Here is a 144,179-nt window from a genome sequence, read left to right as displayed (position 1 = left end):
GCTTGAGGAGAGAGCTGACACTAGTGAGATCTCCAGAGATCTACATGGATAACACCAACTGGCAAACTACCGAATAGCAAAGATACTACATTAACTGTCCCTCCTTGATGGTAAGGTTGATGACTACCTTATATGCCATCCTAGAACCTTCATCCAGTGTCTGATGGAAGCAGAGACAGATACCCACAGCTAAACACTGAATTGCACTCCTGGAACCTAGTGACAGCGATGGAGGAGTTATGAGCAAAGGGGTCAAGACCATGATGGTGAAACCCACAAAGACAGCTGACTGGACAAGGGGGAGCTCTTGAACCCCAGACTGATAGCTAAGAGGCCAACATGGGACTGATCCAGACTTCATGAATGTAGTCTCAGTGAGGAGGCCACAGAAATCACTGGGGTCTTGGGTGGTGTTTACCATGGCGTACGAATGAACTTTGGGAGCCCATGCCACATGGAGGGATGCTTTCTCAGCCTGGACACATAGGGAAGGGCCTAGGTCCTGCCCTGGATGAAATGACAGACTCTGGAGATCCCCCCAAGGAGGGCCTCAACCTCCCTGGGGAATGATGTGGGGATTGGGTGGGGGGCTGGGAGGTCTGTTGGAGGGACAAGGGAGGATGGGTGGGAGAGGGAGCTGGGATTGATAGGTGAAGCATTCATGTTTCTAATTTAAATAAAAAATAAAAAAAGAATATGGAAGGCGTGGAAAACAGTAAAAAACTATAGGAGACTAGTGAGGGCCATTAATATTAGAAATATGGAAGCCAAACACAGTACAGTGCAAACAAAGAGAACCTAAAGTAAACTAGAGAGGAAGTAAGAACTACAAAATAAACATAATTAGAGACTTCAAAGAGATCTAAAATGATAAAATAAATATTTTGTGGCCTCAAATTTTATAATTTTAATGTGGGTAAACATAATACTGTATGTTTATGTAAATTCTCTATATACCAAATACATTATAAAATAAAAAACAGAAAGTAGTCTGATGTATAAAACCAATTAAACTCTGATAAACAGTATTAACATAATGAATATTTAGATGAAAAAGTTTGATTTGTGTTTTTTTTCTAAAATTAGTGTTATTGAATCTGGATGTGGGAAAGCCACTCTAGGCACCATTGAAAGCTGTTATTCTGCTTTTCATATCAGAAAAGTGAGAAACAGATTTTCATTTAGAGAAGTTGTGCTGGTTGGCTGTACTTGTCAGCTTGCACAACCTGCTGTCTGTTGGGAAGAGGAGAGAGTCCCTACAAGGGACTTCCTGGACAGCATTGCTTTTGGGGGGCTGCCTTGATTGACTTAGCCACTGTGGGAAGATGCAGCCTAAAAGTGGGTAGTACCATTCCTTGCTTTGGGATTCTGGATTGTCTGTGAGTATAGGAAGCCAGATGAGTACTAAGAAAGTATGTACTCCATTCTTTCTGCTCTTGACTGTGGATGTGACTGACATCGGGTTCCTGCACCGATTTCCTCACAGTGATGGAATGTAGCATAGAATTGTGAGCTAAAGTAATCCATTTCTCCCTTTAGTTGTTCTTCCAGAGTATTTTATCACAGCAACAGAAATGAAGAAAGGGCAGCAGCCACTCAGCAAAATATTAGTGTACAAATAGCCTGGAACATTAACAAGCTAAAGGAGTATAGCTTTGAAAGAAAATATATTATCCAGTTTAGAAATAGGTGCCATGTATATTAAACACATTCAGGTACAAAAACAAATATGCAGACTAACAGAACAACATCACACACACACACACACACACACACACACACACACACACATACTTTTCCTTAATAATGTTGGGCTGATACAAGTAGCAAAAGTTAGAAGGGAAAGTGGGAAGAGGTAACAAGAAGAAAATAACTGCAACAGGATTCATCTATAATTGCTGATACTTATAGTTTAGAGTATAAAGTCTGGAGTGAAGTAGGAATCACTGTGTGTGCCATAGTTGAACATGTCAGATGTACCTAATAAAGCTGTGATGACTTTTGAAAACACACATAATGGAGTCAGCCAGTGTGTATGCATTCTGTGCTGCTATCCCCAAATGGACCTACAGAAAAGGTTCAATACCTCGTGGCTTTGAGGGGATGGGGTGGCAGAGGTACACTAGCTGCTACTTAAATTCATTCCTAATTGAAAGTAGTTCCGGGTCACCCAATGCAGCTTTGGAAAATGAGAACAATTTGCAAGGCTCAGATGGAAGATCCATATTTATGTCACTGGAGGCCTTAAATGAGCCAAGAAAGGAAACAGGTACACCAGGATCCCTGGAGCATCAGTAAGATTGAGAGATCACGGGGGTGCATAAGAGGCTGCATCTTCGTTTCCTCGGGTGTAATTGATGGAGGGTGGAGGACAAAAACATCACTTGAACTGGTGAAATCACTCTTTCTCTCTTTCCAAGTCTATAGAAGAACTAAAAGAAGACTATCAAATAACACTATTGGGCCAACACATCGAGAACATTTACGTAACAACGCAGAATATGTAAGTTTTTCAAGTGTTGATAGAACATATATCAGCATCTACCATACCCTGGACTATAAAATATGAACTTCAATACATTTAAAGAATTGAAAATTTCTAGACTGTGTTCTCTGAGCCCAATGGAAACAAAGTGTAGATAAGTTTGATACAGAGAAAATACTTCCAAACACTTAGAAACAAAAGGTTTTCTAAATAAGCCTTGTCCCAAAGGAGCAGTCTCAAGGAAGTCAAAGTACACGCAGAATTGAATGAAAACCATCTGTAGGGAGATGAGGAAGCCATGAGTGAGTGAAGTCTTGAATCAGTGTGTACTGTGGACACGGGCATGGCATGCCTAGGATCTCGGAGCCTTAGACTCATGAAGAAATGGTAAAGCCTTCTACCCAGAAATGAGGTTCAGTTGAAAACAGCAATGTCTTCCCTTCTGGTCCAAGTGTGGATGTTGACAATGTGTGCAGAAAATGTCAACAATGACTTTATCCCCCTGGATAGTTACAGTTCAAAGGCTGCTCCTTTATAGAGACTACTTCAGCTGAGATTGGCTAAACTTGTCTATTTAAAACAGCTGTACCATAAACCTGGCCTTTTGTTTACCTGTGTGTAATAATCCTGCCTCCTTGTTCCACTGTATATGGTAACCTGTGTCTCAGTTCCCTGGCTATAATAAATAAACTGAACATCTCATTTGCTGTGGTTTCTCCATCTGAAAGCCCAGACCACCCTAACCCTAGCTTTCTGTCTATGTGTTTGTGTTGTCTTTTCTTCATTCTGTCACTGTCATGTCAAAGGCCCTGGAGTTGGGCAAGGATATGGCATACGTCATATCAAAATTTGGCTCCCCAGCTAAATCACTGTGACACTGACTACACTAATCCAACTGTCATGTTAGTTACCTAAGCTCTTATGTGAAGAGCAAGAAAAAGAAGAGAGAAATCAACTCCAAATAAGGAAGGGTGCAGCTATGACTAGAAATCAATGATACTGCAAACAGAAAAATAATAGAGAAAAATCAATGAAATGAAGACTTGCTTCTTTGGAAAGATCAATAAGATGACAGACTTTTAGCAAGGCTGACTGTTTTAGAAAAGGATTCTCTAGAGAAACAGAACCACTGCAATGTATATTAAGGGAGCAAAATTAAGCAATTGATTTAAAAAGATTGGCTTACACAATTACAGAAAACAATGATTGCAAAATCTTCAGAGTAGGGGAGACTAGAGGAAGAGTTGGCTGCTATAGTTCATGTGTGAGGGCTGTCCACTTGCAGAATTCCCCAGGTTTCCAGAGGCCATCTTTTATTTTCTTTGGCCTTTGCTTGATTGAAAAATTTGCCTCTTTTAGATTGTAATCTGATGTACTCAAAGTCATCCAATTTAAATGCTACTCCCATCCCCAAAACATCCCCTCAAAAAAACTTGCAGAAAAACATTTTATCCAATTTGGGGGCATTGTGGGTCAGCTATGTTGACACATAAAATTAACCACAACACTGATAAACAAAGAATTTGAGTGGACACAAATGATTGTAATTGGGAATAAAAAAAAATCTGTGTAGGTGTCACTAACAACTCCACAGACACTAAAAAGATGACAAAGGGGATCTTAAGAAGAACTTAGTGCAAATTAGACAAAATTGATGACATGAAGCACTTCTTAGGCGACCACTAATCTCCCAATGTGAAACAAATGATTTCCGGAATCCTGAAACTATTAAGGAAATTGAATTCATAATTGTACCCCTCCAACAAATCACTGAGGCCAGATGTTTTCGTTGGTGACTTTACCAAACATTTAGAAAATAATTACAATGAATTCTACATAATCTACTACAGAAAACAGCAGAAGAGGAAACATGTCCCAGTTCATCTTATGAAAGTACAAAACCAGAGGCAGTAAAAAAGAAAAGCCACATGGCAATTCCCCTCATAAATATAGATGTGAAAATGCTCAACAAAAGCATTAGCAATTATTATACAGCAATGTATAAAAGATTATATCTCATAACACCTTGGCTGTATTTTAGGAGCAAGGCTATATTAGTATTTGCAAGCAAAATCTGCAACTTAGCATTTTTTTTTCTTTTCGAGACAGGGTTTCTCTGTATTGTTTTGGAGGCTGTTGGTCCAGCCCGGCCTCAAACTCACAGAGATCCGCCTGCCTCTGCCTCCCGAGTGCTGGGATTAAAGGCATGCGCCACCACCGCCCGGCTGCAACGTAGCATTTTATCAGATAAAAAAAACATAAGATTATACCAATGTAGAAAACATTTCATAAAGTAAAATTTTGATGATTAAAACTCAGAAAAGCAGGCATGAAACAACATCCTCAACCTGATGCGCATGCGCAGAAACAACCCTGCTGTGGGCCCTATCCTTAACCCTGGAATAGTTTTGTCCTCTCAAAACCAGAGATCAGGAAAGGTGTCTGCTCAGGGTTACGAAAGAGCACCGAAACTTCAGCCACCAAAGTGAAGCAACCCTAGGAGACCAAAGGCATGCAGATGGTGACAGAGGACACCGAATTGTTCTAGTTGCTGGGGACATGACTGTCTGTGCAGAAACTCTCAATGAACTACGAAAACAAAAATGGGCCAAAACAGAACTCAAGCTTGGGGCTCAATTGAGTTCAACAAGGCCACGGGATACAAGATAAATACACTCAAAAAATAAATCAATTCTATTTTCATAAACCATCCATGAACATATGGTTTGCAATTGCTTTAAAAATGTAGTACTTCGGTATAGATCTAAGAAATCTACCAAGATTGTATGCTGATAAGCACACCATGGTGATTCTTCAAATGAAAGACCTTCATAAGTAGGGATGTGTGTGCCTGAATTCTAAGTCTTCAAAGCACTATGAAGATGTCAGTTCTCTTAACTTGATCAACAGTTTTAATGCAAGTGCTATAAAAAAATCCAGGAATGTATGTTTTTGCAGACCCTGACAAGATAATCCTAAAATTTCTGTGTAAAAGAGAAGGATCTATGCCTGTTCTAACAATTTTGGAAAGACAATAACAAACTTGGAGTAATGTTACCAATTTAGGAATGATAACCTCCTATTACCTCACACTGTGTGGTATTTATTCACTGAGGAATAACCATGCAAACAAAGTTGACATCTCAGAAATACACTGACATAAAAATGCTCAACTGAGTCTTGACACAAAGTCTGGAGCAATTAACCAGTGTAGAGTTTTCAACACATGGTTCAAGACCAATTGCACATCTATGGGTTGAAAGAAAACCACAAAACCCTCAGCCTAACACTCTCACCTCATAAAAAAAATAAAATGAATCTCAGGGTTCAATGTAAAACATAAAACTATAAAACTTGTAAAAGAAAATGTGAGCAAATGTTTAGGATCTGGGACTAAGCAGACATTTTTAGACTTTTCACCAAAGTACACTGCATAAAAGGAGGAGTGAATGAATGGGGTTTACCACCATAAAACACCTCTCTTCTGAGAGAAGAAAGCAGGCTACAGAGTGGGAAAAGCTACACAGATCTGACATAGGATGGGCAATGAAGAAGGAAAACACGTGTATATGACATAGGACAGGCCACAGAGCAGGAAAAACACATGTATCTGACATGGGACAGGCCACAGAGCAGGAAAAACACATGTATCTATCACAGGACAGGCTGCAGGGCAGGAAAAACACACATACCTGACATGGGACTAGGAAATACATATAGACAAATCAGTAGTGTCTAGCATGTCAAAGCTCACCAGTGAGAAATCATACAATTCATTTCGCACCATGGGGGAAAACCATAAATAGATATTTTACCAACAACAGATTGAAAATAAGCATATGAAAAATTAGTGTCAGTGACCAACAGAAAAATTAAAATGACTTAAATAAATATGATAACTGGGAAGGTAGGGAGCAGAGTCTCTCCCCACTGCTGATGACAATGCAGAATGTTAGAACCTTTCTGGAAAACACGTTGACAGTTTCTTTTAAAGGATCAAGTGTGAAGCAGCATAGCGATAGCGCCTTTGGAAATCTAACCCAGAAAGATGAAAGCCTAAGTTCATGGAAAAACTTGCTTGTGAGTATTTATATAGAAAGGTCATAAACTGGAAACAAACCATGTGACTGACCTACAAACACAACACTTCAATATAGCCATGCCACAAAGTACTAAGTGCTATAGAAGGGTCTTCTGTATGCTGCGGTACCTCCAGAGAATGGGGCTGACGGAGAAGCCAGTGACTACAGGCTGGGTAGGTCTATGTACATTTCCTTACCGAAATGACAAATTACACACATATGCCAAGGGCTGGTCACAGGGCGGACACAGTTGCTGTTACAAAGGGTAACATGAGAAATACTTACGGTGTTGTAAGTCAAGACTGTATCTAAATCAATACTGTGATATTCTACCATGATCTTATAAAATATCATAGTGGGCATAGAGGAGCAGGAAAAGAATGCATGGCCGTGCATTGAAGTCTTTGTTTCCAGTTGGGTTTTGTATATGGTAAAACAGAGGTTGCCTTTAATTCTTCTTCATATGAAACCTGTGTCCCAGGGCTGGAGGCTGCTTGCTCATTCTGTGAGAGTGTTCATAGCACCTTGGTACATGTTCCTAGGCTGTAGATGTGTGGGCTTTCTTTAAGACTCTCTATTCTACTTGACTGGAGTGTGTGTGTGTGTGTGTGTGTGTGAGAGAGAGAGAGAGAGAGACAGAGACAGAGACAGAGACAGAGACAGACAGAGTGGGTTTATATCCACATTTTCTGCGATTTGTTTGTGTGTGTGTGTGTGTGTGTGTGATATGTGGGTATGCATGCATATATATGTGTGCTTGCCTGTGGGGTTGTATGTGGAGACCAAGGTTGACGTTGGAATGTTCCTTACTATCACTAGGCCCTTTATTATTTATTGTTTGACACAGGTATCTTACTGAACCTGAGATCAGCTGACCACTGAGCCTCCTGAGACCTGCCTGTCTTTGCCTCCTCCCCAGCATTATAAATTATAGGCCATAGGTTATAGGTTATAGATACACACTGTCATGACCAGCCTTTTTTATGAGTTCAGGGGATCCTAACTCAGGTCTTTATGCTTGCACAGCAAGCATATTAACAAGTGAGCTATCCCAGCCCAGTTTGCTGGGACTTTAGAATATCATTGAATCTTCAGAATAGTAATCTTCCTGCATCTCTCTATACTCTTGAACTTTCAGTAACATTTGGTGGACATTTTTGTTTTCATTAGATTTTTTTTCACTCAAAACTTTTAGATTTAAAAATCAATGTTTTGTTTTGGTTTTGCAGGGGCTCATGTATCCTAGGCTGGCCTTGAACTTCCATGTGGCCAAATATGACTTTGAGCTTCTGGTGCCCTGTCTTTACTTCCCAAGTGTTGGGGTTATGGGCGTGCACCACCATGCCCCATCTGTGTGGTGCTGGGGCGTCACACAAGCACAACTGGGCTACATCCTCAGACCTGGGATTTTAAAGCATTTCTTAAATTTTGAAATCTTTATTTGTTTACCATGGCCAGATAGACAGGTTTATGGTGTTTTTTCTTTCAATTTTTTTCCATTTTGTCCTTGCCAGGACTGTTGTGATCAGAAGTGGTGACAATCCTCTGTCATGAGGACAAAAGCTTTTAGTGTTTTACCATTAGTCATGATGTTTGCAGGATTCACAGACATCTTCTTAAAACATAATAAGTCATCCTATCTGTTTCTAATATTACAGTAATATTTATCACGAGTAAATGCTTAATTTAATAAAATAATTTTCTTGAGTCTACTAAAATGATCATATGATCATATGATTTTTCTAATGTAATCTTTTTGCATAGTCAATTACATTGATTTTCAAATGTTAAATCAGCCTTGTATTCTTTGAATAAGTCCAATTTGATCTAGGGCATGAAGAAAGAGATGTCAGCCTGTTTTTCTTTTGGAGATTATTTATATCCTGAGAAACAAACATTCAGATCCCAAGCCCCATTGTTGCCTTTTGGTCAGAACTGGGTCACACACAGATTCCTGGAATAAGCACTAGTAAAAGAGGGTAGAGTGCCTACGACAGGGTTAGACTAGTCCTCACTCATCTCTCGAGGTGTATAGGTTGGGAGTCACTTTCCTCAGGATCACCAAATCCATGCTTGCTACACAGCCAGTGTTCTCTTGCCTGGTGAAATTAGGGAAGTGATCAAAACTATGAACAGTTTAACAAGACACTATAAGAATGTCATGAACATGCATACAAAAGCATTACTTAGGACTGGAGAGACAGCTCAGTGGTTAAGAGCACTGGATGCTCTTCCAGAAGTCCTGAGTTCAATTCCTGGCAACCACATGGTGACTCACAACCATCTGTAATGAGATCTGGTGCCCTCTTCTGGAATTCAGGCATTCATGTAGCCAGAATACTGTATATATAATAAAAAGTATTTCTTTTTTAGTGGCGCACACCTTTAATCCCAGCACTTGGGAGATAGAGGCAGGTGGATCTCTGTGAGTTTAAGACCAACCTGGTCTACAGAGTGAGTTCCAGGACAGCCTCCAAAGCCACAGAGAAACCTTGTCTCAAAAAACAAAAAGAAAATCTTTTTTTTATATAAAAAGAGCAGACTTTATTAACTGCCCCCAGGCCCCTCCAAAAACCCTAAAGCATTAAATGTTAGGAAATTAATCCTGCAGCAACAACAAGGAAAATCATGGTGCAGTTTATCTGAGAAAAATGTCAGAGATTGGAGCCATGCTTGAAATACAAAGTCATAGAAATGGAGTAGAATTGAGTGCTCAAAACCAAGTCCACATGTACACGGGATCCTGACACTTCACAGAAACTGGCTTGTACACTGGATCCTGACACTTCACAGAAACTGGCTTGTACATGGGATCCTGACACTTCACAGAAACTGACTTATACATGGGATCCTGACACTTCACAGAAACTGACTTGTACACGGGATCCTGACACTTCACAGAAACTGGCTTGTACACGGGATCCTGACACTTCACAGAAACTGGCTTAAACACGGGATCCTGACACTTCACAGAAACTGGCTTGTACACGGGATCCTGACACTTCACAGAAACTGACTTAAACACGGGATCCTGACACTTCACAGAAACTGGCTTAAACACGGGATCCTGACACTTCACAGAAACTGGCTTGTACACGGGATCCTGACACTTCACAGAAACTGACTTGTACACGGGATCCTGACACTTCACAGAAACTGACTTATACACGGGATCCTGACACTTCACAGAAACTGACTTATACACGGGATCCTGACACTTCACAGAAACTGACTTAAACACGGGATCCTGACACTTCACAGAAACTGGCTTAAACACGGGATCCTGACACTTCACAGAAACTGGCTTGTACACGGGATCCTGACACTTCACAGAAACTGGCTTAAACACAATCATCCTAAGAAAAGTATCATTTTTAGTGAAATGATATTGTGAAAACACGCCAGTATATAGAGAAGAATGATGAATGTTAGCTCTTAAGCATGCAGCTTAGATCACAAAAACTAGAACTTTCAAGCGAATGAAAATATATCAGAAAATATCTCTATGATTGAACTGTTGAAGAGTTACTGAGATGCTGAAGTATAAGGCAGAATGTAAAATAATGAATTTGATTATAGGAGATTTTAAATTCTATTCAGTGAAAAGAAGTATCAATGAATAGCCTATCAAGGAGTAGATTGGGATAAGTTGTTTGAGAAATAAAAATGTGACAAAAGATTAATGTCTAGAATATAGGGGACCCTTAGCAATGGTTTTCAATCTTCCTAATGCTGCGACCCTTTAATACAGTTGCTCATGTTGTGGTGACCCTCCAACCATAAAGTAATTTCATTGCTACTTCCTAACTGTAATTTTGCTACTGTTATAACTCAGTATAAATATCTGATATGTAGAGTATGATCTCTGTGGGGGTTGTGGCCCCCATGTTGAGAACTGCTGCCTTAGGAGAAAACAGGGAGGTAAGAGAGACATGGGGAAAGCAGGTCTGTCTATAGACTCACGAATTAAAACACTTAAGGTGGTGAGCAATGTAGTTTTATTTAGTATGTGTAGGTCCTGTTAGTTACCCATCCCTATGTTGTGGACTTGTTGTGTTCAGGCTCCCAAAGGGGGGTACATACGTGTATCTGGTTACATGTTTTTTCTGCAGCTAGTCACAGAGAATAACAAGGCTTCAGAAATACAGCGGTGAAATTTTGGCTACTTTCTGAGTCTTCTGTGCACTTTTCCTTCCTTGAGGAAGGAGTGTATCAATTCAGAGGGAAATGGCTCCATAATAGACAAGAAGGACTTGGTTATGCACTCTGGAGTATGGCCAGCTCAAGACTCTGTATACTAGGTTGTAAATTTATTATCTAAGTCTAATAAAAATAAGCAAAAGTTAAAATAATAGCAATAAAAACAATAAACAATATTAGTAAAATAAAAATATAAAAAACAATTACTAGACAAGTTTTAGTGATTCTAATTTGTATGCTGGATTCCAGCTAAATGTGATTAGCAGTTCAAAGAAATGAGAGACTTTTATATAATTATTTAATTAGTAGAAAGCACTATATAATCAGTTCTAAAACTACTGGAAACACATGAATATCTTCTTTCAAATCATAGTTTGAAATTATTTGTGGTAATGTTAGTAGTGGTTAGAGTCAGGGCTGGAGTTTCCATGTTCTTGGCCTCAGGCACAGAACTGAAATAAAAGCTCACACAGATTGCAAAGTAACAAAATGACTAAGCTTTCAAGATTGACAGGGGGCCAGATGAATGAGTGTACTCAAAAGCCCTGAAAATGGTTTGGGGTTCCCTTTAATGGGGTTCATGAAAAGGAGTAGCCTGTTGCCAAGGATCACAGTATGGGTGGTTCTCTATTTGACTGTGAGAGGGTATATAACTATGTCTCTTTGTGCATGTCCTTCCCATAATGCATCTGATTCTAGCCATGCACACATCCACTTATACAAGGTATTAAAATAATAAGAAGTCTTGAAAAACAAAAAATAAATAAATAAGTGAGAGTCTCCATAAAATTTTACTTCGGGGACACATTTTGCTTTATTGTGCATGAACCCCAAACCAGTCTAGACTGGACTGGCACATTGCCTGCCATTGCTGGCTGTGCTCTGGGATGTGTGGAATAAAAATGGGGGTATTACCAAGGGATCACTAAAGAAAGTAAGCTGTTTCCATTCTTTAAAGCAACTATATGTGTAGCTCCATGCCTGTGAGGGTCCTAGTTCACTTACAGGCTGCTAGGAGGTGTGTGTGTGTGTGTGTGTGTGTGTGTGTGTGTGTGTGTGTGTGTGTGTGTGTGTGATGTACAGCTCAGGGTCTCAACTTCCAAGTGCACTATTGGAAGACAGGTATGTGCATATGTGCATAGCCCCAGACAAGAGGGGTCTCCGTGTTCTCAGCTATGCTTCCTGCATCCGCAACCCTTGTTTATTTGGGGGCACTGTTGATTTCTGGAAGCTACAGCTGATGCCACTTGTGATTTTTTACTCTGTTTACCTAGGTTTCATTTTACTCTTCATTGTTTTACTCCTCATTAACAAGAAATGTTAACATTAAAAAAAAAACTGCTTTGGTCTGTCGGAGAGTTTTTCTAGAGAAGTAGAAGCAACAGGACATATACGAGACAGCTTATAAACAGCATTTAAAATGATAAACGTATTAGCTCACAAGATTATGGACACTGAGAAGTCCCAGGGGTTTCTACCTGCTCCTTGGATACACCGCAAGACTAAGAGTTAATGGTATAGACCGAGCCTCAGCCTGAAGTTCTGAGAGTCAGGGTAAAATCTTGTCTGCATCAAGGCAGAGAGAGTAGATCACCAACCATCTGTCCAATTGAGGCTGCATAATGGCCACCCAGTCAGAGTCAAGCTCTTTTTCTTCCATCTACCAATTCAATGCTGGCCTTTTCTAGAATTATTTCATATATACACACAAAGAAAATACTTAATCAGACATTTGGAGGCTCTTCTGGGACAGATGAACTAGCACATAAAGTCAACTACTGTTACATGGTGTAGTGGCTGGTTTTGTGTCTCAACTTGACACAGCTAGAGTCATCAGAAGAAGGAGCCTCAGTTGAGGAAATGTCTCCTTGAGATCCAGCTGTAAGGCATTGTCTCATTTAATGATTAAAAGGTGAGATCCCAGCCCTTGGTGGGTGGTGCCATCCCTGGGCTGCTGGTTCTAGGTTCTATTAGAATGTGGGATGAGCAAGACATGGGAAGCAAGCCAGTTAGCAGCTCCCCTCTGTGGCCTCTGCGTCAGCTTCTGCCTCCAGGATCCTGCCCTCTTTGAATTCCTGTCCTGACTTCCTTCAGTGATGAACAGCAATGTGGAAATATAAGTAAAATAAATCCTTTCCTCCCCAACTTGCTTTTTGGTCTTAGTCTTTTGTTGCAGCAATAGAAACCCTAACTAAGACACATGGTATAGTGACTATATTGAAACTATCTTTCCCCATTTCTGTTAGACTAAAGTTAGTAGAAAAGTTTTGGAGAACTGTGTCATGGTCTGAACATGCTTTGTAACTGAAGATTTGGTTTGTGTATCCAAGCCATAAGCAGTCACTTCATAGACCATGCCAAGGTTCATGCTGATGTTATAGGACTAGACTAAGGAGGCTTTTCATGTAAATTGCCTTTTTGAATCACTGGGGAAATGTGTGATACAAGTCAAGTTCATTTTCTTCTTGATAAAAATCCAACTTTTAATGTTTGTTTGATTACTTCATGGCCTTTTGGGTAAGATCAAATATAATATTTACTTATTGCTTATTTTTTATGTGCTAAGACAGAAATGGGGTTTTATCAACCCTGGGTATGTTTTGATGACTTGAGTTTACCAGTATTCTTTAAAGGTTTATTTTTATTTTTAATTATGTGTGTGTGTTTGAGGGTATGTGTACATGCGTGTGGGTGCCTATAGAGGCCAGAAGAGGGTGTCGGATCTTCTGGAACTGGAATTATTTTAGTTGGGAGTCATTGGGCGTGAACGCTGGGGACCAAACGGGAGTCCACCGCCAAAGCAGTGTGTGCTCTGGACAATGAGCAGTCAGTCTTGCTAGCCCCATTCACTGAGACTGTCATGGAAGTGAAGGCAGTTGCCGGTGCTGAGTAGGACTTTGCTACTCACAATGTGATTTCAGCCAGTGGATTTATCTGGGAGCTGTAAACCCAGGCAGAAACTCAGGTCTTGCCATTTGCTGAATTAAAGCATTCTAGCAAGACCCTTGGGTGGTTCTTACACATCAATTGAGGAGCAGTGTGTAAGAACCATTTCCTGGGAATCAGTGCGGTCAAGGGAAGTGAAGTTGTTCAAAGGCTCAATCTATTGCTGCATGGATGTCTGTGATTTGCAACAAGCCTATCTTACTCATTCATTCATTGATGAACATACATTAGGGGTTAGTGTATGTGGTTCAGAGTGCAAACAGGACAGGCTAAGGCATTGCAGATTTTGAATGAACAAGAGACAGAAGGAAGCCCAGAAGCTAGAATGAAATATGCTTCTGGTCTCCTGGGAAAAGTTCCAGCTCAGCAGCCTGGCAACAGGATCAAAAGTCACAGAGAAAACCAATAGATACCCTTATGGAGACTATGGCCTGCATGTATCAGGAGCAATCAGGCAAGAACCAGGCTTGCTGGATGGCAGGGAGTTTGTTTGCTGAGTTCCCAATTTGGCCTGGGCTAAGTCCAGCTTCCTATGTGAGAGTTGATAACTGTACTCAGGTCACTCTCCTCAGCTTTGTGGCCTGGAAGGGTGGGCAAAGAGTAGAATCTGGAGGGAAGGATAGGAAGGGCATGCCCAGGCCTCGTGGAGTCTGTCCTGTTGAGAGCCTGTGTTGTCTAATGACAGTACTGTAGCAGAGGTTTCAGGTATGAAAGGGAAGAGTTAGGGGGTTTGCCACTGTGCAAGGAAGAGATCTGTGTGAAAGCCTACTCTCCAGGGTCATGAAAAAGGAAGGGCCCCAGGAAAACCCTTTCTTTCTTATTAACGTTTGTTTTCTTTTTAGTGTCATACCTTATTATTGTATTATCTCCTTTCCACTTCTCTGTCTTCCCACGTTGACTTCTCCAGTGTTACTTATACCCTCTGAAATTCATGACGTCTTGTCTTTAAGTTATTATTCTTACAAATGTGTGTGTGTGATACACACACACACACACACACACACACAGAGACAGACAGACACTTGTGATTGGGAAACAATAAAGGGGGGGCTATTGCTGGAGAAAACTGATTCTCTCTTCCTCAGCAGGCATAGGTTGATGTAGCTCTTTCTTTCTTCAAAGAAGGGAATTTCGAATTTTCCCAATGTGAATTTTACACAAACATATTGAGATTTTATAGATGTAGTATGTCTAGAATATGTCTCTAGAAGACACTTTCTAGCACATGATGTCCTGACCCTCTGACTCTTAGAATTAGTTTTACCTCTCTTCTACCACATTTCCTGAGTCTTAGATATAGTGATTTCAGTATACACATATCAACTGGCACTGGGTGCCCCATGATTGTTCAGTTTTGCTATTCTGATCAATTATAGATCTTGGTAATAATGTGAGTCCTCTGCCAAAAGGAGCTTCTTTGTTTGGGGATGAGAGCTGCACTTACCTGTGGGTGAAAGGACAATATTTGGACCACAGTTAGAAAATATAACGAATTAGGAAAATGTCATTAGTAGGCCCTCCTCTAGGGCCTATGAGCTCTCCAGTGGTAGGTAGTAGACTGGGATTGTAGCACAAGGCATGGATTCCTTCCTACTGAGTGTTTTTTAAGTTCAATTATACAACGGTTGGTTACTCCTAAGATGCAAATGCCACTATTGTTCCACTAAAGATGTCTTGCTGAGCTAGTCATGGTCTTGCTACACAAGTTTTGCAGCTGAGTAGGAAGGACTATTGGTTTCTCTTTTCTCCTGACAGTTTACATAGCACCTTCTGATGCTACGAGAGCTGGTCCTAGGTTAGTTCTGGCTTGGTTCTTCCAAGTCTTTGTCTGAAGTGTATGTTGTCTTCAGCAATAAGTTCTTCAAGTTCTGACATGCAAACAAAGGCAATGACAATAGTGTATATTGTTTTAGAAGTTTCTTGGACTCCCCAGGCCATCAACTAAGGAGGCTTCTTTGCTTGCCACGAGGGTTTTAGTTTGGATAGTCTATGGCTCTGAGGGAGCATTATCCCCCTGTGTTGTATAACTCCATTTAAACCACATATTTGTACACACACATTATATATGTTAAGTCAACTTATAAAAATATGTTTCCCTGTGGCTTCTCAAATGTCCTTAGCGTTATGCCTCTCCCTTCTTCCTTCTCCCCCTGTATTGCACCCCCCACCTCCTAGGTTGTTTTTCCACCTCCAATTTTTCCAAATACTTGGGTCTCCCCCTCACTTTGTGTTCTTGGAGCTGGAGATACCCTAAGGAAGGAGGAAAGAAAATTAGTTACAGGAGAAAATCTTGACTTTGAGAGGACGATGTTTCTTCTTGCCTTCATTTCCACGGTGTATACAGAAGTCATTTGTGTCTGGGGAATGTTATCTGATATCCAAATGGATGAAGGAAGAAAACATTTGGAGTGACCCACTCATTGAGAGCTATTTGTGAAATATTGTTAGCCTCAGGTAAGGCTTCATGTCTTTATTGTTCATAAGATGGCATTCACCCTTGGGCAAATTCCTTAGTATTTGTAATCCACTTTCATATTCATGAAGATGGCATGCTCGTACTAAGATTAACTGGGCTGATGGCCTTAACCCTTAATTAGGGCAGTGCTAACAGGCACATGGTAGGATTTGACACACTCTAGCTATTACAGGATTGCCAGCTTTATACACCATGATTGATGTATTTTTTCTAAAAGACTGAGTCCTCTTTTTAATGCTAACACCAATGGTGCCCTTCAGCCTTCCCTGAGCAGGCAGCTATCATTCTGGCATTTTCAGTCAACTCGGTGACCTTTCAACTAAAGTCAAATACTATTGCAATCCCTGCTCAGTTTCTCTCTCAGTTACTTTTATGTGCACTGCCAATCTCTGTCTTAGATGTTTTATCTTTTAATTTCTCCTTCTTGCTGCTCTTTCCCAAGGGGGTGTATATAATATTTTAGCAAACTGAGTGTAGCACATGATTTTGTTGATTTCTACTTGGGACTTAGTCTGCTTGAGCCTGAGCTACCAGTTTCTGCCAATGTGGTACCTACAGTGATGTTCCTTGATGAACCTGTTTCCTCAACATTAAAAATTTAAATTACATTTTCACCCCCATCGTGTGTGTGTGTGTGTGTGTGTGTGTGTGTGTGTGTGTGTGTGTGTTGGGGTGAGTGCCGTGGCACTCATATGGAGGTCAGAGGACAACTTATAATGTTGGTGTTCTTTTTGTACATGAATTCTGGGTATTGAGTTCAGGTCATCAGAAAAGGTGAGCTTTGACAATGGCCCCATCCTCAGTATCTCCATCTGTCACCTACTGAGGAGTGTGGCTAGTCCAGCAGTCTTTGATGTTAAGACTCTGAAATGTGCAGCTCTTTAGTCCTGACATTCCTCCTCTTCTGCCCACCCTGACCTATGGCAATTTTGCTCCCCTTGTTGCTAAGCTTGGAGGTGTTAAGAATTTGTTTTAGAAAGGAGCTTTTAGGTTCACATACCAAGTAAAGGGTGTCAACTTGGCACCTTCATACATGTGTCATTTGTATTTTGTTCTTATTTCCCCACATTTCTTACACCTTGTGCCTCTCCAGTTGGTTCTTCCCCCCCCCCGTTAGTCTCTCTGCTTTCTATTTCCCTATTACATGTGTTCCCTTGTCTTTTGTTTCCCACCTTCCTTAAGATCTTTACCTCCTCTTTCTTGATCTCTCTTCAGGACCACAAAACAACATCACACACACACACACACACACACACACACACACACACTTTTAATTCAGGTTCACATATGACAGAAAACATGCTTTGGTTGTCTTTCTGAGTCTGGTTTGTTTCCATTTCATATAATGACTTCTAGTTCCATTTTTCTGCAAATGTCTTGATTTCATTTTTCTTTCCACTTGCTTAAAATCTGTCTTAGTTAGGGTTCTATAGCTGGGAAGGGACACCATGACCACAGCTGTCTTAGTAAGGGTTTCTATTGTTGGGAAAAGATACTACGACCATGGCAATTTTTATAAAGGAAAACATTTAATTGGGGTAGCTCACTTGGTGTTTCAGAGTGAAGATTCAGTCTATTATCATCATGTTGGAACATGGTGGCAGTGTGCAGGCAGACATAGTGCTGGAGAAGTAGCTGAGAGTCTTACATCTTGCAGACAACAGGAAATGCTCTGTCTCGCTGGGAGCAGCTTGAGTACAGGAGACCTCAAAGCCCACTCTCACAGTGACACACTTCCCCCAACAAGACTACAACTACTCCAACAAAAATCACACTTGCTAACAGTGCCACTCTCTTTGGGGGCCATTTTCTTTCAAACCATAACAATACCACTGCTTATAAAAGAAAGCATTATATTGGGAGCTTGCTTACAGCTTCAGAGGTTTAGTCCATTATCATCATTGCGGGGAGCATGGCATCATGCAGACAGACATGGTGCTGGAGAAGTAGCTCAGAGATCTTCATCTTGACTCACTGGTAGGGGGAAGACAGAGTCACCATGACTGGCGTAGGCTTTTGAAATCTCAAAGTCCATCCCCAGCGACACACTTCCTCCAACAAGGCATAGCTCTACTCCAACAAGGCCATACCTTCTAACCCTTCTCAAGTAGTGCAACTGCGTGAGGACTAATCATTCAAATATATGAGCCTATGGGGGCCATTCTTATTAAACCCACCACAAAGTCCCCCTGTGTATATGTACTATTTCTTTATCCTGTTCATTTGATGATTAACATATAGGCTGCTTCTATTTCCTGGTTATTGTGACTAGAGCGGCTACGTGCATGGATATGCAAATATCTCTGTGGTGTGTTAACTTAGAGTCTATCAGGTACCCAACAATGATATAGCTGTGTTTTACAGAAGTTCTGTTTTTAGTTTTCTGAGAAACCCTGACACCGATTTCCAACATGACTTCACTAGTTTACATTCCAGCTAGCAGTGAATAAGGGGATTCTTGATGGTTCTTCCTACGTCTCTGTCGCTGTTCCCATAACCACCTGTAAGTAGCTGTCTGGACTCTATTCTCTGATACACGTAGCACCATGCTAAATGTGAGGTTTTTCTGGGAGGGGTCCTGTCTCTGTGTGAGTGGAGAACACTACACTTTCTATTTACCAGTGGGTGTCTGAACTGTCTAGATTCCTTTCTCCATCCCATGTGCTTTTGTTTTCCCTTGGGAGCTGTGAGTTAGGAACCTTGAGTCTGAGCATTTTTCGTTTGCTTTCTGCTCAGTCCTCCCGTCCTGAGCTGAAGGAAGGCTTACCATGGCCCATGCAGCATGCGCTTCTTTATGCTACACAACACTCTTTATTCTATGGATCAGTGTAAAAACTCTGACAGTTGTTCATGCTTAAATAGCAGACATAAGGCTATAAGTGTCTCCCCCCCTCCTGATTCCTCCCTCTTGCTTGTCTGGTGCAAATCAAAGAAAGAAGAAAAATATCTCTGAAGAGAAGTGTTTTAGAAATTCATTCATATGTCTATGAGTAATTAGTGTTATAACGGAAAGGTCAGGTCCAGACTAACGGCTGTGCTTGGGAATAAGAGCAATAAAGGGATTATGTGCCAGGGTAACTGGTGTCTCCACCAGGCACACCCCCATCCCCAGCACATACTTCCTGTAGGACATGATCCTGATCCCTGCTGTGAACTGTGTGTATGCTGGGCCTTCCTCTTGGCATTCACATGCTAAAGATCAGAAATTGCATCCTCCATGTCTACAGCAGAGGCAATGAAGCCTTTCGTGGCTGAGAGTGGCCTCATAAAGAGACAACACAAGCCAAGACTTTATGTCTTATTTTTGGACAGCAATGTCCTTTGAACACCAAGGACTCAGGAAGTTGTAAAGGGAAGTTCATGCATACTCAGGAAGTAAAAAACTCACACATCTCAGGAAGTCCCTTAACAGATTTACAAGACCAGTCCCTACCTAGGTCAAAGAGAAGAAACCCTCTGACCTGTCAGGTTTCCAGCAAATCCTGCAGAGAGATTCAGAGTTCCAGCTCTGCGTGTCATCAATCATTTGGGAGTGGGCTTTTAGTGATGGGGTTGACTTGAATCATCCATGTTTCTGTAAGTAACGCCTCACCCACATTCCTGTAATCAACTCCAAGAAACTCACTAGTGCCCCAAGTTGAACTTTGGTGGTATTGTTTCTTTGGTCTTTGGTTGGCTCCCTATCTGAGGTAAGTAGACATTCACATCTCCCCAAGAATACTGTCATATAACACCCACTTCCTTCCTAAATCACAAGAAAAAGGAGCAGCTTGGTGGAGAGCAGAAGGTGAATGGAACTCATGCTGTCCTGGAGGCTGGAGTCCTTAGCTTTCTTCCTGTAGTACTGCTAGTCTCCGAAGTACTTTTCTACAAGCTTGGGCTGGAGTTGGGAGCTGGTAACTCGGATAACTGTTAATGTTACCATGGGAGGAAAGTTCAGATGCCTCTGTGAGCAATAGGGGAGGCAGATGAGTTCTTGTTTAAAGTTGGTGATATTTTTGAAAGCAGTTTCCATTTAGGCTCATTTAGGATTTTATTTCCCTGAAAGGTGGCACTTGTACAAACATTCAAGAATGTAACTTTTTAGAAAACGACAGGAATGAATCTCACCCAAAGTCAAACAGCTGTGGTGACCTGGACTCTGGTGAGTAACTTTTCCATTTATTTAAGCCTCCAACACATATTGACTAATTGTAATTTGATCCCAGGAACACTTAAGGTATATGTATCATAGTAAGCCATTTGGGTTAATAATGAAAGGATTTAGACGTGTTCCACTATTCTTACCAAATCATGAGATTCTATAGTAGCTAGGACACTTAAGGGAAAGATATTATTTACTTACCAAAATGGTAGGAAGGAGGCTAAAAACAGTTCCCTCAGTGAACCCACATGTGTGTAAGAGTGACACATAGACCCTGGTGATTTGTGAGTAGGTGAGTCTGGGATTTCATTTTCCATCATTGTGCTCAGTCTGCTATAAGCTCCATGCTGATAGCTCTTCAAGTCACCCATGCCTGACCCACCACGGGGAGGAAACCCCTTCCCAGTCCCTGGCATCTGACTTCATGAAGTTGGAAATTTCTTGACTATTTGTGACTCACCTCTTTCAGGAGAGTCAGCTGTATCCCTTTGGCTCTTCTCATACATCTGGATCACATTGTTTCCTAGCCTTCAGGAGACACATTTTTAATTCCATCAGAAACCCTGGCCTTGACTAAAGCATTTACTCTACCACACAGGATGAAGACTTGGATTGGATTCAGCGCACAAAACGGGTTGCCTATGTGTGGCATCTTGCCATGCAGCAAGCAGAGGCGCATATTCTAATGTGAAATAACACAGGCATCATATTTTCTGAACCCATCCAATCCTATTCAGGTTAGTATATGTGTCCCACTCTAGGTCATCACAGCTGTGTGGGCAGGAGAGCAGTTCAGCAGGTGAAGAACCAAAGACTCTTCAGGCCAGACTCTACTAAAAACCATGGATGTTTAGAGGCACAATAAAAATCTCAATGAACAACCCCTCTCTGGTGACTGAGGCCATGCTCTTTGTTAGTGGATACCTTTGGAAGAGTCCACCTTCCTGGGTGGGGGTCTTGTTGACACCAAGAGTCAGTGTTCTCAAAGTGAAGAACACAACAGGTTTTATTTACCCTGTTTGCTAGGAACAGAGTATAGTGCTACACAGAGAAAACTGTGTCTCAAGGTCCTGTGCATCTCAAAGACACTGGTGACACCTGATGCTCCCCAGCATGTCATGTGATGACTCTGCAAATGGATTCTATTGTCTTAACTTGCCACCTGGGTGATGTCAGTACCTGGAAATTCCCCAGAGGACAAAGGTCCTCTGTATAAAGAGGATGGTTTGGTTTCATGCCTTCTTAATTATATGCATCCTAGAAATCATGGGAGTGGGTGATGTAATTCTAACCATCATGGGAGTGGGTGATGTAATTAAAAAAAACTCCTTTGTATTTATTGTTTCTGATGCTGTTTTTCTGAAGCTGAGTTTTGCTTTAGGTTTCTGTTTTGTGTTTGACATCAACCGAGTACAGTTTTAGAACCAATCTGGCAAAGTAAAGACCAGTGAATAATTGGATGGTTATTGAGGAATTTGGTCAGTGTCCTCCCAGGTCTAGGGACTGAACCCAGGGGCTTGCATATGCTAGGCAAATACTCTGCCCACTAGTTACAGCTTCTTTGTTTTTGTTTTTGTGTTGAGACAAGGGTTTGCTGAGTCGGTCCCAGTGGCTTTGAACTTGTATTGTTCAGGCTGACTGCTCATACCTGCAGTCCTCCAGCTTTGGCTTTCTGAATGGTCAAGACTACAAGCATATGCCCAGGGCTCATGGATCATGTGCTGGCATGGGCCTCAAACCCGCTTGAATCAGGGTGTATTCATTTTTCCATCGCTGCGGCTGTGTTTTGGGCCCAGCTCTTTGCCTTTTCTTGCTGGTGGTGCATCGGAGGATGGATCCTGCTTTGGCTTTCTCAATCAGCACACTTTCGAACTCCTATTCAAGCTCGCGGTGCATTTTGGCGGCCCCACTTGGGTGACTTGTTCGTTGAGTTGGCCTCTTAGTGTTTCATGTCCTTGGTCCTCGTGAAGGTGAGTACAGGGACCTCCTTCTTTTCTGTCTTTTTCTTTGTGTGGATCTGATACCCCTGTGCATTAGGTAGGAACATCGACTACACTTAGGTCCCACACACTTCCTGCTTTTGTTCTAGTCTGTCTTTGTGTGTTTTAGACTTTGTTCTTGTCTATGTCTCCAGCCATTAAGAGAATGGGGAATTGACCCTCCCACTGTAAGGAGCCTCAGGTGAGGGCATTAAAATCAATATTGGTCACCAGGTGACTTAAAGTTAAGACTGACGATCTGGAGTATTTATGGGATGAGGTCGTGGTGTGGGCCCCCTGAATTTCTCCCAAAACATGAGGGAGCCTGACCTCTGGATATGTGTGCTTTTTCTTGCCTGAAAGCATGAGGTCGGCTCAGGAGTGACCCCCTTTTTCCTATGCTTTGATTGGAGGTGTTGTCTTATTACTTGCCATTCTCCTTACATGTTTCCTACAGTGTATTTCCACACTCCGGGTTCTCGTAGCGCTTCAACTAGAGTGTGCTCTACTTGAGAGGCCTCTGGGGTCTGACTCACAGAAATTCCTGAGCTATCAGCTTAACAGGCACTCTCCCTCCCTTCTGGGCGAGCTTCCCAGAGATGTCATCCTTCAAGGGCAGGTAGTCAATGATGGGTAAGGACCTGTGAGGTTGGCCAACCTAAGACAGGCACAGTCCATCATGCTGGATGCTCTCTGAGGCGGGGACAAGGCCAAAGCTAGAACTTTGACTCCTGCTAAGTTACAAAAAAAAAAAAAAAACACAACAAAAACCAAAACCCCAAAACAAAACAAACAACAACAACAACAAAAACCCTAGATATTCTGGATGGAGAAACCAAGGCTCCAAGTGTTAGGGTCAAGCTGGAGAGTTGGCTCTATAATTAAGAGCACTTTTTTGTTCTTCCTGGAGACCTGGGGTTGAATCTCCAGAACCCCCATAAGTTCCCAACCATCTGTGACTTCAGTTGTAAGGGAGCCAGTGTCCTCTTCTGCTTCTACAGGTACCAGGTGAGCATGTGGTACAATATTTGTAGGTACAACACACATACTCATAAAACGTGAAATAACAACACTTTTAAAACTAAAAACAAATTAATCAAATTAAATAAATGTGTTAAAATCTTACCTGTGTTGCAGCTTACCCTGCTCAGACACCCCTTTGTGTGTGGGTGTGTGTGTGAGAATACACAGCACCAACGACTCAGGCACTGGGAGTCAGTGGGTAGCAGAGCTGCTGCAGACTCATTTATTAAGGAAGTTAGACCTGCCTTTATAACCCCTCCCAGGTCCTATTGGCTCAGGTGACTGACTCTGCAGCATTCTCCTTTCCTCATTGCTGTCTCTAGTAAGGTCTCTCCATCAGCATCTCTGGGTATAGCATCATGAATGCTCTGAAGATTGGTCCTTAAGTGATATTTTACAAACCTTAATTCATAATGTGTGTTATAAACAAGAGTCCGATGTAGCCAAAATCGGATCAATAAATAATAATAGAACTTTGTAATTTCCATAGGCATGTATGTCTTTTAGATTATTCCGTAACCCCTCTGTGGTACTATTTACAATAAAATGGTTTCAGCTTTGTAAGCTGTTATCAGTGAGAAAGCATACATTTCCAGTTGGTAGGGTTTGCATAAACTCACTGGCCATAAGCAGATCCACAAAGGGAGAAACTTACAGTGCTAGAGTTGTAGCTAAGAAATCAGCAAGAATGACCCCACAAGTGCAATCTGTAGAAGCCTGGAGGTCGCAGAAGACCCGCCCACACAGGAAAAGCATCAGCCCTTCTAGGCCCCAACCTCCAGTGACCCCAGCTACAGGGGCCCCGCTCCTGGCATCCAGAAGACCTGCCCACACAGAAAAGGCATCAGCCCTTCCAGGCCCCAACCTTCGGGGACCACAGCTTCAGCTTCAGCATCAGTTTCAGTGTTCCCAGCTTCAGCTTCAGGAAAGAAGACCAGTGGAGACGGAAAGACCCCCACCTGCACCCACTGGAAGAAGAGATGGGAAGAAGACAGAATAAGAGCTCACTCAGCAATAGAAAGACCACCATGACTCCACCAGAATCTAGAGAACCAACACCAGTAAGACCTGAAAAAGAACTACATAGACGAAGTAGAGGAAACAGACCTTAAAAATTATTTTGTGAAGAAGCCTGGAGGTCTGGGTTGAGTTAGATGTCCCACATTAATTCTTCCTTTATAGATGGCTTCATGTTCCCAAGAGACGGATACGTACTTTCCAGGGGCCCTGTGACTTCTGACCCTCCACTCTGCTTCCCCCATTGATCTGTGGGTGGGTGTCTTAGCAACTGTCCTTACACTCTCCACTTTCTGCAATAAAATGTCTTCTCAGGATGGGAACTGGAAGTTCTCCAAAAAGCAAAAACCCAAGCAAGGAACGAAAATGTAGCCACTACCTGGAGGTAGAGCTAGGCATATAACTTTATATTACATATACTCATATAGATAGGACTTCAAAGTAGAGAGGATGAGACTGCACAAATAATCCATATTGGAATACACACATATACACATATGTGCATGTACACATAAGGTCCTAATTTGGAGTGGCTCTCTAACTATGCTTTTATAATTATATTCAATTTTTAGCACTTTGGACATGTGCATAAAGTATAAACACACTGATATATATATATCAGCAATTATTCCAATGATCTAACAAACCATAGTGTCATTGTGGACATTGATTATCTAGTCTACCTATGTAACTGTCTTTGTTTCCTAAATATTTGCTCTGGGGATGCTGGTTCCAAACTCTTTCACAATCAAATGTATTCTCTGTGATCAAGGACTAGTTTGTGAGCTTTTCTGACCTGAAGCCTGAGGTTTTGACTTTTGGAGATTTCCATCACATATCACTCCTGGCTCTAAGAAGGGTTTAGTTACATTCCGTCTGGCATGTCCAGGAAGTTAAAGTATGTCACACATAATAATTCCAGAAAGGGATAGTTTTATTTCAATTAGAATAAACTATTTCTCATTCTATTTATTTTCTTTTTTCTTATTATTTTTATTTCATTTTTTCTCTTTATGTCAAGTTTCTTTCCAGGTTCTTGAACATTTGATAAATCCATGACAAAATTAATTTTCAATAGGAATCATCAAAGCAGTAAAGTTACTAAAATATCTGTTTATTTTCTATTCCATTCTAATAGTCAATGAAAACATCCCCCTTACTTGTGTTTCTTTAATCCTTAACTGTTATTGCCTGTTCATTCTTCCAACATCATTTAGTCTTCATTTTGTTGATCTCCGGAACAAATTGCCCCTGAGACTTGCACTATTTGTAGATCGATACTATGACTGTACACACTTTTAGAAAATATTCTCTAGTCGGTCCCTTCTACTTCTCATCAGAGAACTAACTCCTTCTCACACATCCAAATTTCATAACCTGCAGGTTTGACCCCTCTTTATAAGATGTAGTTATAAAAGTCGAACATATTTGAGAGTAAACACACACATAATTCAATGTTTTGTCAACCTGTTATTTTAGTATCATTTACACTTTTATTCCTTGAATTAAATAGATGTAGCACTTGGGAAATGGCTTGGTTTGTTGACTGCCTCTAAATAGCATGAGAACTTGAGTTTGAATCTCCAGCATCCCCACAAAAAGCCAGTGGAGACAGGAGGATCCCTGGAACTTATTGGTTAGCCAGCTCTGCTGAGTAAATGTGCTCTTACATTCGGTGGGATGCCATGTACCAACAAATAAGGTGACAAGCAATCAAGAAGGACACCCAACCCTCACCTCTGGCCTGCATACGTGCATGTGTGGCACACAGTACACACCCCCACATGAAGATTTGCATACGCCAAACAGCAGAGAGATAACAAGCTCCCCAGTTTCCCAGGGCAGACACACTGAGTAGAAGTTGTCGCAAGTGGGGTCACACGAGCCAAGGGGATTTTAGCAGGTGAGATAATTTGAAATTATAGCGCATGCCTTTGCTCATCAAGGTACGAAGGGAAGTCAAGCTGTCACTTCTAGAAAATAGGGCTTTTGTTTTTTAAAGAGAACACATTATAGAGTAAATGTGTTTTAAGGTTTTAGGGGGTGTGTTTTTCTGAAGTTCTAAGCAAAGGGTGACTTAGACATACATGATGCAGTGATTAATAGTGGTTGTCAATTTAATTGAATTAAGACATGCTCAGGTAGGTGCTCAAATGATGCTGTAATGATAAACGGCACACTTACTGAAAGTAAAAATAAGTATTTATTGTAGAAATTACTCACAAGAAACAAAACAAGTAACCCGGATGAGCCCAGTAGTTTTCCGCAGCCCAACTGGAAGCCGGAAAGCCGGAAAAGAGAGCTAGACTTCCGTTGTTCACTCTTTTATACCTTCCTCTGTAAGGCCCCTAACCATGCCCAAAAGTGGGCCTGGCTAGTGACGTAGTTCACCGCCTAAGTCCGTATATGTTTTTAGTCATGCCTAAAGTGGGTGTGGTTAGCGGTGTGGTAAGCCACCCTTTTATTACCTCATCTGTATGTGCCTCTAATAAGTCACATGGCTAATGGAGGAGTTATGTTTTCCTCCTACACTCAAGGAATGGTTCAGTGGTTAAAGGTGTTTGCTGCTCTTGCCGAGGATCCAGTTTGATTCCAAACATCCATGTTGGGAGGCTCACAACTGCCTGTAGCTCCAGCTTCAGGGAATCTGGCCTCTTTGGGCACCTGCACTTATCCTCACACAGATATAGACATATACACATGACTTTTTTTAAAAAAGGAATTCCGTGGCCGGGCGGTGGTGGCGCACGCCTGTAATCCCAGCACTCGGGAGGCAGAGGCAGGCGGATCTCTGTGAGTTCGAGGCCGGGCTGGACCGATAGCCTCCAAAAACAATACAGAGAAACCCTGTCTCATTAAAAACAAAAAACAAAAAACAAAAAAAAAACAAACAAACAAAAAAAGGAATTCCCAGATGCTTCACAAAACATACCACTGGGTGTGTCTGTGAAAGTGTCTTCAGAGGTGTTGCGAATGTGAATGAGCTGATGTAGTGAATTCATTTCACCCTTTGGTGGACCTATAATATGATGGTATTAGCTGAAAGTAGTAGGTCATTGGCCTGGTGCCCCTGGCCTCTTCTTGCATTCCCTTTGTCTCTAATTCTCTAAAGCCAGTACACAGTAAAGACTTTTGCTCCTGCTGTCAGGAAGTCCCACCCAAGCACATGGAACCAAGTAACCCATGGATTCATGAAACCTTGAGCCCAAATAAATCTTTTATTCCCTGAAGTTATATAAGCCAGAATGTTTATTCACAATGACAAAAATCTGTCACCCAGGAAGAGCCTGGAGAACTCATTTACTCTTTCTTGATGTAGAAAGCGAGTCATAAAAAAGAGGCAAGAATGTAAATTCATGAATTACCTTGAGAATGTCTTCTGTCTTGGGTCATTTGTTGGAGCAACCCCAAAGAGTTTGTGTCACTAACAACAGACACAGCCCGAGAACTGCAGAATTTTCTTCTTTCCGACCTTTCAACCTCATCACGAGTGCTAGTAGATATCTGATCTTTGGTTTGGGTAGTTCCCCTCCTTTCTGCAATCTTAAGAAATAAATATTTCCTTACAAGCTTTCTTTTGGGTTGTTGAATATTTGCTCTGATAAGAATAATTGAAGATGTGGGGAATCCCTCATTTCCTTGCAGAGTTCCATAAATAGAGTACACATTCCATAAATATTTGTTGAATTGAACTATGTTTAATCAACATCTGTCTAAGGCAAACACATGGAAAACATTATTCACTGGTGTCCAAGCCACTTCCTTTGTTTGACTTTGAGTAAGAGCGACTCATCTCACGTGGTAGTCTAAAGAAGTAACTATATTTAACGATGACAACATCTCTGAGACTCACCTTTAAAAAAAGAAGAATCTCTGAAAAGAGGTTCCGTTCAAATAGATCAATACTTATGAATATTAAAATGGGTGGTAAATCATAGTCTGTAATTGGGGTTATAGAGTTAGTTTTTAAAAAATTAATTGTTGAAATCATAGTCTGTACATGGGTTTATATAGTTAGATTTTTTTTAAAATTTGGATTGACTGATTGATTGATTGATTGATTGTGTGTGTGTGTGTGTGTGTGTGTGAGAGCATGTGACTGCAGGCGCCTGTAGAAGGAGGTCAGTAAGGGCATGTTGGATCCCTTGGAGTTACAGGAGGTTATGAGCTGCCTGAAGCCTGTGCTAGGTTATCAGTCAAAGCAGTATATGTTCTTAACTCTTCAGGCATGTCTCTCACCCTTCTTACTCTTTATCTCCATCTAAGTTTAAAGAAATGAAATACAGTGTTTATTCTGCATGAGTCTAGTGGTGCTTTGGAACCGGCGTACACCATTGGTGGAAATCATATTACACATCGCTACCCAACTCTGTCAGTAATTTGAAGCTGGTCTCATGGGATTATTTGCACAATAGAGGTAAGAAAATGCTGCCCATGCACTAGGAGTTTTCCTTTTAGAGAACTGTTGTGTAACACTTATCAGCCCAAGACTAGAATAGTCCATACTGAAATAGACTGTATGATAGGCTAAAAGATGGACCAAAGGGGTTGCCGTTCTTGGCAGGGAGGATAAAAACAGCATATTATTTTGGCCTTGTAAGTTAGCCATTTGATATGACTCATATTTCTCTGTAGGTGTTGTAAGTGTGTGGGCGGGTAGAGGAAAATACAGATGCCAGCTCCCCTTTTTTGAGATACAGTCACTCACTGCATCTGAAGCCTCCCAGGTAGGTGGTAGGCAAGGTTGCCTAGTTGTCAAACCCCCGGATTTGTCTGTCTCTACCTCCCCAGGACCTGGATTACAAGCACGTGGCACATTCTCTGTTTTGTTTTTTCCTCCTTGGGTACTGGAGATAGAATCCATATGACTCCTGCTTGTGTATAAAGTACTTCACTGGCTGAGCTGTCTCACCAGCCCTTAGGTCCCATGGGGGTGGGGGGAGGCTGGGTCCTATGATATAGCCTTCATATCTCCAGCATTACTCTGAATATGAAGTGATTCCAGCCCCTCTAACTTGACTGAGATTTTGAACTTCAGGTCATTGGTGCTCAGGTTTTTTTTTTTTTTTTAGCTTCCCAGATGTTGTTTCCAGCTGTGCTTTCTGCAGTGCAGTACTGTGCGTGGATAGCTGTCAGCTTACTTAGAAGAAAGATCTGTCTACAGATCTCAGGCTCTTCCTGTTATGGCCCCTGCTCTTTGAGATTTGTCTTTGCATGTCAACCTTTTGGCTGTCAAGGCTTGGCCTTGTCAGTCTATCAGAACCACTTCCATTTTTCTTTTGGAAGGCTTCATTTATCCCTCATCTCTGCAGCTTGGGAAATGTTCTTAGGTGGGACTAAAAAGCCATGATGTCTGTAGACTTCATCTGCTGCCACATAGTCCCTGGAATACCCTGCCATCAACTCTCTACAGTGCCACTAAACAGTTTTCAATGGTGATCAGCCTCAATAATTACTTTGAACAGGAGAACAGGTCCAATACCATCTGTACTGCCATAGCCAAATTTAGAAATCCAAAAGAAAGTTTTTTTAGGTCAGAAACTATTAAATCTCTAATGAAACTCATTTCAAAATCCATTCAGGGGTAGAGACATAATTCAGCTGATAGAGTACTTGCCTGGAATGACGAAACCCTGAGTTCATTCTTAGCAGAACATAAAACTCAACATGGTAGCACATGCTTATAATTCCATCACTTGAGAACTAGAAGGAGGATTGGAAGTTCAAGGTCATCATCAGCTACATTGTGAATTTGAGTCTAACCTGGGATATGAGACCCTGTCTCAAAGGGGAAAAAGTCATTCAGTATTTGATAGTTACAATAGTTGAATGTAGTTTTTATGTAGTATTTTTTAGTTGTAACCTAGAACTAAATATGTATGTACGTATGTATGTATACATGTATATATGTCATGTGTTATGAAAATGAAGAAATTCTACTGTCTATTGATAAAATGCATAGAATCCACATGAATTTCATACAGTTTTTATGGATTATGAAATATTTTTCCATGAATTGCTTTTAAGCTTTGAAAAACCTCTGTTAGCCCACAGGCTATTCAGAAAGAATACAGACTATGGAACACAGATTTCTGCATCTTAGTATATCTTAGAAAACTACACATTTTGGAACTGGGTAGGGGGCGGATAAGTAGTGGCTGAGAACACACACTACTCTCAAAGGGACCAGAATTTGGTCCTGGAATCCACACTGGGTTGTTTACAGCTGCCTGTAACTGCAGCACCAGGGAAACTCATGTCTGCTTCTGGTCTCTGTTGACATCTGCACTCATGTGCACACATCTACACACAGACGTAGTCATAGACACAGACAGACAGGCACACACACACACACACACACACACACACACACACACACACATAAAATAAATTGGAAAGAAACTGAAACTCAAAAACCAAGAGTAGTTTGACTCCTTTTGTTGAATTTATCCTGTCCCAGATGGCAAACTTCCTCTGCCTTTTCTGGACCTTTCTGTGATACTCCTTCATCTAGAGTATGTTACTTCTGTGTGCTTTAAGTTCCTTACTGGAAAACAGAGAGAACAGTAATCATGGTTCAAGGCTGCTCTGATGGTATAGTGATTGGATATAAACTTGAAGTAATGAATGTGATTGCCTGGTTGTTTTGAACTCTGGGGGGCAGGCAGAAAACTCAAGGAGGGAAAAACAGTAAAAGCTCAGAACATTTCATGAACTAAATACCTCATAATTATTGTATTAGTATATTTAGTCTTTTTCAATATAGTAATTTTCAATTATCAACATATTTTAAAGCTAAGTTTCAGTTGTGTTTGGCCTGCTTCAGTATGCTGTGTTTTGTGTTTTTGTCTTCATTCATCTCAAAATATTTTCAATCACTTGTGATTTTTTTTTCTGAGACTCTTTGGCTATTTAGAAGTATGCTTTTTAATTTCCACATGTTGGTAAATTCACTAAATTTCTGAGGTTGCTAATTCCTTCCATTTTGGCCAAAGAATATATGTTGTTAATTTCAACCATTTTATACTTTTTTTGAGGGTTTTTATTTCTTTTTTTAGATTTATTTATTTATTTTATGTATATGAGTACTCTGTCTGCATATACAACTTCATGTGAGAAACGGGCACCAGGTCTCATTATAGATGGTTGTGAGCCACCATGTGATTGCTGGGAACTGAACTCAGAACCTCTGGAAGAGCAACCAGTGCTCTTAACCACTGAGCCATCTCTCCAGGCCCTAACCACTTTAGACTTAGTTAGGCTTCTTTATGTGCCCAAGAATATGGGGTATCCAGGACAGAGTCATCTGTGTGTTCTTGACATGGGTCTGCGCTCCATTCTTGGGTGCTGTGTTCTGTAGATGTCTGTTAATATTAGCTGCTTTACCATGGGACTGCTCTGTCTGGTTGTTCTATCCATTATTGAAAGCGTGTCATGGAAGTCTCCAGATATTACTCTTTAATGTTTTCCTTCAGTTCTGTCAGTTTTCCTGCATATATTTTTCGGTTTGTGTAGTAAGGTAGAAATGCCTTTATAATTTGGGCTTATTTTGATGTGTCAATCATCTTATCATTATAAAATATCTTTATTCCTGTGGAAAAATGTTTGTCTTAAAATGTTTTGTTTGATATTACAAAAGTCATACTAGGTTTTGTTGGTTTCTGGGCTTGTATAGTACTATTTCTCATCCTTTTCATCGCTTTTTGCATCATCTTTTAATCTAAAGTGTTTTTCATGGTTGAATCGTGTTTCCTTTGTGTGTGTGATATATATATATATACATATACATACATACATATATATATGTGTGTGTGTGATGTGTACATGTATGTGTTGTATGCATGTGTGTATACTTGGGTGTGTACATATGCATGTGGAGGCCAGTGGTGGACACTGGATGTTTTACCCTTTTGCTTTGCTTCTTTCTTTCTGAAACAGACTCTCATTGAATCTGAAGCCCACTGTTTTGTCTAAACTGGCTAGCCAGCAAACCTCTGGAATCTTCCCGCCTCTGTCTTCCCAGTACTAGGGTTACAGATATCATTCTACCCACTGAGGCATCTCCTCAACTCTCATGTTTTTAAAATTCCATTCTACAATACGTGCTTTTTCGACTAGAGTGTTAATAGCTTCCAAGAGCTTTCTATAACAAATTACATGCATTAGTAGCTCAAAACAAAAACAATTTGTTCTATTATATGAACCTGAGAAATCTGAAATCTAGCATTCCTTTACTCTCTCTGGCTGGAGGGAGAACCAACCCATTCTTTGTGTCTCTCAACTGAGAAGCACCCTTCCCTGTTGTGACCGCATGATTTCATTCTCCAGGTAGATCTCTAGTGGACATCACATTATCGCCTCCTTTGCTTCCACACGGACCTTAGCAACAGCCTTATCAGGCTGACTTGACCTCTTTACATTTACATTTTCAAAAATCATTTTTACAAATGTGGTAACATACAGTAGTTCTGAGAATTAAGACCTAGCAACAAACATTTTGGGGTTACCATTCTGCCCACTGTAACTTTCCTATGGATCCCCAAATTCATGAAACTTTGCAGATGTTAAAGCATCTTGACCTTATCCCCAAAATCCATGATCCCACTCACTTCATACCAACTCTATTCCAGATCTGATCCAAACACCATCATATCAAAAGTTCCAAAGTTTGTCTTCTAAATTATAGCAACCAGACCTGACTGAGGTTATTATGAGTATGCTACCATCCAGGCTCAGATTTTGCTTTTAATTTCTTTCACTATATTTTTTGTAGTTGTTTCCCTCATGGCTAAATTAATAGCTTAACTAAAACTAATTTGGCTTGCATTGACGCTAAACTAGTTTTAATGGTATATGGTCTTTGTACAACTCTAAGTCCATTCTTTGCACACTTCTTTACATAATTATTTGTACAACAAAATATATCTTTATAAAATTTAATTCCATGAACATAGTTTTGCAATCATTGCTTTGTGTGATCATCATAAAAATCAGATAGGGCAAGAGAAACATTATAAAAATGTACTTTTTACTCCCTGAGATTTGCCTGTGTAATCATCTTTGTCAGGGCTCTTTATTTTTCTTTGTATGCATTCAAATTCCTCTTCTGTACTTTTTCATCTAGTACAAAAAAATGCCTTCACTATTTCCTAAACGTTTCCCTGATGGGCAATGCCTAGACTCCTAGTACTTGGGAGGGTCAGGTACAAGGATCAAATGTTCAAGACTAGCCTCATTTATATAGCAAGTTGGATGACTTCTAGGGGTTCAGCGTGAGAGTATCTAAAATAATCACCATTACAAATTAGCAGCTTTCGTTATAATATTTTAAAAATGATTTTAGTATAAATTTATTCTTGTGTGTTTACTTTTTGTAGATTTTGAAACTGTATGTTACTATACTGTATACATAACATTTTTGTTTCACTCAACTGTAAGGCTCTAAGGTGCTTCTATAATAATGTGGATATAATTTATTAATTCTCATTGTAGAATATGCCACACTCAGTCCATGGTTAATGAGCATTTATTTCTTTCCCAGTCTTTGCTCCTACAACATCACTGCTAAGAATATTCTTACGTAGGTTTTCTGGGGCTTGTGAGTAAGTGTCTGCAGAGGTCTAGATAGAGTAACTCCAGCATTTTAAAGTTGAATGAATCAAGTATTACCTACTTCCTTTATCATCTACTGTTACTGAGTCTCCCTTCTGGACAGTGTGTAAATCTAATTATTCCACATTATCATTAATCTCTGAGGTTGTCTGACTTCAAAATGCTTGCAGTGTAATAGATATAAAATCATACCTTGCTGCTATTTTAACTTCTTATGACTTTGTTGGTTATCCAGATTTTCTCTTGCTTTTTATATTCTTTGCCCCTCCTTTAAAAAATTCAGTTTTTTTCTTTCTCATTAGTTTATGGGAATGCTTTATGTCTCCTGAATACAAATTCTTCACCGAGCATGTGCCTTCCCCCAATTTGCAAGTTGATTATGGTTGTGTTTGCAGAAGCTTTTAATTATTCGGTAGCAAAAATAGCAATAGAGATTTAGGGTTGCATCCTGTTTAAGAAATTCTTTCCCTCTTCAACCTCCTACAGACAACCTTCTGATTTTTATTTTTAGTGTGAGGTAAAGAGCTCATTTTGTCTTATCTCAAATTCATGAACAGTGTCTGAATCCATTTATTGACTGATTCATCCTTTCCTCTCTTGTAATGTTTCTTGTCTTTAACCTTGTGTGACTGTGCTAGACTGGGATCTATAATGACAGGAATCTTCTGTTTTGGTCACCCACATATCCCATGCACCGGAGACAAAGCCCAGACACAGAAGCCATTAACATTTACTAGTGAATGAATGAAAATGTTGATGACCTCTGTGGTATAAAACATAAGGAAGCACAGCTTTCAGGGCATTTAAAGGTGTTCAGGGTTCTTTCTTTATTCTCAGACACAGTCAGGTCTCTGAAGGGCCACAGATACCCTCGGCTTCCTCATCTGAGAGCCATGGCCACAGAAATGCCATCTGTTCTACTGAAAAGTAAAAAACAAAGTAATAGCAGTCGCAGAATTCATTACATTGGCTTCTGCAGTAATATTCAGTTCTAGGAAAGTGAGGGTAAAGGAAAACATTCATTTGGCCAAGTGTACCAAGTGCATTTTACCCTTTCCCTCCCCTTTTTCTTTTTCTTTTTTTTTGTTTCTTTTTATTTTAGAACTCTGTGCATGTTCACAGTACATGGGGAGATCATAAGACTGCCTTGGGTATCCATCCTCAGATACTTTCTACCTTTTGTTTGACACAGGATCTCTAATTGGCCTGGAGTTTGCCATATAGGCCAAGATAACTGATGCATAAGGTTCCAGGAAACTTGTCTTTCTTCACTTCCCATCTGGTCATGGTTGGCTTTACGTGGGCTCCACTACACCTAGGTTTTTAAATATATGTTTTTGAATTCAAAATATGATTACATTATTTTCCCTTTTCCTGTTCCTCTCTCCAAACCTTCTCTCAAACTCATGACCTTTGTGTGTGTGTGTGTGTGTGTGTGTGTGTGTGATTTTTGTGGAATAGAATATCTGTTTAACTATATAAAGATGTGCTACATTTGTTTGTGTTGCAGAATAATTGTTTAACTATGTAAAGATATGTTGCTGTTTTACCTTGCCTGCCTAAGGAACCTGATTGGTCTAAAAAAAAAAAAGCTGAACAACCAATAGCTAGGCTGAGGAGAGATAGGCAGGGCTGACAGGCAGAGAGAAAAGGGGAGCCAGCCAGCCCTCCAGAGGCCAGCCAGCTGGGGGCCGGCCACACAGCCATAGACAAAGCAGGAAAACAGGGTGGATGGTATGTAGATAAGGTAAATGAGCCTCACGGCAGCACATAAATTAACAAGATTAATAGAAATGGGTTAATTTAAGGAAAAAAACATTAGTTATAAACAAGCCTAAGCCAAGGTTACGCATTCATAACTAATAAGTCTTGGTGTCATGATTTAGGGGCTGGTGGTCCATGAGAGCCTGTTATATATAAAAATTATATACATATATAATGTCACAGATGACTTCTTGGTATTAGAGAACCAACTAGGGAACCCTACTCTGAGGAAGACCATTTGTCCTGCTCTCGGCATTCATTAGCTGCCTGTGGTTCTTTGACTAGGGATAGGATCTGGTGAGACTTTCCCTTCCATGTTAGCCTGTCTATTAGGTGCTGTCTTGTTTAGGCATCCATGTTGTTGAAACCCCATGGGTGTATCTTCCCTGACCTGCCTAGGAGATTGGGTTTCACCAGAGATTGCATCTTATGGAAGACTTCCTGTTCAGTTTGTTCTTACATCTTTCTGCTACCGCTTCTGTGAAGTGCCCTGGGCCTTAGGTGCAGAAGTTGTGCTGTAGATGTATCAGGTGAGGCTGGGTGCCACGTGATCACTTGCTCTCTGTGTTTTGACCAGTTGTGGGTTTTGGCAGTAGTTTCTATCTGTTCAAGGTGAAGCTCCTCTGATGAGGGGTGAGAGCTGTCCTCATCTCTGAGTATAAGCACAAATATTTAGGAGTTACTCTGGTTTAGCAAAGTGGCCATTGTAAGTTCTCCAAGACTCATGACCCCACTAGCTCTGAGTTATTGTTTCCGGTACCAGGCAAGATCTCCCTCTTATAGAGTGGGCCTTAAGTCCAATTAGAGAAATGTTAGTTATTTTCAGGATATGCATGACTACCATGCCATGCTGGCCATTGTCATAGTTCATAGCTGTCATAGCTGGATAGGATTAATGTTTTTTCTCCTCTCTTGGAGCTTGCATGGCACATTCTAGCCCCATGGAAGCTAGCTTTCAGGGAGGAGGCTTTCAGGTCAGATTCAGCTTTGATCTTCTGGGTCCTGTGTCTGAAGTTCTGGTATCTTTAGCAATATGGAATTGCTTTTCTTCTGGGAGGCATCCAAGGGTAACAGCAATCACCTACAATGTTTTTGGAGTATCATGGACTGTCCTACCCAACAACTCAAAAGGTTTCCCTTATGACTGGTATTTGGGGTTTTGCTTAGATAGTCTATGACTATTGAAGGGAGCATTGTCAGCCCAGGTGGAAAATTTATGTAAAACGTATATAAAAATATATATAAATTTATAATATATATATATTGATGTGTCTGTGTACACATCAACTTATGTGTATTATATGTAATTTTAGATAAATACATAATAATATGATTTTTTAAGACTTCTCATACATCCATACTGATATTTTACCCTCCTCCTCCTCCTCCTCTTCTACTGACTTCTCTACATTATCCTTAATGAAAGACTTCTTGTTTTTCACATTGTACCCTGCTATTCCCCTCTCTAGTTCCCATCCTCCATAGTCTCTTGGTACTTTCCTGGCTCCTGTGGTTAATCCATATTATGTACTCATATCTGAAGATTTGGAGTCAGGAGCCACAGATAGGAGAGAACACGTGACATTTGTCTTTCTGGGTGCAGGGTTACCTTACTCAGTATAATCTTTAGTAGTTCATACTTTTCATTTTTATTTGCAGCTGCATGGTATCCTATAGTGTATATGTACTATATTTTCTTTATCTCTTCATTAGTTGAAGGGCATTTATGTGGTTTCCATTTCCTAGCTATTGTGAATAGTTCAGTAATGAATATGACTGGCCAGGTATCTGTGGAGAAGGATGTGAGTCCTTTGGGCATATGCTAAGGAGTGGTATAGCTGGGTGATATGGTAGATTTATTTTTAACTTTTGGAAGGTTCTCAACGCTGATATCCATAGTGGCTGGGCTACTTTGCAATTTTTACCAACAGTGTGCCCTTTCCCTGACATCTTCTCTAGCATTTGTTGTCAGTTGCTTTGTCGATCCTTGCTATTTTGAATGGGGTAAGATGAAATCTCAAAGTTGGTTTGATTTGCTTTTATCTATTGTTAGGAATGATTTTTTTTGGTTATTTCTTAGCCATTTTTATTTCTCCTATAAAGAACTTTCTGTTTAGATCCATAGACCATTTTTTGAATGTGCCTTTTCACTTTTATGACTCTTGTTTTTTAAAATTCTTTATATATTTGGATATTAATCTTCTGTCAGATGTCTAGCTAGCAAAGATTCTCTCCAACTCTGTGGGGTTCCTCTTTACATGGCTGATTGTTTCTTTATCTGTACAGAAATTTTTAGTTTTCTGAAGTCCTACCTATCAATTATTGGCCTTAATTACTAGACAGAAGAGTCCTATACATAAAGTCTTGCCCACACATACATCATGTAGGGTATTTAATATGATCTTTCTAGTAGTTTCAGTACTTCAGGTTTCATGTTTAGGTCTTTGATCCATTTGCATTTTGTATAATGTTATAGATATTAATCTAATTTGTTTTTTCTGCATATGGACACCCAGTTTCTTAACACCATTTTTTGGAGATACCTTCTTTTTATCTCCGGGGTATATTTTTAACATCTTTGTTGTCTATTAAATGGATAAAGTTATATGTACTCATGTTTGGGTACTTGGTTTTGTTCTATTGGTCCACATGTCTATTTTGTTGTTGTTTAGTTTAGTTTAGTTTTTTATCAGTACCATATTGTTTTTTATTACTATGACTCTATAATATTTCTAGAGGTTTGAAATGCTAATCTACTCAGCATTGCCCTTTTTGTTTAGGATTGCTTAGGCTGTCTGGGGTCTATTGTGGTTTCATATGAATTTTTGGATACTTTTTCTATATCTGTGAAGAATGAGAATGAGATTTTGATTGGACTTGCATCCAATCTCTAAATGGCTTTTGGTGTAATGGCCATTCTCATTTTTTCCAGTCCGTTGGCACAGGATGTCTTTCCATTTCTAGTGTGGTTCTCTAGAAGGTTGGAGTCATCATTGTAGAGATATTTCACCTTCTTGGTTAGATTTATTCCTAGATATTTTATTTTCTTTGAGGCTATTGTGGGTGGGAATGTATCTATGATCTCACCACCCACTCTGTGCTTGTTGGTGTACAGAAGAGCTGTTGATTTTTATAAGCTGATTCTGTCTCCTACTACTATCAGTCATTTCTACAGTTTTTATGGTAGATTTATGTTGTGGTTCTCTTATGTATAATGACATATCATCTACAAATAAGGATAATTTGACTTCTTTTCCCATTTGTAGCCCCTCTAGTTTCATTCTTTTGCCTATTGGATCCAGCTAGTGCATTGCACACAAGATTGAAAAGGAGTGGGGACATTGGACATCTATGTCTCATTGCTGATTTCATTGAGATTGTTTCCAATTTTTATCCATTTGGAATGATGTTTACTGTGCGGTTTTCATACATAGGTTTTATTATGTTGATCTATGTTCCCTGTAGTCCCACTCTCTCTAGGAGAGTAGTTCTAAACCTTCTTAGTGCTGTCACCCTTTAATACAGTTGTCCATAAAATTATTTTTGTTGCTACTTCATAACTGATTTTTGCTACTGTTACGAATTGTAATGTAAATATCTGATATTCAGGATATCTGATAAAGAGACCCCTGTGAAAGGGTCATTTGACACCCCCTCCACAGGGGTTGCAACCCACAGATTGAGAATCACTGTGCTAGGACTTTCATCATGCAGGTATAGACCTAGCTTTTACATGGGTTATGCATGGTTTACATGGTTGTGGGGCATGTGCCTTATCAGCTGAGCCCTTTCCTGAACCCTCTTTGCTTTTGCAATGGGCTATGGCTGCAGGGATTGTTTTTGGAAGGAGGTGACTAACAGATGGTGTTTCGGGAACTGTAGTGTCATGTTCCATGACAGTGGTCACATCCCTTTATTGTCCTCCATGACTTCATTCAGTTTTAAAGGAGAATAGTTTGAGTTTTCTTCCTTGCTTCCTTCCTTCCTTCCTTCCTTCCTTCCTTCCTTCCTTCCTTCCTTTCATTCTTACTTTCTTTCTCCTTTTTTTTGAAAATGACTTTGCAAGGGCTTCAGTCATTGGAGTAAAACTGTTCTGGGAAGATGTATTAGTTTCTTTTTTCATGGCTCTGACCAAACACCTGAAAAGGAGCAACTTAAGGGAGGAAGGGCTTATTTTGGCTCATGGTTAAAGTGGTTCACCACAGCAGGGGAGGCATTGGAGTTGCTAGTTCACCACAGCAGGGGAGGCATTGGAGTGCACAGTCCTTCATAGCAGGGGAGGCATTGGAGTGCACAGTCCATCGCAGCAGGGAAGGCATAGCAGTGGGCGTGCTTTTGGCTGTGAAGACAGGAACCTGAGCCTGTTTTCTCACATCTAGGTAGAACAGTAAGCAGACAGAACAGAAAGCAGACAGAGTTGGGTTATGAATGTCAAGACTCCTGTCCTGCTCCATTTACTCCAAGTGACCCACTTTCTCCCAGCTGTGATCTATCTCCTAAACTTGTCACAGCCTTCCAAAATAGCACTGCTGGCTGAGGACCAAGGGTTCTGACACATGAGCCTGCTGAGGAGAAACATTTCCCATTGAAGCCATCATAGAAACAAGCAGCAGTGTTAGTTTTAAATAACACATGTTGTTGAGGAGAACCTAGAAAAGCATTTTGGTACCTCAGTTAGAAAGACTTATTTTAGAGAAACCTTTCTATCCATTGAGATTACTGCCATAATGCCACACGGAAATCGACATCTTGGGATAAGTGGAGTCCATCCAGCAGTGCAACAGTGTAAATGGCACTTTGGCCTGTCTAGCGAAGTCCCTCTGCTTCCCCTAAGCATACACACATTCATTTATGCACAGTGTGACATAAAATGAGGTACTTCCCAATACAGGTCAAACTGCTGCTGTAGTCACACCTGACAGTGTCCCTGAGAAATGGGCCACCGTGGAAAGAGAGTGCAGGGTGAAGGCATGGGTGTAATGCTTTCACTAGACCCAAGATAAATGATAAATGGGTGTTTATTGGGGAACAATCACACAGAAAAATGCAAAGAACTGCGGGAGTGTTTATCTGCCCTTCCTACTGGATCAGCTGACTCAAGAGAAAAACCTGTGCAAGTGAGACCACCCCTTATGCTTCCCTCTTTCCTGAAGCCATGCCCAAAGGAGTGTGGCCACCATTATAGGCAAGACAGCTACAGCAGGGGGCTCCCATACACTGTTCCAAGGCAAACGACTATGTTAACAGTTAACGCTCACAGGTTTTAGGTCGATAGATAAGATGTATCCACCCACGGAAGGAAATGACATCATTTGATCCTTCTCCAGTTGTCCCTGGCTGGAATCTTCCCTTCCCTCTGACAGGAAAGCCGTGAGTTCCTCCGCTATGAGACCGTAATTCTTCACTCCTTCTGACTTCCTATGGAAGGTGAATCAGATTTCTCTCCTCCCCATCCTCACTTCTTTCCCAGCTCCTTGGCCCCTCCTATCTAAGCACACTTATAGTGAGTATCATAAAGTTATGTTTCTCCCATTTAATTAACTGAAAGGCCTTTGGGAGTCAGGATTTAGCTTCCTTTGACCTGACAGCTGTGGACCCGGGCAGTGCCCAGAGCCCGAGGGAGCAGAATGTGGGAAGCGGAATGAGAAGCAAGTGTGCAGTCTTCCGTTTCCTGTCATCCAGACTTCCAGTCTGTGATCAGTCAGTTTCCTTTCTTTCCAGTTTACCTGTGGATTCTTTCATTTTTGTTTGGTTTTAATCTGTCTCCAGATTTCAAATATTTATAGAAACGGGTAGACTAGGCATAAATGTCACTTCCAAACAACGACAATTTATTTAAGTCTCCTTCTGAGCCCTAGCCTGGTCTGAGTCACGAGCTGTGTCAGAACAATTTGTAACATTAAGCAAGTGTAGGTTCCAAGTGATGACTTGGAGGGCGTGGCGAAGGCTGTAGACTTACCAGTGCATCGGAACTGGTCATTGAGCTAGGTTCAATATCAGAGTTAGGGGTTGATAGCCAGGTTATCATACTGCAGTGGGGTCCGTGAACAGTTTGCAAAACCAACTCAGCAACATCACATTGTGCCTTCCACTGTGAGGTGCGGTGTTGTCTTCAAATAATGATATTTTTTGAAAAGATGGCCAGCTAATTATTAGACATACATCAATATATAGAACACTGAAAAGGGAATTGTAAATAGGATGACATTTACTTTTCTTCTTTTTTTTTCCTTTGCTGATGTGATATTTTCTTTGATGGATTATATTTCTGGGAAAAAGGAGGTTTTGAGATAAGTAGCACGTTCTTTCAATTTGAAAACTATGAAATGTGTTAAGAGCTCCTGGGGACTTGGCTGAGTGATCAGGTCTGGGAGCTTTGTCTGTCTATAAGACATACATTAGCTTCTCTGTAAGAGTGGATTGGTCCTTGGAGCCTACAGGAAGCAAATGTTGACAGCAGCACTTAAATCAGTGTGCTGTTCTTTACTGCGGGCCTTTTTGCCTTGTAGAGACATCATGGCCACAGCTATTATACACTCCCCACACCAACTGTAGATTACATTTTCCGGGCGAATAGAGCTGGAAGCCCTCAGAAAATACTGCATCCCTGTGAGAAATTATGTAGCTAGACTAGAGACCTAGTCCCAAACAATTACCAAATACGGCAGCCTTCACAGGGGACATCACACTACTGCTCGCTCAGCCGGCTCCCGTTATCACATGAGCCATTTGCTAGGCAGGACACACACAGTTTTTAGTGGTATGATGTGGTCACCCTCCCCACCCGCTGTGTCAGATGGACTTTAGGTGCTGGACATGACAAGGTCTTCTCTTTTCTTTTTTTGTTATTCTGACAGTAGTTCATCGAACATAAGCTACCTCACTTGTGACAGCTCTCTCCTGCCCTCCTTCCTAATACATAGAGTTGAGAGCCTTGGAAAGCCAGGTTCCCTGTGTGCTTTGTGTTTAGTGCTGACTCTTCTTTTTCAAGGGCAAGCAGTGTCTTGGTTTATGCTTATCTCGCTACAACATCATTTTCAATGCTCTGGGCACTCTTTCAAACGCCTCGGGAAGTTAAGCTAGCAGTGGGCATGGGGAGAGGAAGAATTTATAGAAATGTTTGCTGGGCTGTATTATTTGTGAACATATTGGGGGTATTTATTGTCCTCCTAATAGATGGGCAGTTTCAACATCTTAAAACTGTCATTTTGATACTTTGTTTTAAGCAGCAAGCTTATATCAGAATTTTGTAAACAAACATTGTAAAAGCTCTAAAATGGTACATTAGTAGGCATAAACTATATACTCCTCATTGCAAAGTCATAAGGTTTTAGCTTGGGCGTTGGTGGCACACGCTTTTAATCCCAGCACTCAGGGAGGCAGAGGCAGGCGGATCTCTGTGATTTCGAGGCCAGCCTGGTCTACAAAGCTAGTACCAGGATAGGCTCCAAAGCTGCGCAGAGAAACCCTGTCTTGAAAAACCATATATACATATATGCGTGTATATGTATATATATATGTTCAATACTAATTCCTTTAAAATGTTTGTTTCATTCCCAATTATGCAGCTGTGTGTGGGTTTGTACACCCTCTCAGAGGCCAGAGACGTCAGATTCCTGGGAGCTGGAGTTACAGGTTGTTGTGAGTTGCCTAATGTGGGTCTATTGCAAGAGCAATATATGGTTTTAACTTCTAAGTCCTCTCTCTAGTCCCATAATACATTCTTTGTTTATTTTCCAAGACAGGGTTTCACTCTATAACAGTCCTGGCTGTTCTGGAATTCGCTCTGTAGACCAGGCTGACCTTGAACTCAAAGAGATCCACCTACCTCTTCCTCTTGAGTGGTGAGATTAAAGGTGTGCACCATCAGACCCCAGCCCCTAAAACATTTTTAAAACCACCCTTGACACTTTACCCAAATAGTTGCTTAGTTTGAGCAGATAAATGTTAATTAGGTTTCAAGGAGACATGGATTCTTATTCACTCAAAGGGTGTTGAGCACCGTTTGGTGCTTCAGCCTAGTTTTTGTATCTAGTAATTTGGATGTGGTTTAATACTGGTTGAGCTTCCCAAGCCTGGCAGACACCCTTAGTACCCTTGCTATAATGAGAATATTCTATGCCGTGGGGAGGTACAGTTGTGCAAAAGGAAAAGAATAGAAAAAAGAAGGCTCTCAAAGTGACTTTATGTACAGGGTCACTGGGTGTGCACCTTACTGTTGCAGACATCTTATTTTCTCTCAGATAACTGTGAACAAGGAACTAATGTTATCATTTTAGACACAAGAGAATAAAGCTAAAAAAAGAAAAAGAGAAATACTTGGTTGAGGAATAGAGAGATGAAAAGCAAACAGCCCCAAACCACACTTTTCTCTTGCCAAAGGCCTCACTGTCTGCTAACTGGAGCTTTCTGCTTCAGTTCCTGAGGCGAGATAGCCCTACTGTTCAGAATGCTCACTCCTCACCTTCAGAAAGCATTTCTGGTGACAAGACAGATACCATGCCACATTCATCAGGATTTCAGTTGAGAGTTCAGTAGGGACAAAAAAAAGAATGAGACAGCTTTAGAAATGTCTCCAAGGCTATATTACTCAAGAATTTATGTGTTGAATTCATTATTTTTCCAGTGAGTTGAATGCTTTGATGTCTCCACTTCTCCTTTGAATTTTCTAGGTTAAGAAAACACTTGAAGCAACTCTTAGTGCAACCTGAGGTATTACAAATAATTTGAACGTCCCCCATGAAGTAGAACTCATCACAGGTATGATGATTCCAACCTTCTATTTTGGTAGCAAAAGAGCGAGCCTGGACAGCCTGGGGACTAACCTGGCTTTTGCTTAGGGGGTGACTCTTCTATCCGGATGGTTCTCAGCAATTCCTATTGAAATGAATCAACCGTCCGGTGAACTGACCTGGACAGGGTCCCAGGTAGACCTGGTCTGTGGCTATTAAATGACATGTTGGATACCGCCTTTTTTCTTCGTGACACCACAATGGTGTTGCTTTCACCCCGGGGCTGCCAGTGCCCTTCAGAAAGGAGACAGCCAACACACAAAGGCATGTTGGTTGAGAAGCAGGGAGTGATTTCTGGAGGGCAACAAGCAAGTAGTAGATGCCCAGGGTTATTTTATTCCTTCTTACAGGAAAGAATATGAAGCATGTTTACTCCAATGTAGGGAGTTGTGACTATTTTTTCCTTGGAACTATCTGTGTGGAGCACACCATGCTGGCAGCTGCAACACATTCATTTTTAATGCAAGCCTTAAATAAGGCTGATTAGTTTTGGCTGGAAGTTATAACGAGCTTTTAAAATTTATAACTTTCAGATGTTAACTTTTGATTTATTGATTGTGTGGTACCCAGAACTGAGTTCAGGGCCTTGAATGTATCAGGCAAGTATTATACTGCCGAGCCACAACCCCAGCTCTCAATGCGAGCTTAAAAAAAAAACCAACCCGACTTTGTTTTCCCAATATATTTTTCTTCCCCAATCTCTAGTCCAAATTATAGAATCCAAAGAGTCTTGCAGACTTTAAATAAGAGCAACAGGTTCTAAATCTGAGCATAAGCATGGAGGCAATGAGATGTAAATGATCTGATTTCCAAGTTCGGTGTGGTGTCAACAGATAACACTTCTCCCTTGTATTGGATGTCTCCATGTTCAGTTTTGAACTCTTATTTAGACCCACTTTCTTTACTTTGGACTTCAAACAACTCTAAGTCAACCTTCAAGAAATGTGTTCTGAGGTAATCTAAGAATGTAATATAATGCAGCAGAAGATGCAGGGCACTTTAAAGAGAGCCCTAAGGGTGAACTTTAACGAATTTGGGTTTTAGGAAGTCATTCAGTCACTTTCTCTATGGTTGCACTCAACCTCTGTCTGCAGCAAGTCTCCTAGGAATTCATTATTCTAAAGAAATCTTTAACTCATGTTCAGGGTCACAAGTTAGAAAAAGAAGATTAAACAATTGTATACATATACCTAAAATTTCAGTACTGATTATTATTTTGTCTTTAATCAATATTTTCTAGAAATTTCTAGATATTAGAAACCAATGCCATAGCTGATTGGATGTATCATGTTTACTTCTTTTACAGCCTGGTATCTAGTTGGTATTCTGGAGTACTGTCCCAAGAAACAAGTCAGTGGAAGTTTGGTTTAAGTTTCTCTTTGTAAATTTCCTGAAGTTTCTATTTATACTGGATTCAATTGAAAGTTGACTTAAATTTGTTAAAATGAGTTCCATTTTAGAGTAAGTGAAATTGGCACATGAAAATTCAAAGTGAAGTTAGCCCACAGAATGGTCCATTAATGCTTTTATAACTTTGGTTCAGCTAAGTGCTTTGGCAATTTCTTTTATGGGTACAGAGATATGTAGATAAGAGATATCCTACAGTGACTGATCATGTGCTATCTCTGAAACACTAAGAAAAGCCAGCATGGTTTTCCACTTATAAAACAGATACAAATTGGGGCAGAATAGTATTAAAATATATTATTGGAGAAACATAAGAAACAGAACTGTCAGCTGCAAATTTTAATATCCTCCCTGATAGATACTGTGCTTGCTTAGGTCCGCTCTTCCGTTGCTACCCTCCCATTTCTCCCCTTTGGGTGATTAATCTCAATAGTCAAATCCATTGTAATGGTACGACTAGAAATCTAAAGTGTCAAATTGTTTGGTGGTCTCTTCCTGTGCAGCCATAAAATGTTTTAGTCTGGGTATTTTGTGATTTTACCCACACACTTCTAGTATATAGCATTATATGTTGGCCCATTATAGTTTTCCCTGGGTATTATGAGGGGTACTTTGGTTCACAGTGTATTTGAATTGTTTAAGATTCAAAGTAAGGGGACTGAAGAGGTTAAAAGCACTGGCTACTTTTTCAAAGAGCCTGGTTCAATTCCCAGAACCCACATGGTGGTTCACAACCTTCCATGACTCCGGTCCAGGGGATCCAATGCCCTCTTCTGGTCGCTGCAGGCACCAAGCACACACATAGTACATATTCATATATTCAGGCCAAACAGTCAGTCACATACAATTAATAAATTCAATAAAATTAATATTTTTATTTTAAAAGAAGATTCAAAGTACAATATAAGAAAGATTTGCTAGCATTGAAATAGGCTTCAGATTCAGTCATCATGTAGGATACGGGAGAAGTAACTTGCCTGGACCCTTCCTCTGAAAATGGAAAGCTGTGGATTCCTTCCAGGCTTCTGTGGTTTTATGAACCAAGACCCCCAGAAGCAGTGGCCCAAGTGATCCAACATCTAAAACAGCTGAGATGATGCAGCCTTACTGACTACAAAAACAAAAGGACTTGGCCAGGCTTCTGAGTTTTGTCATGATCCCCATGATATGGACAACACCCCCTATCAGCAGGAAGCAGTTTGAAATGAACAACGTCTAAATTCCCAAATATTGTTTATAAATTTTTGTTTTCACTTATATGGGGTTGCTTATAATTGGTTAATGATCACAACCAATCTCTTTTTAAAAGTAAAAGCGGGTTATGGTATGGAAATGAATACTTTGTGTTGGTATGATTTTTCATTTATTGATATAAATTTAAGGTCAATTTTATGATATGTATATTCCTCCTCTTGTTTAGGTATTGTGATTGTATAACTCATTTAAACAATGTAATGTATAATTAAATACAGATTATAGATAGTTACCTATAATAGTCAGAACTTATAGTTGGGTAAGTTAGGTTTTCTAGATATACAGAGATGTATTTAAGATTGATAGATGGTCTTCAAACCTTTCAAAGACCTTCAGAAAATGGCATTTAAGATGGTTTAGGGTTTTTCTTGACAATGAGAAATGTCTGCTCCTGGCATCAATTACATCTGAAAGGAAAGGGCATCAAGGAAACTTATTATGGAGCTTTCAATGGCAAGATTAGTTATTTGCGTAAGAAACTACTCTTGACTAGACTGTTTGACTGTTGCTGTATAATCTGGACATGCAGAACCCACAGAAAAGTGACTACTGAATTTGGACAGTCCTTCAGGATTCCTGCTTCATGGATGAGTCTGCCAGGACACAGAACAATGATTAATAGACTGCCAATACAGATGGACAGTTTGAAATTTCCTGCTTTGCTGAGAAGTCTTCCAGACACATTGTGGCCTATGGGCTGAAGATGGATGCCCCAACATTACAGGAGGAACTTCGGGTGACTGTCCAGGTAGTGAGATGTCTCTGTCAATTCTAGTGTTTATATATTATCTGTCTGTGGTCTTTGATGGAGTTGAAGACAGATAATTGTAATTATAGTTTTCCTTAGTTATGATAAAAAATAAGCTAAATATAAGACTTTAAACTCACACAGATAGCATAGATAATAAAATATTTTCCTTAAATCTTACTAAACGTTATGGACAAAATATTGTAACTATAGTTCTTACTTGATAACTGTTCTGTTATATATAATTTGACTATGTTAAAGTTAAAACCTTTCTTTTATTTTACATAGAAAAGAAGAGATAATGGGAGATGTCATTCTGTAAATATGTGTCTGATTTGTTGAATAAAGCACTGTTGGCCAATAGGGAAGCAAGATAGGTGGGGCTAGGAGTCGAGAAGGATTCTGGGAAAGAGAGGCACATTCAATCACCATGTAGGACACAGGAGAAGTAACTTGCCTGGACCCTTCCTCTGGTAAGAGACATGGAAATACTTAGATTAACAATTATGGGTTAAATACTTAAGTCAGAGCTAGCCAGTAAGAAACCAAGCAAATGGCCAATAGCTTATAATTTAAAAAAAGAAAGAAAAGAAAAAGAAACAGGCTTCAATTTGCAGGTGTAGTCTATTTTATACACTAACATAATCCTGGGGACTGGCGGGATGGCTTCTTGGTAAAGGGATCATGGGGTTCTCTTGGAGAATCCAAAAAGAACACCCATGCCACACAGTCCACACACACCTTCAACTCCAGCTTCATGGAATCCAAAGTCCTCTTCTGGTCCTTCTGGACACTTAACTAACGGGCACATACTCTCACCTGGACACATGATAATTAAAATATTTGCATGCTTATGGAATGTACTTAATAAAATACATTTGTATGCTTGTGCCACTTGTCCTGTAATATGTTCTGGGTTTAGTAATAGAACACTGCTGGATTAGGAGATGAGTTGGAATGTCACTTCCTCTTATGTTTTCTACAAGTGTCTGCAAGGTATTTCTTGTTTAAAAGTGAGGTTTGCCTCCATTAAGCAAGCAGAATAAAGATAAGTAGAACAATTTCTTTCTTTTTTTATCAGACAATTTTATAGAATAGGAGACCTTGAAGCTTCCATTAGGACTTCTGTATGAATCAGAGTGATGCATGGGGCAAGTGAGAGGATAGAGAGGACAGGATCTGAAATTTCCTCTGCCTTCTGTGCTGATGGCATGGCTTAACCTCCACTGGATCTCACCAGGAAGGCCAGAGGCTATCACCATAGCAGCTGCGCATAGAAACACCATGGGTCTAGACTGGGAATGTGTGTGTCATCAGGACACTTTGACATCACAGTTCTAAGCCTGGTAATAGCTGTTGTATTGAAACCCAGCATTTCACAGCAATTGTTTGCCAAATAACATAGCATGTTTCCCCCTCCTGTAATAGCATATTTAAGGAGTCTTTTTCCCATGTTCCCCATGGATGTTGGAAATAATTTCCATGTTTCCCCTAGCTTGTATTCTAGTTGTCAGAAAGTCAAAACACAAACACTAGCTGAACAGACTCGGTTACGTCTTAACATGGTAATAGCTAAAGCACTTAGTAGGAGAAAACCAAAAAAAAAGTCACACAAGAAGTTGTTATTATGCATATGCATTTTTAATGTCTGATTCTCTGTATAACCTTAAATTACAATGCAGGTTAAATTTCCCTTGCTGATTTATACGCATAATGTAAACTCTAGACACAGTTAATGATATTGCAACGTAAAACTGTTCCGTGGCAGACTAAAGGCCTTGCTTAGCACTGCAAAGCTCCGGGTTCATTTCAATGTGATCATTGAGGCACTATGCAGAGATTATGCATTTATTGTATTTTTTTCATGAATACATGAATGAATAATAAGTTCAACAAACAAGAGTTTCCTACTGGGAATGTCAAACAAATCATTCTGCAAAGCGCTCTGAATTTCAATCAATCACTCTCCATAACACTTGCCCCACAGCTTCCTGCAGCTTCCGCAGAGTCAGCACTTGGAGTCAGTGCCATCTTGGTCAGGAGACTCAGGTCAATGGGCCAGAGTGTCCTCAGTCTCCTCACCCTAGCAACTTTCCTCGCAAGGCTCATCCTGGTGGTCTCTGTGAGTAAAAGCCTGGAGAACTGGTGAGTCATATTCCTACAGTGTTGCTTCAGCCGCATCCTGGTGGCTCCTCAGACTCTGGGATCCAGGAGCTCTAGCAGATGGTCCACCGGAGGAAAAAAGTGTCCACTGGAGATTAAATGAATTCATCAGCGCACACCAGAAAACAGCACCACAGGTTTAACACTTGCAACCCTAGGTGAATGGTTTGAACCAGGCAGCATGAAGACTCCCGGACAAGACTCAGTGTGGACACTGGAGTCTTGAGGGTATGAGTTGAATTTTAGCCTCTGCTGTAGAGCATCACTGATCTCATCTTGGGAGTTCACTATTTTATTGTACGGAGTTTATCTACATCAAAGGAGGGGAAGATGAGCATGGTGGGGATGGACAGTTAGAGTTGTTTGTGCAAATGTAGTTTTGGGACAAGCAACTTTTTGGACGAAGCTATTTCTTCCTCCCACCTCTACTTACTTTGTGACCTGAGGCAAATTCTAGTGCTGAAGTTCCCTGGTGAGAGATGCCCATTTGAGGCACATTATCTATAGCTTGAGGCAGCTTGTTTGCTTTGAAATTGGCCCACCTACCAAGAGTACTTGCTATTCGTCACCTACCAAATCGATGAATATGTAACAAATTTTGAGTGAATTCCAGAAGCTATGATAATCAGATTTCTACTTCAGTATAAATGAACGTCCAAACTCCCCCAACCAATTAAATGTTACTGAACAATGCAGTTGCTTATGTTTTATTTACAGCTTCCAAAAGGAGAACATTACCCTTTATTAGCTCTAATTAGACCCTCTTGGGACAGGACCTATCTTATATCTGTTGTTACTTGTCAGTTTTTGTTCTATGTAGCACAGTGGTTATTTAATAAAACCTGTATGTTTCTCCTTCCAATTCTTCAAAATTTATTGTAAAAAAAATAGTACTGTTAAGTTGTAGATTTATCAAGGTTTGTTACAAAGATGTAGTTCCACTATGGATCTGATATGAATAGATAACATATTTCATTTTCTATAGCTAGAAGTGACTGTATACAATGTGACAGTTGTTTTAAGCCTAGGGGACAGACTAAGGCTTATCCAATTGTGTCTGGGGAGTGCTTCCAGGTGAAACGGGCTTTCAAATTCCTACAGTCAGAATGATTGACCTGGCCATGAGCAGATCAATGATGACACCATTGTGAGCCTCAGTTTTCTTATTTGTAAAATGTACAGTTGTACAGATGACTTCCAAAGACTCCTCTGATGATGTAGCATAGGTTTTAGAACACAAAGTCTCCAAGAGGTTGGAGTCCTTGGTGAATTACTTAAGCTGCCCGAGCCTAGGGGACCTCTTCTGTGGAAAGACAATTATGAGGATTAAAGCAATTTAAAAACTCAAATATCTGAATGGCCCAGTTGTGATGGCTAATCTTTACTGTTAACAGAATTTAGAACCAGCCTGGAAACACACCTCCAGGTCTCTTTGGGGGTAAAAGGTATAGCCAAGGAGGGAACACCCACCTTGAATGTGCTTGGAACCATTCCATGGGCTGGAGTCCCAGACTGAATCAAAAGGAGAACAGGAGCTGATGAGCAGCATTCATCTTTCTGTCCTTCCAGACTATGCATGCCATGTGACCAGCTGCATAATCCTTCTGTTGCCATGACTTCCTGCCGAGACGGGCTGCATCCCGCAAACTAAAAGCCCAAAGAAAGCCTTCCTTAAGCCGCTTCCTACCATCAATCTGCTCACAACAATTAGAAAAATAACATACCAGGTAATTTCTGCAAGCAAGTTACAGCTTGGCACTCCCTTTGGCTTCAGCAGTGTCTCTTCTTTATTGAATAGTTCATATGTTACTGGCAGGAATGTCTGATTTGTATCTTATAAAATTATAACAAGAAATATATGGTGAGCACACTGTAATTATCTCCATTGTATGAGTGTGGAAAGTGAGTGTGGAGGTAGTTGTGCCTGCTGGCCAGTTACTGAGTGGGAATCTACGTCCAGCATAGCATCAGCATTGCATGTCACCCCATCCCCTCTCTGGAGGGCTCCTCTGGGGGCAGGCCAGGCCTGCAGTGTTTCTGGTAACAAAGGAAGGACAGAGAAGGGCTCTTTTTTAATATGTACATGTATGCACGCACACCAGTGTACAGGCACACTCATACATGTATTGAGAGCAGAAGTTGACATCAGGTTAATTTGTTTATCACTCCACCTTATTTTTTAAAGACATTAAATTTTAAAGCGGTTAGTTGGTGAATATATATGTGGTGTAGATGCACAGGTGTGAGTGTGTGCATGTGTTTGCACAGAGGCCGCAGAAGGGTTTGGGATGCCTTATTCCTTTGAGACAGGGTCTCTCTCTGGCCAGAGCCATGTATTTTTGAATAATAATGGTACTCAGCAAGCCCCAACGATCATTCTCTCTTTGCTTCCTACTGAGGAGCACTGCTGGAGTTACAGGTGTTCATAGGACCACACCTGGCCTATCACATTGACATTGGTATCTGAATCCTCACATTCATGTCTGCAGAGCAAGTGTTCTTGACCACCAAGCCATCTCTCTGGCCCCCACCTGGGTTTTTGAGCTGAGGCCTCTCCCTGGGCCTTGAGCTTGTTGATTTGGCAAGACTAGCTGGCTAGCAAGCATCAGGGATCCCCACCCTACCAGCACTAATATTACAAGTGTGTGCCTCTACATCCAGCTGCTTACGTGGGTCCTTACGCTTGCTTGGCAAGCACTTTATGCGCCACAAAGCCGTCTCCTCAGCCCGAGAAGGGATCTCTCGACATCTCTGCTTATCTTCCTGTCACTTGGTTTCTGTCACTTTTGGCACTGACGTGACACGTGGCTTCACATCTATCCGGTTCTATCTGAACGAGTCCCCATTTCATGTGAATCCATAATGCGGCCTTGATTCGGAATCCCTCACTCGTTCAGGTTGCTGATATTGTGACATTCCTCTTGCTTTGCTCCACTTGCCCTTACTGTATGTACTGTTACCTTTCACTGTGTCTGCCTTCTCTTCTTCTCTGTGGTCTTGGCTGCTTCCTGGGAACAAAGGGAAGAGCAGCTACCTCCCTCTGACTCACATGGAGCACTCAGAATTTCCTGTGTTCCAAGTCCTTTTTATAGTCTGTGTGTGTGAGCACACATGCTCGTGTTGGAGAGAGCCAGAGGCTACCTAGCCCTCTCTTTAGACCACCCACCAGCACATCCTCAATGCCTCCAAAAGGCCATTGTGACCAAAACATTCATTTCTGACCCAGAACTCCAGCAAGCCCTGAATTCTGGTAACAAGAGAAAACCTTGGCAGATTGTCTTTCTTGTACATAATCCCTTTACACCCATATCTTTGAAGTCCTTATTTGATGTCTCAGAGGGGTGCCTTACTCTCTGACAGGCAGGCAGTGCAGCTGTTCCTTCTAGGCAGTTGACTGACAAACTCAAACAATTCGCTTTGGTATTAATTTTAAATAAAATTCTGCATTCAATACCCATCAGCTCAAGTCTTGTGTGATTCTCTTAACTGTTAATAGAGAGGTGATTAGCAGCTGAAAGACCACTAGATTATCTAAACTGGGTTGACATTTGTATCTGTAAACCAAATAGACCTGATATTTCCCTCTCTGTCCCAGCTACATAATGAAGGAGAAATTTATTTCTTTGTTAGAAATTGCAGCAGATGTTCCTCTAGAACTCTTCAGTGCTTCTCATTTTCCATACTGGTATTTGGTGAGGTCCTTGTGTCTTTGATATCCAGAAGGGATGTATATGTATTATCCTAGTGTGAAACTAGTGGACAGGATACTATTTTAACTTTTTACCACTGGGATCAATATCGGGGAGTTTACTTGTTGGGCAGTTGGCCCATGTGCAAGAGCAGAATACCCTGATGGAAGTTGGTAGCAGAGTACCTTCCTAACTTTATGGTTCATGGGAAGCAGACAGAGAACGCATGGTTTGAATGGAAATGGCCCCCAGAGCCTCAGAGGGAGTGGTACTACTAGGAGATGTGGTCTTGCTGGAGTAGGTGTGGCCTTGTTGGAGGAAGTGCGTCATGTAGAACTCTCAGCTACCTCTGTAGCACCATGTCTGCCTGTGCACAGCCGTGCATCCTGCCACGATGATGATGGACTAAACCTCCAGACTGTAAACCAGCTCCAAATAAATGTTTTCCTTTATAAGAATTTCTGTGGTCATAGTGGCGCTTCACAGCAATAGAAGCTCTAACTAAGACAGAATGGGTTGATACAGGATAGTCCCAAGGTCCTGCCTCAAGTGACAGTTTCTTATAATAGGTTCTCCTCTTGAAGTTTTCTTTCAAAATAATGCTAACACATGGGGACCAAGCTCCCAACACATGAGCCTTTTAGGGTGAAACTTCATATCCAAAGCATAACAGGGTCTTTATTGAGAACTGGGACACTGGGAATTGTAAACATATTTTTTTATTCTTAAAAGAGGAAAGTGCAAAACCATTTGCCCTCACCCAGATGTAGAGATAAGACACATTATGATCACATGGCCCATAAACTTAGAGATGATGGATGTACTTGTCATTATCAAGCAGAGTCTAGACACAGGCGAACTTTCTGTAGCCCCTCTTTGTCTATGGAGCATGGCTTTGTACCAGCCTGTAGAGGAGCTGCTCCCTGATGTTGTCACTTCCACACTTCCATCACAACTGTTTTCTCTTAAAGGTTCATACCTACCGTTAAAATAATCCTGGCCATTGTATTTCTACTCTCCGAAGTGTCTCTACACAAAGACCGTCTTCACAAGTCTTCCTTCCGATATATGTGCCCTTCACAATGTCAGCACACTCCATTTAAACCCTATGGGTTTCCTAGTGTGTGCTCACCTGTCATCTGAGGACGAGATCTTTATTCTGACTTGTCTATTGGTATCATGCTTTTACCACCCCTCTTCCTCTCAAATGCTGTGCCCAAAGCAAAACTCATTATCTCCACCTTCTTGCTCCAGCTGACTTCCTCCCACTTTCTCTCTGGTCACAGGCTAACCGTGTTTCCTTCCTCCCCTTCCTTCTACACCTCTCCTCCATCCCCCTTTCCCTTCTGCCCTTTTCACAGTTTTACAACCAATTGTATCATCATCACTTCTACAGAGAGGTTCTTTAAAAACAAAGATTTTGTTTTACATTTTAATAGATGGGTGGGTATGTGTACTTTAGTGCAGGTGCCCACAGAGGTCAAAAGGGTGAGTTGAATCCCCTAGAGCTGGAGTTACAGGTGGAAGGATGCTAAGAACCAACCCTGGCTCACTCCAAGAACAGCAAATGCTCTCAACTGCTGAGCCTTCTCTCCATCCCTGCTTCAGGTTCTTACCATGTGTTCATTGGGAAACTTCACTGTTCCCCTGGCTGGACACTCCATGATCAGCCTCTTCTCCTGTAAATCTATTATTCTTATTAGCACCAGAGACATAGTTTTAAAATTCAGTGCTTATGTTTTCTTCCTTCCCCCACACATGGAAAGTCTCCCTTTGCTGGACTTTTATACAAAGTGGACAGCTCTGCTCTCTTATCCTTGGGATGCTGTACCTGTATACTCACCGTATTCCTGAACTGAATTGAATCTGCTTTTCACCTGGATTTCCTTACGCATCTGCTAATTTTTTGCTTCAAATGTGCAGTTAGGAATCTGAACTCAAGAGATTATGGCCTTTTTGTCCAGTATGGAATCCCAGGGAGCCAAAACAGTGTCCGATACAGAATAGATTACTATATTAAATACTAGACAGAAAGAGCTAGTGTTTCTACTTCTTAGCTGTCAGCCTTATATTTTCTTTCTTTTTTTACTTGAAAATGGATTTTTTCATACAATATATTCTGATTACAGTTTTCCCTTCCCACCACTTCTCCTAGATCCTCCCCACCTACCTAACACCATACTCTTTCTATTATTAAAAACCAAGCCAGCATCTAAAAATAATAAAAGATGAAACAGTATAAAACAAGGACAAACAAACCAGAATATTACAAAACAAACAGAGAGAAAAAGAGCCAAAGAAAAAGTGCAAGAAGCATATATAGGCACAGAGACATGCATTCACATACACAGAAATCCTATTAAAAACATGAAATTGGAAACTACAATACATAATAAGCAAAAGACCTGTAAGATTAAAAAAAGAAAAGACAGAAAATATAAACCACCCAAAACATTGAGACAAAACCCTTCACAAATACCATTGAGTTTGTTTTGTGTTAGTCATCTACTGCTTGGCATGGGGCCTGCCGTTAAGAGTGGTTTATATACCCAGTGAGCCACCATTGGAGAAAACTAATTTTTCCTTCGCAAGTGGGTTGTCAATTGGAGATAGCATTGTAGATAAAAGGTTTATAGCTCTGTTGGTGTTTAGTTTTTTTCCTTTGGTAGTGTACAGAGTATACCTCCTAGTACCTAAACCTACTTAGTCAGTAGGGATGAAGGCTCTAGGTAGACACCAGATTGACTTCTCCATATTTAATAAGCTATGTAGGTGTTGTCTTCAACAATATGGCCTTACCATCAGTTTGTAGAGAGCAAACGATAGCCTTGGAAATAGTCTAGGTTGCTTAGAGATTTTCAAGGGACCTCTTTGGCCAACAACTCAATTAGACATAACCCATTCCCAGCACTGGAAGTCCCATCTGGTGTCAAGAGATGTCTAATTGGGGCTTTGTCTCCCCCGTTATTTGGTGATTTCATTTAGATTTCTTTTATATATGTGTATATTTTAAGATTCTTCTACTGTATTGTTTCTATAATCCCTTAAATGGGTCTTAGTTTTATATGTCCTTTCCCATATTCCTTCCTGCACCCCTGCCTCATTGACCCTCCTGTTACAGACCACCTCCAATTTAATCATTTCTATCTATTCTGTTACCATCCCTAGGGAGATACTTACCTCCCCCTAGTCCCTTACTGTATTCCTAACCTCTGTGGTTATACTTGCTCAAGGATGTTCATTACTGCTCTATTCATAATAGCCAGAAAATAGAAACAGCCTAGATGTCCAGCAATGGGTGAATGGATAATGAAAATGTGGTACATTTACACAATAGAGTATTAATCAGCTGTTAAGACAAAAACTTAACAGCTAACATCTACATGTAAGCAAATACATACCATATTGGTCTTTTTCAGTGAGGATTATCTCACTCAGGATAATTTCTCTCTATCTCCTTCCGTTTACCTGTGAATTTCATGATTTCTTTTTTTAGCAGCTGAGTAATATTCTGTTGTGTAAACGAACCACATTTTGTTTATCCCGTCATCTATTGCTGGACATCTAGGCTAGGTCCGATTTTTTGGCTATTATGAATAAACATACGTGAGCATGTGTCCCTGTTGTAGGCTGTAAAGTCTTTTGGCTATATTCCTAAGAATGGTATATCTGTATCTTTAGATAGACTGATTCTCAGCTTCCTGAGGCAACTCCATGCAGATTTCCATAATGGCTGCACAAGTTTTCACACCCACCAGCAATGGGTAAGTGTTTCCTTTGCTCCACATCTTTTCACCAGCATGAGCTGTCATTTTTTTATTGGCCTTGGCCATTCTGACTGGTGTAAAATGAAATCTCAAAGTAATTTTAATTTGTGTTTTCCTGAAAACTAAGGATGTTGAACATTTCTTTAAGTTTTACCAGCCAGGCATTTGTGCTTCATCTTTTGAGAACTCTGATCAGATCAGTAACCCAGTTTATACCTGGGTTGTTTTCTTGATGCCCAGGGTTTTTTAAAGTTCTTTGTGTATTTTAGACAATAGACATTTATTGGATGTGTAGTTGGTAAAAATCTTCTTGCATTATGCAGGCTACCACTTTGTTCAAATGATGGTGTTCTTTGCCATATAGAAGCTTTTCGGTTTCATGAGGTCCAATTTATTAATTGTTAACTTTAGTGTCTTGTCTGCATTCTGTTCAGAAAGTCATTTCCTGTGTCAGTGAGTTCAAGACTATTCCCCACTTTCTCTTCTATCAGGTATTTGGCATTAGACTAATATTCTTGTTCCATTTGGACTTGAGTTCTGTGCAGGGTATAGGTAGGGATCTGTCTGGATTCTTCTACATGCAGCAATCCTGTTTTTTTCCCTTTTTAAAAATTAAAATAGAAACAATCTTATTTTATTTTTATTTTTTTATCATTTTTTATTTTAATTTTAAATAGCTTGTTTTACATGTCAATCCCAGTTCCCTCTCCCTCCCATCCTCCCGCACTCCCCTTCCCCCCCTCCCTCCCACCCTATTGCCAAATCCTTCCACATAGGGGATATCTAGAGTCTGTCATTTTACTCTTGGTAGGGTCCAGGCACTCCCCTAAGAGTCCAGTCTGAGAGAGCATCTCTCTTTGTGCTATAGGCACATGAAGACAGTTTGTATACCAGGGATAGACACTGATCCACAGCTCAGGGCCCCATAGGTTGTCCAGGCCTTCTCACTGACACTCACATTTGGGGGGTCCAGATCAGTCCCATGCTGGCCTCCCCACTGTCGGTCTGGGGTCCAAGAGCACTCCCCTGTTCAGATCAGCTGTCTCTGCTGGTTTTGCCAGCCCATTCTTTGCCAATTTGCTCATCGCTCCTCTCTCTCTGTCACTGGGTTCCTTGGGTTCAGTTCAGTGATTAATTGTGTGTTTGCCTCTGCTTCCATCAGTCACAGGATGAAGGCTCCAGGATGGTTATAGACATCAAGTTCATTATCAGGAATGGGCATTCGAGGTGGTCCCTCCACTATTGCTTAGCTGGCCAATTGGTGTTATACCTTTAGATCACTGGAGATCACTCTGGTGCCTGATCTGTCTTCGATCCTATGATTCCCTCTTCCCCCTATTCTACCCCCACCCCCTCAACTTTCTGTTCCCCCATGACCAACTCCCTTCCTCTTTACCCCCTCTATTCTTCCCAGGTCCCACTCCCCCCCACCCCTCGCCGTGTTCCCCATCCATTCAGAGGATCTTGTCTCCATCCTCTTCTCTTGGGTACTATGCATATATGCATATCTTTTAGGTTCTTTCCTGTTTCCCAGACTCTCTATCTGTGGAAGTGCAGACTGGCACTATCCTGATCCATATCTAAAATCCGTATATGAGTGAGTACATCCATGTTTGTCTTTTTGCGACTGGGTTACCTCACTCAGGATGGTTTCTTCCAGTGCTATCCATTTCCCTGCGAATTTCAAGATTACATTGTTTTTTTCTGCTGAGTAATACTCCATTGTGTAAATGTACCACATTTTCTCTATCCACTCTTCAGTTGAGGGGCATCTAGGTTGCTTCCAGGTTCTGGCTATTACAAACAATGCTGCTATAAACATAGTGGAGCAGATGCCCTTGTTGTATGAACCTGCCTCATTTGGATAAATGCCTAAGAGTGGAATTGCTGGGTCTAGTGGTAGATTAATTCCCATTTTCCTGAGGAATCTCCATATTGATTTCCAAAGAGGCTGTGTTGGCATTCCCACCAGCAGTGGAGGAGTGTTCCTCTCTCTCCACATCCTCTCCAGCATAAATTGTCTTCGGTGTTATTGATTCTAGCCATTCTGATAGGAGTAAGATGGTATCTCAGAGTTGTTTTGATTTGCATTTCCCTGATGGCTAAGGATGTTGAGCACTTTCTTAAGTGTCTCTTGGCCATTTTAGCCTCCTCTACTGAGAATTCTCTATTTAGCTCTGTACCCCACCTTTCTAGTGGATCCTTTGGTGTTTTGGAGACTTGTTTCCTGAGTTCTTTATAAATTTTGGAGATTAGCCCTCTGTCAGATGTAGGGTTAGTGAATATCTTTTCCCATTCTGTGGCCTGCCTTTTTGTCTTTTTGACTGTGTCCTTTGCCTTACAGAAGCTTTTTAGTTTCAGAAGGTCCCATTTGTTAATTGTCGATCTCAGTGCCTGTGACACTGGTGTTATGTTTAGGAAGTGGTGTCCTGTACCAACTCGTTGAAGAGTACCTCCCACTTTCTCTTCTAAAAGTTGGTTCTTTGAGAAAATCAACAAAATAGACAAACCTCTGTCCAAACTAACCAAAAGGCAGAGAGAGAACATGCTAATTAACAAAATCAGGGATGAAAAAGGGGACATAACAACGGACTCTGAGGAAATCAAGAGAACCATCAGGGCATACTTTGAAAAATCTGTACTCCACAAAATTTGAAAATTTAAAGGAAATGGACAATTTCCTGGATAGATATCACTTGCCAAAACTAAATCAAGAACAGATAAATAATCTAAACAGACCTATAACCCCTAATGAAATAGAAGCAGTCATCAAAAGTCTCCCAAATAAAAAAAGCCCAGGCCCAGATGGCTTCAGTGCAGAATTCTACCAGAAATTCAAAGAAGAGCTCATTCCAATACTCGTCAAAGTATTCCACACAATAGAAGCAGGAGGCTCACTGCCAAACTCTTTCTACGAGGCTACAATTACTTTGATGGCTAAGGATGTTGAACACTTTCTTAAGTGCTTTTCAGTCATTTTGGATTCCTCTATTGAGAATTCTCTATTTAGTTCTGTACCCCACTTTTTAATTGGATTATTTGGTGTTTTGGTGAAAAGCTTCTTGAGTTCTTTGTATATTTTGGAACCAAACCCCTCTGTCAGATATGGGGTTGGTAAAGATCTTTTCCCATTTTTTGGACTGCTGTTTTGTCTTGTTGACTGTTTCCTTTGCCTTATCAAAGTTTCAGGAAGTTCCATTTATTAATTATTTATCTCAGTGTCTGTGCTACTGGTGTTATATTCAGGAAGCAGTTTCCTTTACCAATTCATTCAAGGGTACCTCCTACTTTCTCTTCTAAGAGGTTCAGTGTGGCTGGATTTATGTTGGGGGCTTTGATCCATTTGGACTTAAGTTTTGTGCATTGTAATTGATATGGATCTATCTGCAATCTTCTACATGCCAGCATGCAGTTATGCCAGCAACATTTGTTGAAGATACTTTCTTTTTCCAGTGTATAGTTTTAGCTTCTTTATCAAAAATCAGGTGTTCATGGGTGTATGGGTCCCTATCAGGGTTTTCAATTCAATTCTATTGCTCTACGGTCTATTTTTGTGCCAATACCAAGCTGTTTTCGGGTCTAAAGCTCTATAATAGAACTTGAAGTTAGGGATGGTGATGTCTCTGTAAATTCCTTTATTGTACAGGGTTGTTTTGGCTATCCTGGGTCTTTTGTTTTTCCATATAAAGTTGAGTATTGTTCTTTCAAGGTCTGTGCTGGTATCTTGATGGGGATTGCATTGAATCTGTAGATTGCTTTTTGCAAGATTGCCATTTTTACTATATTGATCCTACCTATCTAAGAGCATTGGAGATCTTTCCATTTTCTGGTATCTTCTTTAATTTCTTTCTTTAAAGACTCAAAGTTCTTGCTATACAGGTCTTTCACTTTTTTGGTTGATGTTACCCCAAGGTATTTTATGTTGTTTGTGACTATCGTAAAGGGTGATATTTATCTGATTTCTTTCTCAGCCCATTTATTGTCTGTATATAATAGGTCTAATGATTTTTTTAGTTAATCTTGTATCCTGACACTTTGCTGAAGGTGTTTATCAGCTGTAGGAGTTCCTGTATAGAGTTTCTCATGTCACTTATGTAAACTATCATCTGCAAATAGTGTAAGTTTGACTTCTTCCTTTCCAATTTGTATCTGCTTGATCTCCTTTTGTTGTCTTTTGCTCTAGCTAGAACTTCAAGTACAATATTGAAGAGATATGGATATAGTGAACAACCTTGTCTTGTTCCTGATTTTAGAGGAATTGCCTTGAGTTTCTCTCCATTTTGTTTGATGTTGGCTGTTGGTTTACTGTATATTGCATTTATTATGTTTAGGTATGTTCCTGTTATTCCAGATTTTTCCAAGACCTTTATCACGAAGGGGTCTGGATTTTGTCAAAGGCTTTTTCAGTATCTAGTGAGATGGTCATGTGGCTTTTCTTTTTCCATTTGTTTATATGGTGGTTTATGTTGAACCATCCCTGCATTCCTGGAATGAAGCCTACTTGATCATGGTGTATGATATTTCTGATGTGTTCTTGGATTCTATTTGCCAGTATTTTATTGAGTATTTTTGCATCAATGTTCATAGAAATACTGGTCTATAGTTCTCTTTCTTAGTTGTGTCTTTGTGTGGCTTGGGCAATCCTGTTTTACCAAAACCATTTGTTGAAGATTCAGTCATAGTTACCTGATGATCTAGGAACATAAGAAAACAAATTTCCCAATGATGTCAAGGAGGATGGTTTTTCCTTGTTTAGCCCTGAGACTTAATTAAATACATGTCAAGAGGAAGTTGATATTTTCTTTGGCCATAGGAAGTAATATAATTCTTGTAGAGGGTTTGCTTTTTCTGCTTGATTCTGACAGTGTAAAGAAAACTATGTTAGTGCTTCTCCCATATAGCATCCTTTCTTCTTGGGGGGGGGGCTATTGACTCATGTGAGTCTGCATTTCCAACAGTTTAGCTGGTGATGGCTATAGTGCCACCCCCTGAACTTCACTTCACACAGGGAAGTGCTAGGTGACCACTTAGAGTGAATGCAGGTTCTTTTCTTTTATCCAACCATTTGCTAGGTTTTTTAGACTAATGATTCTCTTTCATTATAGTCTCCAGAAATAGTCTCTTATCATACCAATATTTAGAATCGGTGACCTTAATGTCATGCAAATCAAACTCTAGTACAGATAAAGGACAAACTTGACAGCCAGCCAGAATTAATATTCAGGTATAGCACATGTCTTCCTGGGCCTCATTTCAGAGGAGTAATTTTTCTAAACTGTTGATCAAGTAATGACAATTGGTCAGTGCTCTGTAGCAGATGGATTCAGTATAATAAATATGAAGGACTACCAAATGTGACCTGGACAATGCACCCTGGGGACACGTAAGTGACTGTAAATGAAAGCACAGCAGGCTCCCATCCCTTGGGTGTCTGAAGTCACGTCATAGCCACACTAGTCTATGGCATCTGTGAGTGCCTGACCTACTGGGCTGGAAACAGCCAAATCTAGATTCAGAATCTTGCTGTTATTTTGTGGACTTTGAGTTTAAAGAATACAAAGTGTGACTGGACAAATACCATGTCAACAAGCAGCATGACAGATGTCGTCCGGTGAAAGCCCAGACCCAGGTGTGTCAGCATCTTTGCATTTCTGCGCTTTTATCAGGTGGCCAGTATTTCACTGCTGGTCACCACCATGAAATGTGGCTTGTGGAGCCATCACAATGCATCTGGGAAAAGATTGATGGATATTTTAGTTATATAAGTGTGACCACTGCAGGTTATTGATTTTTGTGTTTTAGGAAGTTGATAAAAAATAAAAGAAGTAGCAACAATGGCTGGGAAATGGCTTGGTTCATAGGTATTTCCATGTGCTGCATTTAATCTGTTTTCAAGTACCTTGTTGGTAGTTCAAAGAACATCGGCAAATTTTCGCTGTAATTGGATCAATGGGCACATGGGAGCTCACTGAGCTGGAAAGCAACTGGGATGGTCAATCTGGGACCAGAGTCCTTTTATGTCTCTGGTTAATGGCAGTGCACAGATCCTTATGAACAATGCTGAGTGTTGAATTATTAAGTGAGATAGCTGAGGAGTAGTTTTAAATTTTAATTAACAGGTCCTTCTAAGTCTTTTAAAGCACCCCAAATCCAGCACTCCATAGAAGAGCAAGCATCTCCATGATTGTCATAAACATTGTCTGTTTTGGAAATATTTTAAATATTAAGTTTTTCCATCTTCAAACTTAAGCTGGAGGCTTTTTGCATGACTGCTAATGTTGTAACAAGTAGACACACTGAATTGCTATCATACTGTTTCTGAGAGAATGTTCTGATCCCCGACTTGCCTGAAATGAAAAAGAGGAAATTCAGGGTGAAACAGCTATTCCACTTTTTTAAAATACAAATTTATTAAGAACCTGTCTAGATAGTTGGCATTTCAGTCCCAAAGGCTCCCAGGCTCCCTTTCTTTTGGGGGAAAGGGGTGAATGGTGAGTGATTTGCCAGATCCCTTAGAACTGATATTTTTCGGTATAGAACTGGAACTACCCTTGAATGATTTACTACGCTTCGGGTGAGGGGACTGAGAGAGGCTCCTCTCTGTTCTATTGGGAGGTGACTGAGGACGCCTGCATAATGCTCCAGCGTGGGGCTGGAAGTCACATCTTCTTTAGCCATCGGGTTTCTGTCCTTGCTTTTCAGCGATGGCTGATGGCAGGGGGAAGGCTGCTTTGGCACACATTCCTATGTTTCTTAAAGCACTCTGGAGGCAAAACAAAACATCTTCTTCAAAGGCTTCCTCTGCGGAGTCTATTTCAGGACACTTTCAACTCTGTGATGACTTTAATGAGGCCATGTCTGTTTTTCTGTCAAGGTCAACATCTCCTCCTGTTCCCCAGTGAATTCAGGGAAGTGTGTGAGTCAGACTCCATGAAATCACACTGAGAATAGAATGGTGGTGTGAGGCTGTCAGAACCAGGCCTGGCTGTGTCTACAGATGACTGTTGTTCTGGGTGACAGAGGAGCCAGCGAGAATTAAAAATACATGCGTGTGTGTTTTGAGAAGGAACTGACTAAGGTAGCTGTCACAGAGAGACTAGCCCTAGGATCAGGACATCGGAACCCTTCTGTTAATGTCTTAATCTTGGGCAAGCAACTCATCAGTTTTGGACTTCTGTTCTTCCATTAAGAAAAAAATGGAACCACATGATCCTTAATGTCCCTTTTGGCAGGACGGTTCTCTAATTTCCAGAAAATGAGCCGGAAAATTCTCTGAAAATTTGTCTGAAACGTTAACAGCAATCTGATAAAAACCAACGATGTAAAAATGTAATCAATGATAGATACATATGGGATTTGGGGTAGTATGTGTTTCTTAAATGCTAATCCTCAGTAAATTGCTTGATCATTTGGTATGCAGCATGCTGTAGTGTATTACATATTGTATTTATATTTTATATTTGGAAGTGCCATTGAAAATTGCATATGGCAGCTCTGGCACTGTCAGTGACATTCCCTGCGCATCCCATATGTGAACAACATTACAACCCTTGTATGGCAGTATCCCTTTCCCTCTTGGTAATGTCATTTTTGATTTGTGCAATTAATGCATATGTATTTTGTAGCCTTGTACTTTCCTGCATTATATCCATAAAAAGAAAGTACTGTTCGGAGCAGTACTATATAACAAAAAGTTGTTTTTAAAATCATCCTCCATCTCTTTCTCCATCTCTGTCTCTCTGTCTCTGTCTTTCTGCCTCCTGTCTGTCTATAAACAGTTAATAGAATCTGAATAAGATGATTTTCCAGAGGAAAATATGTAATATTGTTAACTTTCTGGAATGGTTTTACATATATATATATGTGTGTGTGTGTGTGTGTGTGTGTGTGTGTGTGTGTATGTATATACTTTTATATTATTGAAACTTAACCAAGTATAATTTCAAATATCCTAAATTCAAATCTCTAATGCTGATATGGGCACATTTTAATTGCAAATACTTATTTTGCATATTGATACCACTGTATCATGGAGGCTTTAAAAAGAGATTAAAGTTTATGTCTCTTAATAATTTCCATCCTTTTGGTTCCAATTTCTATGGTCTAACTGAAGTCGAATATATTAGTGAGTGCTTTGCTTTGTGTGTGAGAAGGCACTGACTTTTATTGTTATGAATCAGCTAGAAAGGATCTCATTTTCCGAGAGATACACGGGACATATGCTTGCTCATTCTGTTAACAGCCAGCAGTCCAAATGGGGAAAGCCTTTCCGTGAAGAGAGCAAGTTATATAAGGCAAAGGACCTTCATCCTACAGCCAGGACTATGCAGTTCTCGCTAGACCGTCCTCTGGATGACACGCATTCTGCAAGGCTTTGAATCAGAGGTCGGCTCTTGGCAGAAGGTCATTTGTCTTTAGTCAATGACCTAACCAGTTCATCTAGGCTACTTTCTCCAGAAAAATCCTCCCGTGCTCAGAAAGGCATGCTTACTGGGGACAAAGAGGCTCTTCTCTCTCCATGGCTCGGAGCGTGCAAGTATGTGCTTAGCTGATATTCATGGCCCTTACTCTTTTGGGGGTAAAAAAAAGTGCTTTTTTTGTTTGACCGTTTGAAAAAAAACCCTCCAATATTGTTTTCTCATGTCCAAAATGGTTCATATTAAAGTTTTCATAATATCCTTCAGTTTCTGTGTTAAGCTGATGTTTAAATTGGCAAGAAAGTGGGAAGCTTGGCAGTTTAGATAATTCGCTTCATCTGGTGGCCAGCTATGTTAACAATCACATCATATGCCACTACTTAGAGGAGATGAAAGGAGCCCCCGGGGCACCAAGGCTACACTTCAGGAGTGGGAGGAAAATGCAGTTAGAGTTCTTTGTCTCGTTGCTTTATTCTATAAAATGGTAAATTATTTTAACCGGAATCCTGAAGTGTTAAAGGAACAATTTAAAAGGCTGCACGGTAGCTGAGCTTGAGGCAGAATGCAGATCAGTGATCAGTATGCTGGACAGAGAGTGTTGAGCCCTATGTCAGCGAAGGATGTCTTGTATTCTCCTTGCACTGAGTGCTGCAAGGAAGTGGTGATGTTGTTAGCATATGAATAACATCACAGCTCGCGGCTGGAAGATAAATGTCCTGCTTCAGACAGAGAGCTGCCTCCACTAACGGACTAATGTGCCCACTTTCTGAGTTGTGTACTTTGTCCAACCCCAGAACAGTTTCAACCCACAACAGGCAGGTTGATATTCTGCAGCAAGTGGTTGGTACAGGACCACACATGCTATCGCTGAAAAGCAAATATTTTTATATCAGATTGCTGTCCTACATGAAGGGCAGGGAGACCCATTGTTTTTAAGTTTATTGGAGGGTGGATTTGGGAGATGAAAGCAACGTTTTCTTTAGGGGTCCCATAAGGGGTTCAGAACCTGATTACTATTGTCCTAAACAGGGAAGCTGATGTAACTGGTTGATAAGAGAGTGGATAACTGCCTCTTCAGCCCTGAATTCAGGCACGATTCTTTGCTGTTGGATTCTTCAATCAATACTGGCATTCTGGCCAGACACAATTTAAAAATAATGCAGTGGCCCTGTTCTTCTCCACTGTGTGCCTTATTTGAGCATGATAAGCTGCTTTCTTCAGGCCTCTTTTCTTCCCACCTGTCTGGGTGACCAAGAAATGCTACTGTCACTCAAGATGGAATTTAGCTCAGTGGCAAAATTACTGGGGCTTTTCAGAGTACCAGCCACATCAGGTAGGCTCCGTCTGGGGTAACAAACTGTATGATAGCCCATAGCCTAGCATGTAATTCCAGATGCCTTGGATGTTTAGCCTATTAGTTCATGGGACAAGTTAGAAATAGTTAGTTTCCATTAGTGTTCCAGTTAGTATTGGTCAAGATGCTTAGGGTATGATGATGCTAGTCACTTTGGGTAGCAACTTTATTTAGAGGGGAAGTCTTTTCTGAAAGGTACATGACTGAAACTTCATTTCTGAGCTTATATGCTAAACTGACAAAAAACAACTTAGTTCAATGGCATGTGCTGTGTTTTAATTTTCATAACTCTTGGACTCTTAAAACAAAACAAAACACCCCCCTCCGAAATTCATGTTGTCAGTTGTTATATTAACATTAAGCAAAGTTTAGGTTAGCAGAATTCCATCCAGTCCATGGTTGAGCAACAAGCAGAATATAATGTTGATACGATTGACTTCCAGTTACATTGTGGGGTTTCTTTTGCATGTTTAGACATGCATCTGTTTACAAAAGCGTTTATAAAGATCTGACCATCCTATTGGTGGAAGGCTGCTTCTTCATGAATATGGTGGGATAGCTTTTCTTCCTTCTTGTCTTCCACCCTGTACACAGTTACTGTTCTCACACCCCCAGTGAGTGACAGACACTGGGCCTCTGAGTCTTCGTCAGTCGCGCTTGTCTGACGGTTAGATTCTGGGTAGCTTCCAAATAGGAGGCTGGAATAAAAAGGAACGACTCAAAGACTTCCAGGATATGTTAGGGACACCAAGTCCAAGCTCCAGATTTTCTAACTAGCTTTCAGAAGAAATGAGCAAAAACTACAACAATGTCTCTGATTCAGCTCAAATTTCAAACAGTGAGTTTTTAATAAGAATTAGTGTTCTTTTTTTCCCCAGATATCTGCATGTTAGAATTTGGCTTATACTACCTTATATTTAAGCTCCAGACACACACACACACACACACACACACACACACACACACACACACACACACACAATTCTCACTCCCATTCCATCTCCATTTTCCTTTTTTTTTCTTTTTTGCCCAACCAACAAACTCAGTGGAAAATGTATTTTCCTCTAGGATCACATTTATGCTGTGCAAAAGGAGCCTGCTTTATACTGTACTAATAATTTTTTCACAATATCCCTTGGTAACTCTTTACACATCTAAAATAATCCTTCATGAACAAGTTAGAAGGTTGGAAAGAACCATATGATTTTGCTGATCAAAAGGATAGTCTCACCAGGTTGAGGCAGGAGGATCACTGCAAGTTTGAGATTAGCCTAAATTACACAGTGTTACTTAGTGATGTCATGCTTGAGTGGACTAATGGTTTTACATGTCAGGGATGTCAAGGATGGCCAGCTATCCTGATAGTTAGCCATTAGACATCACACATAATCAGTAATCTGAATGCTAACAGCAACAAGATGACCAGTGTGACCTTTAAAAATAAGAAATATCATACGAGCAGATTTTAAAAATCATTTTGCCACATGTTTTGAGACTACATAGAGTATCAAAATATTTTTTCTAGTACAGTTCTGTGTTACTTAATCTTAAGTCAGCTTGACACAGGCTAGAATCTTTTGGGAAGGCAGACTCTTAATGGAGAAAAATCATCCTTTAAATTGGCATAATTTGAATGTATACAACTTGTTTTTTATATTTAATATAATCTTATGATTATGATGTTTAAGATTTTGAAGTATTAGGATTTTTTAAAGGATTTCAGGGACCTTTCAGTGGATTATATTTCTACTATGAAATAAACATGGGACCTAAGAGACAAAATTATAGTTTTTAAGTTTTATTTAATTACTTTAAATATTTATTAATTTATGTATTTAGTGGGTAAGCTTGTGTGTTTGCATAAGATTATTTCTTTTTAAGTGTTCTATATGTGTGTCAAGTTGCCAAGGGGTTAATTATTGATTATTATTATTATTTTAGACAGGGATTTTCTGTGCAGCTCTGGCTGTCCTGGAACTTTGTAGACTAGGCTGGCCTCGAACTCACCGAGATCTGCTTGCCTCTGCCTCCCGAGTGCTGGGACTAAAGGTGTGGGCTCCACTGCCCAGCACGTGCTTGGTTTTAATGTCAACTTGCAGTAAATTAAAAATCCCCTGAGCAGGAACCCATGCCTGAACAACTGTCCTGGTTGCCTTGATTGATGTGAGAAGCCCCATCTCAATTGTGGATGGGAGCTTCTGGTACCAGCTCAGATTAAAAGTATATTTCAGAAGGGGTTTTATTTTTGCTTCAGTCTCTTGGCTTTCCGTCTTGCTGCCAAATTGATTTGCGATATTGTAGCTGCTGCTGCTTCCTTCATTGCCAGTAGAACCAGCTTTTCCAAGCTTTCATTGTGTAATAGAGACCAGTGGCTCTCTAGGAAACTTCTGGGCTTCTGATGACAGATCAGGAGGAGTGAAGCCACTCACCTTTGTACTGAGTAACTACCATGTGGTTGTTGGTCTTGTGAGATACAGCTGTTGTGGGACTTCTCAGACTATTGTAGCATTTGCTTTCAATACCAAATGAACTACCAGGTTCTCAGCTCGTGGGTGTGAGTTAGTGGTTATTGCTGTTTTAAAGCTAGCATATAGTTCACACATACACACACACACACACACGCACGCACACACGCACACACACACACAGATTACATTTCCGTACCTATAGGGATTAGCAATTATAGTTGAATAACGATTTTTAAGGAATCTCCCAAGTGTATCTAAAATGTCGGCTGTGTTATTTCCAGTCGTTTTACAAAGTGTTTCCTTTCTATTTCTACAACATTCTACTTCAGAGTAAGCACTTGAGAATGACTCCACCGCACCACACTCTGGCAGCCTGGGAGGTATAATTTTTGAAGAGCAGCTGTTTTTGCTCATCTTGACATTTTAAAAAGTATGCATGTGGATGTCCTTCTTGTTAAAATGGTGTACCTTTTTGGCAAAGTGAATTAATTTAGGAAGTTAGTAATCAAGAAAAGAGTACATAAATACCTATATACTTATATAAATTTTAATGTTGTGAGTGTGACTAGAAAATGCCTCAAGATTCAAAGTTTTATTACATGTACATTTTCAGTGTTGTACTATATATATATGTATATACATATATATAGTATAACTTAAGTTTCATTTATAACATGGAAACAAACGTTTCAAATACGAAAATACTTCATAATAAATTAGTTTTTCTTATTGGATATCTAGGAGAGACATGAGTAAGAGACTATAAACAGGCTTAGTGAATCAAAATCAGTAGTCATCTATTCATTTATTTATTCTTCTTACTAAACATTTATTGAAGATACCATGAATAAACAATAAACATTAGGATAAGCCATAAAACATCAAACATCCCACTGACTAAGCAATGGTAAAGTCTTGGATGAAGGTAGGGTATGGGGTATTAGGTATGCAGGACTTTGTGAGCTGTGAAGAGGAAGCAGTGGACTATAACCCAAATGTTAGGATCTTCAACCCAGCCCCAAGTTGATATATCTGAGATTTGTCCCTAGCTATTTCTGTAATCAGGTTCCTACTTAAAATGTGCCCAAATAGAGGTCACTTTGGTTTTCTTCTGGCCTGTTCGTGCTAGCCCAGGGTATCCTTGAAAGGTCACTATACCCCTGGCACCAGGGTGGCTTGCTAGCACCCAGTGCTATCTTGCTTTGGATATGGAAGAGGTGACACTTTAGTCAATGAAATACTACTTAGAAACAAGATATGGGCACAGGTATCTCTGTAGTTCTCTAGAGTATGAGAATTTTAGTTATAACATTAAAATAATGTTGGCTGTGAAGCACAAGAAAAAACCTTTTTTTCTGAGATGGGGTTTTCCTGTGTACCTTCGATGTTCTTGGTAAATTGCTTGCCATGCCAAGTGTGCAGACTTGAGTTTGCATCTCCAGAACCCAGGTAAAGCCAGGTGTGGTGGTGCACATCTGAATTCCCAGAGTTCCTCAGTAAAATGTGAGGCAGGAACAGGCACATCCACAGAAGCTTGCAGGCCAGCTGACCTGGCCTATGTGTAGCAAACAGCAAAGAGACCCTATGGAAGTCAAAGACGGGAAGAATGACCTAAGGGGCCATTCTCTGATCTCCATTTGGGAACTGTGGCATGTACAGCCCTGCTCACAACACACACACACACACACACACACACACACACACACTCACACACACTGCAAAGACAAGAGATTAAGATTATATTCAGCTATGACACCTATGAGAAATCAGACTTGGAATCTAGAGATGACTGAGAAAGATAGAAACTTTCAAAATGCCTTTATCCATCTACAACATGTCAAGAAGCAGGCGTGATACGGACTACAGAAAGTCACAGGCCTAACGCATGGAGAAAAGAACAACAATGGATGGAAGTCAGGGGCTCAGGATTTGCTCTGATGGTCTCTGTACTCTGACTGTTGAATGGAGGAGGACATGGTTGGTGACATTTGTGGCAGGGATGTGATTTGATTCCTTCTTTCTGAGTTTTTCAGTGTCCCCAGCAAAGAGGAGGTGAGTTAACAGAGGGATGACTTTATCCTGCACTAGGGGATGGTGTCTCATATGACTCTGAGCCAATTTTGGAGCTGGGAGCAACAACTCAGAGGTCCAGTGTCTTCAAGGAATGCAGTAAGTCCTTAACTAACTGGTTGAAAAACTCAGCCAGATACATTTTGTAGCATTTCTCTTTATGTCACTTCAAAAATATTAGAAGAAAACAAATCACCCTTGGCACTCCCTAGCTATTCCAATGTACCTCTGTTAATACAGATCACCCGGGGCAGCACTGAACTAGAGGCTACAGATGCATCCACACACTCTAGCATCCTGGAGCTGTACTTGCTATTCTGAATCAGGACAATTTCATCTGGTGCTAAGCATTATTTTCCCTGACACATCTTCAACATCTTCACAACAGAGGGGAAGCCAGCAAGCACTCTCTCAGCCCTAAGTCCAAGTTTAAAGAAATAGAAAAGCAATATGGTCAAGTCCAGCTAGTTTCAATCCAGAGGGAAAAAATAGAGTTACTACTTTAAGTTAGGAAATTCTATTGTTGATAAATATGAGTATAATTCTTAACCTGTAGTTCATTTAGAAAAGTTTTCTATAGAAATTACCTAGAGAATATGGAGGTAGGTTAGGTTAGGGGAAGTTGTTAGAACTCAATGTGGGTTACAATGAATGTATATATACATACATACATATATATTGCAGAGTACTCCAGAAACAGAAGATGGGAAACCAATGGGAAAATAAGAGACATGTCCCTGACAATTTTCTTGGATTTTAATAAAATTAATAGTTGTTCTGTATAGAAGCTATGCTGATTAGATGGAGTCAGTCCTAAGTTTCCTTTCTGATTTTGTTCGTGTGTTGCTAGGTTCTTCTAGGTACAGGCCTAACGTGCTTTTATTTTCTAGCTTTGATTCATTTTGTTTCCCATCCTGGAGATGTGAAGAGGAAAACAATGTGAGTCTCCTGTCTGTACATAAACTGCACCACTCATAACTCACACTCCCTGTAAAAGAGAAGCCGTTGCTGTTATGGTCAGAGCTAAACAAAAGTACACACACTGTAAATATTAGTTGTTAAAGATGTTTAACATGTTTGAAGATGTTAAGCTATGTCTCACAAAGTACCTCATACATATGTGCATTTTATTACATCAAGTAAAATGCTTGCAAAGGAAAGCAATGGAGTCGAGTCACCTATGTGGGCACAAGAGCCCACTTGCCTTTTGGTTGATGTAGAAAGATAGTGACTCTTGATACCATATTTTAGACAGTTCTGCTGTGTTAACCTAAGGTGGTGGTCACAGTTACAGAATGAAAGAGACATGTCCCTGTTAACTCAGGCCTCCAATGTTGGAAGCTACTCAAGTCCATGTACTGGATTGCTCACTTGGTATAAAGTGGATCCAATCTTAGATGGACCAGCTCACTTCAACCCGCCTTAAAAATGCCTTCAATGACCACCTTAATTGCACCCTCATGGCTCTTGTAATTAAACTACCTCCTGAAGTTTAACAAAATCGTAATTAGTTTGCTTCTGCTTTTCCCTGTCATATGGTTTGGAAAGACAATGATATTTCTATCTCATTCCGCAATAAATATCAGTTCCACTGAATCGCTAGGGTTGTGTCCTTGAGCCGCAACAGTATGTTTTATGAAAGCAGTCAGGAAATGCTAACAGAGCACATAAAATATCCTACAGTTTGTTGTTCTGTTTTCAGATGGCCACTTTACTTTCAGTCAGGCAGCCTAAGGAGCAGAGGCGTTGGGCTTGAATTGCGTTGAAAGAGCAGGTAGAGAGGGACTGGGTTGTGATAAAGTTGTTATGTTCCTTCATACTAAAATGGAAGTCATACCATATTCATAACTTCAGAGACTTGCAGAAGTACAGCACAGCTGGAACGATTAGTAAGACACTGTGCCCCCAGATTATCTGACTTGGTAACAATGCATTGAATTTTATCACCCACAAAGCACTTCAAAAGTCAACCAATAAAAGGAAAACAGAGTAACTGACACCATTGGTTGTGGCTTCTGCTTCACCGTACCTGGCAGCCTTAAAAATACAGGAGTAAAAATGTTAAAATGAAGGAATTAAGGTATATGGGGGACCCAGAAATAGTCCCACTATTTTGGAAAATGAAGTTCAGAGTGTCTACTGTGGGAATTTAATAAAACTTCTCATCTTCACTATAAGATAGGCCATAAATCAATGGAATTTAAATAGCTCTGCTCTCTTGAACACCTGCTTATCTGTCTTGAGAAAATTCTGCAGTGGTTTAGCCATCATTTTACAACATTAAAAAGTAATGCTTGCTAACGTACTTCTTGAAAAGGCTATTAAAGTTAAGGGTCTGTCAGCCATTCTATTAGAAACCTGATTTCCAGGAGTTTAATATAAACCAGACATCACATGTAATAAACCCTAATGTAGGAATCTGGAGCTGGAATCATCATTTTCTCTATTTAAAGACCATTTTCCCCACCAAGACTGTCTTTAGTCTTAGAAAATATCTTTTGGATAAGTTGTAATTTTAAAAATTTACCAAATACTCTTTTTTCCCTTTCCTGTGATATTTTACCTCTGATTTAAGAAAAAAGTCCTAAGGAAGAAGGGCTCGCCTAAGATCACTTCCGAATGGAGTTAATCTGTGCGTTAGGAAAAGAACTCTCAACAGAATTTCTTGCTTTTCCCTCCATAGAAGAACTTGTGGTTCTCTATGGTATCCTGCTTTTACATTTTGGCTGTAACAATAACCATGGATGGCAGTGGTTTTGAGTCTTCATCATTGGACTAAAACCACCGAATCAAGCAAGGCTGGCTCTTCTGGGAATTGTGAAGGGAGGGTATTTCTAGCCAGGTTTTGTTTTGTTTTTTGACATATCTTTATTCCTCTGGTAATTGCCTTCATTTTCAGATTCGTTATTATAATCCATGCTTTCACCAAAGTGCAGCTGAGGCTGTGAGTTCCGTTTGAGCAGCTACATGAAAGGCATTTAATCATCCAGGATCTAAGTCTTAGGATACCCTAAGTGTTGGTGTTTGTGTAGAATGAGAGAGAAGATTCACAAAGGAGCATTTTGGAACTCTATAGCTCTTGAAAAGGCCCAACCTTGGCAAGGGCTTCACTTTTCTACACAGTTGAGTTAGCAAGGAAAGATCTGAGGAGGAATCTACAACTTGGACAAAATTAAGGTTAGTCTCGGAGACAAATCAGTGGCCATCTGAGTTTCAAAACTTTGATTTGCATGAAAAACAAAAGAGTTAAAAAACTGGGGAGGGAGGAGTGTGTTTTAGAGAGGTGAAAAAGAGAGATGTAACAGGTGAGGACTAATTCCTGCTTACCCATGTTCCATGATGGAGAATTGCTGAGATAGAATGTTCAGGAACATCCCTGGGGGGCGGGTATCACAGTCCTTCTCTACAACAGTGCTCCTCTACATAGTGCTCCTCCACACAGTGCTCCTTCACCACAGTGTTCCACCACAATTGTGCTCCTCTACCGAAGTCCTCCTCCACACAATGCTCCTCTACCACACTCTTCCTCGTCTACCACAGTGCTCCACCACCACCGTGCTCCACCACCATAGTGCTCCTCAATCACAGTGCCCTTCACCACAATGCCCCTTCAACACAGTTCTCCATCCTAGTGCCCCTGCATCCTAGTGCTATAGCACCACAGTGCCTCTCCTTCAACATTCCCCTCCATCATAGACCCCCCATAATAGTGACCCCTTTGCACAGTGTTCAAATACCAATAGTGTTAGTGTCTGATGTCTGGGATTTACTCATGATCTTCTAGGTTCGAAATGCCAGGGGTCATTCATCTCTCTGGCTCTACCATCTTTAGTAGACACTCAGAGGCTCAGGCTAGCTCTATTCCTCATCTGCTGCTGTCTATGGGAGTAGTCTCATGGTGCTGGGGTTTCCACTCAGTTGAGGATGTACCCTCAACCAATGGCCTCCTGGCCTCTCTTCTGGGACTCTAACATTGCCACTTGGTGCCTTCTCTCTAAAATCTTTTCATTCTTACAGCTACCATACTGCCAAAACTAGTACCCAGTGGAGTATTTTCCCACATGACTAAGTTCTGCCTCTAGCTTTGGATGCAGGCTTGGTCCCCTTTTGACCACAGCTACTGTGTTCTACCCTGTAGAACATCCCAGAAGATGCTTCCTCAATTATGTTGGCCACTGCTCAACCACAGCTGATGTCTCAGCTCTAGATAATCAGTCTCGATTACCACAGTAAATGTTTAACTTTAGTGGTTCTGGCTTCCTGTAATCAGTTTTGCCTCTTTAACTCCAGTTGAACAGCAATCAGTTTTTAAATTTAAAAAAAAATATCATATGAACAGCCCTAGTTGAGGGGGGAGGGTGGTCTTAGCTCCTCTCTGGAGCTTCACAAGCTAGGCCTCCATTGTTTACACCTCTCTCTCAGCGTTTCTGTCTTCCAGTTTCCCATAGCAGTTCACTAAGCTAAGAGCGCTTGACAGTTTTTCCAGTTCACTGCTTCAAACACCTTCACAATCCTCCAAAAACCGGCATGGTCAGGTAATGTTCACAGTAATGTTCACTCTTGTGGACCAGTTTCTGTCCTAGTTAGGTTTTTCTATTGGTATGCCAAAACACTGACTAAAATCAGCTTAGGGGAGGAAAGGGTTAATATCATCCTGGGTCATAGTACATAGCTGCGGGAACTCAAGGTAGGAACCTGGGGACAGGAACTGAAGCAGAGGCCATGGAGGAGTACTGTTTACTGCCTTGCTCCTCGTGGCTTGCTCAGCCTGCTTTCTTAGACAACCCAGGACTGTCTGCCCAGAAGTGGAACCACACACAGTGGGCTGGGTGCCCCTCCCAATCAATCATTAATCAAGAAAATGTCCCATAGACTTGCCTACAGCCCAGGCTGATGGAGGTGCTTTCTCAGGTGGTATTCCTCTTCCAGATGACCTTAGCTTGTGTCACTGTAACAAAAAACTAACCAGCACTTCACAGTTGTCCTACAGATGTTAGAACACTGTATTCTTGGTTGTCTGATGTTCAGAAGTTGCTGGATGTGTTGCAGAAGGACCCATGTGAAGCTATGAATGCTCTTTGCCCTGTTATTTTTACTTTGGTTGATTAGAAAATGCACATTCTCAATGAAACCACATTGTGTATCAGATTCTTTAAAAGCTTACAATTCCAGATTGCTATGCTTGCCAACATAGCAATGGTTAATCCCTCTTGTAGCCAAAATATTTCAAGGAATTAAGTATAAGGAGTGTAGGAACAGAAGGAGGGATAAGAAGTAATGATTGGCAGGCAGTGGTTTGATTCAAGAAAAAAAAACCGCATAATTTAAAACTTTGTATTATTGAGTTCTATTTCATGATTTGCCAGACTTTTTATTTGTTGTTTTTGAGCTGCTGAGAAATAGCCATGCCCATATCATTTTTACTTGGATTAAAGTTTTTTTAAAGCATGAATAATAATCAAATCCATGTTGGGAGTGCCCCCTGTTTGGAATAGATATCATTTTGTGAGAATTGCCAGGGGCAGACTTCTGTTCTAATATGGCTATAATATAGAAAGGTTATATAAATCAGCAAAGGGAATACACTTGGACAAAGTGTAGGTGACAGCAGGCAGAAGCCTCTTAGTGTCCCATTTCCCCTTTTACCCAAAAGACTCACACTTGGAGCAATGGGTTTGGCAAAACCAGGGGAGCCTGACCTTCCAGAGAACAAGGCCATTGTCAGAACATGTTGCATTGGCTCAGTCGCACAGACATAGGCATGTAACTCCTGTGTGGTTGACTCCAATTAGCTATCTTGTATCCACTTGCGGTCACATTGATTCTCATGGTCTAGTGCTCAGGCACACAAAATTACAGTCACCAGAAGTCACATTTTTACATTAAATATTTCCCCAATAAATGAGCACAGCCTGAAGCCTCAGGCATATGAAAGCAGTATGTCAGGCAAGCTATTGCAAGGCCTCAGTGGCCCTGTTTCAGAAGCCAGTAGAGGGCCAGTTCTCCAGAACACAGGACTTTCCTTAGAGGGCAGAGTCTGAACAAATTGAGTCTGGCAAGATAATTGTTTATTTCACAGGTCTCTTTGATGCATACAACTTAACTGAGGTGACAACACAGTAATGTTTATACTAAGGAGCCTTCTCATTGAGTCAGTAAAGAGACAGTAAAGCAATAGTTGTCTTTTTGTTTTTCAAATAGTGAAAATAGATCATGTTTGGTCTTAGGTTTTGCTTGATGATGAAGTTGGGAGAAAGGATCTTGCTGTAAAGTGAGCACCGGACTGTTGATTGGCATGGCTCTTGCCACTGTAAACAGCATGAAGTGTCTCCACATAGCCATTGAATGAACGATGTCTCCATTAATTTCTGTTAGGCCAGTGAGTCTCCGTTCTGCTTTTATGTTATAATCACTTAATGTGGGCTTCTCAAGGCCTAGAGCCATCTTCAGTGTTACTGGCTTATCAGCCTAGGGTATCACTTGAGAATTGATATATGAAAGAGTTCTGGGAGTGAATTTTCATGTACAAGAGCTAAAAACCATGGGTTTGATCTAGAGGGGGCCAGAATCAGGTCAATACAGGCTAAGTGTTCAACTTTCAAACTGCAACTACAATGTCTTCCTTTCTGTCCACCAGACACAGTGAGCTCTCTCACCTCTGTTGCCATGACATAACTTGATTGGCCGTTAGACTTAACTGAGGCATGGAAATGGCATATATGGAGACTGACCTCCACATTCAGCTCATGGGTGGACATTTTTTTAACTGGGTTGTTTAATTCCTAGACATCATTCTTTGAGACCCATAGTCTAAATAATCGATATTCCTCTGGGTTCAGTAGTAAGTTAAATTAAGAAATTAGGTTATCATGGTTAGGAATCTCAGGGAAGAAATGCAACTTGGGGTGTCTGAAGTCACTGTGTAGGTGACAGTTGATCTAAAATGCGTAGGTAAGCAGACACCAGAAAACCTTGGAGAAGGGCACACCCTGCAGAAGGAATGTCAGGGCAAAGAAGGTGAGGGAGATGATTGTGTTTGATGGACAGGAAGGGGAACGTTGCTGCTGAAGTACGTAGGCTGTTGGAAGCTGTCTTCCACAGTGTATCTAAGATTAACAGTGGGAGAAAAGGGGAAACTGGAGGAAATTCTTTGTGGAGTTGATAAGGAAAGGTCCCCCAGCATAGGTGGTAGGAGTGATTTTTGAAAGGCCAAGTTCCCCTTGCATCAAGAGGGACTATAGAAAGGTGCTCCTGTACGCACCACATTTAAGTCAGATAGCCAACACTTTTTCCAGCCTTTTTTTTTTAAATACCTGTACAAAGATTTCGTGTTTCCTCCCTAAGTTAGGCTCATACTTCTCTAAAATTCAACTGCAACTGGGTTAGGAATTGCTTTCCCAGCATTGCCTTCCCTTTTGTCCCTTAAAAATATGAAATCACTTTTAAGCCTTCCTACCTTGCTCCTCCACTTCTCACTGATTTCAGTTACTTGATGACCGATCTTCTTCAACTGGAACATTCTCCAAGTTTCCTGGTTCCTCCTGCATGGTGCAGCCAGAACAGTTCCTTCTAGTTATCTGCAGATCACTCACAGATTCTCACTCTGTACCCCCTATTTAACTTATTACTATGGTACTAATGCTCTCCAGACACCTTGATTTCTGGAGCTCATATTAAGTTGGACACATTGATGATTATCAGGAGAGCAGATTTTCTCTATTGGCTTCCCTTAGCTCTTTGACTTAACTGAATCAGCTAACAGATACCTGCTGAACTTTTTCTGTGTGGAGACACTGTTAGTAATGGATCACATTTGTGCTCTCTCATAAGAAATCTTGATTTTTTAAAAAATCACAGCTGTTTTCAGCTTTATTGTCTCCCTGAAGCTTTTAAGTTTTGTTATTTGAATTTTGGAGTGTGAGGTTGTGTAGGTTAGTTTTAGAGGGAAGGATAGATCCATCCTGGCCACGAGCAGAAGCCTGCACTTTGTGTTTTAAAACTTGTAATTTATTCTCTTAAGCTTCTAATCATCCCATCTGAATATCTACTATGTGCAATTTCTTCCCCCTCAGGGAATTTTTTCCCAAGAGCTCAAAGGAGACAGAAACATAAACATTTTATAGAGAAAATATTTGCTCATTTCTGTCCCTTACCCCTCATACCTCCTCTGTCCCTCAACCTTCATAATGATTTATTGACTAGAAAAACAAGGGTGCAACGAAACAATGGAGCTGTATCTGTGTGGCACAGCACTGTCCGTTGTGCTACCATGCAATCTGGAGCACACGTTTGTGGAAGAGTTTTCCATGTTTATCAGCCATGTGAATCGCAATGTCTCGGTTTGGTAAAGGAGGTAAGTAGATTAAACTCTGCAGCCTCTAAAAAGGGCCTTTGGATGGAAAGCCCCCTGCTCTTAACATGAAAGTGGCTTGTTTGGGTGGGTTATTCAAGTCCTTTGGCTTATGTTATTATTACAGGATTGGGTTAGTGTGTAATGTAAGCCTCCAGCCTTATGGATGCGATCGTGCCATTATGTCATGACTTTGGAGCTGTTTGAAGTTAACTGCTTATTTTATTAGAAAAATGTCTGGACTCTTGGGAAAGAGCCAACATGTCTCAAATTTCATGTGTTGTGAATAATGGATGCCTTTTCTCCCCTCTGAATATACCTAGCATAGATTTTATTGATAGTTACCAAATTTGCAATGTGAAGTGCCCTCGATTCAGCACAGATGTTTCCATTGTCATGAGTGTCTACCTCGTGATGCTGCATCAGTCAGTAAGCCAGTAGCCCTGAGCTTTTAATACTCCAGCCCCAAAGGAAACTGGTATTGTAGTCTCACAGCTACTAAGTCTGGCACTCCTCAGCCCCGTGGGCTTTTCCTTCTCCTCTCCAGGGAGCTGGCACCGAAATAGTTTCCATGCCATGCAAGACAGGCAAACACAGTCTTCTGGATCAAAACAACCTGCTTTCCTTTATTCCAGGATCTTTCTGTAAATCACTAACATCTGTCAGCAACATGAAACCTGCAGGCTTTATGAAAAGTATTTCCGTAAGGACTCTTGCAGCCTCTACTTTTCACTGATCCGACATAACTTAACCTGGGCACTGCTCTGCATCTATTTACCTTCAAGTTTCAAAACATTGTTTACAGGCTATTTTTGGAGCCACCGTGGGGAACTTGCCCATGTGCTGTATGTTTCTCAGGAAGACCATGTGTTTTTAGTGCAGCTTCAAACAAAGCCGTGCAATGGATGCTAATGCGAGGAATCTCTCCCTTTTCCCTCATTCCTTGCATCCTGAGTCAGGCAGGCAGCCATTGTGTTTTGTTTTTGGTTTGGGTTTGGGTTTTTTTTTTTTAACCACACACTGGAGGGGAGAGGAGAGGCTGAGTACTGACTTGCTCTCTGGCTGCCTGTCAGAACAATGGTAAACACCTGTCGGCTCTTGGCAATCAGAGATGGTTAAAATGACTAACACTGTTTTACCGGCTTTCTTTCCTTGATGAGCATGTTACCTGCTACAAGTCTTTCTCCTTTGTTTCCACAAAGGCTTAAATTTCCCCCTAAAGATACCAAGGGAATTAAACAGTTTTACTGCTGGTGCTAATAAAACTGCTTCCTTTAGGGAAGGTAAGTTTTCTTGTAGGACGTGATTCACGGCTGTCTCTCCACCCCCTTTCCCTACACTGGTCCCCTTCAGCCTCCGAGGCAACTGACAGGAGTCCATCTTTGCTAATCTCTGCCTAGCATCAGCAAGCAGTTTCCTCCTGCAACCACTCTGGCTTCCTAGAGGCAATCCAAAAGCCCCTTCAGCTAATGGCTCATTTAGCGATCAATTTGTCAAATAATGTTCACAGATGTTTTTCTGATGGAGCAGCATGCAGGGCAGGTAATGACTGAGTGAGTGATCACTTGTGATAGGTGACAGGATCAAGGCAATGCCTCACCACATGGCTCAGAGGTTGAGGCTGCTGGCCAACCCCCAGAGAGGACAAATTTCGTTTTAGTTTTCAACCATTCAAAGAATCCTGTGATTCCATTTGAATTGAGACCTGGGCTGGCAACTTAATCAGTTCCACACTGGAAGAGCCACTCTGGCATGAGGTGTAGGAGCAAGTCAAAGCAGTGTCTCTTTTGACTGAGTTCCTAGTTTGGGACCTTTGATCAGTGCTCTGGGTACATAAAAAGCACACACACTATTACACACACAATAACATCAGAGTTGCTTCAAACAGGCTTGATACCTGTTGACGGTTTTTTTTTTTTCAGCTTCAAACACACTTCAGAATCAGTCCAAAGAGACATGGGTTTTTATAAGAAACATGGAAAGCTTTGTAGTCATGAATCTAGAATGATCTGTCAGAGGTCTAGAAGAATGGAATCCAGCTGAACTTTGCCTAGGCCAGGCCGGAACTGTGAGCCTAGCAGCCTAAGATGCCTGCAGCAGTACTAACCATCCTCTCTTTCATGGCCTTGAATTGTTTCCATCAGTTTGAAAAGCGTTATAAAACCCACAATCAAGTTAGTTTCTGAGGCATTGTGTTTTGAATACCATTTAATAGGGTGTGACAAAACCACATACTTTTTCCACATGTTCTTACACTGCAGGCAGATCTTATGTGGTGCTGGGCAGAGTACCAAGTGCGGTGAACAGTACCGGAAGTTTTGGAATCAGGAAGACAGGAACAGTCACAGACAGCTGGAATGCTCAGGGGATGAGGAGAATTTCAAATGCACTCCTTACCAAATTCTCTCCCCTTTACTTTCAACCCAGTTTGGAATTGGCCAGAGATAAACAAATCTAATTATTTCATATGCAAAGAAGAAAATCTTGTCTCCGAATAGAAAAGATGGGCTTGAATACAGATGGACGGAAGATATTTAATGAGAACATTAATAAGCAGAGATGGGCTGGCGATCCGCAGCTGCGGGTGTTGTAGAGTAGGGATTTCTGTTCCCTTTTGATGAGCAGAAATTGAGCTACTCTTCCAGCTTGATGTCCCAAACCTTTTTTTTCCTCCTCAAATGAGCAGGCTCATTTATTTTAATGAGAGTTTTTGACTAAGGAGAGCATGCAGCTTGGCTGTGCTCTTACTCCATTTAGCGGCTGTCTGAATGTTCTCTTTCGTGGGTGTTCTGTCTTCTAAGGCTGTGGTGGGGGGCTAGGGAACAGGTTCCACCAGTGCTTGTTAAAATTGCTAAATTGGCATATTCTGGCCATCTCATTGATTGACGTGTTTGTGATGGGGTGCTTAAGGTGACTTCCAGGGAAAGGGACTGCTCAGCTCTAATAGATGACGTGCTAGAACAGGTGACCCATCCACAGTCAAGATGGTTGTGAGTTCTGCCAGCTGTCCCTGTGCTCTGCTTAGAGCAGGAATAGTGAGCTCTCTCCTCCCATGCTTTGTCTGAAAGTGGAGGAAGAAACAGCTAGGGCAGTGTCTCCTTAGCCTGATCACTGTGTGCAGGGTACCAGGAGGTTGTAATTCTTCATTAGCTTAGATGTTGAAGTTTTCACCTGGAAATTTGACTAGGATGTGTGAATAACTTCTCATAAGCAAATTGATTTGCCATTCTTTGGACTCATTTATTACATACTTCATTAGCACTTAAAGGATATTTAATTCATTTCTCAAAACCGGTTTATGTGCTAGGTGAGGGTGTTCTTATTTTATAAGTGAAGTATCTAAAGGTTAGAGAGATGGAAAAAAAAACTACTTGCCAATACAAGTAGAGATTGGAGGTGAAATTCAGGTTGCTGTAATTTTTAATTAAAAGCATCTTGTTAGAAGGGAGGGGTAGTCTTACCAGGCCCTACCCATAGACAAAGAACTACAGGCAACTAAACAATGCTGAATGGGAGAAATAGTCTTTTCAAGTGATGAGCCCACTAATTGGTTATCCAATACCAAGTGGTGAGCCCTGAACTCATATATATACAAGTGAAGGACCCAGACCATCACCCAGGCCCCTGCTTTGCAGCCTTTGACAGGCTGCAAAAGAGAACCAGCAAAATGTAGATCCCTGACTCAGCAGCTTGTCCAACCTTGCCCAACCTTACCCTAATCACAAGGAAGCAACCATCATATACCCTCTCTATATATGGCAAGGAACCAATCAGACACTCCCCTTGCTCTACCCCAATATGTGCCCTGCCTCACTGCTGCTTGGGATCCCTCCTACTCCACCCACTGTGTCAGATAGATGGAGGACCCAAGTTAACGCCAGTTAACTCCAATTAAAAAGACTCTTGGCGTTTTGCATCAGAGCTGGTCTCTTGTAGGTTTTGGGGGTTCAGAGTCTGGGCACAACACAAGTAGCATTATATGGACAGAACTGATTATACTTACATATTTAAGTGTACATATGTACATATATACACATTATAGAGGGTTCTTAACTTGAATTCCTCTACATTGCATGTATTAAATTACTTCTGGATTCTTTTCCTTTTTCTGTAAGACAGAGTTTCTCTATGAAGCATATGCTGACCTTGAACTCTGATCCTATCACCTTAGAATCCAAGTGCTGGGATTATCCATAAACATGAATTTCTGCGCCTTTAGCTCAGTTTTGTCTTTGTAACATAGTGGTTAGAAAACCAGCATTGATCCTTGGTGTCTTTTCATGGAAATCTTTGATCTGTTATTAAAGTTTGTCATCTTTGGAGCTGGGGAGATTGCTTAGTGTGTAAAATGCTTGAACACAAGTATCTGGGATCTGATCACTCGTACCCATCCATGTAAAAGTCATCTGGGGGTGACAGGCACATCATGGGGATTTGCTGGCCAGCACGTCTGTCTGAAACAGTGAGCCCCAGGTTCAGAGAGAGACCATGCCTCAAAAACCAAGGTGGAGAGTGATAAAGGAAGATGATGACTAATGACTCCGGGCCACCTGACAGGCATGTGCTCGCAGCACTCACAAGCACACACACACAAATTGTATCATCTGTATTAAAGTAAAGCTGTGCTCATTAAAGTAAGACCCCCTTTAGTTTTAACAAAAATGAAAGGGAGAAAGAAAGAATTAAAGAAAGGAAAGAAGGAAAACCAGCATTGTGAGAGCTGGAGAGATGGTTCAGTGGTTAAAAGTGCTTCCTTCCTGCTCTTTCAGAGGACCTGGGTTAGTTCCTAGCATCCACACAAGACAGCTAACAACTGACCTATAACTATAATTCCAGAGTATCTGTAATGTTTAGCCTCTGAAGGCACCTGCATGAATGTGTTGCACGTAAACTTCTACAGCTGCAATACACATTTAAAAAACGAATCTCTAAAATGAAGAAAATAAATGAATATTTTTAAATTTTGTCAGTCATCGAAATTGGTGTGTTCTTATTAAATCAGTAAGAATATTCTTGTTGTTTGGTTTATCTTCTTTTTGACTTTCAAGGGTTTCTTTTTGGGTTACAAAATCAATCATTGCAATTTTTTCTATTTTCTCCACTTTATTTATTTAAACAGGCCATTCATGGTGCTGACATTTCTGTGTAAATGAGCTAACTGATTGTAGAGATTTTGTTTTCCAGTTAGTCTTTGAGTGGACTTTCCCACATGCTTTATAATGTCTCCAATAGTTTAATATTTCATTGGTTTTGCTTTTATTTAATATGATTTTCAACCTACAATTAATTTTTGTAATAAGAAATTCATAAAATTTTTGAAATGCTCAGGACAATGTTTAGAGTTTTCTTCACTGGCACAGCATAGACAAGGGCATTGACTTTTCCCCAGGAAATATGATATTAGTTGTAAGACACTGTAGATGATCACCAACCACACTGTGGGCTATCTTCTCATTTTACGGTTACTGATAACTTTATCATGACTGGTAGTTGAATTTTGTCATTTTTTAATTTTAAGCCTATGTTCAGAAAATGAAATATACTTTGTTTTTATTCTCTTAATATAATGCATTGCAGAGTTTTGATCTTTAAAAGGGTAAACCATCCTTGCATTCATGGTATCCTTTTGTATCCCAGTACATCATGCCATATAATTGTGTGTGTGTGTGTGTGTGTGTGTGTTCATGAACCCAGGTTACTAATATTGAAAATTTTATATCTTTGTTTATAAGATAGTTTATAAGCTATTTTTTGTCTATAGTTCATTTCCTTGAAATTCATTTGTCTGATTTTTGGTTTAAATAGCAGTTGGTAAGAATGTTTTACCTCTATTTTCTGAAAGATTATGTGTAAGATTGGCATTAGTCTTTCCTTAAACATTTCATAGAAATTACTAGTAAAATTGTATTTGTGAATTTTTCTTCTGAGAATGTTCCCAGTCACCCAACTTGAATCTTTTTTGCTGAATTCAGTTCTAACCACATGCAAGCAAGGAGTAGCTTTTCTTGGCAAACCTGGGTGCTTGGGCAGCTGCAGCTTGCGGGCTGTGCTAAGAGGAGAGATGCAAAACCTTATAGCTCAAAACCCCGAATGCTGCAGAACATTTCTGAAACTACGCAAAGATGTGTTGCATTCGTTTAATTATGTAAAGAGGCATTGCTGTTTTACCTTGCCTGCCTAAGGCACCTGATTGGTCTAATAAAAAAAAAACTGGGCAGCCAATAGTGAGGGAGGAGGCATAGGCAGAGCTTCTGGAAAGGGAAAGTAAGGAGGAGGAATTTAAGCTCAAAGAAGAAAGAAAATGAGATGACAGGGAGACACCAGGGGCCAGACAGACAGACATGGAGGAAGCAGGAATGAAATACAGAATGAAATAAAGATAAAAATATGTGTATTTCTTGAAGGGCTAGTGGGAGATTTAAGATAGCCAGGCTATGCTGGACAAGGTCCGTTTGTTTGCCAAGAGACTTCTTGGCTCATGGATCTCTGCAATGAATGATGCAATGAAATGTGGAAAGGGATATGACATCTGCTATTCAAACAGTTAAGTAGCTCATTCAGTTCAAAATATTCAAAGGAAAAATGAAGGTGTATATGCTATAGTAAAGAGAATGGCAGGTTTGAGAAAGGAGCTCACATGAAATTATCCATTAGAAGGTGCTTTATTGGGAGAGAACCTCATGCTCATGGGTGCTGTGATCAAATCTGGAAGTGGGAGATCAATCAGGATGGATACAGCATTACCCCGGAGATCAGGGTCTTAGAGGGAGAGAGGGAGGGAGTTAGAGGGGGGAGGGAGGGAGGGAGGGAGGGAGAGAGAGAGAGAGAGAGAGAGAGAGAGAGAGAGAGAGAGAGAGAGAGAGAGAGAGAGAGAGAGAGAGAGAGTTCCATTTCATCAGGAGAAATACCTTAATATAGAAGAGTTAAGGAGGCTGCCCAACACACAACGGGGTGTCGAGGTATGGGGCAGGCTGAAGTACAGAGAAAGAGCCTTCAGAGAAGCTCCCCAAACTAAGAATCGTTTCTGATTTTAGGGATCTCTAGAAGCTGGCAGGAAATCTTATGCCACGCGACACAGTTTGTTCCCGCCTATGTGACCAAGATTATGTGACCAAGAGTAAGTCCATCTTGCAGCTTCAGAGGTGGAAGGGTAGGGCTGCTTGCCTCTCCCAGGGAGATCTGCGATCTGTGTGCTCTAACTTCATGGCAGTGGTCTGCCAGCAGGGCTCCTGGTTTGCGGGTCTGTAATCTAACAGCGTATGCATCAAGGAATTAGCATGATATTAGCATACCAGTACTGAACAGTTCCATTCTTACAGTGGCCCCAGGGAGGGTGTATCCTCCCAGCCTCTATTAGAAGGGTTTTCCTTTTATAGAGCTACTCATATTTTCAACTTCTATGTCAGTTTGGAACTTATTTCTTTTTAAACAAGGAATTAATATATTTGCATGTTTATGGTATTCTTTTAATAAATGCTGGATTTTAAATCATAGCTCTTTCAACAACAACAAAAAATAATTTGCTCCCTCCCTCCTTCCCTACCTTCCTCCCTCCCTCTCTTCCTTCCTTCCTCCTTCATTGGTAAGGTTGAACTGATAGCAAATTTTATAAATAATTCAAAGAAAACAAGTTTTGGTTTTCCTCCTTATGATCTGCACTTGGTTTTCATGGAAAAGCTGAGAATTGGTCCTCTTTTCCCATACTATTTGTTTTAGAAAACAGATAGCAATTAACCAGATCCCATTGATTTCTGTCCTAGTTATTATTTTTGTTCTACTTATAATATATTTAGTTTGCTCTTCCTTCTTTTCTGTCTTCTTAAGGTAGGTCATGATATTATATTTTTCTTCTTTTTAAAACTATGATTTCCTTCCAACCACTACAAATTGATTTGTTTCATTATTATTGAATTAAAGTTTCATTCATTATTACTCAGTTTCTTTTTTGACCTCTTCTTTTGTCCTTGATTAGCAATATGTAGTTTAGGAACTGTGGAGATGACTTGGTGGGAGGTGTTTATTATGCAAATAGAGCATTTGTTCTATAAGCAATTTGAATTCAAAACTCCATCACGTATGTAAAAACCAGGTTTTACTGAGAGAACCTATAACCCAGTGTTGCACAGGGAGGCAGGTAGCTCCTCAGAGCTTGTCAGCCAGACTGACTGACATGGTGATTTCCAGGTTGGTGAGAAACCTGATCTCACAAAATAAATTGAAAATCAATAGAGGAAGACACCCTCCTTTGGCCTCTATATGCATGAATGTGTATATATTACCAAACCACACATAGAGAAAAACAGATGAGAAACATGTAGCTTAATTTTTGAATGTTGTTTGAGAAATCATATTGTTATTTATTCTACTAATATTAGATGTCGCATGCTGCAATATTTCAAATGGCTTTACTGTACTATTGATGCTCAGCCTGTGTTAACTTAATCTTATATATGAACTTGGAAAGAATGGTGTTCAATATGGTTTTCTGTAAATGCCAAATTAACTTGGTGATAGCGTTAATGTTTGGTATCCTCATTATTGTTACCAATGTTTTTTCATATCAATTACCAAAAAAAACCCTTTTAAGTTTGCAACTGTAGGTGCAGATCTTTCTCTGTGCCTCAATTTAATTTTGTGATTATTTTGATTATTTCAAGGAGTTTGAACTTCAGGTATTGGGAGCATATGGATTTATCTTGTTTTCTTGCTATATTGATAATATATATGAGATATTAATTATGGCTATAAATTATTCCCCCTGTATCTCTAGTAATCCTGTCTTGGCATTCACTTTGTTAGTATTAATACAGGGTCACTTTTCAAAATGATTTCTATTTATATGGAATAGCTTTTCATCATTTTATTTAAAATTGATCTTTGTTTAATAAATCATAGAATATAGAGTATCCAGGCACGTAGGTATTAATTATTCATTCATGGTCCACAATTAAACTCATTACTATTTACTTTCCAACTTTTGTTTTTCAAAACCCATACCACTTCAGCCTTATTCTAGGTTGGTGCCAGGAAAGGGTGATGAATTGGCTGAAGAGAAATCATTGTACTTACTCTGTCTTGGTGTTCTGAGAAATGGAGAAGAATGTGCTGGTGTAACCAGCAGTAGTAGGGTTAAAGGAAGAAGTTAAAGAAGTGTGCTGTATCAACTTTGGAGAAAGAAGTTTTATGTCAAATGCAGTGAGCTAAGAGACAAGACCTTGTTTGGGAGAGGGTTGCATTTATATAAAGTAAATGAATTCAAGAGACAGAACTGCATTTTTTTAATAAGGCACATTTGAATGGTACTAATATACTGCTAGAGGCAGAGGTAAGCACTCTGGGTTGATACTGATGGGAACGTCTGTTTCTTTGGCTGAGACGTGGTTTTGTGGTTCTGTGCAAGAGCTCAATGCTGTTCCCATTAGTAACAGAATCTGCTCAGGAACTCAAAAGTTAAGTGAGCTTTAACTTTAAGTCAGAGTTGGGACTTTGAGTCAACTGATTATGAAAAGTTTTTGTATGTCCGAAAAAAAGGCCAAAGCGTTTACATATGATGCCACTTGCTGGGTTCATGACTTCAGTTGTATTTGTATTGTCTGTGATTATTTTTCTGGGACCTTGAGAGACCACAATGTGAAAAACCAAAGAGACATAAGCAAATGGGTAAGTAACCAGCCAGAGGTGGAGAGAACTAGAATTGACAACAGCAGTCACCGTGAAAGAACAAGCCATCCACATTCAACAGCACTCTCCCAGGGTAAGAGGAAAAGGTAGAAAAGAATGCAGCATTGTATTCTTTAAAAATAGACAGTGAGCTGATATTTCTCCTCTGATATGAATTTTTATGGCATCTTTACAATCTCTTAATACCCCTGGGCTCTGATGATTCCTCCATTATTGGGGATATTATTACCCAGTCCTAGTTCATAGACTTTTAGTTGTAATTTACATAAAGTATATGCAGGAAGTTTGGGGATATAGCTGCATTCGTCTGCTGTGTTTTGGCCACACCTGTGCTTTGGTTGGTGCTTGAACAAGAATGAGACAAAACTCCCAAAACTGAAGGAGGCTCCTGATCCATTGGGGGGGGGCAATGTTTGATTCCAGAAACAAAAGTTTTCTGCTTTTGGAAGGATGGCAGTAACACATGCCTTTATGAAGAAAGACACCTAGCAAATAGTAGGAAGAGGAAAGGAGAAAATATTAAAACACTTCTCACTCTGAAACAGCCATTTTCTCAAGATGTTATCACATGATCTAGGTTGGCCTCAAACCTGTGGCTTAGATAATAAACCACTTAGTGTGTGTGTGGGGGGGGAGGAGCTGTGGGTCTGGGTGTCTGTTTGTGTATGTGGATCTGTGGGTATGTGTTTGTGTATGTATGGGGTGTATGTGTTCATTCTAGTGCTCTGGATAATTCTGACTGGTACATAATCAATAAAACTTTCTACTTTCTCATAATTTCCTCCACCCAACAGTCAACTTTGTCTTGCTTTTGTTGTTATATTGTTCAAGTCATTTGCATTCTATTATCAAAGTTTCCATAATTGCTTGGTCTCAGTTCTGTATAGTTTCAAATCTATCTTGTTTTGAATACATCTCTAGGATTAAGGATTAAACACACACACACACACACACACACACACACACACACGTTTGGAGGAACCACAAACATGTTTACACATCAGAGAGAAACCCAGGCAAATGAGTCTTAAAGGACTAATATCTTGAAAACTATAAGCTGTGTGAGACCAGAACTCGAAAGCACTTTGCTAAATTATTAAGATGCTAAGAAAGAAAAATGAACTTTCTTTGGAAAAGAACAGAATTTTAGTTCATGATATGACAAGGAAGAGGTCTGCTAGCAAATACTCTGGTTCATCACTTAAGAAACCCACAGAGTCACATCCTAGAAATGAAGGGAATCAAGACACCAAAACCTACTGAAGAGTAGTGCAACGGAGCTTGGTCAGCCCAGTCTGAGACCAGATCAAAATAAAAGGCATGTCCTGTTCACCTGTTCACCAGCGACCAGAACAGTACCTGTAGGCAGGCGCTGACAGAGCTGCTATACTTTCCCACTGTTCTTCATGTATGTTTTAGAAGTAATTCAACTGCCTAGTAAGACAGTTATATGTATCAGAAAGTACAGTCTGGAAAGCAAGTGGTAAAGATAGATTTAGACATCCTGGATAGGGGGATGATCAAACATATGTGATTAGTATATTCAGAAAACATATCAATTTGGAAATTTACCAGAAAACAAGACACTACTATTTAAAAAAATAATCAAATAGAAATTATAAAATACACACATACACACACAAGAAATTATAACACTAAAGATTTCTCAAATAAAGGAATAATCCATTATTTTTTAATCTGAGCTCTTTATCAATCCTCTCCCATCTTTCACGGGAAACCATGTTTCTTTTAATCAATTTTCCATTTTGCTTTTTTACAGTGATCCTCCCTGTTAAAAGAATACATACTCTGATATATTTCAAGATGGTCACAGCTAAGCATAAAGTGTATCAGAATTATTAAAATTCATTATCTTATGGGAAAGAAATTAACTGCTTCACATGAACTGATTAAATATATGGTTGAGCGCTATGTTCTTTAAAATCATCCTTAGTTCTTCTGAAGGAATGCTAGCACTTCTAAACCTTATTTTAAAAGGGCCGTCTTCCATTTGTGTCATTCTGTATTTTATTATTTCTCAAATAAAGGCGTAATTTTGATCTACTCAGAGACTGGGCTTTCCAATTTTTTTTATATATACAAACATTTCTAAGGTGACAGTACCGTATTTAAGAAATGTGCAAAAAAAGCTAAATTACACATTTTAAGTTTGTAGAAAATCCAACATTATCTTCTGGTGTCTGTTTTCCATGTAAAACTTAAAGATAAACATATCTCACTATGATATCACTATGTTGACATCTTTGGTGGGGTAGGCAGGTGGCAGGAACATAAGGTTAGCCTGACAGGAAGCAGTAACATTTCACCCATAGGCAGGAAGGAAGGGGAGGTAAAGTATAAAACTTCATACTTTATTCTCTGAGTGACATACTTCTCCCAGCAAGCCTCAACTTCCTACAGGTTTCATAACCTCCCCAAACAGCACAGTCAACTGTGGACAAAGTATGTAAATACATGGGTGACCCCCCCCATTGGGAGCATTTCTTATTCCACAACTACTTATTTGTAATTAATTAATTAGTTCATTCATTTAGACATCAGGTACTGAGTAACTACTGTGATCATGTTCATTTCACTCTCTGGAAAAATTAAAAATCTAGTGGTAGAGGTAGATATTTTTAATTTAAAAAAGACAGTAAAGCTTGTATGAGTCTGAGCAGGAATTTCTTATCTCATGGAGGTTGTGTAAAGATTTGGGAAAGCAGTCTTTAGAAACAAAGGGAATGTTGAAGGAGTCTTGAAGGTTAATAGGGTGCAATGAAGTAGAAAAATGGAAAGGTGTGTGCAAATAGGAAGGTAATGATGGTTTTGTGAGAGGTGGTTTTAGTCTCCACACTGAAAGCTAAAAAGAAAGGCAAGGGTCTCACAGATTTCTCCATGGATTGGCCCCTTGCTGGCCCCTTGCATTACGGAAGCGAGTTGACTGTGCTCTGTGTTCTACAATGTCTTCCCCTCTCACCCAAGAGTCGTCCAGCCCTCGCTCTTTCCTGAAGCTGCTTCCCTGTGATGCTTCACTCAGGGATGATGAAGGCTGAGGGCACATCTCTCAGCACCAAGGAGCTGCACCTAGGGTAGGAAGAGACAATGAGAAACTGCCGTAGGAAAACAAAACTTCAGATGGAGCATACATACCCGTAGGCATTCTCAGGCTTTAGTGTGTACCAAGAGTAAAGGAAGGCCTTAATAGCACGCAGCTTGTTAGCCCTTGCTGATTGGTAGATACAATTACCATCTGTCTGGACTAAGGCTATGCACTTGTTTCCATTTGGGAGAGGGAGAAACTGCTTATCTCGTGATTGTGAGAACCTCCACTCAGGAGTTAAGATTTCCTCTTCAGCTGGAAGAAGTTGGCCTTAGGGAACTCAACAAATAATGAATAAAACAAACCCAAGTGCAACAAAAGAATCAAAGTGTATGGAAATACGCAAGAATTTGATAACTCCTAAAAGCATTATGTCCTTATTTGGTAAAGTAGGGTGTGAAGGTAAGACCTCAGCAGTTTGGGTAGCTGTTAGGTAATGTAGGTGGGAATGTTGATGTTTTCAAAGACAGAGTTCTTCAAGTACAAAGGAAGGATAATGTACACTATGAAGAAAAACGCAAGAGTAGGCTTTAAAACCTGACATCTGCTTAATTTTTCTCCTTGGAAGGCGATTCTCTTTCCTTGCTGCTTTAAAAAATAGTTGAGGGGCTGCAGAGATGGCTCAGCAGTTACGAGCGCTTGCTGCTCTTCTAGAGGACCTGGGCTCAGTTCCCAGCACCTACGTGGTGGCTCACAACTGCCTGTAACTCCAGTTCCAGCGCGTCTGGCGTCCTCTTTTGGTCACAGAGTGTGGATGTGGTACATGTCCATCCTTGCAGGGACTCACATAAAACAAAGTCTGATAAGTATTAAAAGAATTGAATTTGAACTTTTATTTCTTTGGATAAAGTAAGAAAACGGCCTCATGAGTGAACACAGTGGTGATATGTCTTTGTAAGTAAATATATGTTCAAACATATTTCATATGACAAATGAGGAAAAAAGGCCAAACAAATTTTGAGAGTTTTCGATATTAAAATATTAGCATTTGTTAAATGCTTTTCCATGATAATTTTACATGTATCACCTCAGGGAAAACATAGCAGGTGTAGCCAGGTAGAGTTGCACACAGGTGTTTCCTCAAACTCAGGAGGTAGAGGCAGGAAGGACTCCACAAGTTCAAGGTCAGCCTGGGCTACATAGCAACACCCTCAGAAAATGAAAACAGATTTTTCCTGGGAAGAAGCTTCTTGTAGCTCAGGCTGGCCTCAAACTCCCTATAGAGCCAAGGGTGCCTTTGATCTAATCCTCTTGCCCCCTCCTCTTCCTGAGTTCTGGGATTACAGGCATGCACCACCCCCACAGCTGGTTTTTGTTTGATTGTTTTGTCTTTAAAGCACATGTTGTCTTATTATTGCTCACTCTCATTTTCTGCAGTTTGCCATTCCAGCACTTGGGAGATAGAGACAAGAGCAAAAGAAGGGAGCTAAAGGCTACATAGAGAGTTCAAGGCCAGCCTGGACTATAGGTGACCCTATCTCTAAGAGTAAGCTAATAGAATCCCGCTTTCCAGATGCTGAAACTGAGCTTTCCGATCCACAGGTCAGTGTGGCTGTGCTATTTCTTAGCTCTAGTTTCTATTTTTGATTCTCCCAAGGAAAGTTATCTGGATCATGGGATTATGCAAGCCATGGAGAAACTATGAAAAGGAGGAGGTTATCTGCTTTTCTAGGGTTGCACCTGTCTGACCTCTTGTAGACTGCTGATTTGGATAGTCACAACTCTGTCAAACTGAGTTGGAAAAGCTTAAATTTTATGCACACCCCATAACAAATTCATATGTGCATGATTGGGCTTTTTGCTTTCTATTTTTTATGTTATTAATTGTATATAACTATGCATATGTATAATAGGTTTCATTATAATCTATTAATGCATGTATACAGTGGATTTCGATCATAATCTCCAATTTCTATTGTCCTCTCCTATTAAATCTCTTCATCCTAGCTAGCTCCATTCAACTCTCTCTCCTTCTCTCCCCCTTCCTTCCCCCTCCCTTCCTCCCTTCTTTCTTTCCTTCCTTCCTTCCTTCCTTCCTTCCTTCCTTCCTCTCTCCCTCCCTCCCTCCCTCTCTCCCTTCTTTTTTTCATTCATTCCTATAAACCAACAAGTTTATTCAGAGTCACAGGTGAGGGATTATTTACAGGAGAATGGATAATTTACCAGGTGCTTCACCACTGAACCAACTCTCCATCCCTCCTCCAGCAACAAAGAACCACCCATAAGTCCTCAGGGAGTGCCAGGCCCTCATGAGGCCCTCCCTCCTTTGTAACAGAAGGCTAACCCATCCCTTCTAGTACTAGTAATCACAGCTGCTGTGGGTTCAAGAGTATGACAGCATCTTGTGTTCAGAAGTCAGGGTTGCAGGCAGCTCCCACCTCCTCCTCCAGATCTCACATTCTTTCTGTTCTCAAAAACTGGCCCCTGAGCCTTAGAGGGGGAGATACAGATGTCCCATTTAAGGCTGAGAACGTCACAGTGCTTTGGCAAGCTATGAGTCTCTGTAGTAAATTGCTGCCCATGGCAAGAAGTTTTGTCTTGTTTTTTATTTTTATTTCACTTTGTTTCACCAAAGCTAACAGTAGCACCATCCTATGGAGATAATACATACTTAGAAGGTTATCTGATCATGTCAATTTAGAAAAACAACAGCAGTAACTTTCCCACGAAGACCTATTACCTTCCTAGCCACAGGTTTAACAGTGCCAAATGAAATTGTTTTCCATGAAGCAGGCCTGAAATTCAATAGGAAGTGGTTGGTTACTGACATCACAATCATGTCACTACTGTACCAGTGAACACACCTTGACTGGCTGATCCTAAGCACAGCATGTGAAGTTCATAGCTGAGTAAGGCTGGTGATGACAGCTCTCCCTTAGAAGCTTGTTCTAACATTATGAAACTTAGGCAGCAGGTAAGATGCTTCTAGATCAAGACCAACACAACTTGAGTGCCCAGTGTTTCAACCAAATTGCATGGTATCTTCAGCACTATTGTATAGCTTTATTTTTGAAGGATAGCATGCATAACCTTCCCTCATTTTGAATTCCCATATCCCAGACTGTCCTTGAACTCATGGAAATTCTCCTGGCTCAGCCTACAAGTGTTAGGATTATAGGCTTGAGTTATCATAACTAGCTAATGGATATGCCCTGAATAAATGCTAACCGAGAAGCAGGAACCCTAACAATATGACTGGCAGCTATATTCAGGGTTGGATGTCTCACATTACTCTTGTTTCTGTTAAACACAGTTATTTATTTTCCGGGCTTATCATCTCTGGCTGAACACTGGAAACTCTTGTAGAATCTGGATTCTGTATTAGCTACTTTTCTGTTTCCATGATAAAACACTGAGACCAAGGCAATTTATAGAATGAACGGTTTTATTTGACTTATAGTTCCAGAGGAATATGAGTCTGTCACAGCGGGGAGGTGTGGCAGCAAGCCAGAGACACGGTGGCTACAGTAGAAGCTAAGGCTAGTATTTTTTGTTTTGTTTGTTTGTTTTTCGAAACAGGGTTTCTCTGTGTAGCTTTGGAGCCTGACCTGGAACTAGCTCTCTTAGACCAGGCTTGTCTCTCACACAGATCTGCCTACCTCTGCCTCCCAAGTGCTGGGATTAAAGGCATGTGCCACCACCACCTGCTCAGGCTAATATCTTATGTCACAAACAGGACGCAGAGAGAGGAAACTGGAAATGGCATATGGCTTTGACACTTTAACCCCAGTGACATACTTCCTCCATCAAGGCCACACCTCCTGAGTTTCCCCGAGCAGTACTACCAACAGGGCAACACAAAGTCAAATGCCAGAGCCAGAGGTGGTATTCTTAGTAAAACCATCCCGGAGTCTGAGCATCATTGGCCATTTAGTTTCCTCAGGTGAATCTACTGTATGTCATGAACTGAGAATCACCGCCCTGTCTTTGGGATAGAGCTAACCTTTATATCATGACTCAAGATTTGATTGGCTTTCCTACGGCATCCATAGGAATGAAAGTGTATGTGAAAGTGTTTTGTTTTACATATGCCTTGATGAACTGTAATTTCCACAACTTTGGTAAACAAAATCATGAAAAAAAATGCTGTGAGCCATTTATTGTCAGCTGATACAGGAATCATATTTCTCCTTCTAATGAGTTCCATTTTATACATGCTGGTTAGGAACCAATTTTAGGAGTGACAAGTGGTGACTATAGGGAGAGGAGACAGATCATGTTTCAGCAACATGACAAAAATGATGGACGGTCTCAGAGTCTTGCTGTCAGCCAATTCATTGACAGCGATTCACAGATCACGTTGATGCCCTGTTAGTTGTTGTCCTGTAATTTAAACTGAAGGGAGCTTCAGGTTGGGAGGGTGACCTAACTTGCATCCAAGTAGAAATGAGTCTTCAGAGTTGGCTTTTCTTAAGATAGAGGTTGATCAGTCACACACAAACCTGGCTAAACATAAGAAGAATATAAATTACTTTGTGCCACAGATTCCAGGTTAGAATTATAACGGGCACAGGGAACCTTACCACGTCATGGTCTGTATGAGTTGCTAAATTTCAAATTTGTCTCAGGTTCTCAGGCTTAACAAATATATGTATAGGAGACCTGATTAAACATGAATTCATTTAAAAGAGATCTTAATATAATTAAGACTTAAATATTGAATGCCCCCAAATACTCTTTTATTTATTTTATTTTTTTGGTTTTTCGGGACAGGGTTTCTCTGTATAGCTTTGGAACCTGTCCTGGAACTCTCTCTGTAGACCAGGCTGGCCTCAAACTCACAGAGATCCACCTGCCTCTGGCTCTCAAGTGCTGGGATTAAAGGTGTGTACCACAACACCCGACCAAATACTCATTTTTAAGCTGAAGTTTAACTACATTTATCTGGCAATATTACTTCTTACTCTATTCTCCCGGGGTATTTTGGCAGTACTGACTTTTAGGAAACGATCCTGATGCTAGTCTCTAAGATCTGATCTGCAGCCAGATTGTCTGTGAGGTGCAATAGTACGATTCATGTCTGTGCTTCACCACTGTAAAGTCGAGAAAGCTATAGTGTAGAAGTGAAAAGACACATCCAATGATCACCGGCTTGTTATATTCCTCATTATCCATTAAGTTTGCTTTCCATATTTTATCAAAGACCCATAAACTTGACCTTGCCCTAGTCTCTAAATTTGTAATCCCTTGCCATTTCATTTGCTTCCTTATTCTTTTCAATCTGGATCCCATGATTGTCTTTTAAACTTCGTTTTCTATTACACTTTCACATTTTTGTTCTCATGATGTGTCTGGTCTTAGACTCTACCTCAATGAAGGGACTTCTAGGACCTGGGAATCTTTAACTGCCTAAGTGTACTTTCTCTGCCGTCCAGCTTGCCCTGTAGGAAATCCCTAGTCTGGTGTTGGTGAATGTGAGAAGAGCTTCTTCCCTCCAGTCTTCACGGGCAGCAACCAGCCTTCTCTATTTGCTCTGCCTTGAGTTGTGATTTAAACACGAAATGCCCACAGCAGGCTCTGGTGTTTGAACGGTTGGTCCCCAGCTGGTGGCGCTGTTGGGGAAGGTTGTGGCTCCTTTAGGATACCTAGCTTTACTGGGATAAGTGGGTCATTTCCTGTCGTCTCTGCTTTCTGCTTACAGATGCAGTGTGACCAGCTCCTCAAGCCTTACAATGCTCTCCATAATGGACTGTGTCCTTTGGAACTGTGAGCCAAAACAAACCTTTCTCTTCTTAAGTTGCTTTTGTCCAGTATTTGGTCACAGCCACAATAAAAATAACCACCATACCTGTTTTTTGTTTTGTTTTATTTTGTTTTTTTCTTAGAAGACTGTGTAGAGAGTCCCATTAGCAAATGTGCTTGTCTGTCTTTTGTTAGTCAGTGTCTTGGCCAAGAAACTAACTCATGAAAAAGAAACTGTGTAGGACACCGCAGAGCCCACAATTGCCCTGCTGTCACACCAAGGTCTGTCTGTGTCTGTGTCTGCTGTCTGCTTGCAGCAGTATGGGTGGTGACCCTGCTGACACCAGGAGGTCAGAACTTCTCCTCTAAGTGTGTTACAGAGTCCCTGGCAACCAGCAGCAGCAGCTGCAGCGGCGGCATACAAGAGGGATGAGCCACCTGTGGGCTGGCTGAGAGGCTCTAAGGTACTTTTCATGGTGTGCAAGAGGTTGAACAGGGAGCTAGCTGAAGCGTTGAGGGGAGTTTCATTTCCTAAGCTGATAAAGTTGGCTCACCACATTTTCCATGAAAATAGTTTTTATAGACAGTTACCATGACATTAGTTCATTAGTTTCTTCTTACAGGCCATTTTGTATCTATGGGCTATGTTTGAGAGAGAGAGAGAGGAGAGAATGTGTGTGTGTGTGTGTGTGTGTGTGTGTGTGTGTGTGTGTGTGTGTGTGGTGTGTGTATGTGTGTACATGCAGGAGTGTCTGAGTGTGCAAAGACATCTGGTATACACTGTCATTGATGTTTGAGGAGAGTATGGCAGGCTTGTTTGGAATTCCCTGTGTCCTGAAGGAGTAGGTCCTACAGAAGCCATTCCACAGCAGGGCAGAGGAACCTCTTGTGAAAGGTCAACCTGATGGGGAAGGGGCCCGGTGTTGGGAATGTGGTCGGGGATGACAACTCAGCTGTGGTGACAGAGAGGACAAACGGAGGACAGTCTTGACCTTTGCACTCCAGCCCAGAGATTGCTGGCCTCTTTCCTGATGCCTTTGGAGAACAGGCTTAGCTGTTCTGGAAACTCTGAAGACCATGTGACCCTCAACTGGAGGACCCCTGAAAGGACAGCATAGGACAGAAGCCATGACTCATAGGAGGGAAGCCATCCACTTGGCACAAGCAGAGATGTTGGGAGTCCTGTCTGGAGACCCTGGAAATGGGGAAGTCACCAAGCACAGAAATTTGAGCTGTTAATAACAGGACCACATCTGTACCCAAAGGATGATGTGGCCAAGAGAAAATTCTGTTTCCACCTCTACTATTACACACAGAATGGTAATTATTTGTTGATACATCTGCTCCCGTGCTGTGTTGTAAGGCCCTGAAGGCCAAGAGACCACATTTTATTCATCTTTGTTTTCTAGAGTCTAGCCTTTGCCTCTGGTGGATAATAGATGTTCATTAAATATAGTTTTCAAAGGGCAGAAGAGAGATTTTTGCATTTACTCTGTTGAGGATTATAGGAATACAGGAATAATGTAGGTTTGGGCTAGTTTTTCTGTTTATTTTATTTTTGTTTCTTCTTTTTTTTTTTTTCAAGACAGTGTTTCTCTGTGTGTAGCTCTGGCTGTCCTGTAACTTACTCTGTAGACCAGGCTAGTCTCAAACTCACAGAGCTCCACCTGCCTCTGCCTCCTAAGTGTGCCAGTTTTTTGTCTTTTTTGTTTTTTTCCCCGTGTAGCATCGTCTCTCTCACAGGTTAGTGCTATGGACCGGGATACGATTGGCGAATGAGCTCTTTTTGCTTCTCAGGAAACTTCCAAATTAGACTTTTAGAAGGCATCTCCAAAATTTCCCATTAGGTTAGAGCACTCACTTTTTTTTTCTTTTTGGAGAGAGGTTGAATAAAGGAAAAAAGGCAAGCATGTTAACAGCTGGCTTTGAAAGGCTCACCATGAGTGCAGCACAATATAAGCCTTGGTTTCTGAATGCTAGGCAGTGTATCTACACATCTGCTTTGGGGGAGGGGGGGAGAGGACCAGTGAGGGAGCCTGGAGAGGAGGTGGCTGGGCTGTGAAAAGAGCCAGTGCAAGAGACTGAAGGGAGGTTAGCCATGGCTGGGCTCAGCCCCTTACACGGTCCTGCCACATCCCTCAGAACAAACAGCTATTAAAATCCAAGCACACAAAGCCTGTAGCCGGCTTAGTAATGACAAGCGCTGTCAGCACACTATAATTAACATGGGGTGGTATAATTTATAAGGAATGCACTATGCAGTTGAACGCCAACATGGGGGCAGGGGGGGTATCTGCTGCTAGCCTGCAGAATCAAAAGGAGCCTCCTCTTTAGATGTAAGCAGCTTTCTTTCCAAATGCTCTTTAATTAATTTTTTTTCCACTCCCAGAAGCCTCTTTGCACACCGGATCCTGTGCAAGGCAAGAGCGAGCCTTGGAGGTGACCCTTCACCTCCCCTCCCCCTCCCCTGTTAATCAAGAAGGGACGTCTCAGCAGATTGTCTTCACTGTACATAATTAAGCAATTCTGAATGCTCAGTGAAACTCAAATGGGATGGCACAGAGCCTGGTAATATGACAGTTAATGGGGTGAGACTAGCACTTACTCTGCCTCTATAATAAGCAAAGGCTTTTTGCTTTCCAGGGGAGGGCAGGAAGAGAGGGAGGCAGTCACAAAGGACAACAATGACGACATGGGTTTGTTGGGCACCTCTCTCTGCCTTTGATGATTGGCTCCCAAAAGGAACACACACCCTAACTGGAAGAGAGGACCTCTCAGTTGCCCTTACTCAGTGGCTACACTAAAGAGACTTTTCTTCTGTATAGCCATGGGTTGGTGTGAGAACAGTCCCGGCAAACAGCTGTAATGGAAGGCTTTCTCTTACACCTTTCCCTCTCTTTCTCTCTCCTGCAGACCTTTAAACTAGCTGAAAAACTGCCTCCATCCCACTTCCTCGAGGAGGAGGATGCTCCAAAGCAGAGTGTGTTGCTCGGCTTTCAGAGGATGGTTAACACGAGTATTTGTCGTAAAGGACCATTTGCTAAGTCTGTGGTTTTCTGCCCACACAGACTCACACACATCTCTTTTCTCTCCACAAGGAAGGAGAGGAACCGGGGAAGCTCGACTGTGAAGCAAAGACATGCAGCGATACACGTCGACAGTTATTTTTAGCCACGTAACCTTGCATTGCAAATTAAACATGCTCGTTGGTCTTGTCCATGGAAGAACTTCATGAGATAAACCTCTGGACTGCCGGAGCTGTGGGAATGGCAGGCTAATGTGGTATTTAAATGATCCTGCAGAGGAGACACGTATCAGACATTCATCTGCGATGCAACCAAGCAGCACCATGCATCAGCTCTCTCTGTGCTGTGAGACATCGTGGGAGCAGAGGCACAGGGAACAAACTCCCCTGGGACTCGGGAGTTAGGCCTAGTGATGACCCAGAGGCCTTTAAGAACAGCAGGTCTCAGTCTTTCTAATGTGACCTTTTACTACAGTTCCTCAGGTTGTGGTGACCCCCAACCAGAAAATTATTTTCATTGCTAGTTCCTGACTGTAATTTTGCTACTGTTATGAATTGTAATATAACTATCTGTTTTTTCCAGTGGTCTTAGGTGACCCCTATCAAAGGGTCATTTGACTCCTAAAGGGGTCACAACTCACAGGTTGAGAACCATTGCTTTATGCTATAGCTGTCTGCAGAGAGGTGAAGCAGAGTGGGACCTCTTGGCTGTAGGCTTTCAGGGAGGAAGGATAGGAGGGTAGATTCCCATAGATTTGGCTTTACAGAAAGGCTGTGGTTTGCAGTTTGGGTTTATATTCTGGGCTCTGTTACCCGCTTCCTCGAGTTAGTCCCATTATTTCTCGAAGAAGAAACCAGAGAAATCTTCCAGTGTCTTGAGGCTTTCAGATTCAAGGGTACCGTGAGAAGCTTGGTAAGCATCCCAAATTCCATTTCTTGGGGGATTATGTTCTTAGATTAGAGACAGCATCTGGCTCCTGAGTGTGTTTGCTCTAGATTTCGTTGGGAATGCAGGTGTTTTCCTTGGGAAATAGGCTGAAAACAGTGTGAAACCCTCTGTTTTTGGAAGGCACTGCTTGCTGCACTGGAAGCCTCCACTTCCTTCCCATAAGGAAGAACAGAAGTCCTTTCATTTACATCCATCATACTTTATTTCATATCCAGAAGCTTTTAATTTCAGCCGAAATCTCAGCATATGCTATCTTACTCCAAAACAGCAAACGGTGACTTAAAATATACTTATGCATTTCAAGTGCTCACTATCCAAACAACATATATGGGTGAGTGTGTGTGTGTGTGTATTTCCCCCTACTCATATGGCACATATTTCAACAATTTCATAGAGGGTTTTCTTTCTTCTTTCTGTTGTTTCAAAGCACGAAAGCACAAGAGCAAATGTAAAGAGAATCGAAGAGCATTTTGTAATTCTTGAAAGGTTAATTGTACTATTTATAGACTAAACTGTAAAGCAAAACCCTCGGCATGACCCTTCAGGGTCACCATAGTAATAGCAACCTCAATGGAGCCCTGACCAGTCATGAATTACTGTCTGTGATACTGAGAATGCTGACAGTTCAATCACAGCACTGTTTCAATAGAGAAGTCCATATATTTAAAGCGCTGATACTGTTTTCCCTCTAAATGACAGCCTTGACAGATGGGCCGAAAGCACCGCAGACGTTTGAACAAGGAAATAGAGAGGGAGCCTGCTGGAAGCAGGCTTCATGCAGCCAGCCGAGAATGATGAATAGAGTGTGATTGTGTCTGACAGGTAGTAATATAACTATTCATTCACCACAGAACACCTGGAGCACACTATATTAAATGGTACAAGATGGAGAGATTCTGTGACAAGAATAGGAAGTGTGAATCCCAGGCAGAGTTTAGGAACAGCAATATAAAGGGTCAGGGGTCAAGCAATATAAACTGCCTGGGAGAAGGCTATAATTAAATGATTTGCTTACTAAAGTGTTTCTAATGTTTTGCTAACATGTTGCCAGGATCATTACTTCAGCATGTCTGAACACTTCAAATAAAAATGCAGTCTACCCCCACCTCTCCCTCCCTTCCTTCTCTCTCTCTCTCTCTCTCTCTCTCTCTCTCTCTCTCTCTCTCTCTCTCTCTCTCTCTCTCTCTCTCTCTCTCTCCCCCCTTGGCAACAGGGTTATTTCTTTCCCTATCTAGTTTCATTCTCTCTTTCTGCCTATTCTAGGACTCCAAGTAATAGTTCTGGAGAAGAGAAGAGAAAGGTTGAGTGGCGAGAGGGCCAGCCGTCTTTCTGATGGAAGGATGGCTCCCCAACCCAGCAGAATTCTGTGTGGAGGACACACAAGGGAGGCAGGTTATCGCTGGGTCACAGAACTCGTGGCTTCCTCCAGATGTGGGGGAGGAGGACAGCTGGAGTTACAGTGGGCTTCAGAGAGGGAGAAGGGCTATGTCTTCTAATGGTCACCTCTTGCCTTCAGTGCCAGCCAAGGCACTGTGATGTTACTGATCACCAAAAGAATTGTTTTGAAAACCTTGTGCAGGCATGGGGAGGGACGGGGTGCTGAGGCATATTGGACAGCTTTCAGAACACCTTCCTCCAAGCTTCCAGTGCATCGATGACTAAATAGTTCTACACCTGCTTCCGAATTAATTTTTAATTACTTTGTCTGACTTGTCACGCTCCGGAAGCTTCATTTCTAGAAAATGTCAGGTCATATAGCACAGCTGAGCTGAAACTTTCAGATTTGGCATTTTACGTTATCCTTGTGGAAATGCATCGTAGACCACACTCATCTACAGAAGTTAAGAGAGTACCAAGTTCCGTGTGTATGTGTGTGTGTGTGTGTGTGTGTGTGTGAAGAGAGAGAGAGTAAGAGGGAGAGAGAGGGAGAGAAAGGAGAGAGACAGAGAGAGAGAGAGAGAGAGAGAGAGAGAGAGAGAGAGAGAGAGAGAGAGAGAGAGAGAATATTCACATGCATATGCTCCAATCAGAATCCCCCTACCCAGTTGGCTGTCATGGGGATCAGTTTCCTTCTAAAATCCCTGGGAAGGGACACACTCAGCAGTGGCTTTTCCATGGGCACATGTTCACCAACTGCCACATTAAATTAGTTTTGCTTGTCATTTTCTTTATTCCCAGGATCCTGTGGCAGCTAAGAAAGGTTACAAGGCTTCTCTCACTGCACTGTTTTCTGGGTCGCTCTGGGACTGGGAGACTGGTCACTTTTGTCTTTTCAAATCCCATTTCCCCCCCTTTTGTCTTGGAGGCTGATTTACCTGCCACGAAGATGCTCTGACAGCAAGCTCACTGCTCTGGGAACCCGACTTCACAATTCCAAACTTGCCTGGCTCATGAAAAATGCATTGCCAATAGGTACATTCTCTTTGCTCAGCCTGCTGCTGACTGAGAGCCTCGAGTTAACACTTACAAAAGATTTTGCACATGGCCTCTCTGATGAGCTATGGTAAACAAAACCCAGCTAAAGTCCCTCCACCCTGACACACACCTCCCAAGTCTAAACCCTTACCTCCCAAACCCTTGTGTACAGCCTTCTTCCTCAACTGGTGTTACTCAGCAGCTTGAATTGCTGTGGGTTACCAAGTTATGGATATACATATGTCTTAAAGACACCTGCAGATATGTATATATTTGATCTTATAAAGGAATACTTAACAGCTGATAGCTCCATTCTTCAAAAGAATGGGTTTTTGCAAACTGAACAAATGTTCACAGTCTTACTTGGCAAGTGTTTTAGTATACTCAAAATGAAATTTATTAGAAAATCTCATTTTTTTAGTCTCAGTTAAGATTTCCCTAAGACATTAGATTTCCTGTGGACATTTGGTGTACCAGATTTTTACAAGGGCGCAACCAAACATTTCTCATTCCTGTCTACCTTCTTTAAAAGTAAACTCTATTGACTGAATTGGGCACAGTCACTGTGTTACCTTGTATCTAAGGCAGATCCCTTTTCCCTCTAGTTGAGAGCCTGTATGTTGCTTGTGCAGCCAAGAAGGGGAAAGGGGCTGTTTTGCAAAATAAGCAAATTGGATTATTCAGTGTGTAAATAGGCACTTGCTCTCTCTTCCCATGTAAATCAGGAAAAGCAATTTGCTTATGTAGGGGGAAAAAAACCTGCACTGCTGTTCACAGCTCCCCCATCTTGGCTGGCGTTGGGAGTTCATTATAGGCGAGAAAAAGGAATTTGCTAGCATCCATATGGCTGGAGACAGTAATTAACTAATTTGCTTCCATTTTCTACAGCTTAAACAAGGTACTATGAAAACTATTCTGTTGAGTAACTTGAAATCTTGTGTTGTATTCATATTAAGATAAGAATATGAACAACTAAGTTCTAGAGTCTTCGGTGTCCATTAAAGAGGAAACAACACACAACTTGGACCAATAATTTATGATTTGTGTTTAGAGAGTCAGGCACATGCATCACAGGACAAATTGAGCCTTAGTGTCTTTTAGGGAACAGTGACCAAGGTTACATGGTTAAATGGGGGCATCATTTGAAATAGGAAGGTGCATTGCTTCATTTGTGTACTGAAGAAAATTGCTATTTTTTAAGAACTGGTTTTGTCTCCTGAGAGTAAACTAGAAATGTGGTTAAAATTAATATAAGCAATTTAGCAGTCTTGGACTCATGCTGGTTAGGACTTCTGTAATCATCTCTAAGAGTGTGGAATTACAAAACAGTAGAGTTGAAAAGAGTCAGCCGGAGGTTTTGTCCTCTTCCCTTATTCTAAACACGAGCCAGCTTGCAGTTATGCATTACAGCGCTGCACAGTGGCTGCCTAGAGCCAGAACCCAAATGTGCTTCAGCTTAAATTAGGGCTTGGTTTACTCCCTGTGGCAGGAGAGAGGCATGAAAGCCACCTTTGGAGATGGTGCACCCCATGGCCTTAGGTTAAAATGGCGTTGAGTTTGTTTAAAATGTATAATGACAGTATGTAGGGATGATTCATTCATATTCTTACCTATTATTGTCTTCTTTTAATGATATCAAAGGTGGGTGTTTTTTCTTCTTATTCTTGTCTTCTATTAGTCAGGATGCAAGCCCTGAATAGTTAAGCAAAGGAAAGTGAAAAAAGCATTCAAAAGCTCAGTGTGAGAGCAGCCGTCCCTGAATAGGGGGTCTTCCAAAAAGGAAATTAAAAGACGAGGCAGACAAAAAGAAGAGAGAGGAGAAGAGGAAAAAGAAGGAAGAAAACAAGAAAAGGTCAAAAAGGACTAAGCAGTGGAATGGGGCTGGGTGGAGCAGGAAGGAGGTGACGGAGGCGACCCTGGGTCTCAGGGGCAAATTCTCATGTTTGATGTTCTGAGGAGTGTTTGACCAAGGATTATGACTTTGTCACACACTCCTGGACCAGTGATGCTTGCAGCGCTCCCTGCACCAGAAGGGCAGCATGCTCTGAAGCAGACCACAGTGTCCCTAGGCAGAATAAAGTCAGGTCTATAAAAACAAACCAAGCAGATAGCCAATAAAATGGCAAAATCTCATCCTCCCATAGTTTTAATTTATGGGGGCAAATTACGGGGAATCAGTTGAAGGGAGAGCAGACTTAATGAGGCATTTTGCTTAACATTGTATTTGAAAGTGCAAATGGCATGCTTGTGATGGGGCAAAGGAGCAGAGAGATGCAGGGAGAGAGCCCTGTGCTAGAGCCTGTGGGTAAACATTAGGCTTGAAGATGAGCAACTGCATTTCAGAAGTATTATTGATTAGAATTTCCTCTGCAAGCACCGTTTTAGGACACATCTGCAGGATTTATTCCATACAGTAGAGGCTTGCTGTCACAGTGGCAGGATCTACCTTGCTTGGCCATCAGACTTCAGTTAGATAATGACCATGACAAGGAGTGAATAGTCAAAGAGCCATTCGTCTTCCTCTATACATGACACGGTCTGGTGGGTGTTTCTGACGCTCTGTGCACATTGAATTAGGTCATTGCTGAGTCTGTGGGCCTTTGAGAGGGTGTGTGCATTTTCCTGTGATGGTGTTGCCCCCCCTTCCCTTCCTCTCAAACAGCATCCATTGTTCCAGACCCCATATTGTACTGGGATCTGAATTTATGTCCACGAATTATAAGCAAGGGACACAGGCACAGACCATAATCAGTTCATTAGCATTCTGCTCAAGTGAGCCAGTGTGAGTACAGTTTTCAATGGCCTAATGTGACAGGTAATCATAAATTAGTATTTGCCTTAGAACAACAGCGGGGTCCACAGTCTGCTTGCTGAAGGAGAGTGGGTCTGTAAGTAGCGCAGTTCTATAATGAAGTGGGAACTCATTAAGCACATACCACCTCCTTCACTGAGCTGCAGAAGTCGAAGACAGCCAGCCAGCCCAAAGGGAAACGTCTCCACAGAACGCTGCAGTCAACCAGGACAAGTTCAGGTTCATTAGCTGTGGCACAATCTACAGGAATTAGTCAGAGCAATAATTAAATAGTTGCTTGCTAATTTATCATTTTACATTTGTTAGTACATTTGCATAATGTGTGTCCCCACCCCATCCCTGGTTACATTAAAACGCTATCATCTATGTGTGAGAAATGAAATGCTGGTTTTTTTCCCCTTCAAAGACTTAACAGAAGTGGTCTGTCTTTGGCAGTTGGTTGATAATAGCCTTGTTTGCCTCAAACATTTCAGCTGGAAGCTGGGTCCCTATATAATATTGGCATTGTGCGGTTTTTGACACACAGTACTTAAGAGGCCATCCTGGGAGAAGCTAACAGCCCAGCCTTGTCCTTAAACAACTAGGTGGTGCACTGTGTAAAACAGAAACCCAGCAGCCAATATTGCTAATTTAGCCTGCTGTTAGAATGAACTACGCATGCAACTCTGCAATTTCAGTGTCCAAAAATAACAGAGCCATAGAGTGACAGGTAATGTCCCACAGAGGTCAGAAATGGCTTCTCTGTGGGTTTGCTGGGGTCCTGGTACATGATCTGCCTTTCTTGAGGGACAAATCCATACCACCTCCTTTTTCCAGGGAAGTGGTTGTATGTAAGACTGTTACAAAGCACTCAATTTTGCTTGACTTGATAGATTTAGGCTTTTGAGAAGGAATTAGAAAAAAAATGAAGTCTGCCCTAAAGTTTTCTTATAGCCAAATGGTTCGGAGGATGGGGGATGGGAATAGTTGAGGGGCAGGGGTGGGCTGGAAAGACCAAATGAAAATTTGAAGGAGACATCATGCTGCTTAAAGGTCCTGGCTCTGTTTGGCTTGGTTAATGATGTGGTGATAAATTATTCAGCAGAACAGCAGAGAACAAGGACAATTTTCAGGGTTTTAATTAATTATCCCTTATTGTTATTGATATGAGACCTCTTTATAATGCAAAACAAACTGAGTGATACTTTCTCTGTGTGCATAGTCTCTTCTTTCCCAGGGAACTTTGGTCTCTATAACAGCCTAGGCTCTGAGGACCTTGATTGGTAGAAACCAAGTGTGGGCCTAATGCCATAGGAACATTCTCCTTATCCACTAATGTTTGGCCAGAGTTAGATGACAACTGGAGGTCACAGCATCCTTGTCAAGACCAGTTGTGCCCCTAATGCTTTCCGCAGCCCAAATGAATGAAGCATTCTGCAACTCTTAAGTCTTGGAGTGCATGTCCACAACACCTACCTTCCCACTACGTTCTAAAAGAAGGTAAAGACAGAGAAACATTAGTGACCAATTAAAAATGAGGATGTATAAACTGAGAAGGGATGCAAAGCACATTATGTTTATGACAGATCGGGCAGACGATGCAAACTGCCATTCAGTGTGTTGGCAGGGGCCATTCAGATTTCCTCAGGAAGTCAAAACAGGCTCTGTGTAAGGAGTCACAGAACATACATACTGCCTCAGCTCTGTCAGCAGATTTAGGACACTAGGATATTCATTTTTAAAAATGTAAAATAATTCATGATAGAGCCTGTTCACAGATTTCTGTCTATGCATTGGCATCTTTTTCTTTCACTGACTATCTCGAGAAGCTATAAGCATGGGGAGCCCCATTTTGCCTCCTAGGAGTTAGATGCTAATGGGGCTGCTTTGCAGAGTCTATCATTCACCTGGCCACAGGGATTAGGCCACATTTGGCACAGGACCCAACAGACAATTCGAACCTCCCCAAGACACTTGCTAGAGTGTATGGAAAACCACTGAGCTTCTTTAGGAATGTTCACTGGAAGACTCTGAGGCCTGGGCAGTCTTTGACTCGGTGAGAAGAGGTTGTGTAAGACAGAATCAAACACAGAGAAAAACTGAAAAAAGAGATAGTAGAGTGAGCCACTGTTTCTCTTTCTAGTGATCGTAACTAGGAGAATATTGTATAATCTACTCATTTAAACCTTCATTTCATGGGGGAAACAGGTACCATTTGCAGAAGGCATAGTCTATTAAATTATATATAAGCCCAGTGCCTTTTTCTTTTGTACTAAAGCCAACATATCTCAGGCTTGTTCTGCAATCTGAATGAGTCATTTTAAATGGTGGTGACTTAAATATTAAATAGTAATACTTTTTACAGTAATGCTAATCACTAAATGAATCAATAATACAATGTCTGAACAAGTAGATGGTCGAGTTCATTTTGAGAAAACCATTATTTTTTATAGTCTGCATCTTTAAGCATTTTAAACATCTCAAATGACTTCTGTCTGTCGAGTAGCACCATTCTGAGGACCTTCGAGGCTGATGAAATCAGCTCAAATTTGTCTCCAGCTCTACAGACACGAGGAAGCCAATCCGTCTGCCCACAACTTGTATTTCCTTTAGAGTTCTTATCAAGCTTGTTGCCTTTAGCCTCAGCTCATTTGACAAATGTTTTGTTCCTTTATTATTACACTCAAGCTCTTGGAGAAGTAATAGTATTTATTACTTCCTATTACTGTATCCCCAGACCCAACATAGAACCTAGAATAGAACATGTGTATGGGAGGTTATATGTGTATATATCGTAATTGAGAAAAAAAACATAATGGTTGGACTTGAGATAAGGAATGTTTAGTGAACTGGCTGGTTGAAAGAAAGGGTGTATGTGTTTCCAATAAGCTTAGCGAGGACAATTTAATCATTTTCAGTTTCCACTTGGAAAATCTGACTAGTGCTGTTTTTCTCAGCTTGGGGATATGGTTCAGTTTGTAGAGTGCTTGTCTAGCTGGTACAAGGTCCTGAGTTTCAACCCTAGCGCTGTTTAAGGAAGTTTTGGTGGCAGATGCTTAGAATCTAGCATCTGGAGATGGAGACAGGTGGGTCAGGAGTTCAAGGCCATCCTTAGCTATATTGCAAGGTCATGGGCAGCCGATGATACTTATGATGCAGTCTCAAAAACAAACAAACAAAGAAAGCAATTTTATAACCTCATGGAAGTTAGGAATGTAGAAGTTAGCCTATAGTAATAATTTTAAGTTCAACTTGGAGATAACCTATGACTACAGACCCTTGTATTTCCTCCTACCTGTCTGCCAGCAGCAAAACAGGCAGTCATTATGTCTCTGTTATGAAAATGTAACTGGGAACTCATAGTCTTTAGCATCCCTTGATCCTGTTCTTGGTTCCTTCTTGTGACAGTCTACATTGAGTTAACTTGTTGGTTAAGTCCCTTATCTTTTCACTCTCAGGATCCACCAATCTGTGGTGGGAAATGTCCCTAGTTAGGGCAATCTCAGGGTAATACATACCATGATGGGTGATAGTGAGTTGGCTAACAGAAATACATTCTGGTAAGCATGGGTAAGTGAGAACATGAGAGCCTGAAATAAAGGAATATAAAATATTTACTGGGGAACAGTCACAATAAGATAGAGAGCCACCAAGGTCTTCTGTCCTGAGGTCCTGGAAGCTGCAATCAAATCTCCGACAACCACACCAGAGAGGGCCAGAAAGAGACCCTTCCTCTTCCTTATAAAAGCTCACACCCCCACACAGAAGCCAAGCCCCTGTGTCCAGTACCACAAAACTATTGGTAGAATGAGTTCCTACAATGCATTTCACCATCATTGAGTGTGAAACACAGCATAACTCATACTGAATAGAATCAAAAATTATTTTATCCTGAAGGTCAGGTATCCCAGTCATTGCAAAGTTTCTCCTTAGTGTTTAATTTAGGGCTTCTTTGAAAGCATGAGAGCAGTAGAGCAAAGGTCAAGATCATTATTTTCAGTAGTTATGTGACTGTAAATTTAGGCATACTTTCAACTTTCTTGGTCAGGTTCTGTATTTTCATTTTTAATCATCCCCAAATGCTTTTTACAGAAATGGCATTTATAAGTCTCATAAATGGCACATAATGCAGTGATAATGACCTCCTTTTGACAGATGTAAACTTCTAAGTAGGTGCCACTGACTGTAAGCTGTGAATTTGGTCACTGTTGCCAAATATAAATTAGGAGGAAGGCAGACCATCTCTCACTAATCAGTTAACAGTACTGAACCATGGATATCACTTAAACTTCATTTGTGGGGTTTTGACTTATTGAAGGATTTTCATGACTACTTTGTAATCGTTTCTAAAGGAGAAATTTTAGATGGAAGCTTACTTTGTTAAGTATATTTGGTAGCTGGTCAAGTGTTTCAGGGGTCTGAATCTATTTTTTACTTACAAACTCATTCTCTTTAGGGATGGGAACCCATGAGAATCTGAAACTGGCTTGTGTATCATAGCATCTTTTAAAATACGAAAATAACCATGTATAAGATAACCCATTATGAAGACAGTGTCTCATGTGCAATCTAATATTTCCTTATGCTATAGCATGGAGATCACAGAGATGACATTGACCTAAAATTTGTCTAGTACCCAGTATACTTCATAATTAGAGAATTCACTTAGTAAACAGATGGTGTGTGTCTCTACTTTGAATCGAGCTCCTTTAGTAGACAGTATTCACAGTGATGGTTACTGGAAGGTGATCATTTTCATATTAACCAGATATGATGCCTATACAGTTTTGAATTCCCAATTTTCTACATTGCAATCATTACAGTTTATGGATTTGCTTCATGTGTTAATACTATGTTGAGACCAGTTTGAAAACTAACCAAGATAATAGTGCTGTTTCATTACTACTTTATAGTGATTTTTAAGAAGAGAAGGATTATCAATTCCAGCTCTGAAAAAATTCCCAGATGATTTAGCTTATGAACACTGTGTGTTGGTCCTCACCTTAAAAAGTGCATCTGGTTGTTGAGGGTTGATATTTTGCTCTGTTTAAACTACGCATGCGCACTGAGACCACTGAAGCCCGCATTATTGAGTTAACAAGCAATACAGATACCTTTGCTTTGATGTTATAGTACCCCTCTTTCTGTTTGCTTTTGAGTGGTGTCTTAAATGTGAAGACACTCTAGGGCAAAAAAATCAATGTCTCCATTTCTTTCTCTCTACACTTCAGGATTGGCCAAGTGTTGTAATGTCAATCCTTGTTCCTAAAATAAGCCACAAATTACCTGATGTCCTAGGAAAGAAGATGGGGCTTTTGGTCTTAAGATGTCATCTAAAGGACCCTAGCCAATCAATTCTGAGCTACTCAATTTATCTGCCTTCAAAGGGTGAAGGGCTGAGTCGAAGCTTTTCAGATTGGAATCTGTAGTTCCAGAGAAACGCGAGTATTTTGACCCTGAGGTCTCTGCTGCTAAGCCAGTTTTCTAACCATCTGACGGTTCATATTTGCTGAATTCCACAACCTTGATCCTGGCCCTGTTTCTCAGTGAAAAGTGTCATCATTTTTATTTGCTCCTTAAATGCACAACATATGTGACAAAATAGATTTGCTTCTCAATAGGAGGCAAACCACAGGGATTCAGAAAATCTTTCTCTTTCTCTCTCTCTCTCTCTCTCTCTCTCTCTCTCTCTCTCTCTCTCTCTCTCTCTCTCTCTCTCTCTCTGTGTGTGTGTGTGTGTGTGTGTGTGTGTGTGTGTGTGTGTGTGTGTATGTGTCTGCAGTGGCATCTTCAATCAGCTGAATGTCCCTTTTATGTGGGCAAGCCTGTCTAAATAGGTCACCAGAGCAAGAGCAGTTCTTAAACTTGTGCGAGTAGCTGAGGTCCATTTCAGAGATGTTGGTCTCTTAGTTCATTAGTTACCCTCTTCTCTAATTATCTTGACCACTTGTAATTGTTTGAAGTTACATGTGCCTTCCAACGTTCCATGTTCAAACTCAAACCCCAATGCAATAGTGTAGTAGGTGGGCTTGTTGGGAAAAAGTTAAACCATGAGGGTTCTGTCCATGTAAACCTGATGGGGGAATAGATGTCCTTCTGTATGCTGTGAATATATGTTTCTCTTATTGGTGCATGAATAAAGCTGTTTTAGCCAATGGACAGGAAGGATGTGGTCAGGCAGGAAGTATAGGTGGGTCTACCAGACTAGGAGAATTCTGGGAAGAGGAATGCAGAGAGAAGCTCCCAGAGAGATACCATGTAGCTACTGGGAAGGTAGGACACCCGGGCATTCTCTGGTAAGATAAGGTCATGTAGAAATACATAGATTAATGTTATAGGCTGGATGCCTATGCTTGGAGTCTACCACTGCGTCTTCCATCCCAGCAATGGGAACCAATGCACCCTAATCTCCTGCCACACCCACGGGACTAAGAGTATCAGGGCCAGTCTCCAGGCCGTATTCCTGTGCCTGGTAGTGTAGTAGAGATCTTGTGCCAATATTTACAAAAATTTTCTATCTTCAGCTTGAAGCATTTCCCTCCCTGATTATTACCTACAGTCTTTTTGATCCATCCCCTTCTAACATCACCACTCCAAAAATAATTTCCAACCTTCTTAAGGCCCCTCCTGCTATCCTCCTTCCCCATTTCCCAGATCAGTTCCCATCTTCGCTAAGCTTCGGTTCTGTAACCCATCTGTTCATACTGTTCTAATTTCTTTCCTGTTACTGAATTAAAACACCAAGGCCAAAAGCAACCTAGAAAAGTGTTAAAGTCTGTTACTGAAGGAAGTCAGGACAACAGCTCAAGAAGGAACTCGAAGCAGACACCATTGGGGAATGCTTCTTGTTATTTTTCTCAGGTTCATGCTCAGCTGGCTTTCACATACAGCTCAGGGTCAACTGCCCAGAGAATGGAGCTGCCCACAGTGGGTTGGTACCTCCCACCTCAATTATCAGTCAAGACAATCCCCACAGACATGTCCATAGGCCAATCTGGTCTGAGCAATCCTATTTTCTTTTTGATTGGCTCTAACTTGTTTCCAATTGACATTTAAGGCTAAAAATGACATACTCCCAACTCCTTTCTTCATCTTACTTTGCATTCATGCCTAGTAAAGGCTTATTCTAGGAACTCCAACTCTGACCAGCTCATCTCATGCCTGTTTAGAGGAATATGAAAAAACTCTAAAACAGCAAAACCAGAAAACAAACAAATAAAACCCCTCAATGTTCTGCTCTCTATTCTCACTTTCCATGCATGCCACTGACCTCAGGTCAACTATATTACAGCTTTCTCCTTCCATTGCTTAGAGGGTTGTCTATGCCCTCTCCCTTTCCCCCAGAGCTCCACTGAATTCCCCTCCATTACCAGTCTCAGCTCTCAAGCATGTGCCCTGTTCATTAGAGAGCACAGAATCATTGCTATGTCATGCACCTGTCTTATAAATTCCTCTTTTCACACTACCAGTGTGGATTTCCTTACCTACTTGGTCATTTACAGACAGCACTGGTCTTTCACCATGTCAGAGTTCACCATCAAATGTTTCTTCCCTATATGGTATTATTGTCATCAGTGCATGCATTGATATCACACACACACACACACACACACACACACACACACACACACACACACTTTGTAGATTTTCCTGTCTAAAAAAAAACCCTCAATTCTCTATCACCTTGAGGTTTTTGTCCCTTTTTTTCCCTCATTGTTCACTAAAACTTCTAAAAAATCTCTGTCTCTATTCATTTCCAATCCTTTCATCCCATTTCTTTGGAACCTACAGGATTAAGGCATTGTCTCTTGGAATTTCCTGAAAGTCTTCCATTCAAGGCCACTAATGGCTGCCTTAACTTGGCTGAATATACTAGAAAGTCTGGGACTTCACTGTATTTGGCCCCTCATCAGTGGCTTCTGTTTGGTCCTTCCTGATTGGTAGGAAAACCACACAAAGAGGCTGAAGCATCATCTTAATTCTTGCCAGTCATCATGGCAATCTTGTCATTGTTCCCTTTCGTCTCTACAAACTTTCAACTAGCTTGTGTGCCCCAGGAAATTATGTAAAATCTCTCTTTTCCTTCAGTAGTTTTTGTCCTGCAGGGTTTCTTTTTCCTTAGATTTAGACATTGCTGGATTTCATTTTTTAAGTGAAGTTTCAGCTTTTCAGAATAATTGAGTACTTAAGACCCAGAGTTCTGCCTGCCTGTCACTGCCTCCTCACCCATACAATTTCAATGTATTACTTGCATTAGTAGAACACCTGTTATAATCAATGAGTTGACACATGATGAACCTTATTTCTTAATTATCAGTTATGCCCACTTTTGGTGTTCTACAAACTATCCTCAACTTAGATAATGTCACTTAGACTTTTTGGATCTTTTAGACAAATTTCAGTCCTTTCAGTCATATGGCATGCTTTCTCTGTTTTGAACAGCATAGATGAGCTGAAGTTCACAACCATTCACTTGATCCCCTGGTTTAACAGTGTATGCTTTATAAGTTACTGTATGTAAGCTGTGATGTTCAGGAGGTTAGGTATATTGATGCCATTTCAAGTAGAAATACCATGCTTTGTTGGTATTACATTCTATGAATGAGGTAGTTCTTTATACCATCAAGGGATTTTTAACGTCTAAGACATTGAGACAGTCAATTCTCTCATTGGGTTCTTGTCTTACTCTCCCTACAAGAAAGGAGGGAGGCCGGGTGGTGGTGGCGCACGTCTTTAATCCCAGAACTCGGAAGGCAGAGGCAGGCGGATCTCTGTGAGTTCGAGGCCAGGCTGGACGGATAGCCTCCAAAACAATACAGAGAAACCCTGTCTCGTAAAAACCAAAAAAAAAAAAAAAAAAAGAATGGAGGGAGAAGACAGTAATCAATGAATAAACCCGGTTTGGGTGAGTGATTGAGAAGGACTAGTACCTATCATGTGGGGAGTAAGAATTCCAGCAGAAAAAGAGAAGGCCTAAACTCTTGCTGACAGTAGGAGTTACAAATGTCACAGCTCTGTCAGTGAGCTTTGAGATGCTAACTGAAAGCTTGCCAGCCAGTGTTAGAGCTCTGAGCTTTCAGCAGTGTTAGAATTGCCAATCAAGAGAGAACAGGTCCTTGAGGAGTCCCAGAACTGATGTGCCTAGAGGCCAGAAAGAGTGGGCCTGTCTTGAGGCAGGAACCAGATACTCGCCAGAGGCTGGAGTGATCTCTGAGGTCCCAGCAGCAGGAGCAGTGGGTATGGGTGTCAGAGGTGGGGACAGGAACAAGTTCTCTTGCCTCAGAAGGTCTCCAGTGGACCAGTTTTTAAGAGGTCTCAAAGCCAGGAGTCTTCCCTCTCTGGTGGTCCAATGATGCTGACTCTGAACTCCTTAGTCTCTTGCCAGAAGACAGGAGCCAGCAACAGCCAGGATCTGAACTGGTGAATAGACTATGCCCCCAAGGATTTATGTACATCCAAGTAGGCTGACTAGATGAATATTCATGCAAATGAAGCATAGAATTGAGTCCAATCAAGAGAGAGCCTGTCAGCCCCAGGAAAGTAAAATCCCACCCAAACTGCCTCAGTTCCCCCCCCCCCCCCACACTCAATTGATGTTACAACAGAACAGGGGAAGTAGGCAGAAGATGGCAAATGTCTCTGCTTTTGCAAGTTTGTCCTGGATCGATTTGCCACCCCCACCCCCAAAAGCAGCTTATTGCTGTACTTGGGAGTTGGTGCCTTTGGCATCTGGGAGGCTGCTGCTGGCTCCAGTTTTTCCTTGGCTTTTACCATGACCTACCAGGGAATGGGGGTTGGACCTTCATACCTCTGTCGTGTGGATCCCTCATTAGGTTTTCACAAAAAAACTTCTCTGCTCAAACCTATGTGACATTCTTACCGTTGATGCTGCTCTTTCTATTGCTTCCACAATAATGCCCTTTCTAGAATGTCATAGAATTGGATCAATAGTCTCTCAGATTACCTTCCCTCACTTAATAATGCACTTTTAAATTTCTTTCATGTCACCAAGCTGTTGGCTTGTAACTGTAAAGCCAGTATCTAGGAAGCTGAGGCAGGAAGATTACCACTTACTGGAGGCTAAGCTGGCCTACACAGTAGTACAGCCTTTCAAAACCCAACTAAAACAAAACAATATCCTCCAAACTAAAAATAATAGCAAAAAAATGTCCTCTGTCTCTTTTCATGGTTTGATAGCTTATTCTTCTCCCTGTCTCTCCCTCAGTTCCTAACTCCAGATCACCTCCATCTTCCCAACTCCTCCAACTTTGCGTGCTCTCTCTTTCTCTCTCTCTCTCAACCCACGAGTTCAGTATGGACTATGAATGGGTGTGGGGCCATCCCTTGGTGTATAGTTGCCCTACTATGGGCCAACACCCTTAAAGGAAACTGGCTCTCCTTCCCCCCAAAGCTGTCAACTAACTGCCAATAGCTTTTCAGTGAGGGGTGGGTGTTGGGAGCTTCTCTTCTGTTCATGCTAGATATTTATGGGCTTTGAAAATAATGTATTTTTGAATAAAGTATTTCTCATTTCATGACAGTTTTTATTGTGAGTGTTCAGTGTTGTCAAATATCTTCCACATCTATTGATAAGACTGCATGGTTTTTTTTTTTATTTTCTGTTGACATGATGTAAGTTAATCGATATTGAGTATTGAACCAAGCTTTCAATACTGAACTTAAGACTGGAAGCTTTTTATGAATTGGAAATTTCCAAATTTTTGTTCTCCAGCCTAGACTTCTCCCCTCATGTCTGTCATCATCCAAGAATTTCTAAACTCTAGATCTCCTACGGTGGTTTGGATGAGAATGACTCTGATAGGCTTACTTGCTTGAATGCCTGGGTCAAAGTTAATTGGAACTGTCTGGGAAGGATTAGGAAGTGTGGCCTTGTTGGAGGAGGTCTGTCACCTGGGGTGGGGTTTGAGGTTTTAAAAGCCCACATCACTTCCAGTTAGCTTTCTTTTGTTCTGCCTTGTGCTTATAGATCAGATGTAAGCTCTCACCTACTACTCCAGTGCCATGCCTGCCTGCTTACTCCCATACTTCCCTCCAGGATAGTCATGGACTAACCCTCTGAAACTGTAAGCCCCCATTAAATGCTTTCTTTAAGTTGCCTTAGTCATAGTGTTTTGTCATGACAATAAAATAGTAACTAAGACATTTCCATTAACAAGCATATTCTCCTGATATGTTTCTTACCTTAATAAATATAAATTGTGATTATATGACCTCTTCTAAAAGCAATTCTTGACTCTTCAATAATAGAACCTGGTCTATATTCACTAGCACTTCTGAGAAATAATTTTAGGGTGGAATTGGCACTCTGGGGGAGGGCAGGGACATAGAAAAGGCAGAGGCAGATGGCATGCTTGGACTCCCAAACTATTGTACCATGGCATTAACATCTAACAAAAGAGGAACTGTGTCGAGACAGAAGGACCACAGTATTACAGTTCCCAAGGGAGCAGAAAGTTAAAAAATAATAGTTTCAACCAGAGAGCCAAGAATCTGCTGTTCTGTGTAGATCCGTTTGACTGCTTTCATCAGGAATGTTCTGGGTGAGATAACCAGTGAAGTTAGCCTACGGTGAGACAATTATAATTAAGGAGACCATATGTCTCCTAGGGCCATCCCAGTTTATACCTACTGCAGATCAACTATGTGTTTATTTGTTCATTTTCAGTGCCTTTCATTTTCAGCACGGTCTCGATTTGAATCATATGCTGTTTTGTTATTTATTTATAACTCATGGGATATTGAAGAACACCGGATAGCAGCTGGAGGATGGAATTTACATATGGGAGATTTGTGGGGAAGATTTAAACCATCTTTTTGCTCACTCTAGGCTCCCAGGCTGGTAGCTTGGGAGAAACAAAGGATTAGGATATATTGGACTTTTCCAGGTACTAAAACCTTAAGGTTATTTCAGAGGGTATAGACTTGCTTTTGGAAAGGAAAAATAATGACCTAGAAGATTAATTAGAGACAGGTACATAATTGGAATGTTACTGAATCTGAGAAATTTAACCATATTTTGGAGAACTGAGCAGAAGCCCCAGGCTCCAGCCTAAGAATATATCTGATAAGAAATGGGAATGGAGGGACAGCTGCAGGAATTTTTGATGTTGTTGGGCATTTTTGTTTGCTTCTATGGCCTCTGAAAAGTCATTCAAGCTACACACATAAATATCAGCTGGGAGCAAGAGGAGCCTAAGAATTCGAGAGAAAGAAACCTGGCCTTCATGTATTAAGTTTAATTCAGACAGTGGAACCATACACACCCTTTTTAATCAGAAGCTTTTAATTCTGGTGTATGTTTAGGTTTCTTTTTATTATACAACACAATATTCACATAGTAGTCATATAATACAATATATAAATGTAAAATGCATGGTATATTGCACATAAAATAAAAATGCCAATGCAATTTACAGAAATACAAAAGTATAAATGCATTTCAGGAATTGCTTGCCTATGGTCCTATTCCTTGGAGGTAGATGATCAAAAGTTCAGTGAAAACCTTAGCCACATAACAAGTTCAAGACCAGCCTCGGCTATATGAGTTCTTGTCTCAAAACAAAACAAGAAGTACAAATGCAAATATACAAATACATACAGCTGTGTATAAAACACACACAAATATCTGCATGTTATATGAACTTTAGTGGAGTTCACGATGCTGTAAGCCTTCATTTAAAACACCGCCTGTACCGCTAGACAGGGCATGCAACATGGCAGCATTGAGTAGCAACATTAGTAGAACAAATGATTTGAATTTATTTTTGGTTGAGGTCAAGAAACAACCGTGAAGAGAGATGCAGGTGGAATTTTGCAAACTAGTGAGAGCTGAGGGATGAGAAGACCCTCCCTTCTCCCTGAGCTCTGAGCAATTAAAGAGGAGAGAGGGCTGGTGTTGATAAAACCTCGGGAATGGGACTCAATGGTATCTCAGCTTTCCTAGTGTGATGGGTGCCAAACCTCCCCTCAGGGTGATCGGGACATCTTCTCTGAAAACCAGACTCCAGAGAACTTGGAGTTAAAGCCGTGCATTTTGGACAGTTCTCTCTAATAAAGAGACTCATTGTACCAAAAACAGGGCAGAATTTTCCCTAGTTGGGAATGGTCTTCTAATTTAATGTGGATCCACAAAAATACCCTTGCAGAGGGAATGGATTAGTTGATTTCTGAGGCAGGACAGACAATCTAGTGTTTGAACCTGCAGAAAGCTGAAGATATGATCTACTAAGCAGGATCAGGAGAAAAAAATATCCCCATATTCTCACATCATTAAATGTGTCTGACTAGGTGGGTCTCGGGGGACATGTGCTAAAGCTGGCTTGGCTGCTGAAAGGCAAAAATCTTCTAATCAATGATTCCATGTTGAAAGCTTGAAATCATCCATGGTGGAAGTAAATCAGAGGTTTCTTGTTTTGTTTTCTGTTTTTTTTTTTTTAATTCTTCCTTGGAACTAGTTGGTTTTTTGTTTGTTTCTTTTTATTTTCGTTTTGTTTTCATAACACCCTTAGGCCTTTGTGCATTGCCGAGATAGATACCCAACATGAATGGCTTAAACTAGGAAGAATTTACTTTGCTTATGGTTTCTGGAGTTTTGGTCCATTGCCCATCATGGGAGGGACGGTGTGGTAAAGCAGCTTATATCATGGCAGTCAGGAAGCTAAGCAGTGCAGCAACAGAAAGAGGCCAGGGAGAGATATACATGCACCCCTCACAATTCTGCTAGCTCCCAACAGTTTATGTAGATTTTGAATCCATCCACAGATTAAACTATTCATTAAGTCAGAGGCCTCATGATCCTCATTGCCTCTGAGATAGTCTTCAACAGACACAATCACAGGAGTGTGTTACTAACGGCCAAGACATCGTTACATCTAGCCGCACTCACTGTCAAGATCACCCATCACTGTTCAGTATTCTTTGGTGATAGAAATAATACATTTCTATGTTGGATTATACTTTCCATTCCCTGTGTGCTGGTGAGCTTTGCTGTCAGTTTGCTTTGATGACAGAGATTGGGTAACTTTACATAGGGTAACTAAAGGGGATCCATCCTATCAGACTCTAAGACCCCCGTCCCCCATTTAATTCTGGGCCTGAGTTCAGCGCTTCTCCTCTAGGGATATCTCAAGTTCCAGAATAACCCCGTGGTGAACTTAGTACCCTGGATATTTTGTCGCTTTTAAACTTCCAGACTGTCTGACTGGGTGTGAGAAGGTTAGAGAAAAACAATAGTGTTTCCCTTCTGCATTTCCTTGCATGACTGGGAGTCTGAGAGGGTAGATGGCCTTATGCCTGTCTCTCTGGGGATACGTTCTGAAGTTCAAACTATTCAAAGAACCTCCAAGCCCCGACAGCATGGGACTGATCCAGACCCCCTGGAGGTGGGTGTCAGTGAGGAGGCCTAGGCAATCTATGAGGCCTTGGGTAGTATTTATCCCTGGCGTACAAATGGACTTTGACTGCCCATCCCACAATGAGCGATGCTCTCTCAGCCTGGACTCTTGAGAGAGGGCCTAGGCTTTGCCCTGGATGAAATGACAGACTCTGGAGATCTTCCATGGAGGGCCTCACCCTCCCTGGTGATCTGAGTGGGAATTGGATGGGGGACTGGGGGCCTGATAGGGGGACAGGGGAGGAGAGGAGGGAGAGGGAGCTGGGATTGACATGTAAAGCAAGCTTGTTTCTAATTTTAAAAAAAGGAAAAAAAGAACCTCCAAGCCCCAAAATAATATTTATGAGTCAGATAAAATGAAATTTGAGGCTGATCAAAATTTTCCAGGACATTCATCACCAAGTATGTACTGGCTGTGGATAGCTATAGACCAGGATTTTGATACTGTTGTCTAAATGCTGAAAAAAAAATACCCTCACTTCGACAGTACACTGTTTAAATTTCCAAGAGTAAGTTTACAGGACTGTGATGGTTGGTTTTTCTCAACTTTACACGTGCTGGAGTCATTTGGGAAGAAATCTTAATTGAGGGATTGACTGACTCCATCAGATTGTCTGTAGGCAAGCTTGTGAGGCATTTTCTTGCTTAGCGACTGGTGTGAGAGGGCCCAGCCCACTGTGGGTGGTGCCATCCCTGAGTAGGTAGCCCTGGGAGAAAGGTAGCTTGGAGAGACAGTAAGCAGCACTCCCTCCATGGTCTCTGCTTCTGTTCCTGCCTCAAGATTCCTTCTTTGAGTTTCTTCCCTGACTTCCTTTCATGATGAGTTGTGATCAGAAGATGTCAACAAATAAGCTCATTTCTTCCCAAGGTGGTTTTGGTCAGTGTTTGATCACAGCAACAGAAAGCAAAACAGGGCAAGGACCCAGACTAATCCCAGGATTTTTAATATGTTTGGACACTATAGGTGGTTGGTATAAAGAAGAAAACTGTATCTTTTTATGAGAGGTAAAAATCAGTGTTGAAAAATTTTGCATGTCTGAATTAATATACAAAGTAACACACCTTGTGTATGGCTGCATCTGGGGGATGGAAGTAGCAGGGTGGCTACTTCACTTAAGACCCCAAATTACGAGATGGACCCTGGTGTCTATGGAATAATTTGATGTGATTTGCTTCTGAATGAAGACATGGCAGCATGCAAGTGTTACTGAAAGCCCCTGGACCTGTGGAGATGGAACTAGTCACAGTTGTTCTTGATTTCACCTACCTGTGTGCTCTTGACTGGGAAATGTCCAGGTTCGGTGACCTTTCTTATTCAGTGAGGTCTCCAGTGCTGGAGACAGGCATATTCCAAAGCAGGGAACTAGCTACTATTTTTGCCTTCCATTAATCCATATGAAGTAGTTCCAAACTTTGGAGGGATGAGGGAACTTGGCATAGGAATGGATGGAAATATCTCATTTATCTGTGTTTATACATCCAGCTTCCCTACCTATTGTTGTAAAACATGTTTTAAGGGAGATCTAAAATGTAAGCTACAGTGTTCAAATTAAGAAGGTGTGAAATGAAGCAGTAAGAAGCAGCAGAATGAAGGATGTTAGTGGGCCACAGCTCTTGCACCTGTTCTGTGTACCCATGGGAGGCAGAGTGCACAGCTATCCGTTCCCCAGGCACCAGCACTACAGGCAAAACATGATTGGTTCCACGTCTTAGAATGCCCATAAAACGAACACAAAAACAATTGCTCAGAAAAAGCCTGCCAGTAAGAAGGATTTCTCCTCTGGGCACTTTAAAAGAGTGTGCTGTAATGCACAGAGCATCCCCCTCCACTGAAGGCTTGGTGCAGAAGAGCCGAGGTCTGTGGAAGGCTCCCCGTGGTTTCATTCCATGTGCCCAGATGCCTCACATCAAAATGTCATTTCCAGGGAATGATACACACAGAGTTTTCTTATGATCTGGCTTAACGTGGGAACAGACTAGAGTTTTTAGCAAGATGAGTAGATGGTAGAATGGTTAGTAGCACCAACACTCTTTGGGAATTTATCCACAATAATCCATGTGAGCTTCTCTCACATGTTTGGACTACAGAGACTCTCTGAGTATAGTATTATATTTCATTTTATCTTACCACTAATACTTGGAGTCAGATAGTAAATACATAGATTTACAGAATAGTAAATTGGGATTCTGTGAAATTTTGTGATTTGTTCAAGGTCATTTAGTTACAAGTGTTGCAGTGACCATTTTTAAGTTTGGGGAATAAGAGCAGGACACAGCAGAACACACCATGCCATGCTAACAGAACACAGGCCGTTTTTCAGATCCATTTCTGTATAGAAGCTAAATAGAATCCAGCAGCATAGAAGAGAGACACTGGCTGTGATGACCACTGTATATCTGTTCTTTATGTATCATGACACCTGCTCTGAAATGTCAGACTTCCAGGCATTTGCTATAATAATGGTTTATTATGAAACAGCATTATAAAAATTGAAAGTCTATGTCAGCTGCATATAATACAGTAATGGCTTATGAAGGTAGGATGTTAAAAAACAAACTGTACTCCAGTAGAGAAGTTACTGCAAAAACCAAAAACTAAAAACCCAAACCAAACCAACCCATCAACCAACAACAAAACAAAACCAACAAATAAATAATTAAATAAAAATGATTAGTTATTCAACCCGAGGTCTTTGACTTCATTGACAATCTAAAATTACAGGAGAATGAAAGCGAACTCTGTCCTGAGTATGAGGTTAAAGAAGGGAGGACAGAGAATTGAGGTATTTGTAGATTTAGTTTGTTAAGAGGTCTTTGGGAGAAGCAATTGAGTTCTTGAGTTGGATAGTTAGGCTAACCTGAGAGGTTGGAATGATTTGGGTTTGTAATACTCTCAAAGAACCCTGGTGTCAGAACAATGGGGACCGGGCCATAGGAAAGCAGAGAGTACCCAACATCCAGGAGCCACAGGAAACGTGTGTTGAGAACTGAAAACCGCTACACGGGGGCCTGGACCTGCAAATGTGAGTCAAAATCAGCCCGCAGACTCTCATGTCACCAGCAGCTTTCAGATGAATTTTGTCTATAGGAGTTGGACTTATCTAATAGTCACTTGAAAGCAAATTAAATTGAACTGAAATAAGCCCCATTTGTACAACATCGGTTTTTGAAAAGGATCAGTAAATAGGCAGAAATAGCTAAATTGACTGTAGAAAATGAAATATCAGGCCTAAGCGAAAGAGAGTGTGACCTTTCCCCTGACCACTGCCATAGCTCAGTGGATAGGGAAGTGAGCACAGAGAGTGACAAATGGGATGGGGCAAGGAATGGATAGGAGTCTTGTGGGGGTGGGGGTGGGGTCCTGAAATGCAATACACTGAATAGAGGAATTGGCTTTCCCATGTCTGCCTATCTAGATTGCTGTAACTGAATACCACAGGCCAGATGATTTAAACAAAAGAAATTTATTGCTCACAGTTTTAGAAGGTAGGAAATCCAAATAAGAGATCTGATAGATTTTGTCTTGCTTCAAAAGTGGTAATCTCCTTAGACCAAAAAATGGCAAAAAGAAAAGGAAAACTTTTTTTATAAGGACTGGGACCCCATGACCAATTTCACTCTTAAGTCTAACTATAAATATTCTCACATTGTCTACACACTTTAGGAGTGTGACTTGTGGAGGAACCAGCCTGTCACATCCATCTGTAAGAGCATGGTGAAGAAATGGCTTTGAGGTCTGTGTGTTTCAGCATTCTCCTTGTGAATTGTATCCCCCCCCCAAGAACTCATAACTTTGAAGCATTAACTTCCAGTACTGCAAAAACAAAACCAGGTTTGCAAATAGAGAGGTTGTAGATATAACCAATCGAGGTGAGGTCCCATTGGCATAGGTCCTACTCCTATGAAATTGGTATCTTAATTATTTTCTGTTTAAAGAAAATTTGGACACACATAAACACACATAAAATGCCTTGTAAAGATCAAAGTTATATTGTCACAAGCCAAGACACCAGGAAAAGCAAGGCGAGAGAATAGAATAGACTGTCCCAATTTCTTCAAAGAGGCCATACCATGCTAATAGCCTGTTCTTAGACTTCTGGACTCTTGAGTAGTGGTTAAACTACTTGGTTTATATATTTGTTACCACAGCCCTGGGAAGCAAATGCAGTTTCACATGGAAAATCCTGCTGGAACCTCCAGCTTTTCCATCTTCCTAAAAGGGGACCTGTAGGCACATGTAGGGAAGGTGTAAGATAGCAGGGTTCTATAGATAGTGTGTCAAAAATTGAACAGGCTGTGTATGACAGACAGTAGGCTCCTCATGTGCAAATACCTGTCCCACAGGGCTGGAGTGAGGCATCCACAGGAAGCTGTGAGAATGGAGGGATGAGATTTTGGGAAACCTGTCCCACTAATATAGGATGCCTCAGAGGTGCTGAATAAGCAAGACAGCATCTTTTAGGAAATGTGGCGGCTGGCATCCTGCCTATAGACCTTTTGAGTTACCGAGGTACCTTGATTCCACTTTAATATTTGTTTAATTAATGAGTGTCTTAGGATTTCTATTGCTGTAAAGAAATAGCATGACCCCAGAAACTCTTACAAAATTTTAGAAAACATTTAATTGGGACTGGTTTACAGTTTCAGGGGTTTAGTCCATTATCTTCATGGCGGGACATGGAGTCGTGCAGGCAGATGTGGTGCTGGAGAAAGAGCTAGGGTTCTTCGTCTTCATCCACAGGCAGCAGAAGCAATTGTGTATCACAATGGATGTAGCTTGAGAATAGGAGACCCCCTTGGACTTCCCATCCACAGTGACACACTTCTTCCAACAAGGCCACACCTACTCCAACAAGGCCACTCCTCCTAGTAGTGCCTCTCCCTTTGAGGGCCATTTTCTTTTAGACTACCACAATAATATAGAGTATCATAAAGAAATTTAATGATTACACACAAAAACCAGAACAGGTGCTGATATGGTTTGGCGACAAAGAGGTAAAGACTCAAGATCTCCCTTCCTGCTGTAGGTTCAGTTCTGCAACAGCCATATTATTGGAGGTTGGACCCCAAATATACTGTAGATTTATTTTTGGACATTTTGCCCTTTAAGGGGTTTCCCCCTTATATCTTCCAGTTCCACCTTTGATAAAGTAGAGACTTTGAATTTGTTTATTTTAGGGAAGTTGTGTTAACTCATATTAGATAATCATTTAATACTGGAAGTTCATGCCTGTTGCTGTTATGGAGAGTATGTTTTGGGTTTCCATTGGGATCAAGTCTTTACATTGAAAAATTCCTTTTAATTATCAATTTATGGATACCCTAGAAGCATGTTTGTGAGATATCAGAGAGGCGGTATAAAGAAAATAAATTATCACAGGGGAAAGTAAGAGTGCATTATTTCTTAGAGTTTATGACACAACACTCCATTTCAGCATGGATGTAAAATTTTACTGCAAAAGATAGGAAGGAAAGAAGGGGAGATTGAATGACTAACTAACCCTTGTTTAAAATATGCATGTCTAGTTTAGAGCCTTGAAAGATTAGAATGTGACACTTACTGAAGATCAGAAACAGTGAGAAAACAAAGATTAAATGGAGCTTGTTCTCCAGAGGTAGGGGGAAACATCAGTCCACAGGTGAAAGGTTAGAGGACTGTAGACCATTGAAATTAAGCAAGAAAAAGACTAAACAGCACAAACCAAAGTGAATATTGTGTTTTAACAACCGTCAGCCATGTCGTTCTCTATTTGTTCTACAAATTTAAAAATACCATCTAGGAAACATCTATTTCCAGCATAAGTTTCAATAGCAGGTTTAAAACACCCACATGGCTAGGCAAAGTCAAAAGCCATCATTGTTTCTTCAAGGTAAGTAAAAAGACAGGTTAAATGACTTCTCGATCACTTGTCAACCACAGGTGGCTCAGTGGTAGATGGCTTTCGCTTTCTGCCCAGCTAACTTCCACTCTGCCCCCCATGGACTAGCCACACAGAGTCCCAGCTTTCCTTCCAATTAGAAAACAGGTCTGTTGAGCCCTCCACCCTCACAGAGACGGAAAGGATGTATGACAGTCTCTTTCATTTCTCATCCAAATACATCTCAGGTTTTTATTGCTGTGATAAAACACCGTGACCAAAGAAACTAGGGGAGGGAAAGGTTTGTTTGTCTTACATTTCCACAGCATTGTTCATCTTAGAAGGAAGTCAGGACAGGAACTTAAGCAGGGCAGCAACCTGGAGGCAGGAGCTGATGCAAGGCTGTGGAGGGGGGCTGCTCACTGACTTGCTCCCCATATGTTGCTCAGTCTGCTTACTTATAGGACCCAACACCACCAGCCCAGATTCGGATCAACCCCCATCCCAAAAGATCACTTGTTAAGAAATGCTAATTAAGTTGTAATGCCTTACAGCTGGGGAGGCATTTTCTCAACTGGGGTTCCCTCCTTTCTGATGACTCTAGCTTGTGTCACGTTGACCTAAGACTGGCCAGCACACCCAGCTTCCTTACTCCTCAGAGGCATGATTTTTAACTTCTGCCTGCCACTGTCACAGCATGGAGCATGCATGTGCTCTGTGTGACTGTAAGGGCTGAAGGAAATTATGCACACATAGACCTGAAAACAAGCCATGTCGTGGTGAACCTTCTAGGCTCACAAAGAAGGGGGTTGATTAAGGTCATTTTTTTGTTGTTGTTGTTTTTTACGAGACAGGGTTTCTCTGTATTGTTTTGGAGGCTGTCGGTCCAGCCCCGCCTCAAACTCACAGAGATCCGCCTGCCTCTGCCTCCCAAGTGCTGGGATTAAAGGCGTGCACCACCACCGCCTGGCCGATTAAGGTCATTTATAAAATTGGAAAGAAAAAATTCTAGACGTGAACATCACTTCCTCAATGGTCCCACTTTTCTTTTCCCAGTGTTCAGTTAGGAGTTTGGTCACGGAGTTTTATTTAAAGTTGTATTTCACTGCTGTGATAAAGAACTTTGAAAAGACAGGAGTCTGAGCTGCAGTTTCAGTTTTTAATTCTGGTTATAGTTAAAATCGTCAGAGGAAGTGTTTATTGACTCATCCCCACTCTTGACTGGTTATTGGGTTAGACAACATTTTTATTCCATGTATTATTTATTGTATGTGAGTGTGGCTGCACCCAGGTCATGGATTATGTATGGAGGTCAGAGGACAGCCTGTGGGAGTCTGTTCTCTTTCTCCCACAGGGATTGAACTCAGGTCATTGGGCTTGGAGGCAAATGCCTTAACTTGATGAACCATGGCAATCTTCTTGGCAATCTATACTCTTACCCAGATAATAATTTCATAATATTGTGTGTGTGAGTATGTGTGTGTGTGCGTGAGTGTGTGTGTGTATGAGTGTGCACCTGTACTTGTACACAGGTGCATAGCATGTGTATGGAGGCCAGAGGAAAACTTTTAGGACTTAGTCCCCCCCACCCACCCCACACTCCACTGTAGTTTCTACAAATCAAACTGAAGTCATTAGACTTGTATGGAACTTCCTTTTACCTCCTGAATCATTTTGTTGGCTCTGCTTTTATGTTTATTTATTTTATTTATTTGTTTTTCGAGACAGGATTTCTCTGTATTGTTTTGGAGGCTGTCCTGGAACTGGCTCTATAGACCAGGCTGGCCTCGAACTCACAGAGATCCACCTGCCTCTGCCTCCCGAGTGCTGGGATTAAAGGCATGCGCCACCAATGCCCAGCTGGCTCTGCTTTTATAAAAATTTAATTGACATTAAATATTTGCACATACTTATGGGATACTATGTACTTATGGGTACATGTATAAAATGCATAATGATCAAATCTAAATAATTAGCATGTCTGTCTTCCTTATCAGTTTTTTTTGTGATAGGAAAAAGAGAGCATCATTTTAGCTAATCTTTGTGAAATGAAGGTAACCTGTCATTGTAACATGCCGGTTAACATTCTTGCCTCTGCCCATTTCATTCCAGTGGTGCATTCCCCACATCCAGCAGTGACAATCAGAATTATTTTCAGATATCATTAGCTGTCCTAATCAGAGGACAGAAGCACTACTGGTTGAGAAACTCTTACCCAAGGAGAAAGTTTGGGGGGTGTACAGACACCCGTATATTTATCGATTTGCCAGGTGACTTCAGTTTAGAATCAAATTTAAATAGCTTGGAACAGTGTAACAGGGATGTTTAACACTAACTTAGGTGGTGACTATTTTGCAATTCTGGGCTACAATTATTTAATAAATGGATCCAAAAAGTTGTTGAGAGTAACACTGACCTAAGATTATTTTCATTACCATGGCCACTGGGGTGGAAATGTTAAAAAAAAGTTCACAGATTTACAATAACCAGGAAGTACATTAGGAAACACAGACAATGATGAAGAATTAACCAAGCTACTTAAGAAGTAGGAAAGTCTCTTACAAGATGCGTTTTTATTTAAAAATTCATTTGCTATAAATGGTTGCAGAGTCTGTCTCTCAGAACTAAAAATGTATTTTCCCCTAGCATTCTCCCCATGCTTCTCTTTGCAACGGGTCATTCAGTTTCCAGGTTTAAACTAGTGGATACTTGACTGATATTTGAAAACAAATTAATCATATATCTGAAAAAATAATCAAGACAGGCAAGACTGAATGTGGGACAGTCACTCACTCTTATTAAAGTTAGCTTAAATTACTAAATGGTTCTCACTTATCTCTAAGCATACAACCAGGTGAGGCGATACCCCCCAATGTCTTCATGGCTTAGGCGATGTCCCCCCTCCCAACGTCTCCATGGCTTCCTCTTCACAAGCTATGTAGGTCATGTTTCGTGCAAAAGGGATTTTCATATGGGACTGAGTTATGGATGTCAGTATGAGAGATTTTCTGGGTAGCCCCTGTGTAACTACAAGGTCCTCATAAAGGAAGATGGAAGTGAAGGATTCAGAGATGGGGATAAGTGACAGAAGAGAAAGAGCGGCAGCAAGAGCTGAGGCTTTTAGTTGAGTTCCTATCCAATCGAGCTAACAAACATTATACCGCATAAATATTGTGCTTTTGTTGCCTTCATTAATCTTTAGGTGACATCCAGAACCCTTTTCTGGTAAGGTGATACTGTGAAAGTGTTTTGAAGAAGAATGTTTGTAACTCTATTATTCATAAGACAAAGCAACTACAGAATAGAAATATCCTATTATAGCAGCTAAATTATAGTTCAACTAGTCTTAGCAATCTCATATTTCCATTGAAAATCTTATTTTTTATTTAAAGATTTATTTTATGTATATGAGTGCTCTATCTGCCAGAAGAGGGCATCATTTCCCACTATAGATGGTTGTGAGCCACCATGTGGTTGCTTGGAATTGAACCCAGGATCTTTGGAAGAGCAGCCAGTGCTCTTAACCACTGAGGCATCTCTCCAGCCCTCCAAATCATATTTTGAACAAAACGAGTGATGTGGGAAATTCATATGAATGACTTAACAAAAATTGTGATCTGGGGCTAGAGAGATGAATCAGTGGTAAAGAGATCTGGCCGTCCTTCCAGAGGCCTAGAATTCAATTCTCAGCAGTCACTTTGGGTAGTTTACAACTGCCTGTTGCTCCAGCTCCAGGGGACATGATGCTCTCTTCTGGCCTCTGTGGGTACTGCACACATGTGGTACACACACACACACACACACACACAAACACACACACACACACACACACACACACACACGAAACTTCTATAGCTACATTTACAGTAAGAAATCAATTAGAAATATGCATGCTTTCCCAGAAAAGTCATCTTTGTAAGCATTTTCAAAAAATAAATTTCGAATACTTATGAAGTCATCAAACAACATTGCAGCCCAAGATAGAAATAACCCCATTTAAAGAATGATCCAAGATGGATGATGATGGCACATGCCTTTAACTCTGGAGGCAGAGGCAGGTGGATCTCTGTGAGTTCAAGGCCAACCTGGTCTACAAAGTGAGTTACAGAACAGTCAGGGCTACACAGAGAAACACTATCCCCCCCCCAAAAAACCTGAAAAGGATGATCTAAATTATTCTTAAGAAAACAGACCTAGATATGCATGGCAATAAATTTGTATATGATTATATTTAAAAATCATAAAGATGCTAAGTGGTAAATACACTTTGCTGACTGTGATCTTGTTTATATTAATATCATCTATTACTAGACCAACTTGATCTATTTATTCTGATAAAAAAATGCCATTCCTTCACTGAATGAATAGTGTGCATGAATAGTAACAAACACAGTGTTTGCAGTTATATGTTAACTTACTGTATATCGTGTTAAAGGCAGGGATGGAGAGTTTCTTTGTGTCCTCATATATTATCAAGTCACACCATCCTATCCATGAGTAGACTTTGCTATTATTTATTAAAAGCACCATGACTGCTCTTCTCATTGGTTTTTCGATTTAGTGCTTCTAAATCCAAAAACTAATGTTTTGGTTTTTGACGGTTCTCTTGGGCAGAATCACACCTGTTTTTCAAACTGCAGAGTGATTAGGCCAACTCCAAAGTCAGAATCAAGCTACAAATCAGTGGCCAGTGTAAGTCAGTCCTTCACCACAATAGTGAAAACAAACAAATCCTTTGGGGGCTAAGAGATAAAACCTGCTAGAGATTCTGCCTGCAACCTTGTGACACTCTCTCTTGCTGCCAACACATTGGGACATGAAGAAGCCAAGCAGCCGTACAGGCAAGTCACATGAATGAGTACTTGCCATAGCTCCAGCTAAGGTCCAGCCGATAGCTGGCATCAACAAGCAGATTAGAGTGAGTGAGACTTCCAAACGGTCCCGGTCTCTAGGCTTTGATGTGTCCCTGCTGATACCAACTGGAACCAAGCCAAGCTGTCTCTAGGAAGCCCGGACCAACATGCAGATAGGGAATATAACAAATGTCAGCGCTTTCAGCAACTCTCGTCTACGTGAGACAGAGCATACAACTACAGAACATTTGAATAGTGTCCATGTTTCTCAACCAAACATGAATTGCTTTATCCTTTGGTTCTTCCTGGATTTGGCCCACTTTCCTAGTTTGATCTCTGTTGCCCTGTCCTCACACACAGCTGCATCCAAATTAAGCAGCTGTTAATCTCGCTCACCTCTCTCCCTGCAGAGTCTAGCAAGGGTCTGCTCACATCAATCCTTCAAAGACCGAGAAAGCCCATGTAATGTACATCTGCTGCCTTGCTTCTGTCATATTGGAGACCTCTGTTGCAGTTCCAGCAGACTGATTTTCGTTGGAGAAACATCTTTTTATCCTCTACTCAGATACAGGAAACTTAACCTGCCTTTAGCCTAAGGTAGACAAGTGCTTAGCAACTTGGTCTGTTCTATCTTCCTAGCACTGTGGTCTATTCAGGGGTGAGAGCCTGCCCTGAGTTGGTCCAGTGAGACTGAATCCTGGCCTTCTCTGAGGAAAACCTTCCAATAACACCTGCTGAGCTGTGAAGCTATCTGCCCAGGTCTGTGAGTTGTCCAATCCTGATAGAACGCCTGCCTGAAAGTCTAACCCAGCGGAAGGCAGAGCCAAGCATCATTACAGCACCTGAAGCCAGCCATGCCAAGTGAGCAGGCCTCTCCCCACCCACAACTTCCTAATTTTGTCAATAAAATCATTCCCTTTGTGGATGAAATGTGGGTTGTGTTAATGTTACTTTTGTAGCTAAAGACTCACGGGCAGTCTAGATGGCATCCTTTTTGGATATTATATGACAAATCATAGGTGTCTCTTTTAAGTGACTGGGGGGAAAAGCTGTGTAAAGTCCATGAAGCTCAGCCTTACCTAAGGCTCCACCAACACCACAGTGGCATTCCTCATAATGTCATTTGACTATGACAGTTCCTAGAGCCATTTTACAGTGTGCTAGCTGTGGTCACATCATCACGGGCTTTCTACGGGCAGGAACTATTTGCTTTAACTGGCTGTATAATGAAGGTACTAGGCTTCTAATGTGTAGTCTACATCCTCCCTTCCACAATGCATTTAATGTGAGTCTCCTTCCAATTTGCTGAATGAAATGTGTATTAATCAGTATCTCAGTCAGACAACACTACCAGAGCAATTTATTGGGTGCCAGGCACAAATACTGTCTCAATTAATTATGATGACAGGGGTGTGAAGTTTTTTCCTCTTCTTTTTGTACAGGTGTCAGGAATTCTGACAAAACAACACTGGAGAGTTAAGGGAACCGAAACCATAGTGTCTCCTCTGCTATCTGGCTGCAGAACAATGGCTTCACCCAGCTCAGATCTCTTTGATCCTGACACTTAGAGCGTGGGGGTTTCCACTTTGAGACATGTTCTACACACCTGTTCTGAATCAAGGTAAATTGTCTAGGATAAAAGCTTTGAAAGCCTAGGAACTCAGCCCTTGAATTAGTGAAACTATGCTGCCCAGACTATGGGAGCCACTTAGCAGCATTTGGGCATGGAGAGAAGGTGAAGGGAAACTTGGAAGGCTTTGCTGTATGCCTCATAGCAGGAGCAAGTGTTCTGAGCTTTGTTCTTCCCACATCAACCGCAGATGTGAAGAAATGACAAGAGTAGAAACTGCAAGAGCTTTGCTAGAAAGTGTTGCAAATTTGGTGGCTGTCAGCCAGGAAAACATACCCAGCTCTGGTTGTCACAAGTGCGGGGCAGAACAAAGAAGCCAGGCTGCAGGAGAGGAGAGGGCTGGAAAGAAAAGGCTTATGAGGAAGGAAATGAAAAATCTAAGCAAGGGTGCGTGAGGACAGAGCCTTGAAAGTTGCAGGAAGACATGTTTAGAGTTTGAATCCATAAACGTAGGGCAATGGTGTATTTGTGGAATTGCAAGCGATAGCCTGTCCCCATCCCTGGAGGAATAGGACAAGCTCCCTATTAAAATTCTGACAGCTCTTTGGGAGAAAGAAATGCATCCACAGACAAATTGAAAAGGATGACCACATAATCTAGTTTGCTCTTCTAATTCAATGAAAAATTAAATATTTATTATAGATTGAAAATACTTATGAGAAAGGCAGTTTTTAAAATTTCGTCTTCATTTTATGCAAGCCCCATGGGTGCAAGGATTCCCAGTCTGAACTGGGATGGAGAACTGGGAATTTAAAAGGAGGAGTATGCAGTTTGGAGCACCATGAGCTGGAGATGTGGGGACCATCCTTTGTGCTTTAGAATCCTAGTTTTGACCTAAAACATAAGCCATGAAAATGCCTTCTCTACTGCTCTTTGGTCCAGTTGTGTGGATGGATGTTCACTTGTAAAATCCCTGCTGTCCTCTCTCGTGGGGACCTCATGCCACTTGCTCATTCATGTCTAGGTCACACTATTCCTGAGAGAGAGGAGGTGAACAAATCCAAATCCGGTCTGGTTGATGCCTGTTGGTGCGTTTAGGGAAATGCAGAAGTTAAGTTTTTCTGTTATTTTTGCTCAAAAGCAGTTCATGCCAACTGAATACTTTCCCAAGACTGATGCATTTGCTCCTAAGCAGCATAGGAGAGCTGAAAAAAAGGTTAAAGTGCCTTTTATGACAGAAGCAGTGGACAGCGTTTCAACTTCGTCTCAAAACTGACGGAGTCCTTTCTAATTAATATACTTGCTCTAGAGACCACACTCTTAATCAATAGACATTTTACACAGCACTCTCTTAAGTGTGGAAGTTAGCAAGAAAAATACCCTGTATATTGTGTGTATTTTAGATGTAATTTTACGTTTGCTTAGATTTATAATGTATAATGATTAACCTTTATACATTTAACAAAACGTACACTGTTTAACTTACCACCAAAAAGTTAAGAAAAATTGTAATTTATTTTTAAGTAAGTTGACAATACTGTATCACATTTGATTTTTATTGAAATCCTAACTATATATAGGTTTATATGTAGCTTAAATTAAATGGGTTAAAATTGTCTTCATATAATGTTTGGAAAGTTTTGAATTTCTTACTTAAAACTCAATTTGTTCATTTGATTAATTTTCCTGTTTTGCTTCTAAATTACAGGCTAAGCTAGGAGGCATTAGGTTTCTAATTTGCAATCGTTTATCCACAAGCAAGACCCTGTTGGCAGTCAAAAGGAAATGGTATAGGTCAGGCCACTTTTGTCCTCATTTCGTGGAGGGAGGGGGAGCCCCTGCTTCTTAGACGGTATTAATCTCATTGGTGGAAAGAGAGGAAGAGGGCGAGTGAGTTTCCTCCAATTGTAAAAGTATCCATCTTATTCTCAGAGTCCACCCTTTTGACTTCATCTCAGCCTAAATATTATCAGAAGGCTCCACTTCTAAATCATGCCTGCCCCCACACCCCGGGGGCAGGGCTTCAGCATCTGGGTGGGATGGGTGAGTGCGTGGGATGGGTGAGGTACAAACACACCTCTTGTGAGAATTCCTTGGCAGACAAAAGGCCCCGCTCCATTCTCAGAGATCTGCTCTAGGTTTATGGAAGATGTGTATTCTATGAGGCCACGCTTGCGTCCCTGAGTAACTGTGCGATGGGCCACAGCATTTCCTCCCAAACACTCACCGTCTGCTTCTGCACCTGCGCTCTGGCACCTGAATGTCAGCTCACCCTTGCTCGCAGAAACTTGGCGGTTTACACGCAGAGGAAGAAGGGCTATCCATTGTTGCAGTGGAGGCCACAGATGGGACGGCAGATGGGATGGAAGGGAGGAGAAGGAAGAGGAGAGAGGACGCAGTGCACAGCACACTGCCTTGGTCTAGTAGCAAACTGGACAAAGAGGACGGATTCCGTGTGCAAGCTTGGCTTCCCTGGCCGTGTGGAGACTTGTGCTTGCAGGGTAGGAAGAGGGCACATGACTTATTTAGGTTGGCTAGGTAGGCTGTGACTTTTAAATGTCTAGATGATTGATGTGTGGGCCCCATTTGAACTTTTGTTCTATTCTTCACATCTGTTAAGCCTAGGACTGACAATCTGGAATGCTTGCCGTCAGTGTGATTTTAAACATTCATCGTCTTTTCATACCCTCTGCTGAATACTGATACAAATTAAGAAATTATTGATGGCAAATGTAACCAACTATACACTGAGTACTGGTCAAACCTCAGTGGCTAGTAGGGCTCAGCTGAGTGGTAAGCCAGCTCACATAGTCTCCAGCTTGCTATTTGGGTCAGCTGGCTGGGAAGCCAGAAAAACTGCCTTCCCCAGACCGTCACTCTGTATTGCAGCTGTCCTCAGGAGGAAGGAGATGAACACAGCCATCGAAAGTCTCAAAGCTGTGCTAATGGCCAAGAGGATTCACTTGGTGTGTGGTATGGGCCTCCCAAATCGCTCCATTTCAAAAGGAAAATGTGTTATAGTAATTTGGTTCATCAATTATAAAAAGGTTTCTTTCTGATTCCTACTCCTATTACTGTTTCCCACACACCTCTTAGGCTGCCATTCTGAGGAACTTGTGACAAATGTCCTGAGAATTTCATCCTCATAACGTATGTAGTGTTCTGTGTATGCTCAATAAAACCAGACACTATACATTGTGTTTATGCCTGCAGATACATATACATGTATGTGATGATAATTAAAGAAAAAAAGGCTATCAGTTTGAAAGTAGATTGTGATGGGAGAATTTGGAGGGAGGAAAGGGAAGGGAGGGAAAGAGGGCAGAAAAATGGAGGAGAGAAAAGTGGTATACTTATATTTTAATTAAAATTAATAGAGGTAGTGATATCTTGCTTGTACAAATAAAACTTGTCTGAAGATCAGAGGATGGAGTTTGCCACTTGGTACCCATAGAGGTCATGAGGCCTGTACAGACAGACAGGAAGTGAGATGGCTGGGCGGAGAGAAGATATATATATGTGTGTGTGTGTGTGTGTGTGTGTGTGTGTGTGAAGAAACAGGAACCTACTCTCTTTTCTGCTGAGAAGCTAATGAGGTAGAGGTCGCTTTGGCTTGCTCCTTCTTCTCTGTGACCTCACAGCATTTTCGTCTATGTTTTCATTTTCCTCTAGGTTTTTATTATTTAGACCAATTAAGAACTCCGTTTGCAAATAGAATTGCAAAATTTACACAAGCAGCTTTGAACTCTACACCTCATTCTTTTCTTTGCTTTTTCCATCTAATACATTTTTAGTTCTTTTGTTTGTTTGCTTTTGTTATTTTAGACTGAATTTTATTATGAACCCACTTGGCTTCACACTCACAATCCTTCTACCTCAACTTCCTGGATGTTGGGATTACAGGCATGCACAATTTTCTGGGGTCTTAGGGTATTTTAAGATATGTTGAACCTGAAAAAAAACTACACATAGTAAAGTAGTGACCAACAGACAAGAATCTTAAACAATTACAGATCATATCTTCTTTGGTTTGGTATATTGTTTTAATGGTTGTAGAAAACAATTTAGTTAATTTTTTTAATTTATGATTTATTTGAGGGGCCTAGAACTTAAATGAAATATGTATAACCTGCTCGCTTTATATATTAATATGTACTTGCTCATCAGATAGTTATCAAGTTGTCATCTTGCCTATCACCAGCTGGGAGAAAATAGGCCACTCTAGCACAGTTATTTTTGAAGTGCTTTTCTCATTAATAAAATCTCCCAGAAAACTGACAATTAAATACCAGCCACAAGAAGCAAAAAAGATGGTTAGTGTAGGCTCATCTCCAGTTCATCTAATCTGATGCGAGTTTAATTTTGTAATTGTTGTGAATTGATATATTTATCGTTATATTTTCCTGGGGGGATGGAGACATATGACAGCTCATGCAGATAGGATACCAGTGATATTCCAAAGCAATGGTTCCATGACAGTCCAACTTGGTGAATAAATGAGTTCATTAGGGCCACATTCAGAAGTGTGGGTGAGGAGTATTTTCCAAGAGCATGGATAACTCAAAGGCATGGGTGCCGATCCAAGAAAGCTAATCTTTGATTTGTAACCAGTTTTGCAGGTCTGACTATCTTTCCGCCAGAAGCCCTGACTGATTTTGTAACTCTGGGTAGATTGAGAATGTTGTAAGTTTTAGGAACTTCTTGAGACTTGTGAGTTGTCTGCTTCCTGGGTCTTAAGGATTTCCCTCCAGAAGGAATGTTTTAATTAGGAAGAAACTACTATAAAATGATTTGTATTGGTTGAGCATAGTAGAATTTTAAATGTCTGGATTAACCAGACATGATGGGTTAATGGAAGAGGGATGTATAGAGTGTCACAGAAGTGACTTAGGGTTTTTTTTTTTTTTTTTGCTGTGATAAAACACCATGACCACAAGCACAGTCACATTACAGTCCATTATCGAAGGAAGTCAGGGCAAGAACTCAAGACAAAAACCAGGAGGCAGAAAGAAACTGGAGTCACGGAGGAATGCTGCTATTGGATTGCTCCTTGTGGCTTGTTCAGCTTGTATTCTTACAGCATGCAAGACCAGCAGAGCATGCATGGTACCAATCGGACCCTCCCACACCAATCATAATAAAGAAAACACATGCATCACAGGCTTGCCTGTAAGCCAATCTGGCGAGGGCATTTCCTTAAGTAAGGGGCCCCTTTCCCAGATGACTCTAACTTGTGTCAAATTGACATAAATCTAGTCAGCACAAGAAGCATGGAAGAGAACCTCAACACTGCCTAGACAGGAAAGAAATAGGTTGTACTCTGGAACTCAACAGACCCATGCTCCAGGATTCACTCTAGCCTGTATGAACAAGTCCTCATAGAGTTGCTGTAACTGGGGTATACCAATAATAAAACCCCAAATATAGAGTTGATAATTGGCTATACAGTTTCTGAAACAAACATTGGGTAGTATTTATCCCTGGCGTGCAAATAGACTCTGAGTGCCCATCCCACAATGAGGGATGCTCTTTCAGCCTGGACTCTTGAAGGATGGACTAGATCCTACCCTGGATGACATGACAGACTTTGGAGATCCACCATGGAGGGCCTCACCCTCCCTGGGGATTGGAGTGTAGATTGGGTGGGGAACTGGGGGCCCTGGTGGGGAGGGATAGGGAGGAGGGAAAGGATAGGGAACTGGGATTGACATGTGAAACAAACTTGTTTCTAACTTAAATAAAAAAGGAAGAGGAAAAATACTCTATTGATTGATAACTACTGTTAGTAAAAGAAAGCTCATAGTAATTTGAGGTTTTATTATTGAGTGCAGTTCTGTAGGTGCTATCAGTTAAGAAGAATTCAAATTGTTAACATGTTATGTCCTCTATTTTCTTTATCTCACTATAATTTTATTCCTTAAATTATTCTAAGTAATTTTAGATATCAAATTCACTTTTCCAAATATGTTGGAATGGCTTTCCTAAGAACAAGGATATTTTCTTTAGCAAACAAGATACAATTACTAATCACAAGAATTTAACACGATGTTGTTTTATTTTTCTCCATCCTTCCTTCCTTTCTTCCTTCCTTCCCTTCTTTCCTTCCCTTCTTTTCTTTTTGTTGCTTTTGTTTTTTCAAGACCTGGTTTCTCTGTATAAACCTGGCTGTCCTGGAACTCTCTCTGTAGACCATGCTGGTCTTGAACTCACACATATCCTTCTTCCTCTGCCTCCCAAAGGCATGTGCCACTACTGCCTGGCAAGAAAATGTTATTTTCTAATATGGAGTCAATCTTAAAATTTTGTCAATTGTATAATATATCCTATAGATTGGGGTGATATATTATTTATGATTAAATAAAGTTTTTCTGAAGGTTCAGAGAGCAAAGCCAGCCACAAGCCGTAGAAGTCAGGCAGTGGTGATACACACTTTTAATCCCAGCAACAATACTGGCTAGCCATAGAGCTAGGTGGTGGTGGCACACACCCTTAATCTCAGGATTTAGAAGACAGGCAGATGGATCTCTGTTAGTTCAAGATCACACTGGTCTATAAGAAACTGAACCAGTCCTAAAGAGAAACAGCTCACACCAAGGCAATCCAAGTACTTGGGATCACATGCCTTTAATCCCAGCACTAGAGAACTATAAAAAGCAAAGGTTCTCATGTTGAGATTCAGTCTTCAGCCACATTGAGGAGAGACAGTAGTCTCTAGGATTGCAGTCTGAGGGTTCGTGGAACTCACTGGATCACCCTTTCAGTCTGAGGTAGAGATAAGAGCTAGTGACTGGCTGCTTTGCTTATCTGACTCTCAGCTTGAACCCCAATATCTGTCTCTGGATCTTTTATTATTCCAACTACAATAGATTTTCCTTTCTTCTTTGTGCAAACCACTTTTAGTTGTCATGCTCTTGGAATCTCGGAACATTCCTTAGACTATGGATTCATATCTGTGTGTGTTGGGGTTAGATGAGCAACTGAGGATTTGGAGAGAAAGACCTTCAGATTTTTAGTGAGTCCAGGCTGCTATTTTGTAGAGTCTCTCAGGAAACTGAAGTGTGTTTGATATATTCTCATGATTTCATTGAAGTTACACATTTGGCAGGTCAGCCACGGCTTTTGATGATACATTTTAATGAAGGCATTAGGAAGAGCTCGAAGGGCAGAGGTGGGGTAGTTGCCCTGAACTCAGAAGATTCCCCAGGGCTGCTCAGGAAACCTGCTCCTCACTGCTAGAGCTTTCCAAAAGCGGGAGAGAGGAGGACTGTGTTCTGATACCCTCTTCCTGTCCCCGTGATGCCTGCTTGCTGGCTGATCTCCACCAAGAGCAAAGGACAAGGCAACACAATCCAGATGACTTAGACACTACTGTCAGCTGCCTAGGAGGGTGAGAAAGATGGAGCCATAGATTGTGGGTCTTGAAGGGATTGGGGGAGTGGAAGATGGCTGATGCACCAGGTGAAGTGATTAGGAGGGGAGAGGGAACAGCTGGGAAGAGGGACTAAAAGGTCAAAAAAGTGTTGAAGGACATTTTGCAATGTTGTCAACCAGACTGAACAGCTAGGTGGATCCCATGTGAGAAGACATTTCTGATCAACATGAGAGTCCCTAGATCAGGGCAAGGACTTTGGACCCATAGATTATTAAGTAGGGCAATTCCAGGATCAGATCTGTGCTTTAGAAAGCAAAATAGCTACGGTGGCCACAGGGCAGAAGTGTGTGGAGGAAAATGAAAGTCTGAGACCGACTGCTGCTCAGGGCAGAGATAAGGAAGGAGCCACTAAATCAGCTGCTCCAAGGGCAGAGAGCAAGAGACAAAAGAGACATTTGGGACCTTTAAAATTAGAAAGAGGAAGGGGTCAGACATGTTTGAGGCTTAATTAATAATAATTAGTATTATCGATAATGGCAGCTAACAGATAGCAAATACTTACTATTTAACACTAAATTAGAGATCTCATTAATCTTCAGGGCAACTCAGCGAGGCAGGTGTTATTATCACAGATTTAATTACAGGAAATAAAAATGATTGGGTGGATATAATACCAAGAATTGAGGCCCAACACTTGAAGTCACCAGTGATACACCCCATGAGCTATAGACTGTAAACTATTGGGAAGCAAAAGCTGAAACTGAGACAAATTTCCCCTGCGTCTGGGAATGTGGGAAAGGGCCACAGGATCGAGGTGGAAACCATAGTTAGAAAATAGAGACATTGGCCTACTCTAAAGCTACCGAAGAAGAAACATTACCTTGTTTTTGGGAAATGCCCCAGGAAGACCCAGGGCAGTTTGAATATTTTCTATTGATATAATTGGTCTTGGCACAGATATCACTTGTGACCTTCCAGCTGGCTCAGACTTGGAACAGAGACACACAGCTGACTACTTGGGTGTTGTGATGTTCCGTGGGACCGTGACAGTGACTCCAGCTCACTATGGATGGAGCTGTCAACTTCACCTGTGGCGTATCTGGTTTGTGTTAGGCTGGATCAGTATTTTGTCATGTGACGTTTTGTCTACCATTTACCTCCAATTTGGGGATCAAGTGCTTTTGGAGTTCCTAAAGAAAATGGGATTTTCCCCATGGAGAAATGATGTTTTAAAGCCCTCAAATTATGAGGGATAGATTTTGAAGGCATTAGCTTTATGCAAGGTTACCACCAGATCTTTACCAAAATATAACTTCTATTAAATAGTTCCTGAATTAGTGTTTCTTAATGGTCTGAAGTAGATGTATTGTGTATTTTTCATTTAGGGGAACAAAATTGAAAACATTTGCATGTGGAACAGGAATCATTTAAGAAACTATGGAAACCACTAATCTAGCTTAATGCCTTCTATTACGTTGGAAACATTTATTTTATCCCTTGGTTACTGGCAGTTCTATTATGGCTTACAGACAACAATAGAGGGTTTTATGTCTTATGCTTCATTGCAGCAAAATGGTTCTCAAATATCTGACCTCAGATAGCTGTGAGTCCCAGTGAAGATACGTATTTCCTGAGACTATGATTTTTTTTTAACCCACAAGAAGGCTTGCAACACAATTTATCCTGGGATCTTTTCTCTAGGATCTACACTATCTTCTCATGGGCTGTTAATATATACTCTATACGGTTGTATTGTATATTATATCTCTTATTAACTCTACTGCCATCACTAATGTTTTAATATATAACTGTATGTGCCTCAAGGGAGCAGTTTATGTGTTTTACTGGCAAGGAGCACAAAAATTCTCGCTGCTGTTTCCCTCTATTATGAATTAATATCCACTACCAGGGGACTACTTATGATATAAAATTGTCATCCTGTGAGTGGTGCAGATGAAATTACCATGGAGAAAAGCTGAGCAGTAACCAGAGAACGGATATGACAGTACCTTTTCCACTCTAAGTGGGAACCCCGGCGTCTTATATTAATTTATGGCAAATAATTTACATTGCTAATTGCTAAGCTTAATAATCTCTAATATCTTTTCAGTCACAGGCTTTTCTTAACACAAGAACAATCCTCTGTGCTGAAATGGAATGTTCTAATAACGTGGGACCATCTTTGTTGCTTCCAGAGAATATTGCAATCTCAGCTGCTAGCCAGTAACAACACCTGGGGGAGGGAGCTTTTTCAGTGATG

The sequence above is a fragment of the Mesocricetus auratus genome, unplaced genomic scaffold, assembly GCF_017639785.1.
Source record: "Mesocricetus auratus isolate SY011 unplaced genomic scaffold, BCM_Maur_2.0 Super-Scaffold_6730, whole genome shotgun sequence".
NCBI lineage: Eukaryota > Metazoa > Chordata > Mammalia > Rodentia > Cricetidae > Mesocricetus > Mesocricetus auratus.
The sequence above is the reverse complement of the archived record's forward strand: the minus strand, read 5'-3'. Positions refer to the sequence as shown.